At 39.0% G+C, this 103,641-nt stretch overlaps 14 protein-coding genes and 1 pseudogene across 22 annotated transcripts; 4 read left to right on the forward strand and 11 right to left on the reverse strand.

Annotated features, from left to right (window-relative positions):
• Positions 1–13,187: 13,187 nt before the first annotated feature.
• On the reverse strand, positions 13,188–15,054 carry LOC116214620 (flavonol 3-O-glucosyltransferase UGT89B1-like). Its single transcript, XM_031550009.1, has one exon. It carries the CDS (start codon positions 14,880–14,882, stop codon positions 13,392–13,394), a length of 1,491 nt encoding a protein of 496 aa, XP_031405869.1. The 5' UTR covers positions 14,883–15,054; the 3' UTR covers positions 13,188–13,391.
• A 1,903-nt stretch (positions 15,055–16,957) lies between these two features.
• Positions 16,958–18,171, reverse strand: LOC116214621 (annotated as a pseudogene).
• Positions 18,172–20,113: 1,942 nt separating this feature from the next.
• LOC116215355 lies at positions 20,114–21,927 on the reverse strand. Its single transcript, XM_031551036.1, has 5 exons — positions 21,818–21,927; positions 21,587–21,666; positions 21,330–21,489; positions 20,755–20,816; positions 20,114–20,518 (listed from the first exon to the last, which is right to left on the reverse strand). The coding sequence occupies exons 1-5, from the start codon at positions 21,897–21,899 to the stop codon at positions 20,303–20,305; spliced, it is 600 nt and encodes a 199-aa protein (XP_031406896.1). The 5' UTR covers positions 21,900–21,927; the 3' UTR covers positions 20,114–20,302.
• Positions 21,928–25,904: 3,977 nt separating this feature from the next.
• Positions 25,905–29,610, reverse strand: LOC116212889 (pentatricopeptide repeat-containing protein At1g18485). Its single transcript, XM_031547622.1, has one exon. The coding sequence runs from the start codon at positions 29,520–29,522 to the stop codon at positions 26,601–26,603; it is 2,922 nt and encodes a 973-aa protein (XP_031403482.1). The 5' UTR covers positions 29,523–29,610; the 3' UTR covers positions 25,905–26,600.
• A 3,452-nt stretch (positions 29,611–33,062) lies between these two features.
• Positions 33,063–38,218, reverse strand: LOC116214934 (serine protease SPPA, chloroplastic). Its single transcript, XM_031550444.1, has 13 exons — positions 37,717–38,218; positions 37,424–37,607; positions 36,985–37,122; positions 36,698–36,868; positions 36,515–36,618; positions 36,152–36,219; positions 35,651–35,817; positions 35,294–35,363; positions 34,913–35,067; positions 34,550–34,655; positions 34,216–34,303; positions 33,980–34,123; positions 33,063–33,555 (listed from the first exon to the last, which is right to left on the reverse strand). Exons 1-13 carry the CDS (start codon positions 38,161–38,163, stop codon positions 33,325–33,327), a joined length of 2,073 nt encoding a protein of 690 aa, XP_031406304.1. The 5' UTR covers positions 38,164–38,218; the 3' UTR covers positions 33,063–33,324.
• A 3,285-nt stretch (positions 38,219–41,503) lies between these two features.
• On the reverse strand, positions 41,504–42,417 carry LOC116214990 (rRNA biogenesis protein rrp36). The gene has a single exon (XM_031550537.1). The coding sequence runs from the start codon at positions 42,294–42,296 to the stop codon at positions 41,796–41,798; it is 501 nt and encodes a 166-aa protein (XP_031406397.1). The 5' UTR covers positions 42,297–42,417; the 3' UTR covers positions 41,504–41,795.
• Positions 42,418–58,424: 16,007 nt separating this feature from the next.
• LOC116213171 (zinc finger protein CONSTANS-like) lies at positions 58,425–60,169 on the reverse strand. The gene is made up of 3 exons (XM_031548018.1): positions 59,577–60,169; positions 59,022–59,161; positions 58,425–58,912 (listed from the first exon to the last, which is right to left on the reverse strand). Exons 1-3 carry the CDS (start codon positions 60,025–60,027, stop codon positions 58,583–58,585), a joined length of 921 nt encoding a protein of 306 aa, XP_031403878.1. The 5' UTR covers positions 60,028–60,169; the 3' UTR covers positions 58,425–58,582.
• Positions 60,170–60,658: 489 nt separating this feature from the next.
• Positions 60,659–63,842, reverse strand: LOC116215309 (serine/threonine-protein kinase 16). Of its 4 annotated transcripts, none has more exons than XM_031550963.1 (6): positions 63,420–63,838; positions 62,585–62,727; positions 62,192–62,335; positions 61,735–61,920; positions 61,470–61,594; positions 60,659–61,178 (listed from the first exon to the last, which is right to left on the reverse strand). In XM_031550963.1, exons 1-6 carry the CDS (start codon positions 63,643–63,645, stop codon positions 60,953–60,955), a joined length of 1,050 nt encoding a protein of 349 aa, XP_031406823.1. In that variant the 5' UTR covers positions 63,646–63,838; the 3' UTR covers positions 60,659–60,952. The 4 variants fall into 4 exon arrangements, with proteins under 4 accessions (XP_031406823.1, XP_031406824.1, XP_031406825.1 ...); XM_031550964.1 differs by having other exon boundaries at positions 63,429–63,834; XM_031550965.1 differs by lacking the exon at positions 62,192–62,335 and having other exon boundaries at positions 63,420–63,842.
• A 1,847-nt stretch (positions 63,843–65,689) lies between these two features.
• Positions 65,690–69,679, reverse strand: LOC116215143 (agmatine deiminase). 2 transcript variants are annotated; one of them, XM_031550739.1, is made up of 10 exons: positions 68,988–69,679; positions 68,523–68,636; positions 68,309–68,398; positions 68,148–68,211; positions 67,708–67,763; positions 67,507–67,585; positions 67,120–67,254; positions 66,449–66,681; positions 66,209–66,364; positions 65,690–66,088 (listed from the first exon to the last, which is right to left on the reverse strand). In XM_031550739.1, the coding sequence occupies exons 1-10, from the start codon at positions 69,072–69,074 to the stop codon at positions 65,987–65,989; spliced, it is 1,116 nt and encodes a 371-aa protein (XP_031406599.1). In that variant the 5' UTR covers positions 69,075–69,679; the 3' UTR covers positions 65,690–65,986. The 2 variants fall into 2 exon arrangements, with proteins under 2 accessions (XP_031406599.1, XP_031406600.1); XM_031550740.1 differs by lacking the exon at positions 68,988–69,679 and having other exon boundaries at positions 68,309–68,421.
• A 2,211-nt stretch (positions 69,680–71,890) lies between these two features.
• Positions 71,891–76,215, forward strand: LOC116213993 (inorganic pyrophosphatase TTM1). Of its 4 annotated transcripts, none has more exons than XM_031549188.1 (12): positions 71,891–72,057; positions 72,820–73,193; positions 73,405–73,519; positions 73,605–73,800; positions 73,967–74,080; positions 74,160–74,333; positions 74,436–74,630; positions 74,766–74,888; positions 74,976–75,088; positions 75,211–75,334; positions 75,436–75,708; positions 75,789–76,215. In XM_031549188.1, exons 2-12 carry the CDS (start codon positions 72,851–72,853, stop codon positions 76,005–76,007), a joined length of 1,989 nt encoding a protein of 662 aa, XP_031405048.1. In that variant the 5' UTR covers positions 71,891–72,057; positions 72,820–72,850; the 3' UTR covers positions 76,008–76,215. The 4 variants fall into 4 exon arrangements, with proteins under 4 accessions (XP_031405048.1, XP_031405047.1, XP_031405049.1 ...); XM_031549187.1 differs by having other exon boundaries at positions 72,823–73,193; XM_031549189.1 differs by lacking the exon at positions 71,891–72,057 and adding an exon at positions 72,064–72,207 and having other exon boundaries at positions 72,823–73,193.
• A 55-nt stretch (positions 76,216–76,270) lies between these two features.
• LOC116213994 (H/ACA ribonucleoprotein complex subunit 2-like protein) lies at positions 76,271–77,868 on the reverse strand. The gene is made up of 4 exons (XM_031549191.1): positions 77,647–77,868; positions 77,405–77,474; positions 76,705–76,810; positions 76,271–76,589 (listed from the first exon to the last, which is right to left on the reverse strand). The coding sequence occupies exons 1-4, from the start codon at positions 77,771–77,773 to the stop codon at positions 76,428–76,430; spliced, it is 465 nt and encodes a 154-aa protein (XP_031405051.1). The 5' UTR covers positions 77,774–77,868; the 3' UTR covers positions 76,271–76,427.
• A 1,315-nt stretch (positions 77,869–79,183) lies between these two features.
• Positions 79,184–81,975, forward strand: LOC116214264 (plant cysteine oxidase 3). Of its 2 annotated transcripts, none has more exons than XM_031549648.1 (5): positions 79,184–79,470; positions 80,281–80,432; positions 80,565–80,715; positions 81,421–81,564; positions 81,660–81,975. In XM_031549648.1, exons 1-5 carry the CDS (start codon positions 79,251–79,253, stop codon positions 81,776–81,778), a joined length of 786 nt encoding a protein of 261 aa, XP_031405508.1. In that variant the 5' UTR covers positions 79,184–79,250; the 3' UTR covers positions 81,779–81,975. The 2 variants fall into 2 exon arrangements, with proteins under 2 accessions (XP_031405508.1, XP_031405507.1); XM_031549647.1 differs by having other exon boundaries at positions 79,187–79,470; positions 81,364–81,564.
• On the reverse strand, positions 81,966–85,972 carry LOC116214263 (enolase 1, chloroplastic). Its single transcript, XM_031549646.1, has 7 exons — positions 85,285–85,972; positions 83,846–84,153; positions 83,405–83,559; positions 82,856–83,173; positions 82,598–82,744; positions 82,436–82,486; positions 81,966–82,333 (listed from the first exon to the last, which is right to left on the reverse strand). The coding sequence occupies exons 1-7, from the start codon at positions 85,674–85,676 to the stop codon at positions 82,268–82,270; spliced, it is 1,437 nt and encodes a 478-aa protein (XP_031405506.1). The 5' UTR covers positions 85,677–85,972; the 3' UTR covers positions 81,966–82,267.
• A 6,432-nt stretch (positions 85,973–92,404) lies between these two features.
• Positions 92,405–93,320, forward strand: LOC116214736 (ethylene-responsive transcription factor ERN3-like). Its single transcript, XM_031550177.1, has one exon. It carries the CDS (start codon positions 92,458–92,460, stop codon positions 93,106–93,108), a length of 651 nt encoding a protein of 216 aa, XP_031406037.1. The 5' UTR covers positions 92,405–92,457; the 3' UTR covers positions 93,109–93,320.
• Positions 93,321–98,372: 5,052 nt separating this feature from the next.
• Positions 98,373–99,282, forward strand: LOC116214737 (probable calcium-binding protein CML15). The gene has a single exon (XM_031550179.1). The coding sequence runs from the start codon at positions 98,599–98,601 to the stop codon at positions 99,085–99,087; it is 489 nt and encodes a 162-aa protein (XP_031406039.1). The 5' UTR covers positions 98,373–98,598; the 3' UTR covers positions 99,088–99,282.
• Positions 99,283–103,641: the final 4,359 nt, after the last annotated feature.

The following is a 103,641-nucleotide window of genomic DNA, read 5'->3' on the forward strand; positions in this document are numbered from 1 at the left end:
CAAGCTATAATCCCCCAGCATCCATAGACGTCATGACTCACGTGATCAGGTCCATCACGTGGCTCAAACTCGTTCCTTTTCGAATTATTATTATATTTTCTAAATTGAAAATAGAGATGAATACTTATCCTCTTAAACTAGATTCCGAGTTTAAATTTTGTTATAAGTAAAAAAAAATAATATATATATATATATATATATATATATATAATCAAGGGGTTTCTATTCCATAATGAATTAATTAAGTTCCATGTGGATTAGTCGTCCCTTTGCGTATCACTTGTAACTTGATCGCCGAGTGTTGCGCCATCAATGATGGATCGATTGATCATGCATGTTTGAGGGTCTCAGCATTCGTTTTTGTTTTGGATGCTAAAATTGACATGTGTATGTATGTATGTATATATATATATATATATATATATATATATATATATAGTTGAATTGGAGCTCCATTTTTGGTCGTCCTCCAATAGGAACGGCCGGTCGATGGTGTCTTCTATGACTTCTCGGGAGTTTATGCTCCAAGGTCTGTTTGGCTTGGATGTTATAGAGATGGTTACCTCGTGATTATTTGTACGTGATGATATGAACAATATAGTCGGGGAATTAATTTCGTTCTTTTTTTTTTCTTTTTCTTTTTTTGTTTTTTTTGGGGGGGTGCTAGAAGGAAGGCGAGAGGCCAAAATTGGTTTCTAATTTATTTATTTGGCCTTTACTACGATTGAATATCTATAATGTCAATCGAGTTGCATAATTGGTGCTGTTGTATCTGCTTGTTGATAGTAAGGGGACAATATAACATACGCAGTTGATGTTTGAGTTATGCTCGCTCATTAATCGTGTAATGTACACGATTGTTATTCCCTTGTGCATCCATTTCAACAAGTAACTGATTGAGTGTGCTTTCACGTTCTTCTTTGGCACCAGAAAAAGCTCCATGTCCCCTTGCTCGACCAATTGCATCAATCTCATCCATAGATATAATACTGGGGGCACACTGCCTCGCTCGCTGAAACAGGCTTCTCACCCTGGAAGGCCCGATGCCGACGAACATCTCCCGGAAATCAGAACCTGGTATAGACAGAAAAAGGAACTCCTGATTCCCCAGCCGTAGCTTAGGCCAAAAGCGTCTTCCCAGTTCCTGGAAGTCCTACTAAGAGAGCACCCTTGGGAACTTTTGCCTCCAAATCCTCGTACTTCTTCGTGTTCTTGAGAAAATGCACAAACTCCATAATTTCTTGTTTTGCTTCATCGCAACAAGCAACATCCTTGAAATATACCTGTCATCCAGCAATAAGAAAATGATCAGGGAAAAAACGACTTCACCATTTGCTAACAGCAGCTGAGTTCTTATCCAGAAATTATTGCACTTACCATGTTCTTGGCATTTTTATCCACTTTAATAACATGGGCATTTCCTATGCTGAATATTCCATGAGCATTGCTTCCATCACAGCCACCAAGTCCACCCTGCAATTTCGCCCCATATAGAAGAGCACCCCCAAGAGCAGGAGAGTTGGTGCAAGTCTCAGGAGCTCCTTGTACCGGACCATTTTTGAGTTGTATGTGACTGGAACATTATCATGAGGATCAATTCCCAGAGCTTCCTGGGCTTCCAACAACCTCTCCTCAAAGGATTCAACACTTCCAATATTGAAATAGCACTTGTATTGACCGCCATGACCTCTGGTGTGGCTACCATTGATGGGTCCTTGCACAATATCCTCGGTTTTTTGATTTTGTGGCGAGCTCCTTACGTATACCTTGGCAATTGATCTGTCGGAAACAACTATATGGTCTACCAACCCCGGTTCAAGAAGTTTGTTTTTGAATTCTTGAAAGCTAATCTGCAAGTAAATATAGCAAGATAACTCAAATATGGAAAGAGTCAGGAAACTCAAGCAATTTCCAAGTTACAGATATATGTGCAAGGGTTTAACTAGATTAAGTAAATGGAAATTGCTCAGGGTGGACGGACACAGATAATTCATCATGCTCAGACCTGCTGTCACTCACCTACGTCCAGAGAGGGAGGACCAAGAAACAACGCTAACGCTATCCCTATCAAGAGGATCTCCTTGATGACAGTCTCCCAGGAATTCACACGATCATCTTTGCTTGAATCCTCTGGAATTGCAAAAATTCATGTCAAAACCATTGAACTGTGATATCATTTGCACAAATTTGTGCACGTGATTAATCATAAAATAAAACGGGAAGCTGGATATGTTTAGCTAGTGTACATCACAGCACTCGACAACTGACTCGGGCAAACTATACCATCATTCGTTCCTTGGCACAACTCATAAAAACAAGTGTCGGAGCCCATAGCTCATTTGATCCTACAAAAATCGACAACAAAGCACAATGGAAGACCAATCGAAGAAATTATCTAACTACAGCAGGAGTGAGCTTTCGACCTTTGGATTTAGACTTTTGATCGTTATCATGTGGCACTTCCTTCTTCCCCTTTGGGTAGAAATTCTCAAAATCCGTGGATGAACAGCAATTAAACAATGGTGTAAGTGCAAAAGACTGCCAAGCAAAAATCCTTCCACCAGAGGGGAAAGATTGTTATTTATCTAATAATAATAATAGATAAATCTATGCCATGTATCTACGTACGTATGCTTTTCCTATTTACATTGTTTTGGATTTCTGCGATCGTCCCTTGACATGCAAAATGTTCCTTATTATATTTCTAATTAATTAATTTGAAATACAATAAAATGAAAAAAGAAAATATACATAATAATACGAAAATTTATTGTTCCGACCATGACTAATCCTTTGTTTGAAGTACCTTTCATAAATTCAACTCAGAATATATTAACTGAAAGCATAAAATCTCGTACAACATTTAGGATATCTATTATATATTCTAATAGATATGATCTAATCTATATTATTAGATATATATTATGAAATATATGAAACCCATAGTAAAAAAAAACTAAAAAACGAATTTTTTTTGGAAAGCTCTGCGATTTTAATGATGTTCACTTTTTTTTTCTTTGCTAAGTATTTTAATAATATTCCACACTCTTCATCATTAACAATAAATATATAAATGTTATTTATGGAATATAATCTAAAATTACTACAAACCACCGATTCATATTATATTTCAAAAGTATATTACATGAAATTTTATTTAGAATATATATAATATGGAGTCCCATGCAACGGATGAACAAATAACTAGTTATTGCATAATTTTTTGCTTTCACCAAAAGCAAAGGAAAAAAGGAAAAAAAATATTTCCATTTTTTTATCAAGTCAGGTATGATTCGGCATTAATTATCTTTGGCTCGATTATTTTTCTTTCATTGACATGAAATTAAGGACCAAAAATTGCATTTATCTTTTTCTTAAAGAAAAAGGTCAATTAGCTAGCTTGTTGTCTTTCCTCGGTCCCAACTTGATTCAAAAGAAGAGGGGAAAAAACGATTATTCGATCATCCTATCTTGCTAAAATATTTAGAATAAAATGCAGTTAACACTCTTACATTTAAGCCTAGTGGTAAAGCACCTCCCAACCTTTAGAATTTTGCACTATACCACTCGACATATACAAAAAGAAGCAAAGTGCAACCCGATTACTAGTCTGGCCAAAACTTCAATTATATTAATATATTGATTCAGATTTTGAAAAAAAAATCAAAAAAATTAAAAATTTTGAAAATTTTAAAAAAATCTTCTCCTGCCTTCATTTTTTGACATGGAAACATCAAAGGAAAAGAGAATTGAGTTCTTTTATTCATTCAATAGAACATTCATTCTTTGCTTCCCCTTAATAATCTCACGAGCTCTCCCCTTCTCCACCCGAATTCCAAAGATCTCCACCACATAGTCAATCCCAATGTTTTCTTCTTCATCCCCATAAAATCTCCATCAAGGTTTTTTTCCTCCATGGCCATCCGACATTTTGACACAAAAAGGTCTGGCCTTTGGATCAGGTCGGTCTCAGAGTTGTTCGTCGTTGGGAGGTCATTTGAGTCTCTGATTCGATAAAAGATATCACCTTTGGGCCTATCTGATCAAATTCTAGATTATGTTTAGCTCATTGTTTTGTTCTTCCGAGGTCTCACCTCTCCCTCTATGTCGTAGGTTCTTATGTCTTCTCTCGGCCTAATTTTCTACATTTTAAATAATTTAATATATTGGTAATAAATTAATTTTGGCCAAAAAATGGCTGGAAAAGTAGCCAGGGTTGCAATATGCTTCTTATTAAATAGGTTGGGTGGTGTGATGCCAAATTTTAAAGGATAGGGGGTATTTCGCTACTAAGCCCAAAGGTGGGGGGCAAAGTGTCATTTACTCAAACTTTCGTAGGGTGGCCGATGGCGGATGGTAGGGAAGTTTATGGAGAGAAGTACACGACGTTGAAGCAGGAATGCAAGACGGTCTCCGAGTGCGGATCGCATTGTCTGCATTTTGGGTGTATTTCGAAAGCCTGTGTGGACGGTCTGTGCTCGTCTACATGTCACGGCTGACATATTTATGTTCGCTGAAAGTCGTGTGTTCACTCCTGCTAGGCATGTGCTAGCTAGCACGACCTTATGATTGCATGAATAAATTTTGTTTCCTTGTTTAAGAAAATGAGAAAATTATTATTATTGCTAATTTTTTTTTTTAGTGTGTACCCTTTGATATTCAGAAGGCTGCTACGTCCCAATTATTTCATGTTTAAGTCGGATCAATCCACTAAGTGATAAATCTCTTTTAGTAGTGAATTTTTTATTCACAAGATACGAATATATAATTATACTTAAGTTGAACAAGTGACGAATAATTTACAGCTTTTTATGCTAACGCAATTAAGTAACAAATTAATCTGTTTCTGCCTCTTGATAATTCGACCAGAACCCTTTATTTTTGTGCTTGATATAGGCATAAGAAAAATCATAAATAAAAAAATGATCATTCCCATATCATCTTCAATCGATTGCCTTTCTCAATCGTCTGCCATCATCGACTCTCCATAATTATTGAATTGGATAGTCCAATTTCGATCTATTAAAATTCTTGAGTACGTTACGACTCGATGTTGGAGATGTTATGATTTAATTGGGCCACTCATGAGTCCCATCAGATTTGTCGCATAACATAGGGCCCATGTTCTATAATAATCGCATGGAGCTTTTTCTCGCGTACTTACTAAGGGGGACCATGACGAAACGCGGCGGGCTTTAGACTGAATAATTAATCCCTTGAATTTGTGTACCTAACATGGATAGCTCGTCTTTGATTCACTCGAAGAGGTAAACTAATCGAGATATATGTGCAAATCGGTCCAATTAAATCTGGACATGGCTCCAAATAAGCTATTCCTATTTCATGTTTTACTAGCCGCAAAATAAATATTAGTTAAAGTTGGAATCTCACTAGTCATGCTCAGATCGAGATCATGGAATATGAGACATTGAGTTTATCTCGAAACAGTCGTGCGTCCAAGTTCGGGGACGCTTGAGAGTAGAATCAAATCTCTTATAATTCAGAAAATGAGGCGTCTATTACTTCATAACATTTTATTTTTCAAGAAATGATTTTTAAAATAAAATAAACGATTCCATGTTTCATTATTATCATGGTATCTCTATGAGCTGAAGTTGACTTTTTCATTAATTTTTTCATCATTAGCTAGTTAACTATCTACAATCGATAAACATCAATCCTCGGATTATCCAATCTTCTCGAACCATTTGTGCTTATGAAATTGACGTTGCAGGTGAAGCTGATGAAGTTGACGTTGCGTCCCTGAAACAACATTTGGCACGAATGCAATTAATTTCCACTCGGTCGTCAATTTATCTTGATTTTAAATCCAGTAAGTCACCGAAACTGTAATAAATTGGCCCATTTATTATGCAATTTGTTAAATGCATGACATCTCGTGATTGAGATTTGCACTATCTTTTTTTGCTTCCTTTAAATTTTCTTTTTCCAACCGCATCTTCTTTTTTCCATGAAAACAGTACATTTTTCTACTTCCATAACCAAAAAGCGACCGATCCGAGAAAATAACATCGCCTAATCCTTCGACAGCGGTGATCTGGCAGTAGCTTCAGCGATGGTAGAGTGAGCTTCGGTGAGGATGACCGACGACAATGGAGGACGAAGGGATTGGTTGAGCTGAACGAGGTCGAGGAGGGACGGAGCTTGCCCATGCGAAAAGCCAGCTGAAGGGGAGCCGAGATCGGAGGAAGAATTCGGTTATAGGGGCGGTTTCAATTTCAATCTGCGTCACTTTTACGCACAACACACAAATGAAAAGTGGGCTAGGCTAGGAGCGACCAAGTGATGAAGTGCATTAAGTCGGTTTCGAAATCTTTGTTTTTGGTATACGTTTGGTTTTACAATCAAATTTTTAACTTTAACTTTAAGTTTACTCATTATTACGTAACAAAAATTAACGACACAATTATTACTTTTTTATTTTTCTTCAATTTTTTTAACTATTCAATTTAATTTTTAATACTAAATTCTCCCAACTATCCATTACTTTTTTCATAATTTAACAACACAATCATTACTTTCTCTCAACTATTCATTACTTTTTTACACTTTTTTTTCATAATTCAACAACACAATCATTATAATCCAATTAAAATCAAAATTTAACTCTACTTTACTTTAAAACCAAACACACCAAGTTCGTGGATACTAGCGTTGAATTTCACCTCCTGTAGCATATATTTGGCCAGTTTTGATAGAGATATATGCCTAAGTTTTAGCATACATATAGTTTAACTAGTATTTGTGTGTTGCGCGAAATGCTAGGATGACATTGTTTTCAAAATTAGAAAAAAAAATAAAAAATTTCAAAATAGACATATTCAGCTTATGCCTTCAGTTATTTTATTTTATTTTTAAGGAAAATGGGACAAATGCCCAAGAATCTAAGTAGAACAAAAGCAAGGTGTAGCAACCTCAACAAGATTCTAACGGTAAATAACCTAGATCATCTATATTATAGGTATTTAAAGTAAATTCCTAAACTACATGCGACGACAGGTCTCCGTTTGTTAAATGAGAGTTCTCCACCTAGGATTTTCAAGCATTTCCCTAACCCCTCATTGATTGTCCTTTTGAATTCACTACATCAATTAATAACTCATGTTATTTTTTCACGAAAAATCCATATTAATTTCAACCGAGTGTTATTACATTTCCTCATTTCAATTCGTCGGTTTCTTGCTCTTTGACGCTCATATTTTTCGACTCAATTCATGACTATCAATCTAAGATCAAGGCCGAGCTCTCTAACATCTGCCCTTGAAATGTATATATATATATATATGTGTGTATTACTTCGCAATATTCTAAAACTTCTTGATATTTCATCTCTTCTATCCTTATCCACTATTACTACTAATGGAATTTATAAATTTAATTTACAAAGTACCAACAAAAAGTAAAAGTATGCAAAGACCCATACAATATGACTGGTTAGGAACATAATGGAGAACATGGAGACCAAGAGGCCAGATGATAGATCGTTGAGTGAGTCAATTCGTACAGTAATTTCCTTTCAGAAACACAAGTTGAATATGGACATCCCAATCCTTAAGAAGTAGCCCCTTGATATCCTAAACTAATGAATGTTGATAGGGCCGCAAGATGCATCCTTGAGAAGCCAATTACCAACTAGCAGAGAATCCACTTCAAGAATAAGCCATCTGCAACCCATCGATAACCTGAGATATTATGAACAAGTTTTTTTTTTTTAATACTTAATCGTATATAGATATCTTTCTACAAATGCTTGATTATGTACGTACACATTTTTATCCTTTTATTTATCCATTTATACTATTATATAAAGGGAGATCTTGGTGTCCCCCACCCCAACGTTACAAACTAAATGAGAAGTCCAATATACTCTCTAAATGTAGTATAATAAAATTCACCCGAAAATCATTTGAGAACAAAATTGATCATTCAATAATAATTCTCTCAATTCATTCTAAACCCCCTCAAGAAATCGGACGCGCCAATCTCTCCCTCCGTCCCCAGCACTCTCGCACACGTTCTCCTTTTACGTCTTCCTCTTCCTTTTCTTTTTTTTCCTCCAACTCTTTCAATTCATTGTTATAGCTCTCAAACTTCTATTTCCAATCGTAGAAGATTCAAATCGTCATAACTATTGAACTGTTCAACGAAAATGAGTTCTGTACATTCCTATGTCTTCCTTGTGATCATAGGAGTCTAAACATATAAGACTTTTGTAAAATGAACATCTTTATAGCAATTGCCATTAACGGTCCACAAACTGAGTTTTTTCCCTCTAACTCTAGAGATCGTAAGTTTAACCATAAAGAGTGTTTGAGTTTCTCACTAAATGAAAAAAGAAGACTCCTATGGGTCGATTTTCGCATCTCTAAAGGCCATATGACTTAGTCCTCGCTCTCAATTTCAGAGTCACGTTCACCACCTCTTTGTCTCTCTCTCTCTCTCTTTTTTTTCCTCGGTGCTTTATGTTTATGGCTCATTGATCCAGAAAAGAAAAGTCTCATAATATGTTGATTAATCAAAGACTGATTCACCACATATTGGAGTCATAGTTATGCACCATTCATTGGAGTAATTTGTGCAAACTATGAAGTTTGTCTGGTTTGGGGATGAAAAGCAAAGAGAGAGAAAGAGGGAGGACGTGCATGAGAAGGAAGGGGGAAATGTATGGTTAGGTGGTATGACCGAGGGAAGGGATATATGTATATATAGAGAGCGGTCACCCTGGCCAACCATCAATGGGAATGGGAAAATAATAGGGAATCGACAAGAAGTGGAAGTCTTGAAGAGGCATTAAAGGGATACAGATAAATTAGAGACAAAAGGTATGAATTTATGAAAGGGCATAATTGACATCTTCAAATGCAAAAGCACTTCAAGCTATTTCGCATTTTTTATTATAGACGATAATTTTGATTTTCTTTTTAATTTTTTGTAGGTTTTGAATTTCTTTTATATTCAAACTTTATTTTTGAATTTCCTAACTCTTTTGAAATTTATTTAGAATAATACTAATTTTTATTTTTAGTTAATTTTCTAATTCTTTATATTTTATTTTCTTTTTCTAAATTTTATTTTTTCCCTAAATTTTATGAGTTTTCCCTTTTCTATTTTTATGCAATTTATTATTTTACTTTTAATATTTTTTTGGTGCCATATTACTAACTGATTGTTATGTCATGTAAAAATTGACGAATGTTAGAATTAAAATTAAAATGATTTTTATATTTCTGTAAAATAAAATCACGTTAGATTTGAAAAACTAAGTAAGTTTCATGATTCCTGATGCACTTAACCGAATAAGAGTATGAAAACATTCCAAGTTCTCTACTTAAATGAGTGAAAATACATCATAAGAAGATAATTTTATCGACCAAAGAATAATAGATTAGATGAAGTAAAGAGGCATGCATGCATCCTTTAGTCAATATGCATAGATAAAATGAAAAGATGAGTCTTAATGTATGAAAGAGCATATTTAGTCACTTTAGATGTGAAGAAGCGTGACTCTATGTGGCAAGATACTTGAATGAATTATATTTTTTTCCAGATACAATGAATGTGTAAAAGGTGGCTAAATTCATTGAATCCGTATAATATAAATTAAAATATGTCTAGGCTCATTGAAATGGTAAAATTGCAATTAAGAAAAATTGAAAAACACTTTATCAAGCTTCGTACTTTTATAATGGTAATAATAAATTAATTTTAGTTGATGATGTATAAAGTATCTTGGCAAATCACAACACAATAAAAAGACATATATTCATCATATTTCTAAATTATTACAAGATATAACTTTTTTCCTAACAGGCATTGTTACAAAGGGTCATGTTTCATCATAATTAAAATATTAATTGAAAATATGTCTAAATATATTAAAAGATTTGATAGATTTTTGGAATGTTCAGATATATCAAATGGACGAAATCGACATCATAATAATTGTTTATATGTATTGAAGGGTAAAACGAGAATTATGAAAATTTAAGCACACAATATTGAGTTTCACACTTTTATATATGTAGTAATAATAATAATAATAATAATAATAATAATAATGATAATAGATAAATCTATGCCATGTATCTACGTACATATGCTTTTCCTATTCACATTGTTTTGGATTTCTGCGAACGTCCCTTGACATGCAAAATGTTACTTATCATATTTCTAATTAATTAATTTGAAATCCAATAAAATGAAAATCATAATAATACGAAAATTTATTGTTCCGACCATGACTAATCCTTTGTTTTAAGTACCTTTCATAAATTCAACTCAGAATATATTAACTGAAAGCATAAAATCTCGTACAACATTTAGGATATCTATTATATATTCTGATAGATATTGTCTAATCTTTATTATTAGATATATATTATGAAATATATGAAACCCATAGTAAAAAAAAAAACTAAACAGCGATTTTTTTTTGGAATGCTCTGCGATTTTAATGATGTTCACTTTTTTTCTTTGCTAAGTATTTTAATAATATTCCACACTCTTCATCATTAACAATAAATATATAAATGTCATTTATGGAATATAACCTAAAATTACTACAAACCACCGATTCATATTATATTTCAAAGGTATATTACATGAAATTTTATTTAGAATATATATAATATAGAGTCCCATGCAACGCATGAACAAATGACTAGCTATTGCATAATTTTCTACTTTCACCAAACGCAAAGGAAAGCAGGAAAAAAAAATATTTCCATTTTTTTTAACAAGTTAGGCATGATTCGGCGTAAATTATCTTTGGCTAGATTATTTTCTTCATTGACATAAAATTAAGGACCAAAAATTTCATTTATTTTTTTCTTAAAGAAAAAGGTCAATTAGGTAGCTTGTTGTCTTTCCTCGGTCCCAACTCGACTCAAAAGAATAGAAAAAAAAAGAATTATTCCATGATCCTATCTTGCTAAAATATTTATAACAATTATCATCAAAAGTAAATTGAATTTTCTTTATCTCTGTCGTACTGATCAAGGACGCCACACAAAAAATTCCATCATTTTCATATTCCTTCCATGTAAATTCAAAATAACTTTCCCATATTTATCATATCTTATTAGGAAAGTCCACCTTAAAGAATCAAGCCAGTATATTTGGTGAGATATTGCATGGTCCTATTAAGAGTTGCCTAACCAGGCACCTACACTGGTGGATCCAAATTATAAAATGTACGTCAGGGGTTTGCTCTTGTAGCTACTAAAAAATGGCGAAGTTTTCCTCCACCTTAGTGATTTTCATGGCGGCTCTTCTGCTCCTTGCTTCATGTAAGTCTCCTCCCCTCCCCTTGAATTAAAATTCCCGGATCGACATCACCGAACCATATAATAAAGTATATCGGACTCGGTTTGGTTTAGTCGCATCGATCATATTAGATCTTAGGAGTACTAGATTGGTCGTGCTCTATTTTAATTAAGAAGGGGAATCGATTTTGATCGTTGGTTCTTTAATGTTCCGTCGAACTTTTGCAGGGTCGCCGTTGGCGGATGGTAGGGAAGTTTATGGAGAGAAGTACGCGACGTTGAAGCAGGAATGCAAGACGGTCTCCGAGTGCGGATTGCATTGTCTGCATTTTGGGTGTATTCCGAAAGCCTGTGCGGACGGTCTGTGCTCGTGTACATGTCACGGCTGACATATTTATGTTCGCTGAAAGTCGTGTGTTCACTTCTGCTAGGCATGCGCTAGCTAGCATGACCATATGATTGCATGAATAAATTTGGTTTCCTTGTTTGAGAAAAAAAGAAAATTATTATTATTACTACTTTTTTTTTTTTAAGCATGTACCATTTGATACTCAGAAGCCTATTATACCTCAACTATTTCATGTTCAAGTCAGATTAGTTCACTAAGTAATAAATCTTTTTTAATAATAAATTTTCTTTATTCACAAGACACGAATATGTAATCATACTTAAGTTGAACAAATGCCGAATAATTTGATCAGCCTTACTTTTATAAGGAGGAAATCAATTTGATCTGTGGGAAAGAAATAATTTACAGCTTTTTATGCTGAAGCAATTAAGTAACAAATTAATTTGTTTCTGCCTCTTGATAATTCGACCAGAACCCTTTATTTTTGTGCTTGATATAGGCAAAAGAAAATTCACAAATAAAAAAATGATCATGTCCCGCAGAGATGGCTCCAAATAAGCCACTCCCATATCATCTTCGATTGATTGCCTTTCTCAATCGTCTGCCATCATCGACTCTCCATAATTATTGAATTGGATAGTCCAATTTCGATCTATTACAATTCTTGAGTACGTTACGACTCGATTTTGGAGATGTTATGATTTAGTTGGGCCACTCATGAGTCCCATCAGATTTGTCGCATAACATGGGGCTCATGTTCTATAATAATCGCATGGAGCTTTTTCTCGCGTACTTACTAAGGGGGACCATGACGAAACGCGGCGGGCTTTAGACTGAATAATTAATCCCTTGAATTTGTGTACCTAACATGGATAGCTCGTCTTTGATTCACTCGAAGAGGTAAACTAATCGAGATATATGTGCAAATCGGTCCAATTAAATCTGGACATGGCTCCAAATAAGCTATTCCCATTTCATTTTTTACTAGCTGCAAAATAAATATTAGTTAAAGTTGGAATCTCACTAGTCATGCTCAGATCGAGATCATGGGATATGAGACATTGATTTTATCTCGAAACAGTCGTGCGTCCAAGTTCGGGGACGCTCGAGAGTAGAATCGAATCTCTTATAATTCAGAAAATGAGGAGTCTATCACTTCATAACACTTCATTTTTCAAGAAATAATTTTTAAAATAAGATAAACGATTGCATATTCCATTATTATCATGGTATCTCGATAAGCTGAAGTTGACTTTTTCATTAATTTTTTTATCATTAGTTAGTTAACTATCTACAATCGATAAACATCAATCCTCGGATTATCCAATCTTCTCGAACCATTTGTGCTTATGAAATTGACGTTGCAGTTGAAGCTGATGAAGTTGACGTTGCGTCCCTGAAACAACATTTGGCATGAATGCAATTAATTTCCACGCGGTCGTCAATTTATCTTGATTTTAAATCCAGTAAGTCACCGAAACTTTAATAAATTGGTCCATTTATTATGTAATTTGTTAAATGCATGACATCTAGTGATTGAGATTTGCACTATCTTTTTTTGCTTACTTTAAGTTTTCTTTTTCCACCGCATCTTCTTTTTCCATAAAAAACAGTACATTTTTCTAGTTCCATAACCAAAAAGCTTATCATGTGCTCTGGGGCAATGCCCAAAAAACTGGGGGGGCCAAAAAGAAAGAAAAAGAAAGAAAAATTATCATCTATCTATCTATCTATCTGCGTATTTACAAGTACGCCCTCTAAATAACATCGGGAAAGCCATTAGTCTCCTTCTCCGGAGAACTAGCAACGGCCCGCTTTCCCTCCGATTTGAGCTCGGTCACTGCCTTGACGAACGCATCCAGATCCTTATCCGAGCTCCCACCGGGACTAACTGCGGCAGCAGCTGCCTCCTTCAGCTCCCTAGCTCGAGCTCTCTCGGGGATGCTCCCATCAACCGAGCGTGCCAAAATTTGGGCCAATTCAGCCGAATTGGGCGTGCTGTCCTCTCTTTCGTGGGCCCGAATGCCCACTCCCAGCTGGTCCACCAGCAGCTTCGCATCGGAGTATTGGTCCGCCCCCATCGGCCATGTGAGCATCACCACCCCCGCGGTCAGGCCCTCCAGCACCGAGTTCCATCCACAGTGAGTTAGGAACGAGCCCACCGCGCGGTGCCTCAGGATCAGAACTTGCGGGGCCCATCCCCTAATCACGAGCCCCCTCTTGGCCGTCCGATCCTCGAACCCGTCAGGGACCGCAGCTCCCTGTTCCCCTGCCACAGGGCGCCGGCCGCTGTTGGCACCATCCTCCCTAACGCACCAGATGAATTGGACCCCGCTAGCCTCCAGTGCATCCGCGAGCGCGTGAGTCTCCGCGTTGCTCAGTACCATACGGCTTCCGAAGCATACGTAGACCACGGATTGGTCCCTGCGTGCATCGAGCCAAGCCAACAGATTGTCGGCCGAGACTGAGCTGGACCCACCCCGATCAGCGAGGCCCACAGTCGAGTCATTGACCGGGGGAGGCAGGAGCGGGCCGACAGCCCAGACCCGGCCCGGACCGAAATACCTCTTCGCCATGTGGTCCATGTAGGGCCGTTCCAACTCACTGAACGAGTTAAACACGATGCCCCAGCTGTCCATATTCGCGAGCATACCGTCCCCGTGAAATCGCAATTCTGGGTCACCGCCGGCAAACATACGGTAGAGAAGCGACAGCTGCCACCAGTTAAACGACGGGGAATCCGGCAGGTCCGACAGGGTGACTGCGTAGTCAGCGTCCTGGTGCTCGTTCCTCGGCTGGTCCCGCCACAGGGAGAACTCGACGGAGACGGCAAAAGCGGCGGACGGTGAGAAGACGATGCGAGGGATGCCGAGCTGGCAAGCGAGGTGACTGGTCCACCCGAGGAAGTAATCGGAGATGATGGCGACAGGTGGAGAGGGGTGGGAAGCGAACCACCGGAGGACGGCCGGGGAGTGGTGGTCCCGCATGGCACGTAGCCGGTTGACGAGGCGGTGCTGCGCCAGGGAGGTAGGGGGCTCAGGGACGGGGAGGACGAGGGCATCGAGGACGGGCGGGGCGTACCGGGAGAGGAGGGGCTGGAGGAGGGGGATGTTGGCCGGGGTCACAAGGACAGTGACGGCAAGGCCGCGGCCGATGAGCCGCTCCGTGAGGTCGAGGAGGGGGATGACGTGGCCGGAGGACGAAAATGGGTACACCAGGAGATGCGGCCGGTCTGCGGCGGCGGACATGACGGCGGCAAGATAGCAAAACTCTTTCAACGGTACCGGCCTTTTGGGATTTTGGGACTGGAAATGTTATGTGACGCGCTGAATGTTTGCAGCTACGATGCTCTTTATATATATATGTGTGTGTGTGTGTGTGATATATATTCGTTCGTGGGGGAGGTTTGGTCAGCTTCATTTGTACTTCTTTAGCCGACGTCACTCCTGACGTCATGACGGGAGCCAACGCCGGAAGTGACGAAGTTCAATAGGCTATTAAGTGGTGTGGGTCCCCCCCTTTCGTTCCTACCTGCCAATCTGGATGGCTTCGACGGAAAGCATTCCCTTCTTTTGCCACGGAAAGTGTCTGGAAAGTTTGAGAATAATTTTCGATCAATTTCCTACTCCCAAACCTGATGTGACATAAGATAATATCGACACGAACAAATCAGAGAATAAAAATCGTTTAACTCAACTCAATTTAACTCACAAACAGACAACAAAGCCAATTAAGGGCCCCACCTAAGCTGAATACATTTGACTAATGTCTCGCCTTTCTTTTTTTTTCCCCCTGTCGGTGCTCTTGCATTTGACCGTTGGGTAGGGTGCTCTTCCTACCCAACAAAGCCACAGTGGCCATCGATAGATTTCAAGCTCGATCCTCTACCCCACTTTCAAACTCGATTTTGCTTGAATCACTCCAGATTTCACCGAAATCGGCCAGAAGAACCTCCTAATCGAGGTCCTATTACAGGAAATTGATTCCCGCGATTTGATTGGCATTCCGATTTCTAACTCTCGTGATTTGAAAAAATTCATGTATGGAGAATTTTATTTTTTGATGGGTCGAATCCACTCGAATTGAATTGAAGCTGTGGCTGGTTATTAATTACCAGCCCCTCAATCATTTCTTACGAAATGAGTCATTGAACTTTTGAATATTAAAGTATTGAAAATAAGAGAGATGGAGAAATACTAGCATAGCGTACAATAATAGTAATGGCTTATTTGGTTTGCCAATTATATTTTAAAATCACAACTTTAACATAATTCTATCCACAACAAAACAAAATAATTCATATAAAGTCAAAGAGTGAGTCCCATTTATATCACTTTTTTTTCACAATAAAACAAAATAACTCGTACAAAGTCAAATGGTTGGTTTCATTTATACCACTGTTTTTCAAAATTAAAAGCTGATTTTAAAATTTTATTATGAAACCAAACGCAACATAAATTATGCACACAACGAAGTTATATGAATTAATTTGTGGTTAATTGATCCTATGGATTTGGCAATGCTCGTGTAGGCTCTTCTTCTTCAACATCATAACGTTGTGACCTATCTTACGACTACTCGTGACCAGGCAACGTACAACTTAACATATTTCAATATTGTCAAGATTTTTCTGCATTCATTTTTCTCATTTGGTATCAATTTTTTTCCCCTCAAATTTGGGAAAGATCTCGATATATCGGCTTATAACCTATATAAAATTGGCCAGCTAAAAATTTTCTTTTCCTTATTTTCATAGATGTGACCATAATTATCATTGTTAGGAATCCGCCGAAACTTATGTATCATACTAATGATCCTGGGACCTCAGGGGGACACTGGACTACGAATCGAGATTTTGCGAAAAATCCTTGTGTTTGAAAAAATCTCTCTTTTTTTAGCTGTCACTAAAACTAACACCTCAAAGTTAATCCTCCGCTCTTCGAGCTTATATCAAATTTACATAATCATTGCATGACCCTACTGATGTGGTCCGAGGTCGCAAGGTGATTGGAATGTAGAGCTTCTCACCGGATTTCGGTGAGTGGATGATGATTTCTAGAGAGAGAGAGAGAGAGAAGGTCTCAGGATAGAAATGGGTTTAGCTGTCTTTCCCTTTTCACTAACTTCCTTTTATACTCGGCGGCTCTTGAGACTGGGCCGGGTGTCAGGTTCCGGGCTTAAAGCGGAGCCATGGTTAATTTTCTTCTTGATGGGCTGGGCTTTCATTAGGCTTGTCTCTGTTAGGGTGTTGTCCATCTGGACTCGATATTCTACTCTTTTATGATGCTTGTGGGATTTTCATGCTTCGTCTCTACCAATCTGTTCGTCTGTTTGTCTATATTAAAATTGTGGTCTTCATCAAGAGAGGGAATAGTACAGTGGTGCACCTCTTGCCTGGTGACCAAGAGGTTTCAGGTTCAATACCCAGTGGGACTACCCGTGCCCCATTTATTAGATATTTAGGATTTATATTTTAATGTACTGGGCCATGGGCTTCCCTTGTAACTGATAAAAATTGTTGTCTTCAAACACCATACGAAAAGGCCACTAGTCTCCCTTCTCCGGCAAACAAGTGACAGCCTGATGTCCCTCCGACTTCAGCTCAGTTAGAGCCTTGATCAATGCATCGAGACCCTTATCCGAGCTCCCAGCTGGACCAACTGCCATGGTTGCTGCCTCTCTCAGCTCCCTCACTCGAGCCCTATTGGGCATGTGCCCATTGACATTAACCGAGCTAGCCAGAATTCGGGCCAATTCAACTGAGTCGGGAGGGTATTCCTATGCTTCATGGGCCCGTATGCCCACGCCCAACCCATCCACCTGCACTCTTCGCACTGGAGTACTGGTCCGCGCCCATCGGCAACGTTAGTATCACCACCCCGACAGCCAGGCCCTCTAGCACTGAGTCAAGAACGAGCCCACCGCGCGATGCCTCAGGATCAGAACCTGCGCCCTCTTCCCCATCCAATCGTTGAACCCCTCGTGGACCGCAGCCCCTGCCCCATGGTCACCATGTGCGTGGCGCCCGCCATCGCCGTCCTCCCTTGAACACCAGATGAAATGGATCCCGCTCATCTCCAGTGCATCCGCAAGCGCACGCGTCTCCTTGGCGTCCAACACCATGCGGCTCCCAAAGCACACGTAAACCAAGGAGTGGTCACCCCTCTCATCGAGACATGCAAGTACGTTGTCGGCCGGGACGGAGCTGGACCTGCCTCGGTCTGTAAGCCCATGGCTGAGCCATCAACCTCGGGCGGCAGGAGCGAGCGCACCGCTCAGACCTGGCCTTGCTCGAAGAATCTCTTCTCTATGTGGTCAATGTAGGGTCGTTCTAATGCAGTGAACAAGTTGAACACGACACCCCAGTTGTCCATGTTCGTGAGCATGCCGTCCCGGTAGAGCTCCATTTCGGGGTCTCCCCCAATGAACGTCTAGTAAAACAGAGACAACTGCCACCAAGGGTATGACGGGGTGCCCGGCAGGTCAGAGAGCGTGACGGCGTCGTCTGCATCCTCCTGCGGGTGTTCGTTCCTCAGCAGGCCTCGCCACTGGGAGAAGTCAACGGAAAGGGCGAAGGCTGCCGAGGGGGAAAAGACGATGTGGGGGATGCGTAGCTAGCAGGCAAGGTGGTAGGTCCACCCAAGGAAGGAATTGGAAATGATGGCGACGAGTGGAATCGGATGGGAGGCGAACCACTGGAAGATAGCTGGACAGTGGAATTCCCTCATGGCATGAAACCTGTTCATGAGGCGCTGCTCCGCTACCAAGGCCGCAGGCTCGGGGGCAGTGATGACGAGGGCATTGAGGATGGGTAGGGAGTGGCGGGACAAGAGGGACCGGAAATCGGGAGAGGTTAAGCGGGGTGACGAGCACGGTGACAACGAGGCCATGGTCGAGGAGTCTCTTGATGAGGTCTAGGAAGGAGATAATGTGACCAGAGGCCAGGAAAGGGTACACCAGCAGGTGCAGCCGATCCGCGGTAGAAGACATGATATTAGAATCGGCAAATTCTTTCAATCCGTCTTTGGAATTGATGGACCGGAAATAACATATGCTCTTAATTAGTGAAGCTGAATATGTATTGCTATTAGGCTGCCTTATATATATATATATATATATATATTATGTTGTACTATATATATGTATAGATTATGTTAAACAAATAAAAACAATAGGAGATGCAGCGGAGACAGAGGATAGAAGATGGTGACACAGCCCATCAGTTGATAATTTAAAAGATCCATGATTGACTTTCACGGTGAGATTACTTTTGTCACTTTATTAGAATTCTTTTGTTCGGCGTACCATTTTATTAGTATTCTTTCTTCTTATATTATGCCCATTAATCTTTCTTAAACCGAAAAAAGAAAAGCAGTGATATCATACAATTACGTATATATCGTTTGTCTGGGGGAATAATTTTTAAATTTTTCCTTGCCTAGCACGCCACTCCATGCATTAGACCTTTGCATGCCCGTCCAAATTGACGTAGCGCCCAAGCCATATTTATTATTACTGTATTACATCAAGGGATCATTGTTTTTCGTACAAAATAATGTCGTCTTTGCAACAATAGATTTGTTCACCTTCTAGAAAGAGAGTTCGATGCAGTTGACACATTCTTTAGTTTGGAACCATGAATTTTTATATTCGATTCTCATCATTAAAATTCTCATATACCTTGTCATTTTTTCATATCGCTTTAATTTTTTTTTTGTGTGCACCATGATATTTTAAAAGGCTAATAGGCGCCAATTATTATAGTTCAAACCAATTCAACTTACTAAGCCTATCCCTATCTAGAGGAATTGGTGAACCATATCGATTTATGACATTGGCATGTGGTATATACCCCGTTATGTATTGGACTTTCTTCTCTATTAGATCCTTAATCATCTCTTCCAATGAAAAGAAAAAAAGGTTTCGTCCAAAAATATGAAAGCAAAAAGATTGGTACATATTTTTTCAAAATTTCTACAATTTTTGCAAATAATATGCCGTCTAATTATCTTTACCTTTTTCTACCCAGAAAAAAGAAAAATTTACCTTTAATGCTGCTCACGCGGCCAATTGGGCTTCAAGTACTAACCTATTCGGCCTTTTTTCCTGAGGCTGTTTGGGGAGAGGCCCAAATACGTAAAACCATTTGAATCGATTACTTTAGGAGATCGATTGAAAGGGACGAGGTATTCCTAAACTATTGCTTAAGAATAATACTTGCTCTCGTTCAGTTTGGCCCTGACCATGAGAGTTCAGTCCTCCCCTTTAACTCCTTCAAATCTGCACCATGATTGGCAAAACTTGCGTTGTTCTGCAAAATCGGCTCAAATAGTTTGGGTTCTTCGAGTTTGTGAAACATTGCCATGATAAAAACCTCCATTCACTTGCAACTCAATGTGGATTTTTAGGGTCTTGCATTCCCTTCAAACAGATGTTGATAATCCGATTTGGCCTTCCCAGGCTCATGTACCCAACAACATAAAGATGTTAATCATACGATTGATCACAGCATCCCAGTCGTCAATTCCGGCACGTAACAATTAACTCACACTAAAGGGGATTGGTTAGAGTACATTCTATAATAATCTAGAGCATATGTGAAATTAATCATCTATTGAGGCCAAAATTGTGAAACACTGGATGAAATTTGTTGAAACGGATTCATTCATCAATTGTTGATCGGAGGGGGGTGGCGGGCTGTCCCGTGGAAGTAGTCCATAATCATCAGCCCTTTAGCTTCATCCCCACCTGCCGCCGCCCCCGAGTGGTTTTCGGGCCCGGGCCGATTCTCTTCAGACGACAACCCTCCGGTCGTTACTGATTTCTCTGGTGATGTTCGCGATGATATCGAGCTTTCGGGGGAATGCGACGAGTTTGTGTTCGACTGCATGAAATTCAGGACAGGACAGCTTGGTCATCATAGCTAAAAACGGATGATATATGTAATCGCGTGCTATTATCCAAAACAAACATTCGTGTTGCAGATAACAAGTATCCGTTTTCGAGTACATATCAACTTGATAAAAGGATTGCATTGAGTTTAGAATCCTCAACTGCAAGGTATGTTATATACACCGTCGGTATATAAATTGCGAAGAGACTCGGAGGAGAGGGAGGGACCTGATTTATCATGTGCACAGAAGAGCTCCCATGGCGCTTCTTCAAAGCATACTCGGCCTCTCCTGCACCGAGCCATCCAAACACGATATCAACATTCGAAACCATAGAGCAAATCGATTTCATATTAATTACAACATCTTTCATGTATAATTCCGGCACAAACATGAGTTCATTCCAGTGTTCCCACTGCAAGTAAAAACCGAAAGAGAGTCAAGTCTTAAGGATCGACATAGCTTCTCGAGAAGGTGATATATATGATCGATGAGCGAAGTGCCGGGTCAAAATTGTGTTATGTCATTCGTTAACTCTATATAATTAGTTGAATACATACAAGTATGGTAGCTCACAGACTTGCATATACTAAAAGGCCTATGACTAATTAAGAGGAAGAAATTCTAATTTAAAATATAGAAATGGAAATTTTTTTCCTCAATTGTTCTTAGGAGGATGGGGCCTGGGGACGTAGTAATCAGCACTGAAAGCTACAAAACGCCCCGTTTCGACTTTGACTAATCGACTTCCACTGTGGCTCTTTAGTCTCAAGTTTTTGCATGCTACGACGCCATTGTTGGCACCTGAAATATTTTCCGAAGCTCCTCCAATGGAACTTTCTTCCTTGCTGGCACTGGCAATAGAAGAATCTTCACTCAACGCCTTCCTCATCTTCATCTTCCTACCCCCGACCATCATCACATGCTCTTCTTTCGTCGAGCGAATTAATTCATCGTGAATTTCCTGTCAGATATGGTCATGATAAATATCAATCTGCAGACTACATATCGGGATGATTTTGATCGGTGATAGCAGCAGATAGCGAATGATATGTATTTACCTTTTCGACAGGTGGAGTGCTTATTCCTACAAGTCCCGCCATTATCCCGTTTTTCTGAATTGCAGGCATTTCATCTGTCCCTGCTCGATAAAACATCGATGCAACTCAAATTTTTTGACAGGTGACATGTATCTATATGATCAAAACTTAGCAATTAATGTATGTATATATATCTACATACACATACACACACACACATATATATTACTGTATGGATGTTTATGTGCATACCTTGTTGAGCATGGGAGTTGCATACTTGCAGGGAGAAGAGGAAGTAAAGGAGAACAGAGGTAGTAAACCTTAAGGAAACCATTTCCCCCACTGCAATGTCTGTTGAAGTGAAACAGCAGAGAGAGAGTGGACGAAAGTGATTGATGGTCTTTATAGAGAGAGAGAGAGACGGTCAGACAGACAGAAAGTCCGAAGTTCCAAACGAGAGTCAAACTTCAAAGCCAGGGTTCCAAGGCTTTACTGTTTTTTTTCCCCTTAATTAACTTATTATTTGTATATAATAAGGCATATATATATATATATATGGTAATATATGGTGTATAGTATACACATGCCTACATGCACACAGACATATGTATATATTATTCTAGGGTTGTAGTGTTTGCATTGCATGGGAAATCTGAAAAGAAGGGAGCAAGGCAATGTGTGTTACTCAAAACTTGAAGTTGTAAAGTTGATATATATATAATACAATACATATATATCTACATATATTATGTGTATATTTTGAAAGGGGTTCGAAGTTGTTTAACTCTTAGCCTATGATCGCGTGGAATTTGAAGATACGGTGTTCAGTGCCTGTCTGCCGCCATGCCATATGCAATGAGGAGTAGCCCCTTTTAATTTGTTCTCTTCTTTTAGCGCCCACCCGGGTTTATATACAAAAACTCAAATACACTTCGACTAATTTAGTTTGAGCATGGTCAATTCAATAAAAGGTAAAACTCTCGTAACGTGAATTTTCTCCATTCACAATATTTGAATGCTGAAACATTTTTTAAAAGGAATAAGCGTCAAATCATTTGAATTAACCCACATTAGTTTTTTTAATTTTATTTATGGTTATGCTTCTTTCACATGGATATTAAATTTATTATGATCGCATGGATGGAATGGACGAGATAACTACGTATAGTCGTAAGGTGATATCAATAATATAAGTCGATCGATAGAACTCTGTACGCATTACATGACACATTATTTTGTATCTAAATGGTTGCACGTTGAAATTTTGAGTATTTGATGTATAATAAACTAATGTTGTAGGGAAATACTGGGGCAAATTAGAGAGCAAAATATATATGATCCCTGCATGTTATTTGGTGCCGGTCTAGTATTGTTAAAATCATAAAGGAATTAAGCAGGAAAGAATTGGTGCTAGTGGTTCGTATCATCAATTATTACTATCGTATCGGTTAATTAAATAACTCCTAATAACATCAAAGCCAGCTATCATCGGTAATTAGTGAGGATGACAAATAAAAAGATTTTTACAGCTAACCAAGTTGCCTTTTGGACACGCATCCACATTTTTTAGTGGAGGGCTGTACTTGCTGGCGATTATTGGCTTATTCTATTTGTTTTCTCTCTTTTTTGGAATTGTAAAAGTGAGTTCAATTTCCATATGTTTATATATATATATATATATAACAACATATTAGCTTAACTGTTTTCTTAAAGGGGTTGATTTGAGTTTAACTTGGTTTCTAGCTTTGACTGCCAACTTAAATCTATGCGTTGCATCGGAAGTTACACCAATGTTTGACCGAGAATTAGGACTATATATAGATATATACATGCAAGCTTTGGCTTACTATTATATAATATATATGAATAAATAAAATCATTAAGAGTGAGAGAGCATGTTCTACACCATATTTTTTATATTTTTATTGCACGGTAAATATTAGGTATAATAATTATTTTAATAATCTCTAATTCTTTATAACTACTCAAAATAGTATTAATTTTCAAGATCGTTTTATCAAGTATGAGGATTATGATGATTATTGGATGCATTTATTGAAAGAATATTTAACATTCTTATTTGACACATATTTTCTGATCGGTTGTAATACTTATATCATTTTATTATTCGAACGAAAGACGCTTTTGGTGATTGGCAAACTCAGTTTCCCAAGCAGGAGGAGGAGATTAATTTACATTACATTGGAATTAATAGATGAAGAACATGGACGCGCATCGAATCGGTAACCCCACAATGATTAATTACAATTAATAGAACACTTTTTAAAAATAAATGATATTCTAGAATAGAATAGAATATTGCTATGGTTTTCACAATCTCAAAACACGAGGGCGGGCTCTCCAATCCCACTTCCAGTGTTAAAACCGTCGAAAATCCCGTAACGTTTTCGTTTGGTAAATATGTTTTTATGTGTTATAATTGTTTTTTTTTAATATGGAGTTCTTTTAACTATTCATTTTTTATGTTTTTAAATTAATTAAGAGAGAAAATACCAACCTTTTTCTTTCTATATGTACCGGCCACCTAATATCTAATTATACGCTGGGCTCTAATTAATTTATATTCGAACTAGATTGGTTCACTGAAATAAAAAGATAAAACTCTCTCAATCGTGAATTTTCTTCATTCAATGATTTAAATTCGAAATCGTACTCAAGAAACTGTAGTATTGAATCACGTTAATCAACTCATTGTCAAAACTTATTACTTCACAAACACTCATTTATATTTCCTCCATTTGTATTCGACAAAGTTTTGCAATAACATTTTCACTCTCAATGTGATCTTCGCAAAAGATGTGTATAGACTTACTGTGAGTATATAGAACATATGTATAGATAAATAATTATGTTAAAAAGAAAAAAATATTCGAAAAGGCCAATGAAAGTGCATTTATTATCTTTTCTTTTTTATCACTATATATACATATATACACGCTAATATATAAGGATATATCTGTGTGTGTGTATATATATATATATATATATATATGAAGTGAAAGGAATATAACATTTTTTTTTCTTTTACCGTAAGGTGTGGTGTTAACGTCGGAATTTGCTCCAAATGTAGACCGCAAAAGTCGGCCTAGCACATGCAATCCGATCCCAGAGAAAAAAAGTATGTATGTTTGCTTGAATTTGCTTCTGTTCTGTCCCAACCCCAACTTGGGGCTGATCATTTCATTTAGAAATTAACACAAAAATATGGTTTAATTAAATTGACTACGTACGTAAAAAGATGGATCACTTGATATATTTACAGGTATTTGTGGGTGGGTTTTTTTTGGTTGGGGGGAGGAGGTATGATTGAATTCCCGGCGTCAAGGTTGTTAGTTTATGAATGAAGATATCATGTGACATTCACGTACAACCTGAAAATTGCTTTTTTCGGAGTATTCAGGCTCTATAAGATGATTTGAAATTGGTATTAATAAAAATCATATCGAAGGCAACAGAACTTATGTTTCGGTGCAACTTTTCAGTGGCCTAAACCGATTCCATCGATCTGATTCTTGCCCTTTTCTTTCGAGGTCTTAATTTTCCGGAATTAAACTGTGTGTCCCTGTTAATAATCTCTGTAAGTTCCATGTATGTTTTCCGACATCAAACAGACTGTATGGAATGTTGCTTCAGAGGTGACAGATTTTCCATTTTTTTGGTTTATAAATTTATTGATAATATTGTACGTAAGATAAGCATGCCGATGCATGTTTTTCCCCCAGAGCTGTGAGGGCCGGACCTAATATAAGGAAATCTAAACTTATATAAAGAGGCACGTATCATCTCACTTACAAGGGAGGAAGCACAGTTTTAGTGTAGTGTAGTTGCAATAAAAGCCAACTCGGAATCAAGAAGGTTCGATCGATCACCAATGAGATTTACCCCTTTATTCCTTTTTAGTTCCTATCATTATATTAGTGTTATGAGCCTCCCTTATGATCTTAGGAGGAAAAAAACTACTAATGAGTATTATGATCTTTAAAAAAACCCGCTAATAAATATTGAATCTGAAATCTGAATAAGCAGTTGAGTATATATTATTATACTACACCCCTTTCCCGTATCATTCCTGGTCTTACCAAAATCAACTTTAATGGAGTGTTCTCCTGGAGTTTGGTCGAAATTGGAGAAATTGTGTACCCCCACATGTACGGAGGAAGTTCAAGGGGCGACATTTTGACCAGTGAGATTCTGAAATCTTGTGTGAACTGTGAATTGAAATTTATATATACGTATAGGTTTGTACTTATGTATATATTAATATTTTCTTAGCAGAAAGAAGGAGGACTTTGATTTGGGAGCTCAGTTCCATGTTATAGTTCAAACCCTCGATGGGTTCGAGGGAAGAAAAGTTGGTGTGCCTTTATTAGACATTGTCACATGAACATGACCATAACTTCGAGGAACACAGCACAGTTTGTTCCCTTGCTTCAAATCCGAACATATATTCTTCTAATCTGCAATCGTCTCAGTTTTTCAAGTGTTCAGATCCACCGCCGTTTTCCGTGTCAGTCGGATTTGTTCTTAAATGAAGAAAAGGAATTGTGACTACAAACATCAGCTCGGGATTAAGACCTTCCGAACCCGGACCAACAGAGGCTGCTCGTGAATATTATAGAGATGATCAAACCAGCCATTACAGAATGTTGTTCCAGTATTTCCATGGAAACAGCTACTTTCAAATCGGGTCTTGAGGAGCAGGTCTTCCTGTAGTTGTGCTTCGCTGCAAATCTGTACAGTTCAACAACAGGATCGAGCAGTCTTTCCAGAAACAATGATCGGTAATCCGTTAAATAGAGGGCAGTTCGGCAGCTGCCCGAACTACCAGAGTTCCTATATCTAACTGGTCCAGCTTCTGCAACCAGAGGTTGAATATATACTGCAGACTAACCGCACTTGCAAATTCCTACTTCTCCGCGCTGAATATTCGAAACCCAGCTGAAAGAGGCTGAAAGCAATTACATTGAAACCATTGCAAATCTCCAATTTGATAACGATTGATCTCTTTCTCCTTCTACCAATAGTCTCCACATGAACAGGACCCATCCCTAAAGTGATGAAACCGCCTGTTATCTCTCACGATTATCTCCCTCCCGACAACCTTTGAGATCGCCTTGGCCGCTCTGTGACAGTCCACGCATATCCTTAGATTCTTGCAGATTCTCAGGGTCGTGCCTGCCTTAGTCCGCAACAACCCAAAAGAAATGGCTAGCTTCTCACTGTGACCCCGCAGAATGTCGACCTTCTCTTCTGGCCCCAACTCATGAAGCACGGAATCTAAGTCGGGTTCATACCCAACTTCACGTATTTTCTCCTCTAGGCTTCTCCACGTTTCTCGGATTTTCTCAATTTCTCGGTGCGAATTATCAGCAACAACAAAGCTGTAAACCTTTCCCCCAACTTCGATCCAGCTGCAGCCCACCTCTTTCCGGACACCATTCTCCTTCATGATTGCTCTTACCCTTCTCACGTCATCCCACCTACCTAATTTAGCATACATATTAGAGAGCAACACATAACTTTCTGATCTCTTTGGGTACAATTCCAGTAATCTCCTAGCAACTTTCTCTCCCGTATCCAAATTACCGTAAATCCTGCAGCAACTAAGCAATGAGCTCAAGATACCAACATCGGGCTCCTCATCCATCTCGTCTATTAGCTTCAAGCCTTCAGCAACTCTCCCAGCACGACCCAGCATGTCTACGGCACACGCATAATGCTCCAACTTTGGCTTTAGACTGTAAATTCTTCTCATATGTGTGAGATACATAATACCTTCATCTACCATACCAGAGTGGCTACACGCCATTAAGAGACCAATGAATGTAAACTCATCAGGCTCGATCTCGAACTTTCGCATCTCTTCAAAGAGTTTCACTGCTTCCTTACCACGTCCATGAATCGCAAGTGCTGCAATAATTACATTATATGATACAACTCCTCTCTCTACCTGCTTAAAAACTTTGAGAGACTGTTCAATGGATCCGCATTTGCCATACATATTTATAATCGAACAACCAACATGTAAGTCCTCCATCAGGGAGCTTTTCAGGGCATAGCAGTGGAGTTGTCTCCCAAGCCTAAGCGCTGAGAGCTGTGAACAGGCCCCGAATATGCTGGAGAGAGCAATCGGATGGGGCTTTTTCGAATCAGAAAGCATTCGTCGGATTAGTGCCAAGGCTTCATTGAGATACCCATTCTGGGAGCAGCCTGATATAATCGCATTCCAATGGACGATATCTTTATTTTCGTTCCTTTCGAATAAATTCCTTGCATATACTAATTTCTGGCAGTGGGTGTAAAGCGATAGCAGAGACGTTATGATGAATGTGTCTGACTCCAAACCCTTCCGCAGCATATAGGCGTGAATTTCTTTGCCCCATAGCAGAGATCTGAAGTGGGTGCAAGCAAGAATGATACTACCGATAGTAAAAGAGTCGGGTTCTAGGCCCGAAGCTGTCATCTGATGGAAGGACTCTACTGCTTCCATGGACTGTCCATTCTGGGCATAGCCACTAATAAGTGCATTCCAAGTGCTTGTTGTCTTGTCATCAATTCCATAGAAGACAAGCTCAGCGGAACAAAAGGACTTGCAATTTGCATAAGATGCAATCAGAGCATTTGCTACCATTTCATTGAATTGGAAATAATTCCTAAATACACATCCATGAACTTCCTTCAAACTCATTATCTCTGACTTATCCGAGAAAACTGGTAAGACATTCAAAATGGTGACCTCTTTTGCCATTATTTTCTCCTCTTCCAGCTGCATTCTCCTCAGGAGACCAAAAGTTCTCAAGATATCTCCTTCCCTCGAGTAACCTGCAATCATGGAGTTCCACGAAACTACATTCTTTTGATCCAAATTGTTGAACAAAATTTCAGCTGTCAGGACGTGCCCGCACTTGCAGTACATGTCTAATAGGGCATTATTCACCTTTAATTCTCGACTCAAACCGAGTTTCACTGCCATGGAATGAAGAATCATCCCAATCTCAATGTCGCCTTCATTTGCACAGACAGGTAATACGGTCACCAGTGTTGCAACATCAGGTACAAAACCTTCCTCCAACATCTCCATGAATAAATGGTAGCTATCTTGAGAAATCCCATTCTCAGGGAACACGCATAGCATGGAATTCCAGGAGACCAAATTTCTATCAGGCATTTTCTCGAACAACTGGAGTGCATCCTCGATATATCCACATTTTCCATACATTGCGATCAATGCATTTCCCACAAACACATTCCCATTCAACTCCATCTTCACCGCCATTCCATGGATTCCCCGGCCCCACTCTGCATCCAAAAGCCCCGTACATGCCTTGACCACACAGGGCAGAGTAAAGCTATCGGGCTTAAACTCTGTGACCGACACAAACTCGATGAATAGCTCCAGGGCATCGTCATAAAGCTCGTTCCTGGTGTACCCACTAACCATTGCATTCCACTGGAACAAATTCCTTTCCCGTAGATTATCGAAGACCAAACGGGATTCTAAAGGGGACCTGCACATCGAGTACATTGTAATGAGACAGTTGCTAACAACACCATCATCATCGTGCTGTCCCGACATGGTGATCAAGCTGTGAACTTTTCGCCCAATCTCGATGTCCCTCTCATGCCCGCAAGCTTGCAGAAGACAACCAACCGCCGATGCATGGTCAAGTGGATTAAATGATTCATCTTTGGAGTGTTCTTGAAGAAGGGTAAATGCTTCAGATAGTTTCTTGGAGTCACAGAGTCGGGTTATCTCTTGGAGCAGGGAGGATCCCTGGGTCAGGGTCTGGGCTTCAGGGGAGGACGAAGTCGAGGATTTCAGTGGACCGAAGTTCGCTCGAAGAGAATATCCAATGATCGGATCAGGGTTTAATCTGCTGCAGGGAGATAATAGAGACGGTACCATGGACATGTCGAGCTTCGAGAGAGCGTTCATGGAGATGGAGGCTCTCCCTGCCTGCGACTGAGTACGTCCGTTGAGTTCCGGTTCCGGCAGTTAGTTCTTTTGGCGGGAACAACGGATAAGGAAATATTTTAGGTATGACGAGGTGTAATGCTTATCTATGCACCTCGTTTCTAGGCCGTTGATTTTGTTGACTCCTGGCCACCTCATCGGTTGACTGAAGTAAATTCCTTCTGTATATGCATTTCATTCAGCACGATATAACGTAGAAACTGTACACTCGAGATATCATCTAAACCATTAAAATTTTAACCCTCCGACCCCGAGGCCCGGCACTATGATATTACCATGAACAGTTCGAACGAGTATGAGTCAGAGTGGAGAATCAACAGCAAAGTACGTCGGCAAGTACGTGGTCACCAAGTTTCTTGAAATATTCTGAGCTCCCGTATGCTCTCTGTCCTTGCCACTATGATCCCGAATGCAGAAACTGAGCCATCTACGGCATTTCTTGGATCGCCATTTTGGAACCGAGATACTCGTAGCAGAGTTATTTCAGAACCCAACAGATCAACAATTTCAAAAGCTAAATTTAACATCGAACATTTACGATAATCCATCTCAAATTTGTAGAAACTCTTCATATTCAAGAAAAAGTACCAGAAGATACCTTACAAAGAGCAGCCGGAAATGGCAGAAAGAAAAACAGCATCGAACATTTTTGTAGCATTGAAGTCTTGAACAAAATGGTACTTCTGATTGCAGTCTATTTGTTGAAGAATGCCAACTTACCTTCCGCACTCCCTCTCCGCCTAATCTTTCGAACCGCAGTGTTTCTTTTCTCGGACAAGCATGTCGATCCTGTCTTTTGGCTGAAACATCAGATGATCGACAAGAAGATGAAAATTGCAGTCCTACATGGAACTTTGGTCATCGAGAACTGAGATAATCCCGCACTAGAGTTCGTATCGGGTTCTCAAAAGAGGACCCCTCTAGTCTCCGAAACATTGTCCCATCCATTCGAGCTTGAACGCCTTCAGGGCAAGTCTGCTCCCGCATCAATTCTTCCAACGTTCGGTCCACTCCAACAGCAGAATAAATGATGCTGCTTAAAATCTCTGCTGGGGAGGGTTCCGAGTGTTAGAGAAACCGAATTCCAGAAATCCCAAAATCATACATGCTACATCATCGAGAGATTAATTGAATCGGAAGCGTACCTGAATCCACAACGTGGGTTGTGTGAGCAAAGGATGGGTATGTGGTCTTCCAAGTCAATAAGCAAAGGTTGTATTAGTCTGATGAGTAATGGGGCATTAGAAGACTACACTCGGGATCATAACTCTTCAATTGCATTTAAGTGCTTAAGGTTATGCAATTTCTAATTCACCTCATCATAGAACCAAAAATTACATTGCGTTACATGCATGTTAATTCCCATATTTTACCGAGATATCGTTAAGACCAATTATCTTAAACTTTATTAGATCACTTAATCGGGCCTACAATTAGGATAACCCATAATACATAACGATTAGTACATATGTCGGGCCCCATCGTTGAATTCAACACCGAGAGCTCCACAAGCGTTACCAGGTGCCAACGGGTGCTTAGTAGATCCTATTTTGGTTTCAACTATACCAAATATAGCATAACATGTCCAGTAATAAATGAGCTGAGGGCAAATCCAGCCTCGGGGGTCCGCAAGCATCAGGTGAGTTAGGGACCTTGGGCTTGGAGACTTGAATTTGGGCTCGTGAGTTTCCGAGCATTGCTGAGCCAAGAAAAAGTAAAGCTATCGGGCTCGAACTCCTCGTGACCAATACAAAATCAACGAATAGCTCCAGGGGATCCTCATAAACGCATGCCTCCGGTATCAACTAACCATTGCGCTCCACAAAACAAGTTAAGTTCCTTCGCCGCAGATTATTGAAACACGAATGGGACTCGAAAGGGGACCCGGACATCGAATACATAGTAATGATACAGTTGTTAACAACAACATCGTCATTGAGCTGTCCTGATCCGGTGATAAAGCCGTGAACTTTTTGGCCAACCTCAACGTTCCCCCCCCCCCCCCCCCCCCCCCCCGACTCCCAGAGGCTTGCAGAAGAGAACCGGCCACTAATGTCTGGTCAAGCCGAATACAGGATTCATCTTTGGAGGGTTCCTGAAGAAGGGTGAATGCCTCAAAGAGTTTCTCGGAGTCGCAGAGTTGTACAATCTCTTAGAGCAGCAAGGCTGGCTGGGTCAGGGTTATGGCTTCAGGGGGGATCAAAATCGAGGATTTCAGTGTACCGATGTTCGCTTGAGGAGGTCAGATTAGGTTCTGAGGTGGGATAGTTAGAATAGCTGTGAAGAGATAACAGAGACGGCACCACGGAGATGTCGAGCTCAGGGAGAGGGTTCGTGTACATGGACGCTTCTACGATTTTAACCGTTAAGTTCGGTACCGGTTTTGACAGTTTGAAGTTTTTGGCGGGAAAAAAGGGGATAAGGAGAATGTTCTACAATGTGATGATGTGTTGATGTTTATCCATGTACATCGTTTCTAGGCCATTGATCTTGTTGACTAAATGTCACCCATGGGGCCATTGACCGATTGACTATATTTCCAAATCTTTTTAGTTTTTCTTCACGAAAATTGCTGCGTTTACACTTTACACTATAATTTTGAAAAAAAAAAAAAAACTTAACAATGGGATTCTTATGTCTGGCCAAAAAAATGCTTGTTTCGGATTTTCGACACGATGGAGTTGGATATAATGTAGAACTATAAACTTGAGTAAACCCTCTAATCCGAAAGCCTAGCTCTACGGTCACCCAAAAGAAAAAAAAAAAAAAAGGCAATAGGTTAGACGACTGAGGATCAACGGCTCAAGTAGGCAAGCCTAGGCCAGAGACCGTCCACAATCACATTGACGAATTTCAAGGAAAGCTTGCCTGGGGATAGAGCTGAGAAAGACCTTAAGCCTGAGCTTCTTTAGATAAAATTCAAACCGTCATGCTGCGTCTCCTCCCCTATCCCCTACCTTCACTGACCTCAAGATGGGGGCGGATCACGACCCGAGCCAACTCTGCTGCCACGATTTGTCCTGGGTAAAGACAATTGCGGCCTTCTGCCTGAGTTCTGCTACTGAAGTGGCCCTCGTATCGGCTCGAAAGGGATCCCACCTCCCTCCTCTGTTCCTCCTGTTTAATGTCTAGCCTTCAACTCAATATTCATTGGCAAGTACATGAACCCTAAGTTTCTTGCAATATCCTGAGCCCTAGAACGCTCAGGGGTCTCCTTCGCAGCAACTGCCTTTGTCCTTGCCACTACAATCCCGTTCCCTCCGTGGCTTAGATGCAACACCTGGGCAATCTACGGCAGTTCTTGGTTCACTGTTCTAGTATCAAGGTACTCGTAACAGCGTCTTTTCGGAACCCAACAGATCAACCATTTCAAGAATAAACTTAACCTCAAACTCTATTACTACATTTCGATGATCTAGATGCTTAAACATCTGAAATTTGTAGGAAACTTTTCATATTCTTTCGAGTACCAGAAGATATATTAGAAAGAGCAGCTCAAAATGGCATGAAGATAAACATGTCAAATTTTTACATTGCCTTGAATATTTGAACAATATGGTACATTTGATTACAATTTATTTGCTGTATATATGAGTAGACGAAATAATGAAGAATGCAAACTTACCTCCCTTCTCTCTTCTCTGCCTACTCTTTTAAGCTGTCGTGTTTCTTTCCTCGGACAAGCATGCCAATCCAGTTTTTTGGCTGAAGCATCAAATGTCTGAAGAAGAAGATGAATTTACATGACAACAGGAGCCTCTGATCAGAGAGAACTGAGATAATCCTGTATTAGAGTTAATATCGGATTCCCATAAGAGAATCCCTCTAGTCTCTGAAACATTATCCCATCCATCCGAGCTTGAACACCTTCTGAGAAAGTCAGCTCCTGCATCAATTCTTTCAATGTTCGGTCCACTCCAACAACAGAATTCCCGATGCCGCTCAAAATCTCAGGGAGTGTCGGGGACGGCCTTGAGAGCTCTACAAGCGTTACCTGGTGCCATTGAGTGCTTATTAGATCCTACTTGGTTTCAACTATACCAAATATAGGCATAACATGCACGGTAATAAATGTGCACATGCATGTGTTTACATTCATTGCTTAGAGAACTATGAAGACCGAATTTAGAGTCAAGGATAAGATCGAGAAACAACAGTTGTTAAACAAGAGTCCAACATTTTCTTCCAGCCAAAAAAACAATGCAAAATGAGAAGAACTCGACATTTTCAGCTCAGCTTCACTTATGTGGTTCTCGGAATATACAATATTGTCTCCAAATCATATGCTTACTGGACTTGCAAACTTGGAATATGTTTATCATCACTAATTAGAAAATTGGGGTTATTGGCTAAGATAATCAAAAGTGCTAGATCTACTCAGTGGAGAGACAACTGCAGTGCAAGTGGAAGCAACCAACCTGTCTGTCTTGAGGTATATTAGCCTTTTGCTTTGCTATTGCAATAGCGTGAGAAAACCCGCCGATTGCATCGACCAAACCTCTGGAAGCTGCATCTTTACCGGTCCAAACTCTCCCTTGTGCAACCTCTTCCATCTTATCAACCTGGGAAAGATGGAAGATTATACAGCTTTTACCTAGTAAGGGGAAAGGGGAGGTGGTGCAAATTAGAATTGATAGGCTGATTTGAATCATACAGGCATCGATCTAGAAAATGCCGCCTTATCACGAAATTGCCTATACGCATGCTGTGCTGACTTGGCAAAGAGTTCTGCTTCATCTGGTCTGCACGTGACCATAATAGTCGAGTTTCTCATTAAAGAAGCAAGGGCAATAATAACTTAGAGAGGAATTCGCATCTGTAACTCATGCAACAAATACATTTATGTCCCCTAAATTATACCTATTTCCACCATTCATGCTGAATCTATTACCTTTAAAATTATTCCAAACAGTACGATTGCATCAGATAAATGTCTGGATTTATCACAGTATATCTCTTGCTATATAACAGAACAAAGAGTGACTGACCTGAAAGGTCGTTGCTCAGCTGCGAGAAGCTCAGCATATCTTCCTCTTGATATGATCTCCTTATTGAATCCAATTCTTTGATAAAGATTCCCCAGGTTAAACTTTCCTAATGATGAAACAGTGGCATTCAGATGAAAACAGTAGTATTCAGATCTCTCTTTCAAGGTTGCCTTGGGCTGTGTACTGAAGTGGGAAACTTCGTTCACAAGAAACAACATCTATTATTTACTTAAAGTCATTCTATGCACTTACAAGCTACACAATCAGCAAGAGTTTTAATTCAAGTTCAGCAATGGTTTCCAACATGAGGATGGACTATGGAGAGATTTATGTAACATGATAGAGAACAGACCGAACTTTTACCTGTAACAACCCCAATGGAACCAGTGAGTGTGAGATCTTCTGCAACAATTGCTCCTGCTGCCATTGCCATGTAGTATCCTCCACTTGCTGCTACATCAGCCATTGATGCAACAACTGGTTTCGATGATGCCAATAGCCTGATCTCTCTCCACATTCTGTGGCCAGAAGCATGAGAAATAAGTTCATGAGAGTACAAGTACTTCTTTAGAGGATCTATACTATGTATTTTAAAAAGGACCAAGATTAAGTGATTTCACAATGTTTACCAACTGGGGTCATAAGCACGATGGTAATGACCCTTGAGTCTTAAGCTCAAGCAGAAGCAGAACATATGGTGGGAAAGATCATCAATTATAAGTAGAACTATAAACGTGTACTTACAAATCAGAAGCTAGAGCATCTCCTCCAGGACTATCGATTCGAATAATAGCAGCTTTGTATTTTCCCGATTCTACAGAAAGAAAGCCATGAAATAAGATGCTCAGCATTATAGACTAACTCATATAATTAGAATTGGAAGCAGTACTGCTGTAAACTAACTTGCTTCTTCCAGATACTATGTAACAGGCACTGACAAATTAGAATATACCCTAACAATGTTAGACTGCAGGTTATAGAACAACCCACATGCCTCATCAAGTTAATATTTCTTCAGAAACCTAATCATCATGAAGAGAGTAGCATTACTTACACAACTAGACGAAATATAATAAACACAGATGCCTTAATGAGTTTTACCTCTCACACTTCGTATCTTCTCAATGATTTGCTCCCCAATGACACCCGAACTGGGAGTGCTCAATGGACCCTTTACACGACTTATACTCCCAGAGGCTCTGATTACAGCAACTAGATCCTTGCCACCGGATAAACCAACAGTCCATTTACCCACTCTAGAGTATTTCCTGCCATTGTCAAAGAGGTTGAAATCCTTGCAAATTTTTAATGATTATTTTTAAATATAACTGCAACACAAAATTAATTGTTTGAAACAAACAAACCTAAATAAAAAAAAATTACTGCCACCAGATATTTAATTTGCATAAGATCAGCTTTATATGAACTTCTGATTTTCGCATTAGGTTTGTAGTCATAGCAACAAATAACATCAGCGGCCCATTGAAAACCAATATTTCGTTTTACGATAAGCAGTTTCTAGTAAGTTGTAGGAGCTATTAGCCCCAATTAAGTAAGCTTATAGTATATGCAATTAGATGCCTTAAGAGAATATAAAATTACTTGTAATCAACCATAGGAAGCTTCTTATCTTTCTGAACACCAAGTTTTTCTTTTAGCATGGACATGACCTGCAAGGCAGCTAAAAATCACTATAAGCACATACTTTATTTAAGAGTTGCCATAATCATCAGTAAAAGTAGCCTGCTGTCTGAGATTATCTTTCACAAGCTTCAAGACGAAATAACAAGAGAATTTCCTTGCGAGCTAGTGCATCCACAAATATGCCAGATAACTTCCAGGAATGTTAATATATAGAATCATTTATCCAATATATATATTCCTTTTTAAAATAACAAGCACATCTATAGAAGTTAACTTCCAGTGAACTCCCAAAATTCTGGCACATTAGACTCAGTATCTTGCCTCGTCATCATAGCATATGTTAGTTATATAGCCCTCTTCTTTCAGCCTGTCCACTTGGAAAACTCCTTCGTTGATGAAGTTCTCAACCTCTTCCCGTTTCTTCCCTGTTTGCAAAAAAATTGACTTCATGAATAAATAACAAAAAAATCAACATAAAAACCGAGCTGACAACAGGAACAGTACCTAGTGTTGAAGAGACTTTATCCAGCCAATTCCCATATATGTTATCAAGGATTGCAGTCAACATTTCACAATTCTCTTCAGACATCGTTTTCCGCATGAGTTGGTCCCCTGCACTTTTATATTTACCAATCCTTTGTATTTGTGGTTCAACTCCCACATTCTCCAACACACCTGACGGGGAGGGGGGGAGAGAGAGAGAGAGATTAACAGCATTAAAAGAAGATGGAAATGAAAAATTGGAGCAATGGCTCCCTAAACTAACCAAAGAATCATAACGAATAAGCTACCTCCAAGAAAAGAGGCTTGAACCGTCAGACCATAGAGGGAAAAATATGCACTTGGAGGGGCATAGATCTCTTGGCAAGCGCAAGCAAGATAATACTCTTTCTCCTGACATGTGGGAAGATATCCCACAATGAACTTACCTGCGAGAAGTTAACACCAAGGTCAATGCCATTCTTTGGCCGGGGTTCAAACTTCGGAATTCCATTCCCTTGACCTACCAACTTACTTATCAACCCATTTCCATCATGTGCAGGCATAGAATATATCAGGGAATATCTGCTTACAGGGAGTATCTGCTTATATGAGAAACAACAATGGGCAGCACAACCTTTTCTTAAATTTCCCTCAGAGCCAAAATAACAACCCAGAAAAGCTCTAGACTGGCATATCGTACAGGGGAACTTGAAAAGCATATGTATACATATGCATACAATATGTTACCTGATTTCTTGAAGTTTAATAGATGGCGCCTAATCTCTTCAACTTTTCCCCATCCACAGCTCAATGACTCAATGTGGAGATAGATACCCGAGATTCGAGGATCATAGGCTGCTTTCGTGAAATTATCGCAAATTTGAGGAAGGGAGAGCCCTGAAGAGAAACGGCTCTTTAGCTGATCAGATATCTGAACAATGCAATAAACACACAGCGAGACAAATTCTCAACTCCCCATTTGAAAACACATATCATACCACTGCAGAATTGAACAATCAGTGAAAAGCAAAGATCAGAACCTGCCCACGCAATTTCATGGTCAAGACGCTGCCTTTGCGGACCCGGTTCCACGGGAGCGCGACGAGCATCCTGAGCTTCACCCCGAGCTTCTTCAGCGCCCCGAACTCCTTATACTCGAGCTCGCCGCTCGGGTACTCCTCGGCATGCCCGGGTTTACCCTCCGCATTAGGGTCCTTCTTCTCGCCCTCCTGGAGGGTTTCGTTCGGAGGGGAGGAGTCATCGAATGCACGAGCTGAGAATGTCCTCGGGAAGGTTGTGGAGATGTCCGGCGAGTGGGGGATGAGAGGAGTGATTGGAATGGGAGAAGAACAGAAGAAGTGGGACTTGATGCACAGAGGGGAGGAGTGGAAGTGGCGAAGGTGAGGCTTCGAGAGGATGATGGAAGAGAGAGACTTGGTGAGTTGGGGCGTCGAGGTCATGTGGGAACAGTGCAGAACCTTTGACATCTCTCTCCCTCTGTGCTGCTATGGCGATGACAGAGAGGAGGAGCAGAAGAAGAAGAAAAGGAAGGAGTGACGAGGTGAGTGTTCTTCCACGTCTTCCAAAAGAATGCTGACGTATCCATATCCACTGTGCTGACACTGACAGGGCCCACTAGAAAACCAAAAGTTACCGGAAATTCAACTAATTCGCGTAAATAAATAAATAATTTACAACAATAAAAATATTGACCGATTAGTAAGCAGCTAATCCCCATAAAAAGGAAAACATAAGTTCGAATTTCGAGAAGTGTACTTGTTGGGAGGGAGAATAATCTTTAATGTTTAATCTTCCGATTAGACTAGTTAGACTCCATTATGCTTCTGAATATCAAGGTATACATTAAAAAAAAATTGCATTACAAATGGCGAATCACTTCGCATTTATATTACTTAAGTAGATGTGATCGACTACGGCACTAATGTAAGCGGAATCCGACTAATTCACATAAAGAATCATGCCAGTCTTCTGCGAGTTGTTGGATCGTTTACTTGAGGTGTGATCCCTTTATGTATGCAGGATCCAGTTATGGCGGTGCACCAACACCGGCCGACATACACGTCTCAAGCAACTGTTTTCGATACCAAAGTAACAGTACAATAAATTCTTCAAATTCTCTCACATATTTTTTCTAATTACTTTTGTTTTCATCTTTTCAAATCAAACTAAATTAAATTAAATCGAATTTAACTTCATTACCAAACGTAATGGACAATTCAATGCAACTACTGGACGTCAGTTTACGATTTTGATTAGACAAGAGGTAATAGACTGAAGTGGCTTTCTCCTTAGGCAAGGAGTCGAAATAAAGACCACAAATTCGCATTTTGGAATGCCGTCTAGCTCTTGTGAACAGAACCACCCTCGTGCATTCCATCCGTTAAGTTCGAGCTCGAACCCTCCTAGAAAAATGTCGAGTCTTGCAGCATTGTTTGGTCAAGACCCTAACACGGCCTCCATAACATGTTCACAGTCTCCTGGAACTTTGAACAGGGCTTTATCACTTCCCACACGGGCCTTTTTCTGCCCGCAGATAAAATCCTCAACTCTGCCATTGCCCTCGGTCTAATCATGGGCTACTACTCGGCCCAACAGTAAGTAATGGGCCAAATCTCAATGGGCCCGGGTCGCGAACTACCAAGACCTTCTTTCTTGTTAGGAAGATCTCAGCCCCCGCCGGAAACTCGGAGTATGCAGCACCGTCGCACCGGGTGTCAGGTGAGCCGATCTACGTCTCAGAGTAAAACCAGTGGAATTACCAGTTTACCTTTGCGCTGCATTCCGGTCAAACGACTCGACATGGAGTTAGACCCGAGATATGGACTCATGGAGATTGAATGCTGCTGCTTCCATGACTGATCACATTCACATATATCTAACCTGCCAAGTACTAGTTCATATCAAGCAATTTGCCACCGACCATTCCATTATGAATTAAAAACATGTTAGATTTGTGCTCGTACTACGTACATAATTGATTGTTTTCAGCTTTCATACAGTATTAAAGTTCACAAATTAATATATATGTTCCTTTTCTATTAATTATAACCTAGCTATGTCCTATGCAGGTGCACTCCCTAAGAAGTAAGATGGTCTGTCAAAATATTCAAATTATCTTCTTCCTAACATATGTATGATCTTTCAAGGGACTGATTGCATGCATCAAACATACATGCGGAGACAATATGCGTTATTTCACTTGAATTCATAACTATGATGATACCGGGACACAATATCGTCGCTCTACATAATACATACTTTGTTCCAGTCAGATTATATAAATAAGTTCACAAAGGAATCAGGCACAGACAATACATATATGCGCGCGTGCGCGCACACACACCTACATCCCCGGTTTGAGCAAGATTTCGGGGCAAAGGGGACCCGACGATGTGCTTATCAGATTTGGATGCATTACTATACAGCAACTTGGGGCCAAAACTGGACCACATAACAAACAGACTGTTGCGTGTGTAAAATTTGTCAACAAATTTCTTTTCAAATTGCTTTAGAAAAATTCCTCCAAAAAATCATTAAACAAAAATCCCAACCTCACGTGCAAACCTCATGTGCCCCACAGACACAGGATGTTTTGTTGTCGACGCCGTCCATCCCCATACGATTTGCTTTCCTTCCTTTCTGTACGTATGGATTACATGGCTGTCTTGTCCATTTCTGGAACAGTTCATTTTCTTGATATTCCATGTGCTGCTTTACTAATCACAGAATGTTCCTCATCTCCCGGTATCGCCTTTGGGTCATACAAACAACTGTTTCTTATGGGTGTTGACATGCACTGTGAAGCCCGGATAAAACTGATCTCGTAATTGTCGATCGACTCTTGCTGCCGATGCCTCGAACTAATGCATACGAACCTAATTAACATTGTCAAGGCCCCATTGGAGAGAAATATCTTGTACGCTTTCATGATATCGTAAAAATCTCAAGAAATATATTTAGCTTACTGATGAAGACACGGTCGTCAATTTCCTGATTAAAGAATATTACCATTGTGATGACAAGAATCGATCATGTTATCTCTTCTTTTCATGGGACTGTGCACTCCTGCAAAACCCTAGCGAATCCGGCTTTCTAGATATGGACTTCTTTTGCAGCTAAGGTCGCTTTGCGACGCCCTATAAACCCTTTTGCGGTTGTTATATCATGTCGAATTATGAACTCTGATAATTTGGGGACCGAAGAAGAGAGAAAAAAAAAAGAAAAATAGAAATTGAGAAACCCATCTCTATAAATAAATATTCTCAGACGCAACTCGTCAAATCCAACTAAAAGCTAGCAAAGGAATTAATGAATGCACATACCCTTCAATCTCCAACACCTTCTCCATGCATTGATTGTACTTTTGCTTGATTCATTGTATGGTGAGTTCCCTAGGTGAGAAATCAATGATCTCTTCCCTTTTCTTGGGATTTTTTCCTTATTGAATATATTAATGTATATATTATATTTCAAAATCAACAAATATTTTCTTATAATTTCGCGAGATGTCCTTCGTTTTATTAGCTGAAAATAATTTATTCTCGGATTTTTGCTTGCATTGATCACGAAATGCTCAAGAAAGGAGTATTAATACAGTGGCATAAAATACCAGCTCATGCTTAAGAGAATTTGAGTTCAATTCTCATTCATAAAATTTATGTGCCATTTTAATTCGCATTACTTCTAAGGTTAGGTCAGCTTCTCTTTTTTTATCGGTAAATATATAATAATTTCTATTAAAAAAGTACTAAGAAAGTGCAAATACATGTATTATGAAATGCTTCAATAGATTAGTGAATATTTTGGTCTTCTTTGGCCAAACTCAAGATGGCCTGGAAATTCATTGTAAGAATAAGCTCTTAAACAAATGGACCTCCAATTATATTTTGAACTCCTAAAGCTGAAAGAAAAGAACCCATAATTAAAGTAATTAACAACTTCTGCTTATCAAAAAAGAAAAATTAATTAACAACCTCGGCATCGATTCCCATTTAGTTCTAAAAAAAAAAAAAAGAGTACTCTAGGTGAGTTTCCATCTTTATATAATCTCAGTTACGAAGAAAATATTCAAATAACCAAAAACTCGTCTTGTCCCTCTCTACTTCCTCTTGCCCATCTGAAACTTCCAGTTCTTCCTCACCTTGCTACCCGTCTCGCTCCGATCGGCTTCCTCCTTCGCTGGTCTCCTCCTTTCGTCGCCTCTACTCCTCTTAGAAACCTCCTCCTGGACCTGGGAGGCCTTCTTGTGTCTGGAGCTACACTCACCACCCCTCGGCACATTCAGTTCCCGGTAATAGCTTGGACCCGAGGACGCGTCGGAAGCCATGGAATCATCGGTCTCTTCGTCTTCCTGATGACCATTCTTGTTCTTATTGTTGCCACTACCGTCTTCATCATCGCCTTCATCTTCTTCATCTTCTTCGTCGATCGACTTGCTAGTATTCCCATCGTCGTCGTCGTCGTCATCGTCATGCGCGGGTGACCCGATGTACATTGTCCACCCGGACTCACTACTGTGGCAATCTTCATTTTCTTGAGCAGACTCCATGTTTATATGATTGTATGTAGAGAGAGAAGAGAGGCTTAGGTAGCTGAACATGGAAAACACTCGAGTTCTTAAATAGGAAACCCTTTTGGAAAAAAAAAAAAAACTTTGATTACTAAATGTGATTTTATTTTTCTTGTTTTTGTCTGACAAGAAAAGCTAGACATTCCAGAGGGACAGAGCAGACATCCCCTTTCTCAATATCTCAGAAAGTTACATTATTGTTATTGTAGAAAGAATTTTAAAAAATAAAATGGAAAAGAAACAAAGACAAGGTATTATATTTGTTTGGAGTAAATAGATAATTTTGTCCATGACTTTCATAAGTTATTTTAATTTCGTCCCTGATTTATTTTTTACATCAATTTTGTTCCTGATTTTGTACTTTTGCATCAATTTCGTCCCTGCTACATCAAATTAAACCTCAACTTTGCACGGTTACATCAATTTAATCCATGACTTTCGCAACACAAGTCCCTGAGTTTTGACATTACATCAAATCGATCACTGGTTACATAGGGACATATAACGTTACTATTCTATTAAATTTGTTAAGAAATAGAACTGATGTAACGCTTGGACAAATTGATGTTACCCTAAATTATCATATTTTTCCTATGTATTCTCTCTCTCTCTCTCTCTCTCTCTCTCTCTCTCTCTCTCTCTCTCCTCTCCCCCCCCCCCCCCCCTTCTCTTTTGTTCCACAGTCCCACTTCAAATGACTTTCCTCTCATTTGTCTTCCTCTTCCTCATCGAATTCCCTTCGGCGAATCACTCTAATTCTTTAAAAAGCTAGTTTCCTCGGAGTTTCAGAGACAAGATGAAACCTCTGTAGAACTGGAGATTCATGTTTCAAGTCTCTCGAGACCCAAAAACCCAAAAACTTCCATTTATTTCAAAAAATACGTTAAATACTTATATTTCTAGAAAAATTCCAAAAAATTATTGAAAATAGAAAATTGAAATGCAAATTCTTAGGCGCAAAAATCAATAAAAATGGAGATCGAAGCGTGTCACGCGAGCCTCCCGAAGTTGTTGGGCGTCACAAGCACGAACAGCATTGGACAGCCTATCGGGCCAACTCTGGTATAGTGTTTCTATCTCCACAGGACTCGGATTTCTATGTTCTAGGTGTTTGTGGAAACCTCAAATAACATGCTACAATTTAGAATCAAACGGAAGTGAAAAATATGGAGAAAAAAGGTCGAAAAATTAGCTCGAATCCTCTAGTTCATCATGTTTGCAACTGACTTTAGAATGCGATATTTTTCAAACAGTTCAACCGAATTCGATTCTGTAAGATCCTGTAACATATTACTGATTTAAGCAATGAAATTATATAGCAATTCAGGTCAAATAACATAGCTACAACAATCTATCATTAACACCTTCGAGCTTTCTCTTTCTAGAACCTAACGAGCTACACCTCAGCTTCCGGAGTTGATGGTCACCCCGTCGCCCACCCCCCCAAAATCAGTCAGATTAAAGGTAGTCGCCCTCAGCCTCGAAAACGGACGGGCTGCAACATGTGAGATTTATGTCGAAGAAAAAGAATGAGAAGGAGATGAGGAAGAAGAAGAGTAAACAAAGACAAATGAGTTAAAAAAAAAAGTCATGGGTTAATTTGATGTAGCACAAGGATCAAATTAATGTAACATTTTTCACCATTTAATACCGTCAGCATTAATACTTAACGGCATGGACCAAATTGATGTGGCATGGGATCAAATTGATGTCGTATTGGAACTTGATCAATGCAATCACCCCATAGAAGGGCCAAACTGTAGCACTAACTGATGTAACTGTGGAAAGTCATGAATTAAATTGATGTAACCGTGCAAAGTCGATTACCAATTTGATGTAATAGGGACGAAATTGATGTAAAAGTGTAAAGTCGGGGACGAAATTGATATAAAAAATAAGTCAGGGACGAAATTAAAATAATTTGTGAAAGTCAGGGGCGAAATCGTCTATTTACTCTATTTGTTTGTCTAATGGCAAAAAGGACAAAATCCAACCACTTACATATAAAGTCAGAAGATGACAGCTAGAGAAGTGAGAAGCTGTCAAAGAAAGCGATCAAGGACACCGCAAATACCGTCCAGTGGCATATAATTTCGTCTGCAATTAAAAGATCTCGAATTTAAGTTTAAAGATGAAATTTTCGTACGTCTTTATTTTCTTTACTTTTCTTTTACAACCTCTTTTGAGGGAAAAAAAAAAAGCAACGATTGCTCTAATCTTTTCGTTTTCCACTCTTTTTCTTTCCCTCTAATTTTCTACTTTTGTTGTAACCACTATAATTACCTGTAACTTTCCAATTGGTTTAATAATATCCATGGGGATCAATGTCTTCTGAGTTGTGAATGATACTAAGTTGCAGAAAAGCTGGCCTCTGCATTGATAGAATGGGGAATTCCGCGAGGAAGATCGATAATGTCACGAATGAATTTAGGGGAATAAAATGAAAAATTAGGGACAAGAATAGGAAAATAGCATAAAGTTTTGAAGACCAAATCAGTGCGTATCCCCAAGAAATATGAAAAAGGGTAGTTTTTACTGTAAAGTAGAGTGCTTGAATTTGAAACACTACAAGAAAGTAAGGTTTTAGCTTCCAAAAAGATAGTCACAAAATGTGAAAATATGGTCACTGTATGTATCAGTGACCAAAACTAATTTTGTCACTAGCCGGTCATTAGAAGCCTTGTGGCTAAAATGTATTTGTGATCAAACTAAAATAACTATCACTGAATGGATTAGTGGCTAAAAACCTTATAATCACTAAAACTTCATATAAGTGAAAATTGTGACCAATCATGAGCACCTTAATGACTGGATTGGGAAGTCAGAGTAAATTTCTATTTGTCGTAAAGAATTTTGGCTACGATAGCACAAAAAAGCAATGCATTACTTGAACGAAATTCTGGACCGTATTTTATAGCCTCGAGAAATGACAGACATGTATGCAAATAATATTAATAACATTTAAGAGTATAAAGGATATTATTTCAATATCTTGATTAATTACATGGAAATTCAACAAGTATACTGAATCTTCCAATACAAAGGAAAAAAAAAACACTGAGAATGATTAGTTACACAAGAATTTAAAAAGCATGCACAATAATCCTAAAATACAAAAAGATCCAGTAACAAGATGTGAAAGAATATGAATAAAATTTCCTGTGTATATTTCCCCATCCTCATTATGCGTATGTCCTGCATTACAAATTAAATTATTAGAAACAAAAATGGTGTTGTATATAAAAGTCTCTCTCTAACAATGATAATTTTATTGGTGGGAAAGGTTCTCATATACACAAGCTCAGAAGGAATACTTGAATACAAGTATATGCATGAATGATTATACCATGCTTCCAGAAACTAGTAAATAAAAGTATAGAAAAAAGATAAAATTAAATATTGTTGGGTTATAGATGTTCACTTACTAAAATAACACATCAATTAAAATTCTTCCAAGACCTGTTATTTATTGTTTGATCCATTTGCTAGAATCATAAAAAACTATGAGCTGAATATTGAGTATTCTTACCTTCGAGGCTTGTCATTGCTTTCTCAACTATACAGTAAAATTTCTACGCCTATATCAAGGGAAAAAAATTCCCTTAAATTGAATTGTGATATACATAATGCCGAAAGCAAATGCCCAAAGGAAATGACCTCTTAACTCACTAATTAATTACTTATCAGCAACATACCCCAACAGCTAGCATTCCAATGTATATATATCTAAGCAGAACTATAGATGTATTAGATAGAATATTCCAAAAGAATAATACATTTGAAAAAGGATACGCGTATAATTAATTACCAGTAAGGAGCGAATGTATTCTTGCTCAAAATTCAATGTGTTTCCGGATTCAACTTGAAGGAGAGATATGCCTTTGAAAAACCAGGATATCAATAATTAAGTTCCATCAGAAGCAACAGATCGCCAAACAAACAACAAGTATTGAACCTCATAGCAGATCCGAGGAGCAGCGACTCTGAATGGACGACTTAATGGAGTTGATGATTTTTCCGTTCAAACCCATCTCTGGTCGCTCGTTGTTGAATGAGCGTAAACTACCAATCGAATAGAATTTGAGCGTTAAACTAGATAACTACATAAAATCATAGAATAAATAGAGGAAGAAGTGTACTGTTATTTTTCCCTTATAAAATGACAGTTAGTTTTGAACATGTAGATTCTAATAAGATATTGAGAAATTTTAGAGAAACACTAATAAAGTGGGAGAAATTTTAGGAAGGATTTCTGAAAGATCTCTCCTCATTATTATTATCCGTTTAAAAAACTTTAATCATGGCAGCTAGTTTTGAAAGTGTAAATTCTGATCAGATATGGAGAAATTATTGGGAAGCACTTAGAAAAATGAGAGATATTTTAGGCAGGGGTATTAAGATATCTCTTTTCATTATTATCCATTACCGAAAAAAAGAGGACAAGATAACCGGGAAAAAAACTAATTGAGAAATCAAGAAATTTTCAGTATCAAAACCGAAGTATACTATAAGTAGCATAATTTACGCACTGATAGGGATCTTCTATGGCTCTTCAGGTGAGATTACATGCCTTGCTTATTACTTTACTTGTGGGCAGCCAATAACAATTTGAGACCATAAACTTTATATTTGGCTCGTATTTTTAATTGTTGAAGTGGGCAAAGGTGTTAACATATTCATTTCTTAATTAGTAGATAGCGTATTTACTTACTTATAATGTAGGTAGAGCAAAAAATAGAGCGAATTGGAATTTTCTAATATAGGTCAGGTTGATTCAATTTTTACTAGCCTAATATGATCTTAGATTAAGTTGTCGCATATTCACACTAGCTAATTATATAGTTTAATGAGTCGGCTTATTTACTATAAATATAGGTCGCGAACCTAGCCCAAAGGAGATTGGGGTTAAGGTGGAGCAAATGTATCCACCCGGTCGACAGTTCGAATTTTCTTGGGGTCATCGAAGTGCATTTAGCGCATTTACGCGCTTCGTGTATTATTGGGGGTACACAGAGCCCCGAGAATTAGTCGGGTAAAGCATCAACAATCCGAGTTAGCCAAAAAAGAAAAAGTAAGAAAGTCGTAAACCTGAGGTGAATGTGTCCCTTTAAGTGGCGATAAATACAAAATAATAATCACTATTGTCATCGGTGACCGATATCGATCTCGTCACTAAAATAATGTTTGGCGCCGTATTTTATGAGATTTAGAAACAACTTTTGGGTGACTATTCCATGTTTAGTCACAAACGAAGTAGTGACTATATTAAACTTGTCACTAAATCTTGTGACATCAGTGACTGTTTTCCAATTTAATCACTAAATATAGGACATTTAATGACTACCTACACTATAGTCACCTAGAAGCCATCGCTAAAAACATGTTTTCTTGTAGTGAAAGAACCTGTTGAGTTGGTTTGGTTCTCAATGGTTTCACCTTCATTACTTACTTCTCCTGCACTTGTCATTAATATGAAAACATACCCTTTAATGCATTGGACAGAGATATGAACTTCATTCGTCTATAAAACTTACATATATATCTAGCGTATATAGATCTCACCCTCCTTCATCCCGACGCCAAGACCCATTAATTTTCGAGAAATGTCCAGGCATGCCTCATTTACTGTGTCTCACAAGATATTACCGGTTTCAAAGTCTGTGAAAGCAGACTAGAGGGATTATATGGATAAGATCTATGCATCTTTCCTTGTTTCAAGGCTCGGAGTTTCTCAACAATAGGTCAATTTCAAGGAAAATATGACCTGGAGATCAAATGCAAAGAGATTGGTCATTTGTATCATATAATGGACCCAAAACCATGGACGGTTGAAGGTTTCAAATTGGGTTATTATCGTGCATCCAGTTAACCATCGCAATAGCATTTATCACTGTTGAAATACGAAAAAGAATCTTTTTACGGCCGATCTATTTATATTTTCACAATATATATTAACTAATTCTTGACGTTGTCATTGAGAAGTGGCTGCCCCAGCTTTTAATTTTGCATGTGGGAAAAGACAGAAATCCAACTGGAGCTTGTTTATTGGTTTTGGAGATTAGGGGGGGAAGGGGACTATCGTGTGTATGAGAGGGAAAACCTGTCAAACTGTGTCTCCTCCTGATGTTTATGTCTGCCCTCTCATTTGCATGCCTCTGTCTCCTTATTGACATCATCTGAGAAGAACACTTTTGTCTTAGCTCCAACATTAAATATTTTATGTTTTATAATTTCTTAACTATCATACATGATATTGAATTGTTCACATCTAAAATCTTGAAAAAGTGAAATAATATTGTGCAAAATTGCACAAACAATAAGGATTTGGGGCTTTTATGTTAATTGACTTAATATTTGTTTTGGATTATGAAACTTTGAGACTGTGAAACAGAGGGCCAATCCAACGATATCAGAGAATGTGATACTTATTGCACAGTGAATTAGAAGTTGTCATTGTTGGTGAACTACGCTGTTTGTGAACAGACTATAGTTGTAATGCTAGCGTTGTAGATTCTACATAGTAATAATAAGATCCATTTAACCTTGTTTAGCTACAATAGGAGTAACTATTTCAAGACCCATTAAAAACATCTTGTCAGCGGGGTAAGCCGATACATAAATAGGATTGACAATATCTCGTAATGTGATTGAAAATTTGCTTTGCAGTGAGATGGAATGGAGTAATAGTAGTGATCGGATAGATATCTTCCCTGAATTAAATTCCCCCAGATGATAATGAAGCACAACTTTCAACATGAAATGACATTCTTCTTTCCCCTCTTTTTTACAGCTCATTGAATTTCTCCTTTTGTCAAAAATAATTAATTATCTGTGATAAATTGTACAGTCTCACACGAAAGATCGGCTAAGTACGTAAATGCTTTTATGTCAGGAAAATTTAATGGATCTTTCCATCGATAGAAGGTATCTGAGAAAAAATATAAAACAAAGATAATGTAATGTTGCAATTAAACATTTTATGTACGAACAGTAAAAAAATTATATTTTGTACCAATTTGGTAACATAAAGTGCTCAAAATTTGAACTTCGACCATAAATAATAAAAATGATTTTCCTACATACATATGTATTAACAACACCGTTCGACTGAAATGTCATATAAGAGGAGTCACGTCATATATCGTTATAATGAGAATAACATGCATAAATTACAGCGTGAATTTAACGTGCTCTAATTTTTCAATTTTTTTTACCCCATTAAGACATAAATTTAAATTGTCTTGATCTACATCTAGTCCCTTTTATTTAATTAATTTGTTGGATTGCAGGTAAAAAATTCAATGAGAAAAGATGAAAAATAGAGTTAATTAACAAAAAGAAGTAGGCAATGGGCATACCTTGTCCCCTTATTCCTAAGCACAAATTTGGTTTTTCCCCACTCCGTAAATTTTCATCCTCACAATTAAATTATTTATTTATACACATATATGTACGTATATATATGTTTGCTCCCTGGCAATTAATTAGGCCCCATCACCATCAGTTTGTTCTTGCTGCCTGTCATGGATAAACCATCAAAGTATTAAAGAAATTTGGCTTTATTGACTTCAAAAAAAAGACTCACGGTTTTTTCTTAGCCAATTGCTTTTTCAGAATTTAAAACATAATTGTTGTAAGATATGCCACACAGTAGTGGGATCCCTCGGTTTTGGTTGAAGTTTCATTTCAAATGATAGTACAAATAGGAATCTACATGAAACTCGATTCGTGTGTTCTTGATCCGCATCTTACAAAAACGAGAAAAACCTGACGTTGACCGAATGGGTATCTATTTTTATTGTTTAATATAATATGATAAGGATTGACAGTGTGGAAGAATAAGAACTTTATCAGAAATTCAGAAAGATAATAGATGGGATCACTAATCTAGATCTCTTTTAACTTTTTTTTTAACTTTATTAGCACTGTTCATTGGAAAATGTTGAAAAGATTTTGAAATATAGAGGACTAATAATGGGTAGGATTTGCGCATGTAGATTGGCTGGAGAGAGTACTAGGAGCAAATTTCGTCAAAAAGTGTGCTCCCTTCGTTTTTTATTTTGGATTTCCTCTAATTTTCCCTTTTTTTTTTGTTTTCTATGAGCAAGATTTTAGATTCGAACCTTCTGAATATAGAAAATTTACGATGAAAATTTTTTATCCATGAATGAATCGACCCGGCTCGACTAAATTAATTGAACCTTATTAGGTTTTCGTATTACCAGAGTTCACACCGAAAAAAATTATGAATTCCATTCGACCAAGCAAAGCATTTAGAGTTTTTCATTTTTTCTATTATAAATGTGATAAATCTACCTAATATAATGATTTACACCCATTGTTATCAGAACCGGACCGGACCGGCCGGTTCGACCGGTCGGACCGAGAACCGGCACCATGTCCGATCCGGTTCGCCTAAAAACCGAAATGGCAGCTTTGAACCGTCGAACCCATTGAACCGGCCGATTTTAAGCAAAATTTCATTAAACTGGCCGGTTCTATGAGTTTTTATGGGTTTCCTATTTAATATAAAAATTGGTTGGTTGTGTAAAAATTTGAACTCATGACCTCTTACTTCTCATATTAGCATACTACCAACCAAGCCACCACCACTTTTTTGTTCTTTTAACTCTACTTTTAAGTACTTATTAAAATAAAATATTTATTTTGAAGTAAGAAATATTAAATATATAGATACTTTCTTATACTATTATTATATTTCTTTAAAATCATCATACTTTTATCTTAATTATCATAATTTTTTTAATAATATGAATATTTATTTTATTTTAAATAAACGAGCGGTCCGACCCATCAAACCCCCGGTTGGACCCATAAACCCATGACCCCGTATCCCTTCCGGTTCATCATCCGGTCCGGTTCTGATAACACTACACCTTTTTTTATTTTTTTAAGTTAGCAAAGCATTTAGACTTCAGTCAACGGCTCGCGTAGCATGATTGGAAACGTGAGTAAGAAAATCTCTTTTCTTGATTTTCTGGTTCTTTTTTTTCTCTTTTGTCTTTTGTGGGATGCACGCGCCCGGTGTATTATTAAATAATAATAAATTATTAGGGCGGCAGATCCTAATTAATCTAGACTAGTATTATCTTGTGATTTGCATGGATTTTTTTCAAGTATTTTGTTAATAAATTTTTTATTAGAATTTACAGATGTAAGTTGTAAATCTTTATTCCGCATGGTAAGATATCAAAAAATGGATTTGAATCGATTTTGTTAATAAACTGAATAATTTTACGGTGCATAGAACTATTTATGGATAGTATGCCGTATGTATATGTCCATGAAATGCATAAGTAATATGGCACTGAATATTAATTTAAAAAATATTCATAAGATCAGGCATCTGTGGAACTTGAGGAAGAATCTTGCCGATTATATTATGGCAAATTTATGTCTTATTATATAAGTGATCAATTCCTGATGTCATAACTATTATTTTATTTCCGAAAATTTTATTTTTAGTTATAAACAGAATTTTTGTTAGTTTCAAAGAAAACATTTAAAAATGAATAAAGGCACGTTTATCACTCCAAATTCTATCAATTGTATACTAGTCAACAATTACTGTACATGTACACATACATTTCAAATTAACTGATACTCATAATAATATGTTTCGTATATATAAGTCGTGCATGGTTGACTGTCTAACTAAACAAAAAAGTATTTCTAAACAACTGATGTTTCATTGGTTTTTATTAATTGCTTATTAGAATTTGCTAAGATCTTAGGTCATGTTTGGATTCAAGAACAAAAAAATTTAACTTTAACTTTAATTTTAACTCAACACACTACACAATAAAAACACACATTTCCCAAGTCAAAAATTTTAACTTCAACTTTAACTCAACACATTACACAACAAAAACACTCGTTTCCCAAGTCAAATTTATAATCACATCTCATTTGTCATTTTCCACGATCAAAATCAAAATCAAAATCAAAGTTACTTTAACTCTGAATCCAAACGCACCTTAAAGCTCCGTTTGATTTTATAGTGTGTTTAGTTTTAGAGTTGAGTTGAGTTGAATTTTGATTTTAATTGGATTGTAATGATTGTATTGTTGAATTATGAGAAAAAATGTGAAAAAGTAATGAATAATTGATAAAATTTAGTATTAAAAATTGAATTTAGTATAATAGAGTTGTATATGGATTTATGTATGGGCCCACTTTTTTTACTTTGAAGAGTTGATTTTTGTTGTGTAGTGAGTAGAGTTAAAGTTAGATTTAAAATTTTATGGTACGTTTGGTTTCAAAGTTAAAATAACTTTGATTTTGATTGTGGAAAAAGACAAATGATTATGTAGTGTATTGAGTTAAAGTTAAAAGTAAAATTTTTGACTTGGGAAATGTGTATTTTTGTTGTGTAGTGTGTTGAGTTAAAGTTAAAGTTAAAATTTTTGTAATTTTAATTGCGAAACTAAATGGAGCAAATTAAAATCTCATTATGAAACCAAACAGAGCATATAATCAAAATTCTAAAATTTTAACTCTAACTTTAACTTTACTCACTAAAAAACAAAAATTAACAACACAATTATTATTTTTTCATTTTTCTTCAATTTTTTAACCATTCAATTCAATTTTTAATACTAAATTCTCTCAACTATCAATTACTTTTTTCACAAATTAACAACATAATCATTACTTTATCTCAACTATTCATTACTTTTTAACACTTTTTCTCATAATTCAACAATACAATTATTACAACCCAATTAAAATCAAAACTCAACTCTACTTAACTCTAAAACTAAACACACTAGGATTTTCAAGAGGAGAGTTTGCTAGTGACTTTGTCAGAGGAAGATCGAGATATTTTGAATTGATTGCACTTTTTTTAAAAAAAATTAGAAGAGCACAAAAATGATTTCTTAATTGGTTCGGGGTGTTTTTGCTGAAAAACATGGAAGATTTTTGTCTATTGATGGACTGCCCCAACCAAGAAAGTTACTCCTCGGTTACCCTTGAAAGTTCCAAGAGGTTTATGTCATTAGCTTTCGCAAAAAGGAAGAGGCAGTCCGCAAAAAGTAAGCGAGTGAAAATTGGACTTCCTTGAGATTAGGCATGTTTGATTTTAAAATTAAGTAAAGTTGAGTTTTGATTTTAATTGGATTGTAATGATTGTATTTATTAAATTATAAGAAAAAGTATGAAAAAATAATGAATAGTTGAGAGAATTTAGTATAAAAAATTGGAAAAAAGTAATAATTGTGTTGTTGACTTTTATTGTGTAATAAGTATAGTTAAAATCATAGTTAAAATTTTAAAAATCAACCCTAAAACCAAACGGGATATAAAAGTTTTATCGATAAAATAGCAATTTGTAAATGATTTTTCATGATAAATGGTGAAATAATATAACAATTAGTAATAAGCTCATATTACAACTTTGATAAATTTTAAAAGCCCCAAAATGTTCATTTAGAAAATATTAATTTATGATTACGGAAAGAAATCCTCTCAATAGATAGAATAGTTACTCGATGTAGAGTTATTTTAGAAATCCAATAAGCATTATAAAAATATCGTATGTTCACCAAAAAAGAAAAATAATATGGTACAACTTGATTAAAAAGCCATTTCTATTTTCTATTGCAATTTTTCGCAAGTAAATTACCTTGTAGATAACAAATATTAATAAATTAAACTCAATATGACAACCAATATTTCAAGATTTATTACAACATACGAAAAATTAAGAGATGGGAGAATACCTTAAACATACTAAACAATCTTTTAAACTGTGGCAAAGATTCTTCCTGATAAATCCATTCAGCTGATAGTGCTTTATAAATCCTACAATTCAAATAAGAATATACAAAAAGCTAACAAAATTAATTTAAATAAACCAATTTTAAACAGTTCAGCAAAAATAAACTTCTAAACAAAAATATAGTCGGCTTCCAAAGTGATATCAAAACTTGTTGGCGTTGGTTCCATCTTCGTCCTTGCTTCTTATACATAGATTTTTTACTTAAATGTCTTGTAAATTTTCCAAAATAATTATATTCCATTGAAAGATAAATCATAAGAAAAACCTAACTCTTTTCAATTTTCCAAATTAAAGTTTTATAACTTGTTTGGATCATAGATTGAGGAGGCTTATGGAAGATTATTAATATTTTTATACAAATTTGTATTATAATCTTTCATAACCCACTCTTCCATACCTCTCCCTAATCCCCAATCCAGACGACCTATCAATTTGCCCAGAACCTTTCCATCCAAATTAACTTACTTTCCACTTGGGCTTCGAGGCATTTGTCAACACATTTATTTTTTACCGAAATTTAATGATTTTACAATTAACAAAGATACCTATTATTTCAAAATAACTTAATTACTTTCATGTGGAATGTGAACGCACGTCATCAATACTAAATATTGATTATACTATATATTCATAAACCTCCATTGTAACCCGGAAAAAAATAAGTTAGTTTTCACTAATTACTATAATATGTATAATTGTAGTAATTATCAAAATTGCATCTATTTAACTTTTTGACTAATTTTCAGTTAATCAATTCAAGAATGAGATGTTGGGTTTAGGTTATAATAGGCATTTAATAGTGTTATTATCTGTTGTCTATTACGCAATTTTACTATGTAACTAGTCATTTTGTCCTGTGTATTGTCTGGATTCGTTTTCATAAATTTTTATGTCATTTTTATTGTAATTATTTACATTTTAAAAGCACTAATTTTCTTATAAACATAATAATATTTTCGAGTATTAATTTTAATATTTAGAACAAAAATCTTCAATAATTTATTACAAATTGGAGTAAGTTAATTATTATAATAATAATTTGAAATTAATTGTTTCAATTAGCACGCATCATATATTTGAGTTATTTATTAATTAGATGTTAGACTAAAAATATGTTTTACCCTTTTTCAAACAATATGCATCATATATTTAAGTTTTATCTTTTATTTTAAATGTTATCTTTTATAGGATTATCATTTTTTTCGTAAGTTCTTTATATGATCAATTAGATTTCTTTGTAGATTATATCTTTAGCATTGTATATGTTCATTTCAACATGCTTATATATAATTTCTTATAGCAACAATTATAATTTTTTGAGCACATATTTTCAATGATTTATTTTAAGTGTTATACAATATTAATTATTAAAATTAGACTAACTTTAATTGATTCAATAAATATTTTACAATGATCTTAGGTAGTATGCATTGTATATATTTATTCAATAGCTTGTCTTAGACGTATTCATATTATATTATTATTTTTAGTATTTAATTTTTATTATAAGTTCATACATTATAATAACAATCTTATAATATAAATTAGATTAATGTTCAAATAAATGTTTATCGTTAGTGTACTTTTTTGTCACTTACTTTTTGAAGTTGGGTTTTTCTAACAAGTCGAGATTATATTAACTTTTAATAAAATGATTTTAACATGATTAAATCAATTATATTAACCTTTTTGCTATTTAATTATTTTGTTTCACTAATAATAGGTCATTATTGTTATAGGAGTCAAATTTACTTTTATATATGGATATATGCATATAATATCTTATACTTATATATTTTTTATATTATTATTTTAAAAAAGGATCGATTTTTTAACTATCACCTTATTTATACAATGTTATTGAAAAATTAAAAGTACTCGTTATTCTAAATTTAAATTTGAATCAAATACAATCTAGAATAAAATAGAGGAGTTAAAAGGCAACATTGTCCACTTAATATTATTCCCCTCTCTCTTTTTTCTCATGCATCAACCTCAACTTATTTTGCTCTTCCATTCTTATCTTGTGTTTTTCTTACTCTTTAATATTTTCTTCCTCTTCCAAGTTGATCCATCCTTGAGTATATTGGAAAAGATCATTATAGTTGGAGTGCAGTACACGTGGGAAGGCTGCGTTACCCACAGGTAAATTTCTAGTATAGATTGAAGAAAATTTGCGCAATCTTTATTTTTTATCTAATTTATGATCACTTTTACCCAAAAAAAAAAAGAAAAAAGGATCACATTATTGCTCCTTCTCAATTTCTTTTCCTTAATCCTTTATTCTCTTTAATATGCAATTCTACTTCATTTGGTTAGAGAAACCACTCATTAGTTCCATGAAATATAGTTGTTTTCAAATTATTTGGTATAATTAATTTTTGGAGGATGTTAGATTATTTGTAGTAATATGTATCGTGGCTAGTTACATTGGGCATACATTTGACGTGGAACAAGCACGTAAGTGGCGCGACATATTATCCCTATCCCGGCTTAGCAAGCAGGAGATATAAATACAACTCGGTCTTTAGTATAATTCTCTGATATATGAAGTAATAAGTAATGAATCGCATATGCCGAGAAGGTTTCAGTGGATTTTTCTACCTTCAACACGCCTCCATGCCAAATTCTGATCAAAGCCTGGTTCATGGAATTTGAAAAATATGGTTGCATATACCAGCATGGCAAATTTTCAAGAGCATTGTTTTCGGTCGATATGAAAATTTTGAATTTTGTTCAGCTTAAAAGACGCGGCTTTATTAAAATTATAAAATTATGAGATACTATTATTGGAAAGATGATTCATGGAGTGCTTGCAAGATTGGACCGACTAATCACATCTCGATCGAGGATGATCACGTCGGTCAAAAAAAAAAAAAAAAGCTCATACAATAGTCGGATTCGAGAATTTTCCAAGTTTGCCTCAGAGATAAGGAGAGACATTCTAAGTTCACAATGTTTCAGTTCTATCCATAATCTGCTCACTTTCCATCTACTTGCTTTTGTACAATCAAACAACTTTCCATCCCGTTCATTCTTATCCGTCGGAGCAACGAGATTGTTTTTACACGCGTAGCGCAGCCCATAAACGTGCCTAAAGAAAGCGGCCTTTGAGAGGGAGCATGAGGTCACGATTCCTGGGACTGGATGAAGAATATATGATCTCTTGTTTCGCGCGAAAGATTTCTAGTGGCTTAGATCACTGCAGCAGTCACAGCTTAACAGAAAAGAGCTCATCACTGGAGAGCGCTTTCTTCAGCAAGTGGAGGTAAAAAAAAAAAAAAAACGGCACGAGCCAATTGGCATTCAGGAAGAGATACTTAGAGTGCAAGTATCATACTGAGCTCTCGAGCAAGAACCGAAACAAAAGCCGCAAGTTTTTTGGGCCCGAAAAGCGTGAGCGAAGAAATCAGATGCTTTCAGTAGTAAAAGAAGGTATATGCCATTTTTTGATTTCTTGACTTATATGGCTACTCTCCCTTTCTCTTGCCTATGGCTTGGCTTTGCCTTTAGCTTTGCCTTTTCACTTACTCTTGATGATGAATATCTTTTTTTCTGGTCAGGAAAGTGTAAAGTTCCGATTTACCGTGGAATATCTGGAAATTTTTAACGTGCTCGCTCTTCTGCTGGATTTTTATCCACTGACTCGAGAATTTCCTTTACTGCAATGAAAGACGCCGGCTCGGAAACAACTGTGTAAAGTCGAATGGGGGGGAGATGAAATGTGTGAAAGATTCGACGCCGAGATAATGAAAATGAATGGCTTCCTCTACTCTCTGGACCGATATTATGAATCTTCAGCCTCTTCTGGCGCTGGAACTTTTTTCTAGCTAATCTTCCAATACTTTTCCGGTTATGGTACTTAACTTAGTCTAGGGAGGGCAGAGGGAATCGGTTTCCCAGAACGTTCAGTTAGTAGTAGTTGTTATCAAGCGTGTATTGATTAAAGACTGTCCAGATTTAGAATATATCGACGGAAAGATGCGATCGTTTGCTTCGTAAATGGAAAGGGAAAGGCCTAATAGGCCTCACTGCACGTTTCCATCGAACCGATGCTTCGGGCAAAAGAGCTCTTCCCACTGTGTGGCGAACTTTCCAGGTTATTCTCTCGTGAATCTCCTTTTGCAGCAAAAGGCTCACTAAGGAGTGGTCCAATTTTCCGAAAATCAGACCTAGCCTAAGATTCTTCACTCATTAATTCTTGTCAAAGCGAACCTTGGCGAATTACTCGTACGTTTTTATCCCCCTCCTGATGGGATTTTATTAAATGGAGAAGAAATCTCTTGGCCGAGAATTGAAACACATAAGAATAAAGAGGTTCACAAAGTGGAACAATTAAAATGGAAACACAATCAACATATAAAACTGTCACTTGATATTTCTAATATTTATTGATCAATCTAGAGTTTCTACTGCTGCTTCCTGAAGTAAAGATCATAACATGAGATGTATGGCGACTGCAAGATTTTCAAAACCGAGCGATTTCCTCGGCTGTTTCACCAGCATGCAACCATCAAAACAGATTGCAGCCATACTCATCCAATGAGAACATCTGATCCACTTCGAGTTCAATATCCAGTTTACTTGCGAATCGGCCTTTGACCCGAGGGCGGCTTTCTGCATAGGCCTTTCTTGACGCGTAGCGGACTTTCTTTTCATATTTCCTCGCTTTCTTCTTCTCTTTGTACCTTAACACTTTTGCTTCCCTGTTCATCATCTGGCATGGAATCATTGGTGGGCCCGCCAAGAAGATCTGAGAGTTGCCCATCAGAGGCATAGCATAAGAATTCGAGATAGTGATTGTAGCCGGCTTCTGTGAAATTCTGGTGACTGATTCAGGAACCTACGACGGAATCAGGAGAACAGGAGGGTGACCAAAGAATCGGAAAGATTATAAAAGGAAGTTGAAAAGTTGAACTCCCGGCAAGAGTTGCTGGTGGTTAAAAACTAACTGTTTGCTGACTCGACAAGCTGTTGATGAAAGCATCCTTCCCGAGATCGTATTCCTGCTGCTTGGGCTCCTTCAAACACCTAGAATTATCCCAATAGTTGGAGTGGTCTGGAGGTTGATACTCAGGGCACAAGTTTTCATCTGCAAGATCACAAACCTGTCTCATTTACCTATAATCATTTCTCGATCCTGTGGTTGAGTAACCGATTTTCCCAAGAGCTGAATCCGGTAAAAAACGGGGCGGCGCAGACAAAATAATAACAAACCGAACAGAAGCTGTGCTCCGCCACCACATTAAGTGTTAAGGCAACCGATTTTCGGTAAAGCTTAAGCAGGTGGGAAGGTGCACCGACAGTGTATATCAACCCAGGACTTAACACTGCCCTAGTGTGCAAGTCGGGCTTGACATTTACAAACAGATCAAGTTATTAATAACTGAAAACAAAGGCAAAATATGTATTGTTGGAAGAAGTTTGGCGGGACACGAGAACGAAACCTGTTATGTCATGCTGTGTAACTGATTGTCAACGTATTTACGTGAAAAATTTTAAACTACCTGGAATAGCAGGATCAAGCAACAACCAGGAATCAGTCTCGTCATCATTAATCTCCTCGCAAGCCTCTTGGCCTAAATAGCCGCCGCCAAAGTCGAACAGTGTGTCTGCGTGCTCGTTTTGGTCCGAGGCAACACAGGGGACGGACTTCACTGGGACCCTCACATGCCTCTGGGCCAGTACGTTTGCTGAGTGGATCTCATCGTCACAACTCCTGCACAGGAAGGCTGCATCAGCCTCGCAGATGAGATCTGCAGGAGCCTTCTCGCATGAGTTGCACACCCACACACGCTCGTGCTGCTCAGGGCCTGCAGAGCTGATCGAGTGAACGCGCTGATCACAGAGGATGCAGAAGTAGGCTGAATGGTCGTGGCAGTAGAATATGCGTGCCCCTGCTTTGCATAGATCGCATGACCAGCAGCTGCTAATGCCCAGAAGGTTTACCGTCTCCATTTCCGACTCTTGTTCAATATTTACTACTCGCCATACTGTGGACTGAGAGTGAGGAGTATTTGGAGCTCGCGCTTTCTAGCTATTGGGGACTATGCCGTGTTGGCAGATATAAGCGGGATTGCAGAAAATGCAGTATATGATGCAGTGTGCTGTAAAAGTGTAAAAGCAAGTTTGATTCCCAGGTGCAGGGTAGACCAAACGACCAGGACAGATTCAGGTCATGTTACAGCCTGGTACTCCTTCATCGTGTGATTGCGATAGACTAGCGAGTGGGGCCCGCACTGTAAACTCAAATCGAACTGCAGAGATAAGATTACAGCAAACAGAAACAAACTGCAATTTTTGCTTCCATGGTCTTAAGCACCGACCTAAAAGACTGTTCCTTCAACTGTATGACCAAAATAATGGATATTATTGGCTACAGAACAGAAACTGTCTTGGAATTATGGTTATTCTGTTATATCCCAACTCGGTTCATCTTCAGTAGTAAGCGTGGACTGAGTGTTTGAAGCCGTATAAAGCATAACTGCATCGTTCAATCAAATACCTACCCTCACCGAACTTACCCCGTTATCAGATGTATACAAAAAAGATCCTGATGTAGATCAAGTATAGAAATCAATTTAACTTATATTTAACCACAGGGAATCCATTAATGGACATAATAAATAGTCAATGAATACATTCGGTATAAATATTCATATCTAAGATCAACCGCAACGCCAAGACAAAGGTACATCGGCAGTAAACCCATATCTAAGATCTACGGGTAGAGCGACATTGACAAAAAAAGAAGAGCAACTTCCCGAAATATTTGATATGGAAGCTCTATTGCTATCGCAACCTCTCGTCTCAAAGAGGAAAGGAGAAGCATTAAGAAAAAAATTCAAGCATTTGTTTCTTCTGATGAGTTCACATATACAAGTCATTTGGAGAACTTTGAGATGAGCTTGTCGACGTGAATGATAACATCCTCTATACAGGGACGAATTGCAGGCTGAGGCTGGAGCATCCATGTCACAAACTGATGCAGTGCTTCTGGGTATGGAGGATTGGGCCCTGCTGGCCATTTGATCTGGGCATTCATGATGGCCAGTTGCAGGCTCCCACCTGACTCTCCTAGTGCATACTCAAAAGGAGAAAACCCATACCTAAAAGAATGCGAGTGATCAGCATAAACTAAATGATACTAGAGCACATCCTCATTTATAATCACCCTTTTTCTTGTTTATTTTCCTCAACATAATTCAGATCTAGTCGGATAAGTCCTGCATTGCACGTGAAAGAAGTATTGTAGAACAAAAAGTACCGTGACATGAGAATACAGAGACAGATGGTTCATTAGTTAAACCCAATCACTTCCATAAGAGTCATGCAAGCAGTTGTTCATTCAGACTCTATGACCTCTAAAGCAAAAGAGAGAGGATGATGAGCTTTCTCACATTATTGCATATAAAGTGCAGCCCAATGACCATATGTCGGTTCTCTCATCAATGTCAGCATGGCTGGGGCAATCCCACAGTTCAGGAGCTCGGAAAGGTGCTGAACAATGCTCCGCTGCCCACTCCTAATGAAGACAATCAAAACTGCCATGAGGGCCATAAAAATATGCGATTGCAAATATAGAAGAGAAAAATTCAAAGAGAGATTTCCCTCCCTCAATTACCAACCAAAAGTTAATAATTAAAGAAAGAGTGAATGAAGAACCTGCAACTGAAGAGCTTCCGAGCGAGAGCGAATTTCCCTCCTTGCACGGCGGGCGCTCCCAAAGTCCATTAATATTGCCAGGGGAGATTGCCCTTTCCTCTGTGTTATGAGTACGTTCCCAGGCTTAACATCATTGTGAGCATAAGGCGGCTCCAAACTATGCATATGCTTCAACCCTGCACATAGCTGAAGGACCATCTCTCCGAGTTAGACCACATTAGTTACTGAAAGGCAAGGGGACATTAGGGGCAACCTTTTCTCCAGAGACAATACGTCGATTTCTGGAGCTGTTCTTAAAATTTTTGCTTTAGGAGCACTTTTTTTCAAAATGTTTTAGAATAGCCTCTTACATTCACTCAATTTGTCACAATCGTGAAAGAAAGAAAAATCCTTGCAGTGGCTCTCAGGCAAAAGGAAGTGTTATGAAGGAGAGAACAGATCAGCTGTCATTCCCCACCTGGTGAAATATTTGGAGGACATCAGAGGTTGAATAAAACTCCTTTTTTGCTTTCATGACTTTTGCATTATCAAATAAGGTGCCATCGAGATGAACTGGAAACAATAAGTATGCTTCATGATTCCAATTTCCTTCTTGACCACCCTAGCCAGTAAAATGAAGAATCAAGATACTATAATAACACAGATATCTGAAAGATATGACAAGGATAAGAAACCGATTAAAGAGAATAATGTGTAGAATAAAACCAAAATGATGGGGAATGTTCAGAAAGTTCTATTGGCACAAGGATATGAATATATGCCAATAAATAAAGATGGCATATTTAACGGAAAAGGAAGAACAGGGCATTCCTCTTCAAGAGCTGAAGAAAAACCATGGAGGGAAAATCACCTTAATAGCAATGATAGCATGATCGAGGAGTGGCAGCAGATTGGGGTGATTAAAAAGGGATGAGACGCGGATCTCCTCCCTCACCAATTCCAACTGCTCAGCATTCTGAATGAGTACTTTCTTGACTGCATAAGTGCCATCATCTGCGTAATAGAGATCATGTTGTCATCAATATAACTACTGTCCAAATTAAGGATCCCTATAATACTTAATCGAGTTCCGCATCATAGAAAAATAAAAGCCACCTTCTGAAGACAACCAAGACACTGGAATCTACATCCTCAAACAGGGAAGCCGGACCAAGAAGAGAACATACTCAACCGAGACGATGCAACCTCTCCATTGCAAAATCGCCTAATAATAAAGTAACTGAACTTAATAATAACAACAGGCCTAATCAGAGAGAAGTTATATTGGACCCTATTGATTGAGTTCCGAATCTCAGCTGCCAATAAAACCAATAATGGAACAGCCCAAAATTCAATACATTGGAGGGGAATTGAAAAGGAGGACCATCTCATTTCGGTGAAAACCTAGAAACGGGATGACATGAACTCAGATTTTTATTTATTATTATTTTTTTTCGGTGGGAGACATGAACTCAGATTTTGTATCGACGAACAATCCGGTAATGGCACATTATAATGCAAGGGCAGGGTATTGAGATCCTAATTCAGTTCTATTGAATGTGAACAAGAAATTGAGAAGCTTGACAATTAGACAAACATGGGATCGCACATTCCATCATCTCAGACGAGCAATCGGATTCACAACACAAGAAAAGCAGCCCACATCACAAAATCTCAAGAAAAGTGATGGAAGATTGGATCTGTTCCTGGGTGACCTGAGAGGTGGGATTGGTCCTTGACTTTCTTGGCGAGCCCTCCACCGCCGGAGACGGAGGAGGTGTCGGCGACCACTTCCTTGACCAGGTAGACGTAAGCGAACCCACCTTCGCCGAGCTGCCTCAGGATCCTGAACCTGTTCTCGTTGATCCACACGTCCCCTCCGCCATTGACGGCGTCGTACAGCGCGTTCAGTCCCGAGAACGAGCAGCCCATCTCTCAGCTCAGCTCAGCTCGCCACCCGCAACCACAAAGCTCCGACCTTTCTCCGAGACCTCTGCGCGCGGAACTGTTTCAAGATTCCTAATTTCTCATCAACCCCAAAAAGGGATCTTGAAACTCTGCGAGCCGATGCTTCAATGGCGGATGAATTGTGGGATCTGAATTCCGATGCTTATATATGGGAGTTTGCTTGCAAGTTTTGGGCATATTGGATCACTCAAATCAGAAACGACCGCACGGCCTGCGATTCACTCCCCCGGTCTGCGACTAGCAAAATTCGGAGTGGACGAAGCAAAAATTACATCTCGTATCCTTAAGGTTACACTTTTTTTATTTACCCCATCCTTCATAAATCATGCTGCACACTTCAACCTTTAAGTTCGGATTTCAAATCTATCCCACCATTAAAATCTATCTATTTCCGACGAAAAATCTGGCGTGGTGTATAACGGTGCTGATGTGGACACGTTGTTAGCCCCTTCTATGTAGGTTGCGTTGAAGAATTCATCGAGCCAATTTCGAACTAACCGTTCTCATAGCTCGAGCCATCACTTTGCGAGTTCTTGGATGCTACAGAAACCTCGTATATAGGACTATTTGTTATAAATGAGTTTCGAGTCAAAAAAAAAAAGAGACAAATATATGCCGTTAAAATTGATTTTCGTTATGCAAGTTTGAAATTTCGAAAAGTTATATCTCTCAAACCGTATAGCAAAATTATAAGCCGTCAATTGATGCAGCTTCTTTGTGACATGAGAAATTTGACCATGAAGTTTTATGATCGAGAACAACCCTAATGGAATTCGCTATTAATGAAGAGTTCATAGAAAAAAATTCGAACTTACATTTCTCATCGCTTCGGCAGACAATTTACGAATTATTGGACATTATGGAAATCTCATACATAGGACTATAGGTTAGAAGTAAGTTTTGAGTCAAAAAAAAAAAAAGAAATGAGCTATAGAAATGTTGTTGAAATTTGGTTTTCGTCATGTAAGTTTAAAAATTCGAAGAGCTATATCTCTCAAACTATAAAATGAAATTACGAGCTGTCGATTGCTACAATTTCCTTACAACATGAGGAATCTGATTAGGTAAATTTTTTTGGGCTACAAATGATTCTGATGGAATTCTCCATTAATGAGCTCTCGAGTTTTCTCTCTAATGGCGAATTCCATTAGAGTCATTCTCGTGTTAGAAAATTCTAGATTATGTGGCATAATATGATAAATATTGTGCGTATAATTACAAAATATGCAATTATCTAATTTAAGATATTTACGTAATTATCCTAATAGCAAATTAAATCTCATATGTTCATTCGGTTACTTGATGGACGTACGGGATTAAAGATCGATAGATATGAATTGGTCCTCTCCCTACTCATTCAGGATACACGCCGAAATATACCATCAAAAGTATGCGTAACACGAGAGGGTGTTAAAGGGAGAGTTATTCGTCCGGAGAAAGGTTTATCCGGTGAACTCGAGATGGCCTCTTCTTCAGCATCAAGTATTATTCTCTCGGAAGAATTATTTGTTCAAGATCCTGGTCTATTTAAGTTATTATAAAAAATTACATTTACATCTCAATCATAAAAATTCACATGGTCAGTTTTCACATGTCACAAGGAAGCTACAACAATTGATAACTCGTAATTTCATTGTACGATTTGAGAGATGCAACTCTCAAAATTTCAAACTTACATAATGAAAACCAATTTTAACAGTACTTTTTTTTAGCTCATTTTTTTCATTTTTTTTTTACTCGAAACTCGCTTCTAGCATGTAATCTTATATATGAGGTTTCCGTAGTATCCAAGAATTAGCAAAATGGTGAACCAAGCGATGAGAACGGTCAGCTCGAAATTGACCCGATAAATTCAACTCAACCAACATAAAAGAGGCCCACAACATGTCTACGTCAACGCCACATCAGATTTTCCATTGAAAATGGATAGATTTTAACAGCTGGTAGATTTGAAACCCGAACCTAGAGGTTGAAATGTGCCGCGTGATTTATGAAATATGAAATAAAATTGAGAAAAAGCGTAAACGTTAGGATACATAATGTAATTGGCCCTAATAATAAGGGTTCATGCGTCCCACGACATCATGTTGACAAGTAAATAAATCCGCAACAATGTACTGCGGTCATAAAGCTTAGAAGTTATATTTAACGTAACATAGCAACAATTCCTCAACAAATCGAGAAGCAACCCTTCTTTTGTACGAGAACAGCAAATCCTCAGAGACAAGTTCGATAGAAAAGGAGAGATTTCGCCTCATGATAGGCTTACTCTCAGGTAACTAGATAAAATCAGCATTCGATCACATCATGCGCTTTTACTTCTCGGGATGGCCGGTTGTTGCTGTGTGATGCAGTGAATGTTTCCACCTCCTAATAAAATCTCCCTCGCACCCTCGATTCTCACCACCTGATGAAAGCAAAAAATTGCAATTTTACTTCAGTTTGACTGACAGGCATCCCGAATGCTTTATTTACTAGAACATTGATAGAATTTAAAGAAGTGGAGGAGCTTAGGAGCATCACGTACTTGATGATCAGAAAATGCACCGGACAGGACGCGGGCAGCTTCGTCGTCCCATTTTTTATCCCCGAATTGCGGGACTATAATTGCTCCATTTGCAATGTAGAAGTTGATGTAAGACGCTGCCAGTCTAGTGCCCGCAACTCTTGGCACAGAATCGCCCTATATATGATTCATATCATAACATTGACAATTTCACTATGCACTTTTTGATCAACATACCAAGTTGGAGATTTCAGTGATTACCTCCACTAGTCCAGCAGCCTCTTCATTGGTCATGTAAAGTGGGCCCGGTACATGAAGCTTAATGATTTCAAATTTTCGACCATTGGCATCAGTTGTATCTGAAAGAATGTTATAGGCTTCCATGGATCTTTCATATTGAGGGTCCAATTTATCATCAGTCCATGCCAGTAAAACCACACCGGGCTTCACAAAGCAACACATGTTGTCAATGTGACCATTGGTGTCTTCATCGCCTGCCCAAAACCCAAACCTAAAACACATCACCACATAGATAACAGAACTAGAGAAAGTCCTTGAAACCTAGGATAAAATAGAAATGACCTAGAAAGGAAGTGCTCTGGACAACTGAGAATGTTCGTAAAATTTTAATAGCTAACAATATGCATACAACATGTTACTAGTAATCCGGCTTGCATGTAAATTAGACTTAACCATGCACAGAAAACAAGGACTGGCTGAAAACTTGAGCATATAGAAAACATGAACTGGTCTTCAAACTTGAGCATACAGAAGACAAATCCAAACTCGAGCATAATCATTTTACGTTAAGCATGGCTTTTATCAGCTTTGTCGAGCTGTATATGGATGCAGAAGGGTTATGTTCATTCTACAGCCCCCCCCCAAAAAAAAAGTACCCCAAACGTCAAATTTATAAACACGGAATGGCTTACCATATGATCCTCGAGGCAACCAAATTATCTTTCTGACACCAAGATAAGAACAAAGTTCGTCCTCGATTTGTTCTCTTGTCAAATCAGGGTTTCTATTTTTGTTCAAGAGGCATTCCTCGGTGGTAAGACATGTCCCTGAAAGAAAAACTTAGACAATGAGAACGACATAGGACCACGGTTGATGTACTCAATTATCTCTTCTACTGAAGCATGCTTACACTCTCATAATAGCAGACATATTTGTCAATAGACATGCATCATACTCACTGGAAATAAACTCAAGTACACAGAAACAGGACAGCAGGAAATTGATCAATCAGCAGACAGAAGATTCTATGCATGGCAAGGGGGGAGGGGAAGAGACTAGCAAACTTTGTGAACTTTTACCTTCTCCGTCTACGTGGATGCTCCCTCCTTCAAGAATTAAATTTTGAGGAAACCTTGGAAGCTTCTCAACTTGAAGAATCTAAGAGCAGATGATGAGGAATAATCAATTTCATACATATAATTAGGTATATACACTAGATTATATTGAAAAGATGCAACCACATTCTAAACAAGTTGAGTACAGCTTGCGCCAAAACATACTTTCCTTGCGAGGAGGAGGTCGAGGCTCCAATCTTGGTAACAGCCCCCTTCAAGACCTGTAAATCCCAAGTGTAACAAGTTAATATCATTCGGGAGGCAAAGAGGATGAACCGGCATGGACTTTCTTTGCATCAATTAATTTATATCCTGAGGCAAAGGATTTTTCGAGACTATGGACTATTTTAAATTCAATCAGATATGCTGGCTCCATGGTTCTCTCAATGGATCTTTTAAGTTATCTTCATGCAGGGCCCGCCTCGCATGTCAAATTCACATTCAGAACTCAACTCATTCATCAGTCTTACATTATCTGTAAATCAAGCTGGGGTTTTATACCAGTAAGATAGAGATAATGCGATCACTCATAGAGGTCAGGCACTGGAATTTTAGGCATATGTCGGGTAACTATGCAAAATCAACACGTGTATGCGCATCATTACCTCCATAACTATTAAAGTTCCAATCAATTCCCGCAAGCTTTTGTCTGCAATGACTTACAACAAACTACAAGCAAGAAAAGAAGAGCCCACATTTAGAAAGCCAAGCAGATCAACAATTGCGAACCATGACATGAGTAAACGTCTGAAGGAGGAACTCTCACAGTGGGCCCAGTGTCACGGAACCACGAGTCGTTCATACTCATCTCAATGACTCTGACATTCTCCGGCAACAGTTTGCGTGCGTTTTCCCACTGAAGGCGCAAACAAAAGTACGCTGAACTCAAGAGCGATATACGAAATAGAACCCATATCATTGTCCGCTAATATTGTCAAACCGGACTCCGCCGGTTGAAATCACCAGTGCTATCTACTAACCTGTGAAGCACTTGCACAGACTGTGACTGGCTCGAACATCGAAATTGCAGCAGCTACCTTTGCAAAGGCGCGCTGAGCATGTACAGCATAGTCCCGCCAATTATCCGGCCTTTCCTGGGAAAGGAGAAACACGAGGCCGTGAATCACGATAACGCTCAGCATGACAGAAGTGCCAAATTCGAGCACAATGAAATCAAACCACTCAAACTCAATATGAACCAGACTAGTAACCGGACTGATCACCGCCAGTAAAGAAGCAGCCATGGACAAAGGAATTAGAAAGTTTAATGCTTCAGGAATGAGTCAATTCAGTAACCTCCCCATTAAGATCAAAATTCGATTTTTCCCCCTTTATTTTCTCTATGGATTAGGGCTACTGGCGCATACCAAAAATACAAGAAATTAAGATTCTACCAATCAATTATGACAAGAAAGATAACCAGCATGAGTATGAACGATGCTTACAGGCCAGCCCATCCATGTCTGTGAATGAGGCTCCCACTCCGCCGGCATGAAGTATCCATTAGCCACCGGCGTCCCCTCAATATCCATCTCTCTCGTTCTCTGTCTCCCCTTTTCGTCCGAAAGCTCTTCTGGGTTTATCAATGGTGGAGTGAAGCTGAAAATGAACACGAGAAGAAGACCCAGAAAGAGAGGCGAGACGTATCGGACTTCGTTGGAGTCCACCAAGAAAGGAGCAAAGACTTGGGAGAGACAGTGGTAGAGAGCCTGTCGTTTCCACCCAAAGAAAATGCAGTGGATAGAGCTTCCAGCGAAAAAGTATTCCACCCATAATTTAGAAAGAAACCAATATTTTCTGATCTTTTGATTTTTGCCCCCATCCGCTCCGCACTTTCTCTCCTCACTGCTACTCCGACCACTTCTGCTCCGTCTTCACCGTCGAACCAAAGACGTTCACCATCCTCGACTCCGCAATGAAGCCACGACCTGCAAGAAGCTTCCGACGACGAGATCGAGCTCCCTTCGATCTCGGCTCGGCTCCTTTTGCAGAGTAGAGAGAGAAAGGAGGAGGAAGCCAAACCCGACGAGACTGGAGTTCGGGTGATGGACAGCAACGATTGAATTGAGAGAACGATGGCTGCGACGAAGGACGTCGTCGGAAGGCATGGTGGCTACAGGGAGGGGGATATTGTCACCGGGGAGGGCGGAGAGGAGGAGAGAGAGAAAATGGGAGAGGGTGTTTGGGGCAAATTTGTGAAGATGATAAAGATTTGGACCTTTTTAAAATCATGTGTCTGGAATGTATTTTAGAATGAGTCAATGACCCAAAAAAGCATTAACAGTTTGGCTCCTTTTTAATATTGGTATGAACTTTAATTGTTTGTAAAAAAAAGACACCAACTTTGATTTTTTTATCAAGTTAGATATGTGTGTCATTTTTTATCCATTTTGCTGATGTGACGGAAAATGATGACGACGTGACGGAAAACAGGGCAATTGTGTCACGCTATTTGAGTGAAAATAATAAAAATTTTAAAGAAAAATAAAAAAGAGAGTGAAATGATTTGATTGGAAAAAAGATGAAAGCCCCAGCCAGCCACCACAACCCCGATTGGGGCCGTCAGTGACCTGAGAGGGCATCAACGACCCCAATCAGGGAGTGGTGGCCGAAATTGAGGCCCGTCCCATCGAAATAGAGAGAATCTTCAAGGGTGGTGGTCGGAATAGAAACCCCACCCACCGGAATTGAGAGACCCCCAATTTGATGATTCTCCCGATTCCGATGGGTAAGGTCCTTGATCATGTCCACCACTCCCCTAGTTAGGCTCGTCGGTGTCTTTTGGGATCATCGACTACTCTTATTGGGAGGAGGTGACCCACCAATACCTTTCTCTCTCACTTTTTTTTTTGAAGTGACATGACACTATTTACCACGCAAACACCATTTTTTTCCAACTCAGTAAAATGGATGAAAAAATGGCACAGATGTCTAACGTGATAAGAAAATTAAAGTTTATATTTTTTTAATAAAAAATAAAATTTGTGCCAAAATTGAAAAAAAAAAAGTCAAAATTTATGTTTTCTGGACCATCAACCTTTAGAATGCATGGGTAATCTAGTCACAAAGAAATTTTAAATCTAAACTTAACCAATTGATTTGAATTCTAATCAAATCCCGATTTCAAATTCACCAAAAATTTTGTATTTTTTTTAAATTCAAACAACATAATTTTACCCAAATATTTAAAATTGAATTCTCTCACATAGGAGATTCCAAACATGGTGATGATGTTGATATATGATTAATCCGTGATGGTTTGGTCAGGACTGGAATCTTAAGTCGAAGATTTGGTTTTTGGAGATGATAGCATTTTAAGAAGACAAACCCGAGCACCGAGCATGTCCGCCTGATCTAAGAAGCCTTGCCGTAGTCGGTTTCTTAAGGGAGCTTGCTTCACCAAAACATTCTCGGGTACAGAGACCCCATGTCCTCGGAGGTTCGAGGATCGGGTCGATAGTATGTTAAGCCGACAATTACACCTCGCTCGGACTCGATGCCCGTTATGCTTGAAGGTACATTGATGCAGGGGAATGGGAAAAAGGTGCTCATCCTCAACCTTTTTCTCTAAGCTTTTAGATCCCGATTGAAACCGACTTGATTCGAATATATCTAGCTACCAAAAGGTATGACGAAACCACATACTGTCGCTGCTTAGATGAGTTTATGGCACGCCTATCGGTATAAATTTTGAAATCTACATCGAGGCTGTACTCTAGGACTTGGTTTTCCCTCTTCAGATGGATCTTCACCTCAGGTTGATCAGTATTCAAAATCCACACGATGAACTCGAGCCTATATAAATGGTCGACTTTAAGGCCAGAGGGCAGCTCAATTGATGCTGCAGGTTCTATATTTATTGGGCCTATGTTTGTGCTTATGGCCCTATTGTGGATCGGAATTAGATCCACCCTCTTTCAAAGTCGGACTGCACCAGAGCTAGCGTCCAACCCATCATAAGACCGTATGAGCCCATCTCCAACCCACATCTCGAGTTTTTGACCGAATGGTCTGGATTAAACTAGTACACTGTTCTCGGATGTTCATCTAGATTCGATCTAGTTGGGCTGCCCGTGCATTACACGAGCACAATATCCCTGAAGACCAAGTTGCTCATCGAGTCTACATCCTCCGAGCCTCTCACACGAGGAAAAATTTTGGGCCACGATGCGAGAATCGGAGGATACAATTCGGATGAATTAGGCCTCTCGATAGATTTTTGACGAAACAGACCGTGCTTAATAATTTTCCCACACTCATTTCATATATCTTTTTATCATTTGACCGGGCTTAATAATTTTTTTTTTTCTCGTTGAATTTTGTCAACAGTTGTCTTCCTCTTCGTGACTCACTGCCGAATCAGTTCTCAACCAGAAGCCTCTCGACAAGTGTCCTCTCTCCACCCCTCCCTCTCTCGCTCTTTCCAACATCCCTCCTCCCCCTCCCAGATGTCCCTCCATTGAAGGACCTTCAGAGACCTTCCCCCATTGATTTCTCGAGCTCTTCTTCGCCTCAGTAAGAACCCAAGAACTCCAAACACCTGCTATAGCTCCCTCTCTTTCTGCGTCCATTTGCCTTCTGAGTCCCTTCTGAAATTCGACCAAGAACCGCGCCGGTCGAATCATGATCGGTGCCCTTCACGTGTTTCGCTAATTTGATTTCAGGGTTGCTACTATTTCTTGGTTTTATCTTGCTTCTGTGATGATAATTCGGTTGTTTGGTCCGTACTTTGATTGGATCCCTTGCTCTTGGCTTTTCAATGTTCTTGCGGTGATGATCAATGCGTGTACATTTCATATGATGGGAGATGAAGCATGCTTGGAATGGACTGTGTGGAACAATGACTTGTGAGATGATTTTCGTATAGCTCTGCGTTTTCATTTCGTTGAGAAGGAAAATCCCGTGCAGGGCCGAAAATTCTTGACCTGAGGTCCTGCGCTACTTACGAGAGCTTACCCGGGATTGGTACTTGAATCTTGTATGTAATGGTCGAAGCCGTGAATGCTTACTTTCCCATTGTTTGATGATATGATATGTTAGCTGAAAGACTTGCCTAATTGTGGACATGTCGTGATTGATAAGAACTTGAACCGTGTTAAAAGATTATGTTGGACATATTTATTTCGTCAATCCTTGATCGTTTTCATGTAGAATGAATTTCGTTCTATTTTGGAACCGATTCTCGTCTGATTTCGAGTTTTGTATTATGGAGAACCTCCTCCTTTCACTGAGAGCTGTTCATTTATTGCTAATTTTTAGCCTGTGGTGAATACTTAGCAGGCTTGGAGCTTCCGAACTACTGTGCCTCATGGCTCGAGCTCAAGATTCACCTAGTATTGATTCGCCACGGAGACGTTCTGGTCTATTGAGAGATCAGGTCCAGCTCGTCAAAAAGAAGGATTCTGATCGTTATGAGATTGTCCCGATTCCAGATTCTCTTTCATTCGAGAAGGGGTTTTACGCTGTGATTCGGGCCTGCCAGTTGTTGGCCCAGAAGAATGATGGGATAATATTTGTTGGAGTAGCAGGCCCTTCTGGTGCAGGGAAGACTGTGTTATCTGAGAAGATTCTCCATTTTATGCCCAGCATTGCTGTCATAACAATGGACAACTACAATGATGCGAGCCGAATAATTGATGGCAATTTTGATGGTATATTTTTATTTCTAGCCCTCATTTGTCTCTGCATAACTTGCAATAAGCATTCCAGAAAACTTTTTGAAGAGAGTTTCTAATATATGGCAGTTAAATATGTTTATCTCATTATCTGCCTGATGTTCATTAATTTCTTTGTTTCTCTATGAAATTCTTAGAATGAGAAGTTTTCATGATAGTAGTCTAACTGCTGTGATGCATGACGCAGATCCACGCTTGACAGACTATGACACATTACTCGAGAACCTTCGTGGACTAAGAGAGGGGAAGGCTGTTCAGGTTCCGTTATACGATTTCAAGACTAGCTCTCGCACAGGTTACAGGTTTGTAGCTGCTGATCTGTAATTATCTTACTTTCTGAAATATTGCCATGGCCTATCTTAATTCCTTGCTGTGTCCATAAACCAGGACGGTGGAAGTTCCTAGTTCTCGCATTGTGATCATAGAAGGAATCTATGCCTTGAGCGAGAAACTGCGTGGTATGCTGGATCTTCGTGTTTCAGTTACTGGTGGAGTTCACTTTGATCTCGTCAAGAGAGTTTTACGGGATATTCAGCGTGCTGGACAAGAGCCTGAAGAAATAATTCAGCAAATATCTGAAACAGTTTTGCCCTTATCCCATTTTTTGATACTTTCCAGTTTTCTTGAATTAGTAATTAGACTTTCTTAGCCTTTCCTACCACCACTATGGGGCGCACATTTGTTCAATTGGTTGATTTAGATGTCTCTTCTAAGACATCTCAAGCGTTTTTTGCCAAAAATTATTTCAGGTGTACCCAATGTACAAGGCTTTCATCGAACCAGACCTCCAGACAGCACATATCAAAATTACCAACAAGTTCAATCCTTTCACTGGATTTCAGAACCCGACTTACATCCTAAAGGTTTATCTTCCGCTTTTCCTGCTTAAGAAAATCGCGGTTGCCTTATGAGCTGTCTCATCAGCTCTTTCTTCATTGGCAGTCGTCAAAGGAAGTAACAGATGATCAGATCAAAGCTGTTCTTCCTGACTCATACACTGAAATTTGGGAGGAAACTTATGATATCTACCTTCTTCCACCTGGTGAAGATCCCGAAGCCTGCCAGTCGTATCTCAGGATGAGGAACCGTGATGGTAAATACAATCTCATGTTCGAGGTGAGATCACTGTATGGAAACCGTTGAAATAATTTGTCGTTGTCCACCATCTACCAGCATTCCAATCTTCTTGGCAGTGCTTTGACTTGCCGTCTCTTTCAGGAGTGGGTGATGGATAGTCCCTTCATAATATCACCGAGAATAACTTTTGAAGTTAGTGTGCGTCTCCTTGGAGGGCTGATGGCTCTGGGGTACACAATTGCAACCATCCTTAAAAGGAGGAGCCACATATTCTCCAGTGACAGGGTCTGCATAAAAACTGATTGGTTGGAACAAATTAACCGCCAGTACGTTCAGGTACTTGCTGCATTGTAATGTTTGATTTAGGCAGAAAATCATTCTGCTACCAAAGAAGTTAAGGCTTTTTGTGGTATAGCCCTACAGTAGCATGTAATGAGGAAATTAATGAAATATCCCTTTCTTGGTATCAAGGTTCAAGGACGAGAACGCATGTATATCAAATGCATAGCAGATCAACTGGGTCTGGACGGTTCTTATGTTCCTCGAACGTACATAGAGCAAATTCAGTTGGAAAAGCTTATAAATGATGTCATGGTACGTATCTTCAAATTCGAATCTGTTTTTTTTTTTTTTTTTAAAACCTGCTGTACACGAGTCCTGATAGAGAAAGAGACTGTGCAGGCATTGCCAGATGATTTGAAGACAAAGCTCAGCATCGATGACGATGTTGCTTCAAGCCCCAAGGAGGCTCTTTCCCGAGCTTCTGCTGATAGAAGGCTCAAATATCTGAACAGGTGATTCTTTTGGTTTACCGACTGTGGGATTGACCAAACTATTAGAAGCAGATGATTCTGTTCGGGTCTGGTCATCCTCAATTTTTCAACGAGTGACAATTTATCTGTTTAACCGTTTTCAGGAGTAATTCACAGCCGTATTCCAGCCAAAGGGACAAACACATTTCCAAGTTGACCAAACTTGCAGTCAACAGTAGAAGGTTTGATGCAAGAGCCCCAGAATCTCCTGCGGGGATTACAAATCAGGTGATTAAATATCTTCAGTAGTAGTCTGTTCTCTGCGTCTGAAATCCCCTTTAGTGCTATAATTGGTTAAACTTTCCATTGTCTTATGATTTTGACATTAGGGAGTCGTCACTCAACTCTCAGACCAAATCTCCACTTTGAATGAGAGGATGGACGAGTTCACAGCGCACATGGAAGAGCTTAACGCCAAGTTCAACACGAGGAGCGTCTCAGCCTCCCAGCAGAACTTGGCTCTGCAGGCTGAAGCCTGCAACGGATCAACACCTACTACCCTCTTCGTCACGGGCTTGGGGAATGGTCAGTTGACAGGAACCCTGATGCCGCACTCTTCTTCCACGTCTCAGTTAGCTAAGGACTCTCCTCTGATGGAAGAGGTATGCTGCAGCCCTTTTATACTTTTTTTCCCCTCAATCTGTCTCTGTTTCTCTAAACAGGGTTCTCTCTCAATTGACAGATATTGTACATTGCACGAACCCAAAGACAAATCATACACCAACTAGACAATCTCAGCAATCTTCTGCACGAGAACAGGGGCGACAGGGCACGCCAGGCGCGCACAGACAGGACACCTGCCAGGGCTGATTCCGACTCCTATACTGTCCCTCTAATTTTCACTTTGGCAGTTGGTGGGCTCGGTTTTCTCTTACTCAAGAACCTGACAACTCCAAAGTGATCTTACTGCTGTTTCGCTTGTTACAACAGGATTATGAAGTAGGCTACACGACTCATCTACCTGTAGATATAACAGAGTTCACAGTGTATAAGGTTTCGATGTTAGAATTTTACAATCAGGTGGAGTACGCTTGGCAAATTTGACTATGCCAGAAATTAGTTCTATCATGCACATGGAAATGACATGGTGAAGTGTTTTGTTCAAATTACTCATTCTTCGCCGTATGTTGACCTGCCATCACTCAAAGCACCACTATGCATCCATAATATTAACACTGGCTAAAATAACTGCGTCAATTTAGCACCATTGCATATTCATAGTACATCTGCTAAGATAAACTGCACCAATTTGCGAAGCGAGGAATGAAAAAGAAAAGGGGTGCAGTTCAGCTGCCAGCAATGAAAGCAAACATCTCGATATTCAGAAGAGAGAGGATGTAAGTTCGGAAATATCAGCTGCAACTTGATTATGTTCGGACTTGAGCTTTTCTTGTTCTTCTTGGGCTATTTCCCCCTTGGTCGGCTTTGTGAGTACCAGGACGCAGCATGTTGGTCTCTTCGTCACCCCTGCGCTTGCTAGATCCTGCGACCACAAATGAACCGAAAATATAACAAACCAGAGACGGATGATGAGAGGGGCGCATTTTCTTTTGCATAAGAAAGGAAAACAAGCAGACAAGGATTAGAGGTGAACTTACCTCTTTGGAAGGAACATAGACATATGGAATCTCGGCCTCTTCGCACAAGATTGGAACATGCGTAATGACATCAATTGGAGATATGTTCCCAGCAATAACACACAACCTGCACCCACAAAATCAACAGGTAAACAATCCTTCCATATCGACCCCATCCTTGATCTAAGAACCATAAGCCACCATCAGCGTTCAGATTTCGTACACAATTAAAGACATTCATTTGCACAGATATCTAGCAACCCACAACCCTCTCCTTAATTAAGGTCTTACAAATCATCAAGCTGCTCCATGTAACCTCAAAACAATGTCGTAGCAGTCATCGCCCTGCAGAATGATGACTTATATGCTGATCGACCAAGGTCCAGCTTTTATGCACTCATGAATGCAATCTTATAAGGAGAAGAGATTAGACTTTGCCCTCAACATCTTGCCAGAATATAAACACCCCCTTATTTAGTAATCACTAGACCTGAGCAAGAATATACTCGATCTTTAGTCAAACCCGTAAATTAATCAGCAATCACTGGACATCCGAAAGCATCCTGCTCGACTAAAACAAACCCATAATCAGCAATCTCTATGCCTTCGAATCAATGCAGTTTTGGGCTCCACAACTACTAATAAGATGTACCAAACTCGATTAACATCAAATGATGAACAAGTCGGTCAATTTAAAGCAAGTCGGGGGGAAGAAACTGACCCCTTATTGCCACGGCGTATGCTTTTGACCACCTCCTTCACGCCCCTCTTCAAACATTTGTGCTCGGCAGCTGAAAGAAACCAAAAGAACCAACAAATTTCAGCAGAAAAACTCCAACTTTAACCAAAATTTCCAGCTCCGTTCTGACACTCATCGCCCAAGATAGCAGAACCAAGCCAAGTTCTGCCCTGCCCCAACTTAGAATCAATGAAAGCACGGGCGAAGCTCGAGATCGAATGTACCTTTGCGGACAAGCTTGAGGGTTCGTTTGCAGAGCTTCTTGCCCGCGAGAGGCTTGGCAATGGGGGCGAGAGCTATAACCTTCTTCTCCTTCTTCTGTGACTTCTCGGCTTCGCTATCACTCCCCATCCTTCTCTCTTCTCTCTCTCTCTCTCTTCCCCTTCTCTCTGTGAGAAATGGCGGTGATTAGGGTTTCTCAACGTGAGTCTGTCTGCTCCAATCTTCTTCAGGATTAGGGTTTTGAGGGTTTAGCTTCGCGTGCGCAGCACTCGCTGCTATGCGCGCGTGCGCTGAGATTGTTTCGAGCAGTACCCATATTTACAGGCCACTGCTAGGCCCAGGATCATATTGGGCCATGCCAGTTCTATTTTCCTATGCCCAGTCCATCCAAAACGTTCATTAAGAAATTATTATGACGTGACTCAACGACAAATTGAATTTTTAGTCGACCTGTAGTGTAAGACTGAAATTTTCTGAAATCGCATCGCCCCGGGGCCTTCCGATGCTCGAGTGTGATTGTTTTTAACCAATAGAGTGATTACCAGTAATTTAAAAAAAGAAGTTTCTTAAAGTGCTGGGTATGAAAACCCTCCAAAATCATGTTTATCAATCAATATCCTCCCATGCCTTTTCCCTCTAAATCCTTCTACCCAAGCAAATAATAAGAGTCGCAATATATTACGTCAACGAAGTAAATTGTCAAAACACCAATCAATGGATACATCGACTAAATCAATGAATTCTCATTATCGTTTCCACTATCATTGGACCGGAATAGTCGAAGAGCAAGTATCAAAGGGCACAACCAAAGAGTAAAAATTATTAGGGAAAAAGATAAAAATCCCCTTATAATTTGGGGTTGGGATAAATCGCATCCTGTTATTTTATTTGAGATAATTAGCCTCATGTGGTTTACTTCGTCAGACATGGGAGGTTACGACGTTAATTTTTTTCATTTTCAGTCCTCAATCTTTAACTTTTTAATCATTTTGATCCTAAATCTTTTTTTTTATCATTTCTATCTTCAACTCTCTATTTTGTTTCATTTTAGTCCTATAATGAAAAATCGAAGGGGGAGAGAGTCGGGGTCGTTTAGAAAAAGATTTATGATCAAAATGATTAAAAAGTTAAAGATTAAGGACTGAAAATGGAGCAAATTACGGGGCTAATTGTCTCAAATAAAAGAACATGGTGCGATTTGTTCCGATCCCAAATCACAAGGAGAATTTTTGTCTTTTTCTCAAATAATTATTATATCTCAATCAGATTGCTCCTTAATTCATTGGAACTCTTGGATCAACACTTAATAGTGAGTTTTTACGTGAATTTGATGCTCCGGAGGAAGTAGATCGCCAAATATGCCACCCGAAAATTGAAAAATAATAACAAAATGAAAAAAAAAGGATGATTATCCGAACGAATCACGGCCGTCCGTTAGCACGACCTCCCGACGTAACACCCAAACGTTGACCAGCGACATCCATCAACCTACAAGTGACGACATAAGTGGAACAGACAGAGCCCTCCATCATAGTAATCACTCGTCACTGTCTCCACTCAGTGATTTTGCCTTTTTCTTTTTCCATATTAACTAATTTGCTCGAACATGTTCCCGGAATTCCAAAAAACAACTGATAAGGTGAGGTTGTTTTTCCTCCAGAAGAGGGCAGATTTCGGTTTCCGGAGGCACTCCTCCACGGCCATGGCCAAGAACAGGAGCAGCTCCAAGGTTCAGGCTCTGTACGACCTCTGCAAGAAGACATTCACGCCCTCGGGGACGCCGCCGCCTTCTCCTCAGGCCGCGCAGAGGCTCTGTTCTCTTCTGGGTACTCATCAATTCTCATTCCCACCCCTTGCCTTCCCCAAAGTTCGTACCTTTCTCATTGTTTAGTTCAATCCTTCTTGCGGCTGTAGTTAATCTTTCCAAGGATTGAATGCCCTGGTTTAGTTTAGTTCTTCATTGTGCCCAATATTGTATGCACTGAGTCAGCTCAATTCTTCCCAATGGAAGGGCTGTGATCCTCCTTCTTGTTGTTTCTTCTTTGCCATAATATGCCCAACAGTCTTACGGCCGGGATTTGAGATTTTCCCCTTGTTGAATTCGACAGTTTAAATGGTTATGCGGAGTGTGAATTGGATAAAGAAAAGCATATGCATACATTAACCTTACTTTCGAACTGACTGAATGTTGGAAATTGATGTACGAGCATGCCATGGCTTCTTGTCGTAAATAACTTGTACATTTGGCTGTTTATATTGTAAAGATTGCAGCATCATATGTTCAAAGTTTTGCTGGTCGAATAGAACTTTTTTGTTTGAAAGATGAGATGGGTCTCTGTTACTGTTATCCCTTGAGTGACTTTTATCAGTTTAGCTTAATTGTGTCATTTGTAGGAAGATTGTACAAATCTGTTGATAGTTAAGGACCTAAGGTGACGGAGAAGAAGTTTGTGACTGTCCCCGAACTTAAACTCGGATCATATGATTATATTTTTGTATTGTTATTGAGAAAGAAAGTGAGAGTCTCATTGATTCTGCTTGAAATTGAATACTTCTCCAAAATTTATCTCATGACTAATTTTCTGTGGGATTGACTTTTCATTTATGATGGATTGTTGGTAGATGTTCCTTTGCAGACACAATAGGCCCTGCCGACGTAGGGCTGTCAGAGAATGTGTCAGAGGATGATCGGGGACTCGGTTTCTTCGGACTCAACCGGTTAGATAGAGTGGCTCGGTGGGCCCAACCAATAACTTACATAGATATTCATGAATGTGATAGCTTTACGGTAAATCCACAGAGCAGGAAGGACTACTTTGCTTAGATATTCATTTCTCCCTCATGAAATCTAGAGATGGGTTGCTTCTTTCATTATTAATGTTCTTGAATAATCGTTTTACATGTTTGTCTTTCTTCACAGATGTGTATATTCTGCTTTCCTACTTCAGCAGTTATACCTCTTCACGACCATCCCGGGATGAATGTCTTCAGCAAGGTTCTCTATGGGTCTCTGCATGTGAAAGCATATGACTGGGTCGAGCCTCCTTGCTTTCCTAATGAAGATAGATCAGGTTAGCTGAAACTTGTTTATGTTTTAATACTTGCACGCCTCTCTTGTGAGAAGCTGCCCCATTGATAAGCGCTACAAAGTGATCTATTAAAGGAGATTGGGCCAAATGATTTCTAATTGCAGCTGAGCAAACAGTCGTAGTTTTTTTAGGTAATGGCCCGTGTAAATTAAGTATAATCTACTCCAAGGTTAATATAGTTACTAATGTTTTATATGGGAGGCTCACACAATTTATCTAATATCACCGACTTGTGCTCTTCATTGATAAGATTACTTTTAGAATAAATAAAAAAAATCCTAGACCAGGTCTGAGAAATATTTAGATGAAGTCAATACTACCATTGCCTTTTGAAGTCCCACATGCTTCTGATAGATCATCTTTTTACATATTTAAGCGATCAGCAAATGTGTCTGATCCGGCTTCCAGAAATTCATTTCGGCTCGATCCATCATATAATGTTTCATTATATTCCTGAAGTAGCAATTCTAGTTGTTTAAAGGAATTGAACTTCTGGGGGGATATCGGTGTTAATCTTTTGCTCCAGGTTTTGTCAGGCTCAGGAATTCTTGACAAACATGCACTGCATTAGGTTTGAACTGAATGACATGAAATTGCCTCATTCAGTCACTGTCTGTCTCTCTTGAGCAGTAAGATTGGCTAAATTGGCTGCTGATAAAGTTCTAACTGCACCATGCGGGACCACAGTTCTGTACCCGAAGACCGGAGGGAATCTGCATTGTTTCACAGCTATCACTCCCTGTGCAGTTCTTGATATTCTCTCTCCTCCTTACCGAGAAGATGCAGGCAGAAAGTGCACCTACTACCACGACTACCCTTACTTCACCTTCTGTAAGTTTCAATATCTTCCTTAGTATGGCTGTATGTTGAAATTGTAGATTATCCTTCTTTCTCAAGCTTCTAGTTATTTGCCCGACAAACTGCAGCAAATGAAGGCGAGAAGAGTGACAACAAGGAAAACTATGCTTGGCTTTCCGAGATAGAGACTCCTGAAGATCTGTACATGCGGTCAGGGAAGTACATGGGACCTGCTGTCGAGGTTTAGCGCTCACAAAAGATGTTTGCCAAAGATGAGGAGAGAAGTGTCAGCAAATTGCCGAATTCAAGTCAGCTTTCTCCTTTACTTTTCTGGATTGATGCAGTGAAATGGAAGAATCTGAATGTGAATCTTGTTCTTGGCAATGTATATTCTGATTCTGATTTTCCAAAATAAATCGGAGAGAGACATAAAATTAGCAAAAAGCCCATTCTTAAACTTGATAAACTGTCCCTCATCATGGAAAAAAAAATGTTACAAACAGTAGCAGTTCGATGTCAAGCGCTATGAACCACATTTGTGCATACAAAATCTCACTCGCAAAACTTTATTGTGAAACAAGAAGGGATGATTTAATCCAACTAAAAGCAGCTATCTCTGATTGAAACCCAATCGGCTCCATTGGTACTCTTGTAATCCACCTATGGGTAATATTTCCTTCTTGAACTTTGCATGAAGACCTTGTTCTCAGAGAGCAGAATATAAAAGGAGATTTTTCTACGGTGACCTGAAAGATTCACCAGCATAACGAACAGTCCCGAGTTCCTCCTCGATGCGTAGGAGCTGCAATGACATGGAGATGTCAATAGATGATTATGAGCAAGTTAATTGATGCCAGATACGGAGAGATATTGTCATCCACCACCCCAGAAGATGGAGGCGTACCTGATTGTACTTGGCCAACCGCTCGCTTCGGCAAGGAGCTCCTGTCTTAATCTGTAAACAGAGGATTGGACGTCTCAGCTACTCACTAAGACATCGCAGCAAAGATACCCGATAAAAATGCATAACAATTGACCATAAATTCAAGAGCCAAGTGAATCGGACCTGTCCACTAGCTAACCCCACTGAAAGGTCAGCAATGAAGTTATCCTCAGTTTCACCACTGCGATGGCTAACCATGACCCCCCAACCTGCAGCTTTTGAATCAAGAGCCGAATGAATGGACTCGGTCACTGTACCAATCTGATTGACCTGCAAATTTAGTGAAAAAAGAAAAAAGAAAAAAAAAAGATTAAGTGAATATGAGCAGATGATCACAGTAATTAATCAAAAGACGACTCTTATATGTAGGGTGTGAGATACCTTCAAGAGTAAACCGTTGCATGCCTTCTTTTGAATAGCTTCAGCGATCCTCTTTGGATTCGTGACCAGCAAGTCATCTCCTACAAGTTGAATATCCACTGAAGATTGGAGAGATGCCCACGATCTCCAATCGTCTTGGTCAAATGGATCCTCGATGGAGACAATAGGGAAGTCCTTCACGAACTCCTTGTAGAGATTGCAGAGGCTCTGAGCTGAGAGGACATGGGCCCCATCATTTGGCTGTTTCTTGAAGTTAAGATCGTAGCTTCCGTCCTTCATGAAAAACTCGGAAGCAGCAACATCCATTCCAATCTTAATCTGCACATCATTTCAACTCCAATGTTAGAAAATGCTGTGCATCCCCTGAAGCTGAGGATCCTTTGCAATTTCAAACCCCAAGATTCAATCATTTTTCATCCAATGGTCCTACAACAGTTAATTCGTTATCAACAACTGTGAATGTTGTCTCAAATGCTGTTAAGCTACCGAGGACTCTGATCTGCAGTTTGAGGAGATCCAAAAGAAAGCATGCAATGATGATTCTCCCACCTTGCCAGTGTATCCAGCCTTCTCGATTGCATCCATAAGAAGAACCAGTCCTTCTCTGTTGTCTTGAACATTTGGCGCAAAGCCCCCTTCATCCCCGACATTGCAAGCATCCTGTCCATATTTCGCCTTAATGATACCCTTCAGGATATGATAAACTGTGGAAATACAAGATAAGACTTTTCAGCAGAGGGGCATGATCATAAAAGAATTACATCTCAGATATGGTCCTAAAACAATCCTTTATATCGACTTGACCAGATAACTATTGGTGTGGTGTTCAGTGATAAGACCCGCAATGATCAACTGGCACTAAAAGAAGTTCTCCATGGACTGGGCAAAGGCTAGAATCTCCTTTTGATTCAATTTAAAAACAAGCCAACAAAGAAAACAAATGTACGACAGGATAAAAGCAAGACAAAAGTAATTAGCTGACCGCCTCACCTTCACTGCCCATGCGAAGTGCCTCAGCGAATGAGCTTGCACCAACAGGAAGGATCATAAACTCTTGCATGGCAAGATTATTTCCCGCGTGACTGCCCCCATTGATGACGTTAAATGCCGGAACCGGCATGACGAGCTCTTTTGTTCCGGAGATTTCCTGAATGTGCTTGTACAGAGGAACTCCCTTAGTACCTGCACCTGCTCTGCAGGCGCTGAGAGACACCCCGAGTATCGCATTCGCCCCCATTTTCGACTTGTTGGGGGTTCCATCGATTTCTAGCATGACAGCGTCCACTTCTGCTTGGTTTCTGAGACAAGGCAAAGAAATAGTCACCATCACACTTACATTGAACAGAACATAAAGACTTCTTTTAGACCATCATGAACATAGAAGAGCACCTGGGACTAACAAAAGGATGAAAATCATTTAGATGACCAAACAAATGCTTAAAGAACCTGCAATTCTTTCACAGAATGGAAGGTTTTCACCAATTAACATTTACAGTTCACTCATGTTATCAAGCGACAAAGCAAGGGGAGAAAATTCAACTCAGCAATTGTGTTTGGTATTAGAGTAGAGCAGAGTTGAGTTGAGTTGAGTTTTTGTTTTAATTGATTTGTAATGATTGTATTGTTGAATCGTGGAAAAAGTAATGAATAGATTGAAAGAATTTAGTATTAAAAATTGAATTGAATGGTTAAAAAAATTGAAGAAAAAGGGATAAATAATGATTGTGTTGTTGAATTGAAGATAACTGAAGTTGAGTTGAGTTAAAAAAAATTCTAAAGCCAAACAGGAAGTTACAATTCAACAAGAATCAAGTGTTCAACAAACATGAGCCCAGAGCAATACCAACCACAAGCTCCACACTGCCCCACATAGGACTTCAAATTTCTGTCTTTTTTCCATGTACTTTCTCACAATCTTCTCTCATTTTCTTCCGAAAGCGAAATTTGTCCACCTTTATACTTCACATTGCAGATGAATTAATTCCAGAACACTCAGACAAAAAGATTGCTTGTATTGTGCTTTCCCGCTGAACTCCCAACATCAGAAGGAAAGATATTTCTATAATGGACAAACATCAATACAAATAAATGCTGGCAGTAGACCGGTCAGACTTCAGCTCATCTCAAAGGGCAGACTAAAAGTTCAATAAGTGATAATTTTTCACCTAGACTACGAGAGAGTAATGCTCTTGCTCGAGCCTCGGCTTTGGCCAGGTTAGGAGGTGCTTCAAGTGGGTTCCATAAAGGTGATAATTTTGCATTAAATAGGGAAAGAACAAATTCAATCAAATTACAGAAATGCACAAAGATATTGAAAGGGAAAAAAAGAAAGATGGTGCAAGCAGAATTTAGTATAAGCTGCTGATCAGCCCATCAAGTCACCATGCCAAGAACAATTAAAATTTGATCTTTTCCCCCCCTGACAGTACCTGACGTCGACTCCGATTAGCTTAGGGCCAAGCACCTCGTTGATGTTCCTGACAGCATTGAGCACGCCCTTCCCGCCGTACACGCTCTTGTCGCCGTCCCTGAGCTCGAGGGCCTCGTAGATCCCGGTGGAGGCGCCGCTGGGCACGGCGGATCGGTACAGCTCGTCGGTGAACAGGTCGACCTCCACGGTGGGGTTCCCCCTGCTGTCCACGATCTGCCTCGCCCTCACCGACTTCACCCTGCACTCCCTGGCCGCCGCAGCCTTGACGGTCGCCGCGGCGGGGGCGGCGGAGCACCGGACGGAGGCGGACCTCGGGGCCGGCGGCGGGGAGGCCAGCGGCGCTGGTTTTGGGAGGGGCTTCGCGGAGATGAAAGGGGAGGCTAAGGCCATTGTCGGGAGCTAGAGAGAGAGAGAGGAGAGAGAAAGTTGAGAGCTTGAGGAGTGAGAAAATGGAGAGAAGGGGTTTGTGTATATGAAGGGAGACGGCGAGTGTGGGGAAGTCCGCCGCGGGGCGATGAAAATGGTGGTGGCCTTTGGTAGTTGGTGGAGGGACGTTGAGTTCAGTACCGGCTCTGACCCAGGATGGATTCTTAGCTGATCCAGGTGCACAGTGAGCCCGCGTTGAAACATGACCGGGCTCACCATACGCCGGGACTGTATATATCTCTTCCAGTTGAGTTAGGTGCCATGCGGGCGCCAAAGGTTGTCGACGAAGTCGTTCCCTTTACATGTGTTTGGGGTCATCGACAAATTTTTAAGAATTTCCTTCTTTTTTACTCAATTTATTTTTTTTGGAAAACTATTCATTTTTCCTCTTATATTTTTCCATTTTTGTTTTTTGATATATATAAATTTTTGTGCATATTTATTGCCATTTTTTCTTCTCTATTGTCGAGTACAGAAAATATAATCTTATTGATTCACCGAAAAAAAAAATATTGACAGTTCTTCAAATAAGGTTGAAAAAAAGAATCGACAAAATTCACGTATGTAATTATATAAACTCGTGTTCCATGGTTCCTATGCTTAATGAGCCGTCGTTTTCAAGCGATGGATGCTTTCTCATACGATATAAAATAAAATTGCATGAGTCCTTTGAAAATATGTGTGGTGAGTGCAAGTAAATTATTTGAATTTTTTCAAGTATAAATGACCCGACCTCAAATAATTTACTTCCTTTTTATAAAATTTAATTGAGTTATAAATAATCTATTTGAAAATGTTCAAGTAAATACGTGTACGTAGCAATTAGCATACATGCCTTTTTTCTTTTTTTCTTTTTTTTGTAGGTACCATACATGCATTATAATTGTATGCAATATAGAATTTTCCAAATAAGACAGTTTCAGATCCGGTATAACAAATTCTTTTATTTTATTTGAATTACACAATGTTTTCCTTTACATTACAATTTTTCTTTATTTCCGACTGAGAGTTTTTGATAATTTCATCGCAATGCAGTCTATGGTCATCAATTCAAATTTTAACATACCTTAAACTCAAATCAAGCTGTCGAAATCCTCTAAACGGAGTGGAGTTTAACTTCATTTTCCTTTTCTTTCAATTCAACAACACAATCATTAATTTTTTTTAATCTTTTTTCAATATAATAATAAATTATATCACATATTTTTTCTTAATTATTATTACAATAAATTTTTTAATATTAAATCTCTCAATTATTTATTATTATTTCCTCAATTCAATAATACAATCGTTACTTTTTTATCTTATTCTTCAATTTAATAATAAATTATCATATATACTTTTCATAATCATCATTACAATATCATTTAAATATATCAATCAATATTTACCAAACGCGAAAATTCTCTAGCTTATCAATAAGGCCATATACTCCATAGAAATTAGCTAATTAAAAATCATGAACTACCAATTTTATCTCGGATTTATCACAAACTTTTAATAACACGACATAATGAACATATATATAGATATCGCCTTGATTTTTAATTGACTCTGTTTTTCATAGGGGGGTGATCATGCAGTGTTCTCCTAATCGAAGTTGCTCCTGCCGAAATAACTGAACAGTTCTAGTAAAGATAAATGCATAATATATATATATATATAGAAGTAAAGATATGTATATAGATAGGGACGATAACATATTATAGCAAAACCATTTACTTTTGTGTTAATTTTTTCATAACCTTTTAAAATTATATTATAAAGCACATCGTTTAAGTGTAGTATCGATCATAGTATAACATTTTACTTTTATATCAATTTTATCACAATTTTTTAAATTTACATTATATAGCATATAGTTTAAAGTGTAGTGCTAATTATGTCATGACGTCAAATTTTTCATAAAAATTAAATGGAAGGCTAATGTGGCGCACACGATGAATAGTGGGCTTAGACTCTCGTCTCAAGTGAAATAACTCATATTCCGACCCGTCCAATGCCCTTTTACTCGCCGACTCCATCACCATCAATACCTGAATCTCATTTCCGCCCCTCTTCAGATATTTTCATCTCACTGCATCCCCAAATTTCTTTTCAGTTCATTGTTTTGCCATTTCTCCCCCTCGTCATCCACGAGCTTACCAGTCACTTTTTTCACACTTTTTCCTCTTTTGTTCTGATAAAAGAAAACATATTAAGGTTTGCATTTCATTTGACAGGTATGAGCTTCCCTTTTCTTTTTAACAATTTTTCACTCATTGTTCACTATATGAACTGCAATAAGTTCATTATGTGATTTTTTTTTCATTTTATTGATGGTGTAGTTGTTTTCAAAAAGAACAATTTTGTATGTGAAGTAGCGGGAATGTAATTCCGATATCGATGGTAAGGGTGTTGAGTGAGTAAAAAGGCACTCGGCATGTCAAAATATGAGTTATTCAACATGTCGCAAGAGTCTGAGCTGACTATTCATTCACTTGTGCTCCACGTTAATCTTCTATTTAATTTTCACGAAAAATTTAATGCAAGACTATGATTGACACTACACTCAAAACGTTGTGCTATATAGCGTAATTTTTAAATATTGTGATAAAATTAACACTACTATTAAATTTCCATTGGGCTTATACCGGCTCGGGCCCATATCCACTTAAAAGCTCAAGCTGATAAGTGGTGGTACCCAAGTCATATATTAACCCATGGATTTTCCTTTTTCTTTTTCGATGTGGGATTTATCCCATTTTACTCCTCAACACCCGCCCTCACGTGCAACGTGTGGTCTATTTCTGCCTACACGTTGTCACGTGCCCGTAAACACCCGCCCTCAATTGACCTCGAGCCGGGCTCATCTTCCATGCTCGGGCGAGGGGGGACACTAACACAAGGCGCATTCTTGGTTGCACTCGGACATATTGGGTCTGGCGTGGTATGGGTGCGCACACGCGCGTAGGCACGCATAAGCGTAACCTAGGTTCTGATACCATATTAAATTTCCATTGGGCTTATACGGGCTCGGACCCATATCCACTTAAAAGCTCAAGCTGATAAGTGGTGGTACCCAAGTCGTATATTAACCCATGGATTTTCCTTTTTCTTTTTCGATGTGGGATTTATCCCATTTTACTCCTCAACACCCGCCCTCATGTGCAACGTGTGGTCTATTTCTGCCTACACGTTGTCACGTGCCCGTAAACACCCGCCCTCAGCAATTGACCTCGAGCCGGGCTCATCTTCCGTGCTCGGGCGAGGGGGACACTAACACAAGGGCATTCTTGGCTGCACTCGGACATACTAGGTCTGGCGTGGTGTGGGTGCGCACACGCGCGTAGGCACGCATACGCATAACCTAGGTTCTGATACCATATTAAATTTCCTTTGGGCTTATACGGACTCGGGCCCATATCCACTTAAAAGCTCAAGCTGATAAGTGGTGGTACCCAAGTCATATATTAATCCATGGATTTTCCTTTTTCTTTTTCGATATGGAATTTATCCCATTTTACTCCTCAACAACTACAGTAAAAGGTCGTGCTATGACATATATTTTTCCCTACTCGTATGTAGCTCTACTCTAAAGAGCAATGTATATGTGCTTTTTTTTCCCCCTTTCGATGAGCGAAAAAGGTGGACAGCAGCGATGTATGTATATACGTACGTTAAGGACAGCACTTATTATGTCTTTCACAGTTTTAACATATTGCACGTAATGGCTCGCCCTGGTGTCGTAATCGGGACCATGAACCTCCTTGCGGTAGTTCTCTCCCTCGCTGCCATCGGTGTCGCGCTTTACCTAAATGTCCATGCTGTTGCTGCCTCCTCCACATGCCAGAAGTCCCTCAAGATGCGAGTCTTCACCGGCGGGGCCCTCCTTGGCCTGTCCTTGTTCAGAATCCTCGCCTCCTGCTTCCGGTTCAACCACTTCATGTGGCTCTACTTGTTCCTCATTATCTCCATCGCCATTGGTCTGGTTGGGTTCTCGGTCTTTGCATCCGAGGTCACGAAGGAGGTTGCAAGAAAAGTGGTTCCTAGTCAAGGGCACAAGGAGTACCGGCTCAGAGATCACTCGAACTGGTTGAGGAATCACTTGGTTAACCGGAAGAACAGGGGTGTGATCCGGAGTTAATGTTTGGTTGATACTGATGTTTGTAGGAGCCCAGGAAGAGGTCCGATCAATATTCGGCTGCTGAGTTCTACAGGAAGAACTTGACTCCGTTACAGGTATATCGATCGATGCGAACCTATAGAAAGTTCGTATACATTTTTCCCCTTGCTTCTTGATTTAAGACTCTTTGAACTATTATTGCATATAACCATGGCCAATAGAGATCAGTTTATGGTTAGTTTTTCAGATGGTATCTTAGAAAGCAGTATAGTTACGAATATCATTTCATCATAAAAATTTGTTCGAACTTATTATTTTTCGTTTACGTACAACGTACAACATTGGATTTGTGCCTATGTTCAATGGGTTCTAACATCAATCTATTGTTTTATTGAATACTTGATCTGCAATAATCAAACTAAGGCAATCTTTTCTCAGTCGGGCTGCTGCAAGCCACTGAGTGACTGCGTGTTCGAGTTCGGTAATGCAAACCTATTGGATGGTGCCGCCCATGGCACCAAGGCCAGTCGGTGATCGCGCAACATAGAGCAGCCGCCAGGACAAGCTGTGCTACGACAGCAGAGGCAGTTACTCGTTTTCAATTGTTTACAGTTCGACAAGCTGCGCAACTCGTTTTCAGTTCGATCTTCAAAGCCGGTTTTCTGGCCAATGTCAAGCGGCAGCAGAGGCAGTTACTGGTCGTCTTCGCCTTCATCCTTACCTCCTCAGCATGTTCGCCTTAAAGGATAGGCATATCAATCATCCTACAGTTTGCTTGGTATCTGCCCCTGCGATGACAGTCCGATCGATGGCCAGATACAACGGACTTGCTGGATTGAATCAACTTAAATTAGCATACCATCTTAGCAATATTTTCTTTTAGCATACGAAATTTTTTTTTTCTTTTCTTAGATTAGCGTACTCTTTTTTTTTTTTCGTTGCTCGGGAAAAGAACAAAAATTAGTTATTGCTTTCTATGGTGTACTCTATCTAGGCTGTACTACAGAAGTCAATCTGGCCCATTAAGGCCTTAACGTGCCGGCTGTCGGGCCCATATGGACCGAAACATAGGCCGAAAGAAAAAATTGCATGGGCCGTTTCTCGGAGAGTCCATAATCCGAGGATTCGTTTCTTTAAAAAGAAAATTGAAAAACAGTTTTTTTTTCTCTCTTTTTTCTTTTTGTTGGCTAAAATTACACTGACTAAGGCAGGCCTCTCAATAGGAACTTATATTATTGCTTCCAAACTGTAGGAGATCCAGATCCAGTTTCAGTCGATTGCAAGATGTTCCGCTTAGGCCATGGCGGGTATTAGCACAAAGCAATTTACAATTGGCTCGGGATAACCCTACTTTTATATTTCTTCCGTGAAAAAATAAACATTCATATTCATCGTTTCATGTACTTATAATAATCGTTCATCTATAATGAGAAAGTAAATTCTTCGAGGAGTATGAATTTATTGGGATTGTGCCCGTCCCGGCAATAACTTACTTGTATCAAAACTATGTGCGACGACTTTTGATCGGTCTAGCGTAAATTTTTCTTTTTGAAAAATTGAAAACAATGGGACAATTATGAGAGAGAGGGAGAGCATGGTGTCAATAATAACCACGACAGATATTAAGAGACAAGCTAGATCATAATTTTTTTCTTTTGTCTTTTTTTTAAGCTGGTATCAATAAAATGCTAAAAGCTGAGGGCGAAGTTAATTAAGATTATTAGATGTAAAACGCGGGCCTGTTGTTATTTGGGGCTTTTGAGGTAGGGCTGCGTTTGTTTGGAGGCCACTGGCTGTTTTCCCCCTTAGGCATTACATTCTATATTCGTACAAATATATATATATAATTTAATTTAAATTACTTAATTACGAGCTTCTTTTGCTCACAGAATTTAATTATTAAATTAATTTGAAGGGTTTCTGGTGCAATAATATATATATATGAGACTGACTATCCACCTCATTTCATCAGCTTTATTACTAGTCTTCAGATGAGAAGATTAGTTTAATTACCATAATTATATTATATGATCATTATTTGGACACATGCTATTGATTGCAATTGATCATATCTATGGACCACTTGTTCATTATTACTATGGGAGATGATGACAAGATACTTTTGCATAAGTGAACATATATATATATATATATAGAGAGAGAGAGAGAGAGGGATTTAGGTGTATATATATATAGACTAATTCATATTGGTAAATCGACTTGTAGAACTTGTTCCTACTATTGGTAGAAGGAACATATAAGCAGTACGTCAATTAATCATTGCACCTCATCAAGGGAAGAAAGCAGCCTTGTAATCATATGTAATATTAGTAAGACCGCCAGCTACTACCTTCAGATATATTATAAATACCATCGACAGTAAAGAATACACATATCATTAATCGAAATCGTTCGGTATGATATGTAATTGATCTGTACTTTGGATAATATTTAATTTTGTAATGATATCGATTTGTCCACAAGCAAGCCCCAGATGAGACAAAAGTTGCTTGCCATTTCTCTCATCATCATTCTCATAGCCATTGTCATCCTCATAATAAATATTTAATGGCCCAACACATATTGTTTAAGAGACCCATCAGGAAAGCTCACTTTCCTATTCCACTCATCGTCTCATTCATGGACAAGAACGCAATACCCTTTCTTGAAACATCACAAATCTCATCATTACTCCCATCTCATCAACCCCATAATGCTTCAGTTGGAAACCCTAATCCACCAAAAAAAGAGCATAAGACAACCATGAAGAAGCATCCTAAGACAAGGTTCCTTGGTGTGAGACAAAGGCCCTCGGGGAGATGGGTGGCTGAGATCAAGGACTCCTCACTCAAGCTCCGCCTGTGGCTCGGCACCTTTGACAGGGCCGAGGAAGCCGCCCTCGCCTACGACTCGGCTGCACGGCTCCTCCGAGGCAGGAATGCCAGGACCAACTTCCCATGCCGCGAACAAGTCACAGTCAACTCCATCCGCCTCCAGGCAAACCCGATGTTCCATCGGCTCCTCAGCCATGCAAACACAAAGCAACTCCTCAGATCATCGCTGGATAACTCATGGAGGAACGGAGGGAAGTACGACGACATCCACTTGATGAACTTTGATGCGGTAGTCGAGGAGACGATAGTCTGTACGTCCGAAGACGGGATCGGATGTTTGGGTTGTACGGAGGAACATGATGGGAGTAGTACTAACAAGATTTGTGGGGTGTCGGTTGGTAGTTCTAAGGTTTATTCTTCAGTTGTCGTTGCTCCTTCTTTCAGTAGGGCTTCCTAGACAAAATCAAGCTAGCTTCTATAATTTCACGTTGTACATAATCCACTTTAATCTGTCTCCTTTTGTTGGAAAAAAAAATCTGTCTACTGTTTTTCCAACTTTTTCCTCTCTTTTTCCCCTTGTTTTTCAAATTTGATGTTTAATTAGGAATTTTAGCTAATAAAAGTTTTTTTGGGTTAATTATTATAGTAAAAGTTATAATTTTGGTGCTTCTTCTATTAATAGTGGTTTAATTTTTGAAAGGAGATTTTTTTATATGGATTTATTAATATTAATTATCTCCAAAAATAGTTTTCCTCTGATAAAAGCTAATGATATATTCAAATTCAGATACAAGGACAAAGTCCATTGATGATTAATTACTCTTTTTTTTTTGGTATTTGGTGGAATTACGCGTCCTCTTTTATGAGTTATTAGGACAAAGTCCAACATCACGATGATTATTTCCCCTTTTATTTTTCTAGATAATATGTTTAATATCATTTTCATGTATCTTAAGCAATATTGTTGCCAAGTGCCAAAGATAGCGACCTCATAATTAATTGACAACTATATTGTCGGAATTCCAAGTGATGATTAATTGTTATAGATGAATAAGTATATAATTGGTCCACTACTTTGTGAAATGAATATTTTTAAGTGATTATGCTTAGCATAATTATTCATATTATTTTCTACTATAATATTCAGAACAATTTATTTAATCCATAAAACTTTTCAAAAAGAGAAGACATAATTTCAGAGGCGGTTTTCTTTAAGAATAACTCGACTCCATTCCAATTATAAATAATCATATTTATTTGGGTTTGTAATCATTGTGTTTTTGAATTATGAGAAAAAGTGAGAAAAAGTAATGAATAGTTAAGAGAAAATAATGATTGTGTTGTTGAATTGTGGAAAAAGTACTGAATAATTGAGAGAATTTAGTGTTAAAATTTAAATTAAAAGGTAATTAAGATAAAAAAAATTATTATGTTATTGAATTGAAGATAAGTAGAATTAAAGTGTAGTAGAGTTAAAAACATTATTTATTTTTTTTGGTGAATCTTCACAACCACGTTTTTACCTTTTTACTTTAAATCTCACTCCAATAGCCAAGACATGCTTCCAGTGATATCTATTTGACGATTTCAACAAGCAAAATTTCAATAATTGGATACTCGAGAGTTAAAATTCAGTTCGATCTTCATGGAAAAAATCCAATCACGTAAAAGGTGTAATGCGAAGGAAAATCATGAAGTAAATACTCAAGAGAGGTTGATAATGTTAACAGAAATTCTAAGAACATTTGCTCTTTACATTGAAATCCCACTCTGTTTTTTCTAGCTAATGAAAGGAAGAAGAAACCAACGATCGCCGGATTTTTAGAGTACCATCTCTCCTCGGCATGAGCACTAGCTACTACCAGTTCGAGGAGATATGCTCATCCGCGTGGGATCAACGCAAATCGGGAACAGAGCATCCCAAGCTTTCCGCATACACGAGCAGATTTTCTTCCTTGCTATGTGTCATGCCGGTACGAGCAGAGAATCCTGAGTTCCCACTTTTCTGTGGGTGTTCCCGGAAGTCCAGAACAAGAACCTGATTACTTCCTTCTTCCCACTTCCAAGCCAAGATTTTGGTAAAAAGAATCAGATACCAGGTTCTGAGAAGTACGAAAAATTATTCGCCGATGTTTGCGCACACATGAATATGATTCTCTTCAGACTAAATAATGGGGCAGTCAAAGAAGCTGTACACTTCCCTCACTTTGAAGCAGCAGTGATGCAATAAAAGGATATGGATCCCACCAGCAAAATTTGAAACCTTATCTCCTTTTCTCTTTTTGCTGAGACCCACTTTAATACCTTAACTTCAACACATGGCAAAAACAAAAAGGAACTACGAATGTACTCTTTCTATGACCGGCTCGAGGCCCGGCACGGATATGTATATCTTCCGAGCATCAAATGTCCCTTTACCAGTCTATGCACCTGAAAAGAAGTCAATCGAGAAACTGCACAAAATTTTTCCTAACCAGTAATTGGCTGTGCTGTCATCCGGCCACGCAACTTCAACTGGAACAACAAAAGAAACTCATAGGAGAAGACATCGAACATAGTGGCCATTTCGCAACTTATGGAACAAATGGTGTTCTATCAGATGGAACCAATATGAATATGAGCACCAGCAAGGAGAAGTGAGCGACCAGAAGACTCATCAACAAGCACAAATGGAATGAAGAACGATTGAAATAAACTAGAAGATCTAATAGTCAAGCCTGCGAGGAGATCCGGAACCAAAAAAAGATTTCATGCAGAAAATATACAGCATTTAGAGGTCAGCAAATTATATCAGGTTCGAGAAATTCGTACAGGCAAAATTTTAAAACTTTAGCAGCACTCGAATTGATTCCCACCAGAATTGTCCGTTGACAGACCTACGAATTCTAGCAAACTCGTAAATACTGCTTATTTTGCAGAAACTACTCATTATATGGTGCAAAAAACATCTCAGCAAAAGCTGGAAAAGAATGCTGAGTAATCCAAATCAAATCCTTAAATTATCAGTTCAGTGCTTAGCAGCAGAGCTAACACAACCTGCAGCAAATTCCCAATTAATGAGGTAAACTTACCCATACTTACGATTAGTCTCAGCCAGTCAGCCGAGAATAGCTCGTGATCTCACCGGCAGAAGAACAGAATAACGTGATACCTTCAACATGCAAAGAGAAATTAAAACTTGCCCCTCGGTCAGTTTCCCTGCAGGGAGGCAGAGCAATCAATTGAGCTGCAGACTTACATCAGAGCTTCTGATCTGAAACTTTCCCAAAACAGAAGTAGAAGAAGACGGGGTACAAAAGATAATGCAGGACAAGGAAGGAACAGTATGGAACTGAAATCACCAATATCCTCCCACCTGCCAAATTGCTGCAAGATTCACATTTCTCAATCAAGAAAAAAGTTTCCTTTTTTACCCATTTCGGCTGAAACTCACATCAGATCTTCCAAGCTGTTTAGTGGCTACAAATTCACATAGCGAGGAACAGAGCAGACATAACAATTTCAACAGAAAATCAATTCGACCGACGGAGAAAAACAGAAGGGCTAGCGCTGGATGCAGAGGTTTATCGACCGATTCATGAATTGCTGCTATTGGGAGACAGCAAATTCCCAGGAAGAGATCGATGAACCGCTGCCTCCAGTGACTCCACCCGACCCAGAGATCAGATCAGAAGATATAGCAGCAGCAGCAGCAGAAGTATAAGAAGAAGAAGAAAGAAGACAGATCTGATCCAAACCAACAAAAGGGCAACTTCTTGTTCTTGCTCAAAATGCCTGCATTTGTGAAGGGAGTGGACTTAGACGAGAATGAGGCATTATGGCCATTGAAGGAAAGAGAGTGACTTATTATTATGGATTACTTACATAGAAAATCAGATTTTTGTTTTTTTTAAATACAACACTACCTTTAAAAAATAGTATAAAATATTAAAAATACACTACATTTTTATTTTTTTCTAAATGTAGCACGACTTTTTAATAATAACACAGAAAAACGCGATTTTTATATTTTTTCTAAATATAGTATGATCTTTAAAAAATAACATAAAAAAACACAACTTTCAAGTTTAATTACGACTCTTGTACGACGTTAATTATTCGTCAAATGTAACAGTAATAGCTAACGACACCTTATGGTACAACATCATTAGATGAGTGAGTTCCACATATTTTTATTTAATTAAAAAATAATTCTAAAAATAAAAAAAATAAGATTATTTTCTAAAAAAAAAAGAGCAGATCGTTAATTGCGGGGCGCAAGGGGCCCTTACTGTCGAAATAAAAAAGGCCCAATTTCAGGGTTCTTTCGATTCCGACAGTGGGTGTCCCGATTACGACCATTACCCATATAATTGAGGTCATACTGCGGTCGATGACCCCAAATGGGAGATGGTAGCCACCGGCATAATCACTATTGTCGGCCCCTTCCCCTTTCCTCTTATTAAGTTGAATTTCTCTTTCTTTTTTTTTTGTTTTTTTTCTTTTTAAAATTATTTTTTAATTAAATAAAAATATATGGGGTTTACTCATCCAATTATATTGTGCATTATTATTACAATTTGACGGAATAAATGACGTTGTGCTAGACACATAACTAAATTTGAAGGCCGTGTCTTTCTATACTTTTTTAAATGTTGTATTATATTTATAAAAAAATTAAAAGGTCACGCCTTTTGATGTTACTCTCGAAAGGTCGTGTTATATTTAGAAAAAAAATACAAAGATCATATATTTATATATTATTTTTTAAAATTCGTATTATATTTTGAAAAAAAATGTAAAGGTGATGCTCTTTTTAGATAATTAATCATATTATTATTAGGCTTGAAGCCGGAGAAGGAACGAGATGGACTATGGAGAGAGAAATCTAGGCTCGGATCAAATCTAAAGTTGCAATCTTTCGGGGATGTCTATGGTTCTCAGACCTTTTTCGGAGCGGATCAATTACTATGATTGTTATTAATATCATTTTACGGGTAAGCGGACTATTGTCCCGAGACAGACCCCTGCCTCGCTAGGGGACTACGACTGACGGGCAGCAACCGGGCCACCTGCAACTCAAACGGTGCTAGGACGCAGGATATTTGCCACTTTCGGTCCGTTAACATGGAACTCGCATCCCACCTTGTGGCATCGCAACAACTGAAGCTGCGATACGAGACTTTACGGGGGAGGAGGTTCCGAAATCGAACCATATTATCGTCCTCTAATCTTTTGAATGTTTACTATGTCAGAATTCCATGAAATATAATAAAAATATGGGTATACGTGTTAATTAACCAATTAAAATAACTAGTTTTAAGCTTAGGACCAGAAGACAAGTCCAACAGCTCCATGAGCTGTACTAAGCACTGGCAATACCTTATCCATGCTATGCAGCCATGTTACTTGACATGTAAATTATTGCTCAGGTCAGAAGGGATTTTAATAGTATAGGCGTAGATCGGCATCACGAATTTGCTTCTAGACTAGCGTCGACTTATATCCACTGCTCTCGTATATATTATATTGCCGAGGTCGATCGGTACGTGCAGTTCGACAAATCAGTAACAATTCCATGCATGCATGCAACCGACACATACATGTATCTGGCAAGAGGCATTTCCATGAACGTTCGTTCAGTTTATCGGACAGCATAGGAAAAAATAGATAAATAAATAAATAAATAAATAAATAAAACACTGAAAGGATCTGTGTTTGCCATCCCATGGACATAAATATATTCACCGACGCGCTTATCTGTTCCATTAACGAATCTCCTCTCCAAACCTCAAAATCCTGCAACCTCAGATCCGTAACCAACCCACAAAAAGTAAAACCGAAGAACAATTCATTCGCCTTCCCCAGCATCGTGTGCATTGCTAACTAATCTTCCATTTCATCGTAGAAGTAATATCTCGGGAATCGTCGTGTTGTCTCGTGGCGTTATACACGGAACCTGGTTGCCATGTCGCTGGCAGGTCCGCAGGTGGACCAGCTGAACCAGCTGCAGGAGATATTCGCACGGTTCGACATGGACTCAGACGGGAGCCTCACGATCCTCGAGCTAGCCGCCCTTCTCCGTTCGCTCGGGCTGAAGCCGTCTGGGGACCAGATCCACACGCTCCTTACGAGCGTGGATGCGAATGGGAACGGACTCGTGGAATTCGATGAGCTCCTCAAGGTCATCCTCCCGGATGTCAATGAGGAGGTCCTCATGAACCAGGAGCAGCTCATGGGGGTCTTCCATTCGTTCGACCGGGATGGGAATGGCTTCATCACGCCTGCTGAGCTGGCCGGCGCAATGGCCAAGATGGGCCAGCCCCTGACATACCGTGAGCTCCGGGAGATGATCAAGGAAGCCGATGAGGATGGCGACGGTGTCATCAGCTTCCATGAGTTCGCATCCGTAATGGCCAAGTCTGCCTGCGACATTTTTGGTATCGCCTTTTCGTAATATTGTAATCAAATTGATCGATGTACGTATATTTCGGAGATCAAATGTAATTAGGAATCAAATCTGCTGTCTCTCAGATTAATTAACCTCGATAGCACGGTCTATTCAAATCCGAGACTAAATTGTAATTTATTAGATGGTCAGACTCTGCATTATCATGTTCTTTTGTGCAAGTACAATGGCTCTTTTTATGAACTTTCTGGTATTTATAGGTTATAGCTGTCATTGGTTGTTGCATATTTCTGCTACAAATCACTTCTAAATGATTCAACTGTATTGAGCATAAACTATACTAATGGTTAAAGAAGAAATCACAGATTGGGCCGTCGATGAATTAATCACCGGGATCAAATAATTGATTTCTCTCACTACCATCTGCTAGTTTGCGCAAATTGTTTGACCTTATATTCCCATAAGTTACAAACTCCGAGCTTTCAAGTCACCAAATTAAGGTTCGGTTTCGAAGATCATACATAGGCATGTCCTCTGATGAAAAATGAACCTTGATTTCTCTGCTGTGATCTGCAGTCTGCATTCACCTGTTCTAATGATGTATTGTAGAGCATAAGTATATTATATCAGCGTTCTTCACCTTCTCCTCCGACCCCTAAGACGGCTTGGACTTCTCTTCGAACTGCTTTGCATGCTCGAACCAGATTGTCGCGACAAGATGCCAAGAATGCGAGAGTAGATAACAGACACACAGACTGCTGTGAATGAGGAACCTCTGACTGACCATCTTGGCAGTAGCGGATTGCCGATCGGACAGGACTTCATTGAACTGTCCAGTAGTAATAAAGTCGCCATCCAGTACGATCACATGGGAGCAGAGACGACCTCTTTGATCAGACGAGAAGATGCACCAGAGAGAAATGCCTCCATATAGGCCATATGGATTTCATTCGGAGTTATTACCAGAAAAATTCTACAAGGGAAAGTTGAAAGAAGATCGATCTATATGCCACCTAGAGTAACTCATGGAGATAAATTTGAAAGACTGCTAAAACATCGGAAATATTCTGAAAAGCATGTGCAGAACAATGTCATTCCTGGAGTATTGACATCCATGGCTCTCCAAAGATCAATAAGTACCCAGATGATTTCGAGGAGCTGGAGACTCTGACATTGCCGATGGAGCTCCTATAAGGCAGAGAGTTCTGGCTTAAAATCCAGGCAGATGGTTTATTATCCTCTCAATCAATAATTAATTTATGCTTTTCGGTCTGTAAAAGCAGAGAAAACTGATGCAACATACCACTTCTCCACCCAAAGATTGTTGTTGGGAGGCTGCTGATTCCAGCTACTGTACGCCTCTAGTAAGATGACTGCAGACATCTTCTCAGCTGGATGACCAGCCAAGGCCCCTTTCTGGCTCACGGTCCTGTTCGTATTGGTTGCCTATCTCCTTGCTCCCTTACTTCATCTACTCTTTAGACGGGCTCCTTCTGGAATGTACCACCAAATGATGCGATAATGGACAAGGAACAACTGGCAAAAGAACGCTGAAGTTGAGGCTGCTCAGGCCCACTGTGGTTGGGATCATGGCATGATCAAGTCGGTTCACGAAGAAGCCAGAGCAGTTTGAGGAGAAGGATCAATAACATTAGCGTAAATCATACTGTAGAGGCAAAAAAAAAATGCTCATTTTTCTTGGACAGGGACCCTATGTATGAGCTTCGGAGCCGAGACCTTTTCATGTTTCAGAATCTTAGACAGTTTGCACCTTGGAGGGATAGATTGAAACAAGCTTTTGGTCCTGATAACGATTTATTTCGTAACCTTGGAAAACTTCTTTAGCCCCTTCTTTCTCTGTTCCCCAACAAAAACAACTATAGAAGAAGAAATACCGAAAAACATCTAGCAATGTACAAGCCGTAGAAAAGAGTTATCTGTCTAAAAATCATAGAATTTGTATAATCAATAACACAAGATGAACTTTTTTTAAATGATTTTCATTCGATATATACATGGAAAAGTCAATCCTTGGCGACAAAATCTAGCCATGAGAAAATTTCTTGTTCATATTCAAGGTTTCAGCTACCTTTTGAGGGGCTTCCTCCTCAGAAGAGCCGCTACGGCTTGGTTCGATTCCAACATGTTCAACATTGACCAGGCCACAACTTGGACATCATCAACATCCATCACCGCCAGCTTATTGCCCATGTATATTATATGTCCCATGATATTTGAGCGTGCAGCAGAAAATTCGGCTAAAAAAGTCTTCATCTGCAGAATTACCAATAACAGAAGGACATACCTCTATCCAGCGTTTCCTTGTCATATCACTAGTCGGGGTCTGGCCACGGAATAATAAGGGCGGTGCCACATGATGGTGGCTGGATATGCACGAAATATGAGAAATGCCAAGCTCGTGGCCATGACAGGAAGGCTCTCGGAGAGATAAGCACATACTGTTCCCTGGTGCATAGAATATTCCTCCCCTCCAGTTCTGCACGAGAATATATGAATTTCAGACTTTGTACAAGAACACACCTAGAATTTCCTGGAGAGACTGTGCATCGAGGAAGAGAATGAGACAGCGGAAGAGAGGTACCCTTAGAATAGGCTGTACACATTTGGCCGTAAGATTCTCACATCCAAGCAAATATACCTGCACGTCAGGATTCCAGTTTCTGGAGTAAGAAATCTCCGTCATTAATCCGGTACAGTTCGAACAATATAACCAAGTCACACTTGGGGGCATATCTGGAAGTAACTCCTGCTTCGAGCAGTCATTCACTACAAAACTCTTGAGATTAGGAAGAGAGCTGATCGAGCATGGGAGATGACAAAAATGACTACCGGTAAGGTTTAAACTTTTTAGGGACCGTAAGCTCCCAATGCCTTCTAGGACGCCATCATCTGAAAGAATGCAGTTTATGAGGTTTAGATCTACTAATGACCTTAACTCGGAAAATGGACTGATCCACTGATTATTCTCCTTAGGAGCCTCCCTCTTCAGCATGCACAACCAAATGAGCGTGAATGTTTAGTTATACGTATCAAGTTCGGGTTGCACATGATGGGAATGTTACTTCATGCTCGATAAACATTTTTCGGTGTTACCCTTGCATGCTTAAGTACTCAGGAAGCCCGCTCCAACATGCTTAACAATGTAGATAGTGTGCAGTGTGCACCATTCAGAACCTAACTACACCGAACACTTTAGGAAATCCTGTGCTTCCTACGAGGAGGCTTGACCATATCTTGTTCTGTCTGCTATTTGTTCTGCTGCAACTCCGAGATTGAGCTTTTTGCCCAGAGAGGATAATCAACTCCGAGAAATGCAATTTCTTGCTTCAGTTTAGGAAAGGCATTGCTGTTTCAGACAGGATCCTGATGTTTCTTCATGTGGTCACATGGATGAGATCTTGGAGACACAGAGTTGCTTCTCAAGCATGGAGCCGCCGTGCATCGGAGCAGAGCAACCCGAGAAAGATCAGCACCACCGCAATGCCAAAAGATGTAATCATAAATCAGGTCAACAGATAAGAGCTCTTGGGTCGAGCAAAGAAAATGAACATCGATGAGAACTCTCCGAGCTTCCAAAACATGAAAAATTATGTTTCAAAGCTCATATGATGGCATCTCCTCTGACAAAAAAACGAGTTTGAGCTTAATTTGTATTACTTCTACACCCTACGTTTCACCGATTCTAGTAATGGACAATCTGCATTATAATGTGGGAAATTGTCTTCTAATTATCCTTCAGGCCTCTCCTCAAACTTCTCAGAAGGCTTGGCCTTCTCCTCGAACCGCCTTGGATACTTGAAATGGGCTGGGAATTTGACGGTGTTGGACCTGAGTGATCTCTGCCTATCTGGCAGTACTCAGGATCATCCGAATGCCATTCACTCCTTAACCGCGGCACTAATTCATCTGATGATACATTGGGCAGAACATCATATGAACCATGGAGAAGATGAAGTATGGGAGCACTGAGGAGACTAGGACAAAGCCCATGGAGATTTGACATGAAAAGTGTTAGATTGTTATATATTCGACGTGAAAGGTACTGACTGAGAATGAATTTGACATAGCATGAGGTTCCCTGATCAAGTATGTTTATTCCCCCCTAGATTTCCAATTGTTTTGGAGAAGATGATTGGAGAACCGAAAAATACCAAATGAGTAGTAAGGAAGGCAGTGCAAAACCAGAGACAAATCAACACGCCAGGTTGTTCCTTATGGATGCCTGCTCTGCTCCAATCCTTTTGCCATTACGAGTCCTGGTCAGTCCCTCAAAGTCCATCCGGAAGATCATGCCTCCATGTCTCCTTTATCACCGTCCAAGTCTGTGACCGTGGGGAGACATTAAGGTGAAATTTTGATGCAGATTTCAGCAGTCAATTACACTGTTAAGAAGGGTTGCAACTTGGATTTTCCATTATAATGTGCACTATGTTTAAGACTTATTCTACCATCTGATGTCTGAAGAGGTTGAGGTGGTGATATTCATCCAAAGGAGGGAAGAACAAGAAGCATGCTTAGTGACATCATAAAACTAATTTTAATCAATTAATTACAAACTGTTTTTGCTGAATAATTAATTAC

This window comes from Punica granatum, chromosome 7 (genome assembly GCF_007655135.1).
Source record: "Punica granatum isolate Tunisia-2019 chromosome 7, ASM765513v2, whole genome shotgun sequence".
NCBI lineage: Eukaryota > Viridiplantae > Streptophyta > Magnoliopsida > Myrtales > Lythraceae > Punica > Punica granatum.

Coding starts and splice junctions, on each gene's coding strand:
- LOC116214620 (XM_031550009.1), bottom strand. CDS start 14,882: ATGTCCGCCGCCGCAGACCGGCCGCATCTCCTGGTGTACCCATTTTCG.
- LOC116215355 (XM_031551036.1), bottom strand. CDS start 21,899: ATGGTTTCCTTAAGGTTTACTACCTCTGTTCTCCTTTACTTCCTCTTC. Junction 21,667..21,817: donor CAACTCCCATGCTCAACAAG/GTATGCACATAA, acceptor TTTATCGAGCAG/GGACAGATGAAATGCCTGCA. Junction 20,817..21,329: donor AGCTTCGGAAAATATTTCAG/GTGCCAACAATG, acceptor GGCTCGGTGCAG/GAGAGGCCGAGTATGCTTTG.
- LOC116212889 (XM_031547622.1), bottom strand. CDS start 29,522: ATGAACGCTCTCTCGAAGCTCGACATGTCCATGGTACCGTCTCTATTA.
- LOC116214934 (XM_031550444.1), bottom strand. CDS start 38,163: ATGTCAAAGGTTCTGCACTGTTCCCACATGACCTCGACGCCCCAACTC. Junction 36,619..36,697: donor TAAAGTCTCTTCAACACTAG/GTACTGTTCCTG, acceptor TTTTGCAAACAG/GGAAGAAACGGGAAGAGGTT. Junction 34,304..34,549: donor GCTGAGCAACGACCTTTCAG/GTCAGTCACTCT, acceptor GGTCACGTGCAG/ACCAGATGAAGCAGAACTCT.
- LOC116214990 (XM_031550537.1), bottom strand. CDS start 42,296: ATGTTCAGCTACCTAAGCCTCTCTTCTCTCTCTACATACAATCATATA.
- LOC116213171 (XM_031548018.1), bottom strand. CDS start 60,027: ATGGAGACGGTAAACCTTCTGGGCATTAGCAGCTGCTGGTCATGCGAT. Junction 59,162..59,576: donor GCTTGATCCTGCTATTCCAG/GTAGTTTAAAAT, acceptor GTGATCTTGCAG/ATGAAAACTTGTGCCCTGAG. Junction 58,913..59,021: donor GCTTGTCGAGTCAGCAAACA/GTTAGTTTTTAA, acceptor ATTCCGTCGTAG/GTTCCTGAATCAGTCACCAG.
- LOC116215309 (XM_031550963.1), bottom strand. CDS start 63,645: ATGGGCTGCTCGTTCTCGGGACTGAACGCGCTGTACGACGCCGTCAAT. Junction 62,728..63,419: donor CCACCTCTCAGGTCACCCAG/GAACAGATCCAA, acceptor TCTATTACGCAG/ATGATGGCACTTATGCAGTC. Junction 61,595..61,734: donor CGGAAGCTCTTCAGTTGCAG/GTTCTTCATTCA, acceptor TGTCTTCATTAG/GAGTGGGCAGCGGAGCATTG.
- LOC116215143 (XM_031550739.1), bottom strand. CDS start 69,074: ATGGATATTGAGGGGACGCCGGTGGCTAATGGATACTTCATGCCGGCG. Junction 68,399..68,522: donor TCTGTGCAAGTGCTTCACAG/GTTAGTAGATAG, acceptor TTGCGCCTTCAG/TGGGAAAACGCACGCAAACT. Junction 67,586..67,707: donor ACCTCCTCCTCGCAAGGAAA/GTATGTTTTGGC, acceptor ATCTGCTCTTAG/ATTCTTCAAGTTGAGAAGCT.
- LOC116213993 (XM_031549188.1), top strand. CDS start 72,851: ATGGCTCGAGCTCAAGATTCACCTAGTATTGATTCGCCACGGAGACGT. Junction 74,631..74,765: donor TTAACCGCCAGTACGTTCAG/GTACTTGCTGCA, acceptor CTTGGTATCAAG/GTTCAAGGACGAGAACGCAT. Junction 75,709..75,788: donor ACTCTCCTCTGATGGAAGAG/GTATGCTGCAGC, acceptor CTCAATTGACAG/ATATTGTACATTGCACGAAC.
- LOC116213994 (XM_031549191.1), bottom strand. CDS start 77,773: ATGGGGAGTGATAGCGAAGCCGAGAAGTCACAGAAGAAGGAGAAGAAG. Junction 77,475..77,646: donor CCTCAAGCTTGTCCGCAAAG/GTACATTCGATC, acceptor GGTTTCTTTCAG/CTGCCGAGCACAAATGTTTG. Junction 76,811..77,404: donor ATACGCCGTGGCAATAAGGG/GTCAGTTTCTTC, acceptor TTGTGGGTGCAG/GTTGTGTGTTATTGCTGGGA.
- LOC116214264 (XM_031549647.1), top strand. CDS start 79,251: ATGTTCCCGGAATTCCAAAAAACAACTGATAAGGTGAGGTTGTTTTTC. Junction 79,471..80,280: donor GAGGCTCTGTTCTCTTCTGG/GTACTCATCAAT, acceptor GTTCCTTTGCAG/ACACAATAGGCCCTGCCGAC. Junction 80,716..81,363: donor TCCTAATGAAGATAGATCAG/GTTAGCTGAAAC, acceptor TCTCTTGAGCAG/TAAGATTGGCTAAATTGGCT.
- LOC116214263 (XM_031549646.1), bottom strand. CDS start 85,676: ATGGCCTTAGCCTCCCCTTTCATCTCCGCGAAGCCCCTCCCAAAACCA. Junction 84,154..85,284: donor CTAATCGGAGTCGACGTCAG/GTACTGTCAGGG, acceptor GCCTTGTCTCAG/AAACCAAGCAGAAGTGGACG. Junction 82,745..82,855: donor GCAACGGTTTACTCTTGAAG/GTATCTCACACC, acceptor CTAAATTTGCAG/GTCAATCAGATTGGTACAGT.
- LOC116214736 (XM_031550177.1), top strand. CDS start 92,458: ATGGACAAGAACGCAATACCCTTTCTTGAAACATCACAAATCTCATCA.
- LOC116214737 (XM_031550179.1), top strand. CDS start 98,599: ATGTCGCTGGCAGGTCCGCAGGTGGACCAGCTGAACCAGCTGCAGGAG.